Below are 144,179 nucleotides of genomic sequence, written 5' to 3'. Positions count from 1 at the left end.
CATATAACTTCTGGTAGTCCCACAAGACGGATTATTACTCTAATGAAAATCTCTATTATCAGGGCTATGGTTAATTCATATAACCTCTGGTAGTCCCTCAAGACGTATTATTACTCTAATGTAAATCTCTATTATCAGGGCTATGGTTAATTCATATAACCTCTGGTAGTCCCTCAAGACGTATTATTACTCTAATGAAAATCTCTATTATCAGGGCTATGGTTAATTCATATAACCTCTGGTAGTCCCTCAAGACGGATTATTACTCTAATGTAAATCTCTATTATCAGGGCTATGGTTAATTCTTATAACCTCTGGTAGTCCCACAAGACGGAGTATTACTCTAATGTAAATCTCTATTATCAGGGCTATGGTTAATTCTTATAACCTCTGGTAGTCCCTCAAGACGTATTATTACTCTAATGAAAATCTCTATTATCAGGGCTATGGTTAATTCATATAACCTCTGGTAGTCCCACAAGACGGAGTATTACTCTAATGTAAATCTCTATTATCAGGGCTATGGTTAATTCATATAACCTCTGGTAGTCCCACAAGACGGATTATTACTCTAATGAAAATCTCTATTATCAGGGCTATGGTTAATTTATTCAACATCTGGTACTCTGGAAAAGAAAAGCTAATATGAGTTTTAGGATATTTATGTATTTACACTTACATACACACATACACTCCCACACACACACACACATACACACACTCATACATACACACACACACAAACACATAATATATATTACTTTTGAAACCTTTATTAAACGTCCAATTACTTTATAACTAGGGTATGTCCGTACAAACACGATCTTACTCTTACATTATAACTTTTCCTTTATTTCATTTATTTAAAAAGTTTTTTTTATTGCTTGTATTCACAAAAATCAGCAAAATATATTCAATCTATGAAATAAATCAAAAAATAAGTGTAAAGAAGCTGCGCTATTACAAATAATTTACTTTTTTAATCTTTTAAACCTAATTCTATGTATTAAAAGCATAGATTATACTAAAACAAGGATGACAACGTCCAAAAAATCTGAAAAATTCTCTGTAAATTTCTTCTTTAATAATAGTATTTAAAAACGTCCCTAATTTTCTTAACCCTTATAAGATCTTATGCCTTAGAATATATGGAATAACTATTGGATTAATTCAAAATAAGTATCTCATTGAAAAATGAACATGTTTTAAATGGACCTTTGGACTTTCTGATAATAATTATGAGGTTGCAAAGCTGCCCTAATAACGTTATTGACATTGTTGACAGGATCCGCATGAAAAGTAAGTTAAAAATCGGAGACAGAACGACTCTTACTTGCCTACATTAACGATCAGAGCTGTACGTTACGAATGAACAGATCCACAATAACTGCAGAGAAGCTTCACTTTTGTAAAAAATAAATTAGCATAAAAATACAATTTCTATGCATGTATCTTCCCAGACAGAGATACATTCTTGTAAATTAAACATCTTTTATTACAGCTAAATGAAATGCTTAACTTACTTTAGTTTTATTTTATAGTTCATTTATTGAGGCCAAATTACAGTGACTTTTTGATTTTTGACGAGGACGAACACTTTACGTAGCTGTGTCTGTTCGATTGTTCTTTTGTAATTAATTTTTAAAATGGTTGTCTAAAATTCTTAATTTCATCTAAAAATTTACTCGACCAATGATTATTTATACTATAGATAATACTATCACCTGACCATTAAGCATGCTAAGAATAGAAATTCGGATATATTATATTTTCTCTCTTGCTATAAAAGATAGAATCATGAAATTAGCATCCTCTTTACAACTGTTTCTTAAAGTCTGCTTACTTATCGATAACTTGATACGGGCGAGACTGTTGTCCATGACACTCTAACGTCAGGTCCAACAACCCAGAATAACTAAGGGGAGACAAATATCTCCTTTTATATCCAAGCACCCGTTGTATTAGGTTAAGAAATATTCATCAGACAACCAACTCTTTTATTGCACGATGATTGTCTGAGAGTCCTAACTGTGCATGGTAATGAGTTCCCCCTTTTCTAACTACAAATGTCACGCACCTGACAGAGAAGCAGTAAGAACCATTTTTAACGTATATAGTTATGACGTTCTGTTAAACGGAGATGCGAACCTATCACCTTCTCGACGACGAGTGAATGTGAGTGTTATGTAACGGATTTTCTAAAAGTTTGCTTATTGGTCATAATTAGTCATATTAGAGAAACTATGTACAATGCAATTTAAAATATTAATATTTTAATATCTTCGATTTTTATTTTTGTTTAACATGAATACTACTTGTTATATTTTCATTATTTTTAAAAATATTTTTAGCATTATTAAAAGCCCTTCAAAGTATTATTTTTTATTAAAATGAAAAAAAATATCTTACAATATCAGAAAAGTAAAAAAATTAGTAAAACTTTTTGTGGTCGAAAACTTTTTTGAAGAGAAACAATTAAATAATTAAATATAATAATAAAAAAGCTTTTTCCCACTTTTCTTTGAAGATTTTCTTTTCTAGTTTTTTGTTTGAAGAATAGTTTAATGTTACGTCTTGCATATTTAGCAACAGTTTGAACTTAGCAAAACATTTAACAGTACAAATATGAACCTGGGTTTAAGTATAGTAATAGTTGCTGACTTTCGTTTTGGATTTAAATAGGTTTTATGCTATTTTCTGGTAAGAATCGTTACCACCAAATCAATAAATATTATAACGCATTAAAAAGTACATCCCTCTAAGCCCTAAAAATATATTAAAACATGGATGAAAACATCCAAAAAAGCGAAGCACTGAAACGGTAGGACAAACGGACATTACTTATATAGTGTCAGAACTGAATAATTAGAATATAAACGTATAAGAATCGGAGCAAAATTGTAAGTAAATTTGTTGAAAAACTGCTTGATACAGGATGATGTTTATGGACATACTTACATTTTTATTACTTGATTATAGAGTTACTTTGCTTATAACATTATACTTTGTTGTCCAAGGAATCAACATACCAAAAATCAGATCAATCGGATGAAAATCGATAGGACAATTCTAACATGCCTAAATTAACGGAAAAAAGCTATCCGTGTGTGACGGACGGACGTACGAACAGATGGACCGACTCTAGTTATAGAAAAGCTTCGCTTTTAAAAACATAAAACAAACCGTTATAATTAACATATACAATGAATACATGATTGAACTAATGATTCTTCTTTCAAATGATAATTTTTAAAATTGTATTAAAATTACAGCTACGCTTCCTAATCAGATAATGTCCTTGTTTTTCAAAGCATAAATTCTTAAATTACTAACATTACAATGACAAACATTATTCAGCTTTTAACAAGGACAAATTTGTCTTTTACTTTAAATTATAATATCATAACGTTTTATATGACTTAATTTTTATGTGATGTACTTAATCTAAATATATATCAACAGTTTGCTAAAGCATTTATAAAAGACCATATTGTTGACCAAAAACTAAAAAAAAATTAAAAATTTATACATTAAAATTGGTGCTGAACCTTCACAAAAATAGAAATTATGAGGTACAGATTTCAGTTATAGAGTAACAGCGAAACTAAATATATTAGGCTGTGTTTATTTATCATTGTTTGCAGGGCTTTTTGTTGCCCTGTTGAAAAATGACTTAAAATATCCTTTTTATTTAGTTTGGAAAGAAATTGACAACCTCCAAAAACATATTTTGACAGCAAAAATTGTAATGCTTGTAAAAGAAAGCAATTCAATATAATGGATGAGAGTAATCGTTGCGAGGGGAGGCATAAAATCTTTTCTATCCGCTAGGCAGCCTCTTAGATATTTAGATAAAGACAGGTTTAAAGCTAGTTTATATGTACTCTGGGAGTATATAAATGGTCCATTTGAACAAAACTGAGCCATGCCAAATGACTGTAAGATATCAAATTTCTTGAGCATAAATGATACATTGTGTGTTAGACATGATATTTTAATATGTTCATTTAAAATTGCAAAAAAATGGAAAATCATGGATCGAAAAAAACGTAAAAGTTAGTCATAGAGTAAATGATCAGCAGAAAAAACATAAACAAACGAAAATCACAAAACTTATGTATATATTGTCTTTTGTAGAATAATCGACAGACTGACGGACTAATTAAGAATTATACATGATGATTCTTGGAAAGGGGATCTTTACAAAAAAAAATCAGCAGAAAGAAAAAAACAATTCCGCTGAAACATTTCGGACTGACGAACAGACAAAGGAAATAAAAGAGTAATTTCGCTTATCAAAATCAAATGTATATTAAAGAGACATTTTTGTAAAACATTATATAGGACGTTTCGAAGTTTAAATACCGAAAAATGATAGAAAAAGGTTTCTATATTCTAAAGTTGTTTTGAACAAACATCGGATTTAATGCTCCAAAAGTTTGTATTCATGAAAAAGAAATTAAAACTAAAGTTATTGTTTACAACAGAAGCACTTTTTGAAAGATTTTATGCGCAGAAGTATGAAGTGAAGATCTGTTTATTAACGCTAAAGATATCATTAGGTATAATACAATTTTAAAATCACAACTAAAATGTTTCAATTTTAGTTAAATGATTGATTCACCTACATTTAAATATGAATTTTTTTCAACAAAAAAAAACCAATTACATTAAACCCCTTAATGTAATATTTATTACTTTTATTTATACTACTTTGATTCATGTATGTTATACATATTAATATAAAAAAGTGTGTCTTTTTTTATCAAAAACAAAATTGCATTAATATTATGACAAGGACATATCTTTAAAAGCGCAGCTATTCAACATTAAAAGCACATTCATCCGTATATTTGATTTTTAAAATGTTGAAAAGGACAAATTTATATAAGATGTTCCGTGATCATTATTCAAATATATTTTTTTGCCAATCATGTCATAAATCAGACGTTTAGACGAATGTTTTAATTGTTATTTTTTGGTAGCATGACTGACACACAAACACACCATATAGAATATAAAGGAAAGCAGAAACTCAAACATTCCTCATATCGTTACGGTCACAAATTAGTAGAATGAACATAAAATTGTTATTCGGCACTTTTGCAATTAGTTTTATTTTATCAACAATTTATATGGTAAATTAACAATAAAATCAAATTGTAAATTAGAAAAAAACATGTTTTTAAATGAGTACAAATTGGATAGAAGTGCATTTTTTAAAACAATTTGCAATGTTTATTTTTAATTATATTTTATCTCTTTATGCTGTTCATCTTTCATAATTTTTTTAAAAAGCGAAGCTTTTCTATAATTATGGTCGGTCCGTCCGTCCGAGATAGATAGCTTTTATTCGTTAATTTAGGCATGTTAGAATTGTCCTATCGATTATTTCAAACTTTGCATGATAATTCCTGTTGTAGTTAGGTACGATTTAGAAAGCGTAGCAACTCTATAATCATAACTAGAATGTCCGTATGTCCATTTTAAACATGTTGATTTTTCTACTTTTTTAACAACAAATTTTTATGTGATCTAATTATCCGTTTGATCTGATTTTTGGTATATTGATTCCTGGGACAACAAAGATCAATATTATTAGCGAAGGAACTCTATAATCAAGCCCTTAAAACGTAAGTATGTCCATAAACATTATCCTGTATCAAGCAGTTTTTCAACAAATTTACTTACAATTTTGCTTCGACTTTTATACTTTTATATTCTGATGATTCAGTTTAGACACTATACAAGTGTTAATGTCAGTTTGTCCTACCGTTTCAGTGCTTCGCTTTTATGGATGTTGCCATCCTTGTTTAGTTTTATTATTATTTATTAAAATTTTGAAAAAAAGGTGTAAAATATGAAAAATAGGTAAAATAAAGCTATTGACAAAATTTCTTGCTTACGAGTTTTCCACCAACGTAAAATGTATTTAATTCAATCATATCTGAATATTTTATGCACAATGAAAATATGTGGGAGTTAATATTGTAAGTGATAACTTCGAGTGTAAATTTTCTACCCCGAAATAAATAAAAAAGCATCAAAGTAAAATCAAAAAGCAGATATTTAGTACAGATACACAAACAGACAGAAAGGCAGACAGGCAAAACACCATGCATTTTTATTTTATAAAATTACTATCGGCTTCGCCCTTAGCCTCTAGGGTCTTTGTCCCAACTACAACTATTTACTTGATGAAAAACATTGTTTTATTTAAGTAAATATTATTAGGATATTACTTTTATAAAAACACCTTTTATTAGGAAAAAAAGTATGCATTTTTTTGAAAAAAGACATCTAGTGTTCGGTTCTTCCACCAATTCAAATTTTTGTTATCAATGCTCTCGTAATTTTTTATCTGTTATCAAATTTCTGTTTCGTTAGCTAATTATTTGACTTTTCCACGACTGTGATTTTTCATTTAATTGTGACTTATGATTCGACTGCAAAGCCCTACTGGCCTATTTTTATAACTTTTATAACGTATGTAAAAATAATGTAGCTAAATGTGTATAAATACAAATATATAGTACATCTAAATAGCATTGTGATATAATTTATCTTGGCTTGTTACATTAGACAGTGAGGCTTTTATATGGACTTTTGTTTATTAGAGTACATAATTTATATAATATATTTTTGAGAAATTACTTTAACCCTCTGGTTAATAGCCTTAAACCTGCCCTGTTCCAATAAAAGCTTCTTAAGAGAATAGAGAATATAAAATCCACATAAGTAGACAGTAATCACCACATATACTCCACTGGTAGACTATTGTATACCAGATACCACAATAATGGTGTGTCCTCATTTCCTCACAAATTTTCAGTTTATTAGAACCGCTAAAATAACAATAAATACAAAATACAATCTAGAAAATCAATACACAACGAGGTTAACATATAATTAGTATATTTCCCTCGTATTTTATTGCGGGAATGATTACACACCCACAATAATTAGTATTAGGGATGGACAAACATTTTGTTTTATATACAAAATTAATTTTAGTTGGTTTAGCTTTGAATTTTGATGTTATAATTATTTGTCCTGCAAGGTTTTCATTAATTTAACCTTACCATAAAGACATCTGTCTAAGGTTTATACGTAGTTTTATACAAATTTATTTTATGTATTACTAGCAGAACGCCCCTAGCATCTAGGGTCTTATTCTAAAAATGATAGAAAAATAGCCTAAACCGTTCCAAGGCTTAAATCTAAAAGTAAATTAGCTTAAAACCATCATCATAGTATATATATTCTAAATAATAGTGCACCTTTTTATCTTTAACGATAAAAAATTCAATATTAACTTATAATAGAGATATTTTTTATTTGTCTTATTAGTAGCTGCTTTTTTAGAGAATTACTTCATGGGTTTTCGTAAACAAATCAAACCGATTTTAGAAGCTTAACCCTTAACGGTCGGGTTTTTTCTATCTCATTTTCTGTGTGTGAAAGATAAAGAGCCTAAACTGCGTGACTTTTTAAGTATGGGTATGCCACATAACTATAAGTTGGAATTTTTTGAATATTTCCATCCTGGTGGGCACATGATGCCAGCAAACCTGGCAGGATCATCCAAGTAAAGAGCAAAAATATTTTTTTTGACTAAAACAAAGCATTTTATCATACCAAAATACTAAAATATCCTCTAGTAGTACATTGTTATATGTATGAAATACATGTGTTCAAGTCACTTTCAGGTTCCAGGTATGATCCTGCAGGTCCTGGTCCTCCAGGTCTCCAGAAATCTTTGAAAGGCTCCTGTGGCCGCAATTTTTGACTTCAAATTTTAAACGTAAATTTTTCTTACGTGTCTACATAACGTATTAAAAAATATGATTTAGGCCTATTAGATATCAAATAAAGCAAATTTAGATTATTTAGAGACAAAGAACTTATATTTCAACAATTAGAATCAGAACCAAAGTTCTCTAAATCTTTTTTTATATCTAAATTGAATTAATGTGGGTTCTAATCTAACTGACCTTGCTATTAAATATACAATTTTTTATATTAATTGATTAATATTACCCATTTATCTCTCTTCTTTTTCTCCAATAATAAAACAGTTTTTTAATCAAAAATTAAAAATCGATATTAATAAATGAAATAAAATTTGAAGGAAAAATAATCATAATCAAGATCATTTGATATTTTTTTTCGCCGTTATCCTCTTAGGAAATTTTTTTCCCTTTATCTTAGGCTTGTTAATGGCTATTTAATTCTAAGAACGCGCCCTTTATTTAAAATAAACATAACATTGATAAAAAAAAATAGTTATTTAATGATATATTAAGTTAAGCTAGATATTATTAGAAAAGAATAAAAATATAAGAAAAGCACACTAAAATAAAGTATATAACAATAACACAGTTAAATATTCTCTCTCTCAAAACATTCTGTCACAACGTCTCCGCTTTTGACGGAATACTAAACCATTGGTTTCCTCCGGTACATTCACACTCACACACACACACACACACTCACACACAAACACACACACACATACACACACCCATACACAAACACCCACACATACTCTGAGAGAATAAGAAAATGCGGGAGGGGAAGAGAAGTTTGGGGATTCTCTTCTTTTTCTGTGTGTCTACCCGCTTTTAAATTGCTATATACAAATATATATCTAGCCCCTTCTCATCATCCCCCAAATGTAAATTTACTTAAACATAGTTTAGTGTAAAAAAGGGGCAATATTTCATTATATGATAAAAAAGACAAAATTGTTGAATATTTGAAAAGCGTGTTTTAAATAAAATAATTTCATAGTTGTTGATATTTATATTGAGACAAATTGGTTATTAATTTAAGTAAAACCCTTAAAACAATCAATTCGTTTAGGACCTGACCTTTATATGACCTATGTATGTAAGTATGACCTAACTGTTGATTATACAGTGTTTTGCTGATTTATTTGCGCATACAGCTAACTTTAAATATTAAATTGATGCCATAGAAGTAGAAATATACCTTTTTTTTAGAATCTTATATGGTCTGGTGTGAATCTGGCTCGAACCCAAAGCCTTCCGTTATTAAGAGCACACTTTACAATTTACGCTAATGCCGAAAGGGGCTATGCTAATAATCTAAATAATAATTAACAATTAAACGAAGAAAAAAAACTCCATAATAACTACACCATATCTACACAAAGTATCACTAAATACTCCTGTTTGTCAGGCGCATGCCATAATAAAAATGTTTATATTATGAATACAACTTTAAGGAATAATAAAGTGTTTCTATTATATGAAAGTGAAAAAGTAGGAAAATTAGGTGGTTTATAAATGGTTTTGAACAAACTTTAACTTTTATTACCAAAACTTTATCCATCTAAAGACAGAAAATTGGTATTTCTACGGCTCTGCTAAAAATATAGAAGCTTAAATAGCAAATGATTATGTTAATAGAGCAATACACGGCAGATTGACATATTATCTTCTGCATTTTAGGGAAGCTTTTTGTAGATCCTGATTAGATTTTAATCATTTGGAAATGAGAGTAGGTCTATCAAACTAAGTGATCGTCTAGACAATCCAGATCATCATCGGCATGTAATAGGGTGTGATATTAGGTTAAGTAACATCCAACAAACAACCAACCCTTTATTTGCGTGAACTTTGTCTGAGGAGTCCTAACTGTGCATGGCAATGAGTTGCACCTGTTTATTGGTCAAGGCTTTATCCCTAGGCAACAGTAAGAACCATTTTTAACGGTTGAGCCACAGTCGCAAGTCTTGTAAATGTAAAGGTAACAAACTAGTTAATAAAGAACTGCACTATTGATTATTTTCTTAAATGTGTAACTTAAAAGGATAAAATGTCCAATTGGGTAATGATTATAACTAACAAGAAATTTCAGCCGCCTATTTTATATAGTAAAAATCAAGTAAACATAAATTAAAACACATCAAATTGGCTATTAAGCATTCCGACTGCTATGAATGTGTTTAAATGATATGCTTTATAATAATGGAAATGTTTACAAGACATTCCAGATGTCTACCTTGGATAGTAGCCGAGGAATTGTCGTTTTTCCATTCCGTTTCTAAAAGATGGAAGGACATTTAAAATTTTTGTATTTAATTAAAATCTGCATGTATTAGCTAATGAAAGATTAGGGAAACAAATGTATGTAGATTAATTTTCTACAATTATCCTCTTCCTACCTCAGAAATGAGTTTATTTAATACCTATATTTGTGACAACTTTTACTACACAGAAACTTACAATTTTACATTTGCAAAATAGCTTGCTTCATTGCATCAAGATTCATGTCAAATCTATATAGGAAATAAACGCCTTTCAGCTTGAGTTTTCCAACTAAAAAGTGTTTATATAAAAATATTTGCTTAACTACTAAAACATGGAGCAAACTTTCCCATACACTTTTTGCAATTGATTCTACATATAATGTTTTAAAAGTTGTTTAGTTTTACCACTTTCCATTTATAAGCTTATGAAACAACTATAGGTGCTGCACCAAAAGCTTCTTGGAAATTAAAACCGTAAATCTGCAAACAGTAAAACTAATATGAAGCTTTCCTGAAAGCAAAAATAATTAGTCCACCTTCATACTTAAATACCTTACAACTTTTAAATCATTGCTCCTTGTATGTCTTTGCAAAGGGAAAATTTTACTGGGACACGTTATAATTTTAATAAAATTATTGAATTTCTCTTATTCTTAACGATGATGATTTTTTGTATTGTACAATAAATAAATCTAAAACAGATCAATCTGGAATAGCTAGGCCATGTATTCTATATTCCATGTGTTTTATTATATTCTTTTTAATATTATTTGTTTATATTTGAATGAAGCTTTTGAAAATGAATATTTGCTTTGTTTGCACGAAGTACCATAAATAGATATAGATAATTCAATTTTTTTGGCAAAATTTGTCATGAATTCAAATCATTTTGTTTTATATAGTCCTAGAAGAGGAACTCTCACATCAGAATTGTCATATAAGCAGTTTAGCTGAATATGGATTTTACACCAGAGGGTTAAGCTGTATTAAAATTATCAAAACCATTAAAATGTGGTCAAATCATAAATAATATTTTCTTTAATATGTAATTTTTCTAATGATTTTTTGTGTACTGGTTTTTTATATTAGGCCAGTACACTATAAAAGCCATTACTGGTAAGATCAAAGTTGCATTTTAAATTAAATAAGCAGATTTGTTCTAATTTCATTCATTTCTGTCTATGTTTATCATTTTTATTGTGCTTCATTTAAATACTAGCGGCTTCGCCCCTAGCCTCTAGGGGCTTTGCCCCAAGAGGTAATTTAAAAAAAAAAAAATTCTGGTGCTGCCAATTTATGTGAAGTAACTGCCTAAAAATTTTTTTTTGGGAGGGGGGAATTTTCAATTTTTAGGGGTTGGGGGTGTAACCCCCCCCCCCAGAAAATAGCTTAAAACCACCACAGGACCAGTATGTATAATCCCTGAAGAGTAGAGACCAGTCGGTTCATTGGTTATCGAGATCTTGAGCTTCAGACGGACAGACATCAAGCTACTTTGTATTTTAGATATGTGCAAAATTAATTCCTTTGACTTTGTTATTTTGACCGTGTTGGTTGTTCTGTAAACGTCTGATAGATCTGCAAATGCTCAGACTGCCAGAATTATTTCAGAATGACATTTCTTCAGGTGGCGTCATATATTGTCAAAGTTAGTTGTTACCAGAATGAGTAAAATTATTCTAATTAACACCCCAAATGATTTGTTACTTAAAAACAAACTTGCTATTACATTGTCTACTTTACTCGATGGCTCAAAAAACATTACCTAATATAAATCTTATATATAATGAATGTATTATTAGTAGCGAAGCTACTCTATAATTCACTTTTTCCGTCCGTCCGTCAGTCCGTAACGCTATGGGGGTAATGGGATTTACTCAGACCCTATAAAAGTGGACTATAAACTATTAGAAAAGTTTCACATTAAGGTGAAATTTTGAGGGTCAACTTTTTTTCTTTTAAAATTCGCAGTGCATTGTTATGAGCATCTTTTATGTTATTTACTTTGATTGTCATCATTAAACAAAATAAAACAGGGTTTCGTGTTTATTTTCTCCAATAAATCAATTTATAAATACACTTTAAATCTACTTGTACATATTACCATCCATGATTTTATTTTTTGTGCTTCGCTACTTATGGATGTTGTCATCCTTGTTTTAGTTTATTTTCCTAACATGGTGAAAAATAACATAAATAAATATTAAATACATATAACTGAAAGAATAAGCAAAACAGATTTAATTTAGCAAAATTTATTAAATTTAAAATATGAAATAACAAGTTATTTTTAGAAAGAAAGAAAGTCAAACAGGCATCATCAGTACAGCATTACAATTTCTTTCCAGTTTCAAAGCCAAAGAAGTATTGACACATTGGATTATAATTGGCCTGTCTACCACCAGCAATGAGACCACCAGTGCAGTAGGAGTACAAAACAGCATAAATGTTACCATTGTATTGTTGATACAGTCCACAAACATAAGATGCTTGTCTTCCACCAGCAATGCAATTTTCAGCCAAGTAGGCATTAGCATCGCCAATAAGACCATAGACATCCCCATTAAAGCTTGAGTAATAATCACAGAACTCGTTGCCATTATCTTGTCTACCAGCAGCTTCACAATAGTTGGAACCATAGTGTTCAGCAAGAGCCAACAATCCAAAGACATCATTGTTAAAGTTGTAATTAATATATTGGCAAACTTCATCATCATTAACAGCATCAGCAGTGTCACCACAGTAATTATAAATGATGTCTAACAAGTCATAGATCACATTACCACTTCTCTGAAAAAGCAAAAGAAAAATTTGTATTCCTTTTTTAAATATAGAAATACTGCACTACTAATGCAAATATTTTTAAACAATTATTTATCATTAAATGTTGTGATATTTTACCTCAACTGCTTCATCAGCTTTTCTGCCTACAGCTGTACTCATAGAATCAAGATAACTATTGAACTCATCACAAGCACTAGCATCATCAGCATTTCTACCTGCAGCTCCACAGAAGCTCATCATAAAATCAACAGCTCCTCCATTAGAGGCAGAGTATGCAGCACAGAGAGAGTGTCCATTGTTTTGTCTTCCCATAGCAGAATCTGAATTACAATATTCATCCAAAGCTGCTTGTACCTCATCTTCAAATCCACCATTTCTGCCAGCAGCTGGTTGTTGGTAGTAATAGTTGAACATATCACAAGCTTCCTTATCATTAGCTTGTCTGCCAGCAGCACCATTACAAAAGCCATCCATAAAACTAATAACATCAGCATTGTTAGATTCGTATTGAGAACAGAGACCACCATTATCTTGTCTACCTGCAGCAAAACCACAATACATATCAAGCTGAGCAGCTACCATGTCTGCAAATCCACCATTTCTGCCAGCAGCTGGTTGTTGATAATAATAGTTGAACATATCGCAAGCTTCCATATCATTAGCTTGTCTACCAGCAGCTCCATTACAAAAGCCATCCATAAAACTAATAACATCAGCATTCCCATATAAACAACCCCTTAAATAGTGGATGTAAATATTCATTTATTTCCCTGGTATCTCATTTATATCCCTGGTATGATTTTAGAAGATTTTTAATTTTTTTTGGAAGATTTTTGAATTTTTATTAATTACTAAAAGAAAGAAAATAATCTCCTTTTTTCATATTTGTAATATTTTTTTGAAAAGAACACTTATTTTCAATATATATAATTTATAATATAATATAATTTTTTGTTTAAATGAGAATGATATTCCTGTCCAGTTTTTTGTTTAGGAATGAATATTTCTTACCCTCGTGAATAAATGATGACCTATCGGTCCATCATTTATTCCCTCGGGTAAGAAATATTCATTCCTAAACAAAAAACTGGACAGGAATACCCCATTGTTAGATTCGTATTGAGAACAGAGACCACCATTATTTTGTCTACCTGCAGCAAAACCACAATACATATCAAGCTGGGCAGCTACCATATCTGCAAATCCACCATTTCTCTAAAAAGTTGCAAATTTCATAAAATTAAGAAGAATCTTTTCTAAAACTTACAAATATCTGGGAAAAAGTAAAGTAAGATATTTTTAGTTGATATAGTTAAATATTTTTAGCTTTAATAAATAGATAAACTTACACTGGAGTTGGACACAAGAGCAGCATTGCCATATTGAGCTAAGATAAATACACCAATAGCAAGCTTCAACATTTCTAAAATTTAAGAATTATAACACATTTTTCATACACTAATTAATAATAAAGGAAGAAAGATATACAGAATTCCTGAGTTTCTTTTGTTGAGAAACAATTTGAACAAGGATAATAATATCCATATTTAGTGAAGCACATAAAATTATAAAATGGACACATGTACAAAATGAGTTGAAGAGCAGATATTCAGATATAAAAATTTTAGCTGTATTTCTCTAATAGCAAACAAAAAATAACATTTTTCCTATATCATTGCAGACTGATGGACTAACGAATGGACACACAAAGTGAATTATGTAGAAACTTCGGCAATTTTAAGGAAAAAATGGGAAAGACACCTTGTAAAATAATAATCTTTTAATTAAGTTTAAAAATATTAGGTTAAAATATTTATTAGGAGAAATATAAAAAATATATTTGTTCTTAAATAGTATAAATTTTGATGCAGTAAGCAACAAAAGAAAACTTTATAAAAGGCTTTCAATTACATCTTAACACTTGAATTTATGCTTTAGTTAAAAAAAACAATTTGTTATATTTGTCTATGTAAGCTTTTTTCTCCTATCCTGTATTAGAATGGCTGCATTTATAAATTCATAATACAAAAAACTTAAAATATTTAGGATTTGTGTATTTATTTGTAATAAACAAGGGCCCATAAGTAATTTTTTGATTATCAGGTTGTATTTATAACTCTTTGATTCCTTGTATTAGAAATAAATGTGTAACTAACAAATATTAGATAAATATAAGAACAAGTTGAATACCTGTAAAATGCTGGAGTAGAGAGATTCTCCAAGATACTGATTAATTCAGAAAATTTATCCCTATTTAAAGGCAGAAAACACCTTTACATTAATAACAATTCATTTTATCTTGTTTGATTTTCTTTAATGATGTGGTTGATACATCATTCTAGCATGTGTTTTTGTAAGGAGCTTGGCAGTAAATACCTTCTGTACATTTTAGTCGCAATTAAATTATTTGTATGGTGATTAGAAATCATATTGCAAATAAATGGAGATATTAGTTTTCTCGCATCATATTAAAAACAGCTTTCCGCGGATATAAAATGTACAATTATAAAATTAAAACCAGTTTTTTTTCGCCCTGAGATGCCGAAGGATTTTTGTATTTGTTGAAAACTGGATAAAATATGATTGTGATGGTAGATATAATTTTTTCATATGGATAAGGACCGTCCAGTAAGTGCAGTCAATAATTTTTTTTGGGTGGAAAATTAGTGCAGCTACTTTAAAAAAGGTAGTTAAATAATAATTAGTTTATGAAAAAAAAAATTTATGGTAAAAGATCCATATGAATCACAAAAGAAGTTAAAAAATTTGCTAGAGTAAAATTTTCGTTTCGAAGACGACATTATTATATTTATAATATACGCAGCATTTATAACAACTTTAAAATCATCATTATGTGACAACCAGTGAAACGATTTTAGATTGGTCAACGGATTTGAATTTATTATGACCAGGACTATTTATTTGCCACCTTGGACGACTAAATCGGTCAAGGAATAGCCGGCTATGGTATTTTTAAACTTTACTTCTATTTTATGCAATCATTATCATGTCTACAACTTTAAAATCATCGTTAAGCAACAACCAGTGCAGTGGACCGATTTTAGATTGGTCAACAGATTTGAATTTATTACGACCAGGACTATTTTCTTGCCACCTTGGACGACTAAATCGGCCAAGGAATAGCCGGCTATGGTATTTTTAAACTTTACTTCTATTTTATGCAATTTTATTATCATGTCTACAACTTTAAAATCATCGTTACGCGACAACCAGTTGACTGATTTTAGATTGGTCAATGGATTTGAATTTATTACGACCAGGACTATTTTTTTGCCACCTTGTACGACTAAATCAGCCAAGGAATAGCCGGCTACGGTATTTTTAAACTTTACTTCTATTTTATGCAATTATTATCATGTCTACAACTTTAAAATCATCGTTACGTGACAACCAGTGGACTGATTTTAGATTGGTCAACGGATTTGAATTTATTACGACCAGGACTATTTTTTTGCCACCTTTGACGACTAAATCGGCCGAGGAATAGCCGAATACGATTTTTTTAAACTTAACATGAAAAAAATGTGGGCCAATTATTTTAATCGGCCGAAATCGGCCGATTTCCGGCCGGCCGATAACGAAAACAGCTTGCTAATACTGTTCCAATTTGGTTACACTTTTAAGGGAAGGTTTATAAATGTCTTAGGGTTGGTTTTAGGCTTTGTTCCTGACCTCCATCAGACTCCCCAATAGGATAAGAATCAAACAACTAATATTCTAATATTATAGCTTCTAAAATCCTTATTTCTGAACCGATTTTAAAAAAATAAAGGTCTAGCAGCACAGTTATGGGACCTGGAAAACGATTAAAGCAATCGTTATATGCGTGGATTGAATCATAACAAAGATATTAAAAACCGCATGAAGATTTCGGGTTCGCAGAGTTATAAAATTTCAAAAAAATTTCATATCAAGGATATAAACTTTTCAGATAATTGGCAATTAAAATCCTTATTTGTATCATAAAAGGTAATAGCTGCACAATTTTTCCAAATGTTATAGTCATTTTAGAGAATATTGACTGCACTTACCATCCAGGCCTATCTGATGAAAAGTAAGACAGCCATATAATCTAATCCACCAGATATTAATTGGTTTCGAATGAATATGAGAAAAAATGTTATTGTAAGTATTATAGGTATGACTTGATTGATATAATGTTGAAATATCACAGGTGAAAATTAAGATATGAAGACTAATATGTAATAATAGAATAAAAAAATCTGGATCATGTAAAGTTGCGGGTTATGTCGTAGCTTTTCTCCTATTTCCTAACACTGCAGGGCAATTATTAACATTTACCTAAACTTACCTAACCTAGCATAAGCTACTTTGAAAATACTTCAGATTATTTCCATGATCCATCAAACTAATACAAGTGCAATAAAGCATAAATAAATGAGTAATAGTATTTGCGACTCGCGAGTAGTAAACAAATGAATATATTCTGGTGATTTATTTAATGATTTATGTCGGCTTTATGACAAACTTTATCAATAAAAGTGTATTTAGTAAAACAATTTCAACCCAGGGTGTATTATGACATTGCAAGTTTTCTTTGTTTGTTTTATTTCCTTTTTTTAAGCAAGAAGAATAACATTTTTTACTGTCTACACATTAAAATGTATAAAAAATATTTTCAAACAAGGGTCATGCAATTGATATTGAAGGGTTAATTTTAGCGTGACCCAAATTTGTAAAGTATTTAAAGTCTACTAGAGAACAGCCTCCTTTTTGTGGAAGGGAAGTGTTAAACGATGAAAAATTTACTTGTTACTATATAAATTGTATTTCAGCTACTATATAATTATATATGTCTCTTCGTCTATCATTAAGAAACTAACTAGGGTAAATGTAAATTTCTCTCAGTTGGTAAAGTGGTGAAGTTCTGGTAAAGATTTCCTGTACAAATGGTATTCTTCATGTATTTTACTTGGTCTTTCTCAACTATACTACAAACAACATAAATCATTAATAAGATATATATTTTTTGTAATTCTCAAAGTATCAATCATCTTACAAACTTTTTTTCTAGTTTGATCCTTCTCTTTTTATCTTTTTATGAACACTGAACATGAGAAAATTTCTCACATTGTCTGTTTGTCAATCTACTATTTGCTGCCTATGAATATTGTTGTCCTTGTTCTTCACTTTGACCCTCTTCTATTTTTACAATTGAAGGTTCGATTTTTAAATCAAACTTATTCTTTTGATGGTTAAGTACAGGGTGCGCCACATAAAACCGGTCTTTTTCTAATTTGTGAACAAATGAACATTTAAATCGTCAATTTTAAAGCTTTTATTAAATTTTAAAAACTGGGAAGCAAACTAGGTATATGACTATCAGATCATTCAATAAAATCACCACCTGGATCAATCACCGCCTCCACCCGCCCCCTCAACTGCCGGCAGGCCAATGTCAAAATGTACAAGCTGGCAAAGTTCTCCTTGATTGTGGCAATAAGGGAGGTCTTTGTGGTATGGGCATGTCTATTGGTGCATGCTTCAAAGTAGCTCCAGGCCCAAAAGTACATTGAATTAAGATCGGGCTGCAAATTCACCCAACATTCAAGCTGCCCTTCAACACAGCAGCTCTCATTTGGGCAACAGTTGAGCTAGAATGATGTTCTATACCTTTTTGGAAATGGCATAAAGATTCAGCTAGGGTTGTCAGCGCAATACATAGCTTGTCTAAAACTAGTTGTTAAGGTCCATATGGGTCTCTAACGTTGATAATTGAGAAATTTTCGTGATATTACACGTTTTTTGAGGTTTTTGACATCTCTAAATCTGCCACGTTTCACTTTTCTACAGCCAAGCCATTTCAGATGGAGCACTCTATGCCCAGTTCACAAATAACTTGTAGAGGTCGACCTAAAATTTCCAGAGGTCAACCTATGTCTTTGGTGAACTAGGCTCTAGTCTTTTCTAGTGTCTTACTTATGTATTTGATAGTATCCCCAGCAAGTTGCTTAACTCTATCTCATCTACAACTGGGCTGAGGTCCGATTTAGTGGATCCTAGTTGAGAATCTATATTAATCCACCAGTGCATTTCGAATCTGCCTTGTTGAACTTAAGCGCAACCAGCTTGGAGTACAAGCCCAACTTCGTCCTAAGATATTTTTTGCTTAAAGGTCCTTACCTACAAAATAGTAAAAATTATATATCTACATTTTTTTTTTAATGTTTTTGCATTGAAGAATATTTTTTAGATAAAATTATTTTGGAAAATATGAGTTACCAATTCAAAAATGATAAATAATTAAGAACTGACCAAAAACCCCAAAAATGATTTTAGGGCATAATTTCTGGGGGATTTATTTATTTATTATGCAAATTACTACTACTATTAAACCTTGCTAAATAATACTTAGGTAACTTTTTCAAACATTTTTTTCTCCATGAAATTTTAAGAATCCCTTACAATTTTTTTAGAAGCTAAAAATTTTGATTATTTATAATTGCAGAATTTAAGAAAATTTGTAAAAACACCATAATCTTTGGTTGATCTATGGCTATAATAGTTATTTCTTTCATCGTATTATAAACGGCTTTCCGCGGATAAAGAATGTACAATTATAAGATTAAAACCAGTTTTTTAGCCCCGAGATGCCAAAGGCACGGGCTAAAAAATCTGGTTTCCATCTTATGATTGTACATTTCTATATTCGTAGAAAACTGGATAGAATACGATGCTAGACATAGTTTTTTTGTATGGATGAGAACCGGTTCCTATCCACCGGATTCAAATGAATACGAGAATAGTTATTTCTCGCATCGTATTATAAATGGCACACTACGTTTACGGCACCCCTGGGCTAAAAAAACTAGTTTTAATCTCATAATTGTACTTTCTATATCCGTAGAAAGCTGGATAGAATACGATGCTAGACATAGTTTTTTCGTATGAATGAGAACCGGTTCCTATCCACCTGATTCGAATGAATACAAGAAAAATTATTACCCTCTCAATTTTCAATTATTGATTAAGCCCTAATTTAAAACTTCAAAATTTTTTTAGTTTTAATTGTTTTAATATGTTTAATTTCTAAAATGAAAGTGATAGCAATAATCTTTCAACATGTATTTTCATTTTTTAAAAGTATCATCCCTGTCGGTTTTTAGAGCCTTCTAAACAGAGGCTACATTAGTGTAGTTTTATTGACTTGTGGGTACAAATGGGTTAAAACATTAATTTAAGTTAGTATTTATATACAGGTTAGGTTAGATTAACATATGAATATACAAATAAGCCCCCATGCATGTGGTTATTTGGTTTAAAATAGGTTAGATTAGGTTAAGTGTCCAATCCTGCGTTTTTCCACTCCGACGTTTGGGACTCCTGCGTTTGTCTTAGGACTGTTTATTGGATTTTATGAATGTATTATTTTAGTTGTTTATTTTCCTAACATGTTGGACTATACTTTGGAACACAAACAAATATAAATGGCTGAAAGAATAAGCAAAACAGATTTAATTTAGCAAAATTTATTATAGTTAAAATATAAAATAACAAATTATTTTTAGAAAGAAGAAAAGTTAAACATGGATCATAGGTATAGCATTAGAATTTCCTGCCAGTAGCAGTACTCATAGACTCCAGATAATCATTGAACATATCACAAGCACTTGCATCATCAGCATTTCTACCTGCAGCTCCACAGAAGCTCATCATAAAATCAACAGCTCCTCCATTGGAGTCAGAATATGCAGCACAGAGAGAGTTTCCATTGTTTTGTCTTCCCATAGCAGAATCTGAATTACAATATTCATCCAAAGCTGCTTGTACCTCATCTTCAAATCCACCATTTCTGCCTTCAGCTGTACTCATAGATTCAAGGTAATCATTGAACATATCACAAGCACTAGCATCATCAGCATTTCTACCTGCAGCTCCACAGAAGCTCATCATAAAATCAACAGCTCCTCCATTAGAGGCAGAGTATGCAGCACAGAGAGAGTTTCCATTGTTTTGTCTTCCCATAATAGAATCGGAATCACAATATTCATCCAAAGCTGCTTGTACCTCATCTTCAAATCCACCATTTCTGCCAGCAGCTGGTTGTTGGTAGTAATAATTGAACATATCACAAGCTTCCCTATCATTAGCTTGTCTGCCAGCAGCACCATTACAAAAGCCATCCATAAAACTAATAACATCAGCATTGTTAGATTCGTATTGAGAACAGAGACCACCATTATCTTGTCTACCTGCAGCAAAACCACAATACATATCAAGCTGAGCAGCTACCATGTCTGCAAATCCACCATTTCTGCCAGCAGCTGGTTGTTGATAATAATAGTTGAACATATCGCAAGCTTCCATATCATTAGCTTGTCTACCAGCAGCTCCATTACAAAAGCCATCCATAAAACTAATAATATCAGCATTGTTAGATTCGTATTGAGAACAGAGACCACCATTATCTTGTCTACCTGCAGCAAAACCACAATACATATCAAGCTGGGCAGCTACCATGTCTGCAAATCCACCATTTCTGCCAGCAGCTGGTTGTTGATAAAAATAGTTGAACATATCACAAGCTTCCATATCGTTAGCTTGTCTACCAGCAGCTCCATTACAAAAGCCATCCATAAAACTAATAACATCAGCATTGTTAGATTCGTATTGAGAACAGAGACCACCATTATCTTGTCTACCTGCAGCAAAACCACAATACATATCAAGCTGAGCAGCTACCATGTCTGCAAATCCACCATTTCTGCCAGCAGCTGGTTGTTGATAATAATAGTTGAACATATCGCAAGCTTCCATATCATTAGCTTGTCTACCAGCAGCTCCATTACAAAAGCCATCCATAAAACTAATAACATCAGCATTGTTAGATTCGTATTGAGAACAGAGACCACCATTATCTTGTCTACCTGCAGCAAAACCACAATATGTATCAAGCTTGGCAGCTACCATGTCTGCGAATCCACCATTTCTCTAAAAAGTTGTAAAGAAGTTGTATCAACTTTTTTTTTTATAGCTAGCCGGTCCTTTTAGTAAGTAGTAGATGTAAAATTTTTCATAGAATTCAGATATGCAATCGTTTTTTTTGTAGACCTCTTATTTTTTAAGTAATTTAAGTTTAAAAAAAAAAAAAATTAAGTCGATTTTAAGGTACTAAAATGCAAAAAAAAAAGAAAGAAAATGGCCATTATGAACAAAAATAGTAAGATCTTTAATTTGACACCTTACTTTTTCAATTCTGTCAGGTAATTATTGAAAAAATCGATTTTTTTAAACCCACGAGAATAAAAACTTTGAACTCAATTTTATCATTTCACAAGTAAAAAAATATGGGTTCATATATACCTTTAGAATCAGAAAAATATTACGAATCCATTGTAAGCAAAATTGAAAAAAAAAGTTTACAATATAGTATATAAACTACAATAAAAGGAATTATATGAAAATATCATATTATATTGTACAGGCAACGTCTTAACTTTTGAATTGAGTATAAAAATGGGAAGGGGGTATAGAGTGTGTAAATAGGGGGTAAAAAAGGGAAGACGATAGTGTTGCCAGAACAAAAAATACAATTGGCCAATTTTTTAATTTTTAATTTTTTACTTTTTTTCAATTTTGCTTACAATGGATTCGTAATATTTTTCTGATTCTAAAGGTATATATGAACCCATGTTTTTTATGTCTGTTTGAGAAAATATTTAGGTCTAAAGTTTTTATTAAACCGAGGTTAAAAAAATAGATTTTTTCAATAATTACTCAACAGAATTTTAAAAGTAAGGTGTCAAATTAAAGATCTTACTATTTTTGTTCTTACTGGCCATTTGCTTTTTTTATTTTGTTGCGTTTTAGTACCTTAAAACCGACTTAATTATTTTTTTAAAAAACTTAAATTACTTAAAAAATAAGAGGTCTACAAAAAAACCGATTGCATATCTGAATTCTATGAAAAATTTTACATCTACTACTTACTAAAAGAACCGGCTAGCTATATAAAAAAAAGTTGATACACCTTCTTTCAACATAAATTTAAGATGAATCCTTTCTGATTCTTACAAATGTCTAGGAAAAATTTAATCCAAGATTTGTTTAGTTGATATAGTTAAAAACTTTTAGCTTTATTAAATAGAAAAACTTACAGTGGTAACAATACCAGCATTGCCATATTGAGCTAAGAAAAACACACCAACAGCAAACTTCAACATTCTAAAGATGAAATAACAATTTTTTTATACACTAATTAATAATAACATAAGAAAGATATACAGAATTCCTGAATGCCTTTTTGTTTAGAAATAGTTTGTACAAGGCTAATAATATCCATATAGTGAAGCACATAAAATCATGAAATGGACAAATAGGCAAAGTGAATTATAAAGAAGATATCCAGTTGTCAGATAGAAAAAAAGAGTGAATATGCAAAAACTCAACACAAACAAATCACAAAGTTTTGACAAAATTATGCTTAATTTTGTTGCAAAACTTTTTAAATACAGAATTCGGTTTAAGGACATACTGATATTTTTAGGACTTGATTACAGAGATGCTTCGCTTAAAATATTGTTCCTTATTGTAATAGGAATCAGTATTCCAAAAAGCAGATCAATTGGATGATTACACCACATACAAATTTGTTAAAAAAGTAAAAAAATCAACTTGTTTAAAATAGAAGTACAGACCTTCGGGTAATAATTATAGAGTTGCTATGCTTTCTACCAATTCTTATTATTTGATTCTTTATTTGTCTTAACTATATACATAAAAAGTTAACATATGAATTATAAGAGTTATTATAACAATATTAAATAAGGACTAATTCAAGATATTCTATTTTAAAAAGTGTAAGTTCATTGTAAAGCAGAAGTAAGCAATACAAAGAAAGAAATTTTGCCGTTTAACATAAAAAGTGTACATTTAAATTAGGTCGATTCAACATAATATCTTCTCAAAATATGTCCAATTTATACAAAAAAAAATAAAACTTCAGTAAGTTCCAGAAAGAAAAATAATCGTCATCGAGAAGTAAAATATAATATTCATGATAAAAATATTAGGTCAATAGGTACTAATCCTTAATATAAAAATGTGTATAATGGATACACAGCTGAACTTAAAATTGTTAAGGAGGGATAAAAAAGCTATCCGTTATGGACAAATGGATGGACTGACCGACCATAATTATAAAAAAGCTTCGCTTTTAATAACTGTATTAGAAATAAATGTGTAACTAACATTATTAGATAAATATAGAAACAAGTTGAATACCTGTAAAATGTTGTAGTAGAGAGGATCTTCAAGATACTGATTAATTCAGAAAATTAATCCATATTTAAAGGCAGAAAACACCTTTACATTAATAACAATTCATTGTGTCTTGTTTGATTTTCTTTAATGATGTGGTTTATACATCATTCTAGCAAGTGTTTTTGTAAAGAGCTTGGCTGTTAGTAAACTTCTTCTGTACATTTTAGTTGCAGTTAAATTATTTGTATGGTGAATTGAAAAAAATTAAATTGCAAATAAATGGAGATATTAGTTTTCTCGCATCATATTATAAACAGCTTTCTGCGGATAAAAATGTACAATTATAAGATTAAAACCGTTTTTTTTTTCAGCCCTGAGATGAAAAAGGCTGTTTATATTTGTTGAAAACTGGATATAATATGATCATGATGCTAGTTCTAATCCACCCGATATTAATCGGTTACGAATGAATACGAGATAGAATCTTATTCTAACTATTATATGTATGACTTAATTGATTTAATGTTGAAATTGAAGCTGTAAAGACTAATATGTTAGAATAGAATAAAGTTGCGGGTTTCGTCGTAGCTTTTCTCCTATTTCCTAACACTGAGGGGCAATCTTTAACATTTACCTAACCTTACATAATCTAGCATAAGCTACATTGAAAATACTACGGAACCCGTCACTTCGGTTTATTTCCAAATATCCAATAAACTAATACAAACAAAATAAAGCATAAATAAATGAGTAATAGTATTTGTGTGTATTAAACAACTAAATATATTTTGATGATTTATGTCGGTTTTATGACAAACTTTAGCAATAAAAGTGTATTTAGTAGAACAATTTCAACCCAGGGTGTATTATGACATTGCATTTTATTTGCTTGTTTTTTAAACCCTTACAGATCGGGCCCCAATTCCCACCTTAATAGATCGGGGGGGGGGGGGGGAGGTAATATTGACCCCCCCTCTATCTCGGCTCCTGTTACAGTTAGAGACATAAAAAAATTTTTCTGGTGGTTCATGTGTATTTTTAGAGAAAATTACTTTTTCTACTCATAGCGATCAGACCGCTCCTTAGCCAGTTTTAGCGGCCAGCCGCTAAATATTAAAACAGCTGTAGAGCTGCCAATTTTGCAGTTATGATGACCAAATTTATGACGAACTCTTATTTTTCATAACAAAAAAATTACTTTTTCTAATCATCGCCGAAAAACGGCAAATAACGGAAACCGCCATTTTCGGCGGTTACGTCGGTAAAACGGCGGTTGGCGGTGCCAATTAATATTTTATCTCTTTATTATTGCTCAAGGATTTACCAAAAAAATTTATAGGTCTCTAGCTGTAATAGAAGCCAGGATATTCATGATATATGTCTGTAGTAAAAGCCGGACAAAAATCGGTCATAAAGTCGGTCAGGGAGCGGTCATACGGTCATAACACCACTTTTCTCAGGAGGTCATTGATATCTAAGTATTCACCGAAAAAATTTTAGATTTCTACCTTATTCACAAAAGTCATAATGTAGAAATTAAGATTTATTTAGAATTTTTTTTCTAAATTTGGTGCCACCTAACTGACTTTGACCGGACGCCACGACCGACACAGACCAGATATCCTTATAAGATCAACTCTTGCCGACGTATAATTACTAAACTTAAAAAGTCATGAAGTCACAAATCTCTATCTTACCTACAAAAAAAATGACATTGAAATGACTAAAGGGGGGGTCAATATGACCCCCCCCCCCTCCGATCTGTAAGGGTTAAGGCAAGAAGAATAACATTTTTTACTGTCTACACATTAAAATGTATAAAAAAGACTTTCAAACTTTCCAAATTTGTAATGTACTTAAAAGTTTACCTTAGAACCTCCACAGTTTTTTATTCCATTTTAAACGAAGAAAAATTATCTTGTTTAAACAAAATTACCTATAAGACTTATTACCAGAAGAAAAAGAACTAAGTTCATGTGTAGCTACACTGCTAAAAATAACCAAAATATTGGTGGAAAGAAGCTGAAATAAGAATAGGTAAATAGTATTTGCAAAATATAAATAGTTTTATCTAAATGCAGTAAATCCAGGGATACATGGATAGACAATTGAATAGATTAATCTTCCCCTTAATGGTTATGAATTAGACTATGACTTTGGTAGCATATAATTATTAGAAGGATGAAAGGAGTGAAAATTATTTTGTACACACCCTTCCTGAGTAATCTATACTTGGTGTTCAAACAACCAATATGAAAATTTATCCAAATTTTGAAATTATAGAAGAAGAATATTGTCAGGGATAAGAAAATTGATGATAAGCAAAATCACCTTTTCTTTAGAATTGATAAATTTGTTCTGACCTGGAACGTCCAAGATTTAAATTTCACCAGGGGGGGGGGTTAATAACATAATCCCCCCCCCCCAGCCCCCCCTCCCAGCCCCCCTTGACGGCTCAGGTTGTTCATTGGGATCCGCAAGTTTGAACAAATTAATTAAAGATTTTATTAAAGTTTGTGAGTCAAAGAGTGAAGGAGCATGTTTATGCCATATTGTTTTGGTACGGTATAATTTTTTTCTCTTCTCTTCTCTTTTCAAGAAGGTTATAATTGTTGAATCTAATTTAGCCTATGAGTTAACAATTGTATACACATACCACATATGAGGTTTACTTGTGAGCATTACTTACAACTTTAATGTAATTTCTAGCAGATGAAGATTTTTCTTTATATTTTATTTTTATAAACAATGATGTGCTTGGATTGTTCCTTCATTATGTTCCTATTAGCCCTATAAACTAATTGGGAATCTAGACTTTCTATATATTTTTAGCTTTGGTGATAAAAAATATTTTGTTACATTGAATTGACAACAGATATGCTATAACCACGGATAAACCAAGTGATATTTCACCTTAAACTGACACAAGCAAAGAGTTATACAATATACATACATAAAGATAAGTTTTAGGCAAGGACAACACTATTTTATTGATGTTAAAACCTTTTCTCGTATTCATTCGAATCCGGTGGATAGGAACCGGTTCTCGTCCATCTTTCTACGAATATAAAAATGTACAATCAAAAGATTTAAACTAGTTTTAATCTTTTAATTGTACATTCTATATCCGCGGAAAGCCGTTTATAATACGATGCGAGAAATAACTATTCTCGTATTCATTCGAATCCGGTGGATAGGAACCGGTTCTTATCCATACGAAAAAACTATGTCTAGCATCGAATTATATCCAGCTTTCTACGAATATAAAAATGTACAATCATGAGATTAAAACCAGTTTTTTTAGCCCCGAGGTGTACATTCTATATCCGCGGAAAGCTGTTTATAATACGATGTGAGAAATAACTATTATTCCCCAATTATTACCATTAAGAAAGTCGAATATAAAATTTTTGCATGATGATTCCAAAAACAGTTATGTGCAATTTAGAATGCGCAGCAACTCTATAATTGTTACAAAAAAGATAGTATGTCCATTTTTAGCATTCTGATTTTTAACTTTTTTGACGAAAAAAATGTATGATATTATTATTCTATTTATCGTATTATGAGTGATAAGAATGATGATATAATAAAAAAATAACAAGGTGCAATGTCATAAACAAAGCATCTCTATAATCAAGTCCTATAATTTTAAGTTTGTCCTTAAATATAACCCTGTATTTAAGCAATTTCGTAACAAATTTCATGTTATATTTTGTTTAGATTTTAATTCTACTTACCAATAAATAATTGTTTTTCCTTCCATTTCGAATTTATGAATGTTGTCATCCTTGTTTATAATATATATTGTATGCGATTTATTGAAAAAGACGTTCCCAAAATACCTTAATTAATATTGAATTATTTTTCATGGTTAAAAAGTTCAATATGTTATGGCAAAAATTAGTTTTTAAGCCACATTACATTATGTAAAAGCGAATGCCAAGAAATAGTAAAAATGCCTATTAATGAGACATTCTTGAAATTTATTGTACATACATAGTACATCTAATCTAAAATACTACAACTTTTTATTTTATATTCATAACAATCTTTATTATTTTCTGTGATATATGCAATTATGTATAATCTTAACAACAAATATGCAATAATAAGTCATTACTCATTTATTTCCAGGGAAGAAAAGAACAATTACTAAATCGATTATTATTTTGCATATTAATAAGCTTTTAAATACAAAAATATATTCATAATACATATATAGAAGAATTGTGAATTTATCATGCATTGTTCTATCCCAAAATCCCTGTAGATTAACATAATATTTACAGAGAGAGGGGACAATAGGCTGTTTATTTAACTAGTCCCAAAAGTTTTGTAATAACTGTTTCTTATTCGTTAGCTTTAGGAACTTATTGGACTATTATTGAATTTTGATTGGTTAATTCATTAAGTTGAGTGTCCAAACGTTTCAACCACTAATCGTACTCTACAGAAGGATTAATTTTGTTTATCATCATTGTTGGTGTATATCAATTTATTGGCTAAAGTCTTATTCCTTTATATCCCTGAGTCCATTATTTATTTGCAATATATTATGAGTTGTTGATAGATGGAGATTTGACTGATTATATTCGCCTGTTAGCTATGCTTTTTATCTTATGCATGAAAATATTATTCACTTATTTCACTTAAAAATAGTTTTCTTTTGAATACGAGGATAAATAAATTTTTTATTGTTTTTTTTTTCTTGTAAAAGGGAATTGGACCCCGAGGAAAAGGAAAAGAAAAAAATTCTGTTTGGTAGTGCATTTTTTCTAGAGTAGATTTCTCTTGGAAATGAGTCGGTAACCCTCCCTCAAAAAAGTAATGAACCTGTCATACACCTACTTCAGAGTAAAAAAGAAGAACCATATCGGATCAGCAGATATTCATTATGATAAACAATCGGGGCCATAGAGCCAAAAGCCAAATCCTCCACATTTCATTCCTTATGGGTTAATATTATCTTATTCATGGATTATAACAGTTAAAATTGATCCTGTATTATTTTGCCTGCGTGATATAATATCCTTTCACACCTTAAAATGCCAGATATAAATTTAAGATTATTGTTTATCTGTTGAAGGTAAGGCAAATCTTATGCCCCACTTGGTTGATTTTAAGAGGTGTTTTGTGTCGACTAGTCTAGAAAAAGGTAAGCAAAAAAACCGCTTTGAACTCTATTTTTACCACGTAGCTCAAAAACTATACGTAGCACATGGACTGTTCTTATATTTCCTAAAAATAGAGTTCATAACAGTTCTAACTGAATGCGAATTATTTTTGCTACTATTAACACAAGCCGCGCCATTTGAATTTTAAAATGTCCGCATTTTTTTTACTCACCCTTTTTTGATAGTATTTGATTTTTCATTAGTTGTGTTTTATTATCAAATATAACATCAATACATAGCATTTGCTGAAACTCTATCATTTACAAGGATATAACACAATGGATGATAAATTAATGTGCATCCCCAATGATGATACAAAAATACCCCTTGTGTAGGTTACAAATAATTGACAAAACATTTGGACAAGAGCTAACTACTATAGTTTATTTTTATAAATACATATTAGGGTGGATCCATTTCCCCCTTTTATTAGATTTTACTGTTATCATAACTTGCGGAAGTCATATACAGGGTGCGCCACATAAAACCGGACTTTTTTTAAACGGCCATAGTGTCAAAACTACTTGACCAATCAGGACGTTTGACCCCACTATAAAAAGCCTAGATAATGACCTTTTAGCACAAAAAAATCTTTGGACGAAGTTGGGCTCGTACTCCAAGCTGGCTGCGCTTATGTTCAACAAGGCAGATTCGAAATGCGCTGGTGGTATAATATTGATTCTCGACTAGGGGACCACTAAATCGGACCTCAGCCCATTTGTAGATGAGGTAGAGTTAAGCAACTTGCTAAGGATACTGTTAGATACATAGGAAGACACTAAAAAAGACTAGAGCTCTTTATCTAAAATGGCTTGGCTGTAGTACTCCGGCAAAGTGAAACGTGGCAGATTTAGAGATGTCAAAAACGTCAAAAATTGTGTAAAATCGTGAAAATTTCTCGATTCTTGATGTTAGAGACCCATATGGAACTTAAAAACTCATTTTAGACTATAGATTGCGTTGACAACCCTAGCTGAATCTTCATGCCAATTCCAAAAAGGTATAGAACGTCGATGTAGATCAACTGTAGCCCAAATGAGAGCCGCCGTGTTGAAGGGCAGTTTGAAAGTTGGGTGAATTTGAATCCTGCGGTTCCTCACTTTCCTAAGGAAATAGGGCCTTCCAGCAGCCCGATCTTAATTCAAGTGACTTTTGGGCCTGAAGCTACTTTGAAGTATGCACCAATAGACGTGCCCATACCTTAAAGACCTCCCTTATTGCCACTATCAAGGAGAACTTCGCCAGCTTGGACAGGTACATTTTTACCTGGGCCTGCCGGTGGTTGAAGAGGCGAGTGGAGGCGGTGATTGATCCTGGCGGCGATTTTATTGAATGATCTAATAGTCATATACCTAGTTTGCTTCTCAGTTTTTAAAATTTAATAAAATCTTTAAAATTGACGATTTTATGTTCATTTGTTCACAAATTAGAAAAAGTCCGGTTTTATGTGGCGCACCCTGTATATGTATGACTAGCCTACAGCTCACGTTGTTTGCTGGTCTGTAATGCTCTTGAGAATATTAAATATCCGTACTGGATTAAGGGTTAAGACAGAAGACTTATTTTATGTTTGCTGACCAATGCATGTATACTCTAAGAATAATATTGTCTGTCGGTCTATCGGTAATGCTCTTAAATAATTTTCCCAGCTTTTGTCGAAGATATTTTTTGTGTAAAGATTCACTATGCATCATTACTTTATATGTCTGTCTGTTGTGCACCCTTTTTGCTTTATTTTGCTTTGCTTTTTGTTTTTTTTTAAATTCAAGAGCTTCTAAAGTTATGGATGTTGTCATCCTTATTTACCTGTTAAATGTTAGTAACGAAGTCAATTAATTTAAATTTTAAAAGTTTTATTTCTTACTTAGTCCGTTATTCTGTCTATAGTGCTCTGAAAAATAGAATTACTGTAGGGGAAATGTTTATTTTCCTTTCTGCTATTTAATATAGAAGATTTATTTTTTTTGAGACCAATGCACTTTTGTCCACCTATCCGTTGATCAATCAGTACTGCACATAAACACAATTTTATTTTCTGATATTAAAGACTACTTATTGCTTATTTATAATTCAAAATGTCCGCCCGTTCGTCTGTTGGCTAGGATTAGAGGAAAAAGTAATTTTCTCATTTGCTATTAATGGCTGAAAATTGTGTTATTATTCCCTATATAGCTTGCCAGTATGGACCTTATCTATTGGTCAGTTCGTTCATCCAGTAAGAGGGAAGGAAATGGGGTAAAAAGGATTGTATAATGTTAATGATCAAATAAAATAACCTTTATTTAAGCTATTAAATGACATATTTACTTAAATTTTTGCTGAAATCTAAATATTTTCTCTTTTAAGTGCAGTTACTCTATATTTCTTAATGTTCTTTAGTAGAATTGATTAATGTTTCTCTTTTACGGATTTTGTCATCCTTGTTAATGTTATTAATTATCAGAGATAATTACTCTTTTTAAATACTATCGCTCTTTGCCTTACAAATTTTATTCTCTTAATCTTCAATTATATGTTCATTTTATTATCTTTTCAAATTCAGCTTGTAATAAAATTAGAATGCCTATGATTCATTATGTACTCCCCCCCCCCCCCCCACCCACCTCTCTTTCTCTCATTCCCCCGTTCTCTCTCGGTCTCCCCCCTTTCTCTTTCTATCTCTCTCGCTCCTTCTCTTTTTCTCTCTCTTACACATAATGATTTGACTTTAACATTTTACATTAGAATATCTGTTTAATATATATTTAATCAGTAATTATTAGTTTTATATTTACACCCAATGTAACAATACACGATTTATCGTTTTGCTCCATTTTTTTTATCACATTTTAAAGATTGAAATCCTAATATTCTTCATTTCAATTTATCGTCCTCAAAGGGTTGAAATGTTTAGTTTTATATCTGACCACATTACGGAAGTGTAGCATGAATCATTTCATTTTAAAACTAAGTTTTCTTAGATTTACTATATTATAAATTTAAGTTTTCTGTTTTATGAATAGAAATTAAATACTTCAATGTTATTTAAATAGCAACATGAATTTAAAAACTGAATTTATGATGCTAAAAGTAGAATAATGTGTCTTACGATCTGGTCAATGAGAATTTAATAGGGATTATTGGAGCACTATGAGTTTTATACACTATACGTTTGGAAGATTCGAGCTCATATATAGACGTTTATTTCCTATATAGATCTGTCATGGATCTTGATGCAATAAAGCAGGCCGTTTTGTACATGTTAAAAATTGGAAGATTTCATTAAATAAAAGTTATCGCAAATATACTTAGTAAATAAGCCCCATTCAAGTTTTAAAAGTGACTTGGCTCTTATGGCTGCCGGCGCGCGGGGGGTATAAAAAGTGCCCATCCCCTTATAAAACCAAATATTTAAATTCCTTCAAACACAGGCATGTTGCATATCAAAATGACCGCATTGAAATACTGATTACGAATCTGAATTTCTGAAAACCGTTTTGCAAAATATTGCTCCTAGTTCAAATTAGATCACATTAAGTACCTAAAAACAGCTGATTTAGTCAAAAATATTCATTTTGGTAGGTTGTTTTAAAATCATTTCAGACTGAATCAATATTTTTTAAAACGGTTTTTAGATCTGTAATCATCAATTCAATGCTGTCATTTTGATATGCAACATATGTGTGTTTGAAGAAATTTCAATTTTTTGTTTTATAAGGGGGCGGGCACATTTTACAACCCCCGCGCGCCCGTTGTTTTTGGATTAAAAAACCACTTTCAAGTTTCACAGGGTTTTATATTGGCCCAGTAACCCTTGCCAATGTCTACTAATGTGAAATTCCAAAATCGACCCACCCTAATACATATATATACTCTATGCTTGGAGTCTCAAGAGAACTAGTAAAGAGCTAACTACTATAGTTTATTTTTATAAATACATATCTCTGCTCTATGCTTGGAGTCTCAAGAGAACTAGCCCAGCGGACAATTTAGCGATTTCGCCAGGCGAAATCGCGAACTTTAGCAAGGGATTAAATGCGAATTAGCAGTTTTTAGCAAAATTTTTGTATTTTTTGCGAAAAATTTCGAATTCGCGAAAATTTTGCGAAATGTATTGGCTAAATATTGCGAATTAGCAAGCTAAAAGTTGCTAAAAATTGCAAATTAGCAAGCTAAAAGTTGCTAATAATTGCGACTGTGTTAATTAGATTTTTGAGAGAACGAAAATATGCAAATTCGCTAATTTTTAGCAAAAAAAAATAGAGAAAATTCGCGAATTAGCATTTTTCGCAAAATATTTGCGATTCTTCATCATCACCTTTAATAAATTCGCCTTTTATAAATCGCAAAAAATTCGCAGATAAAACTAGCGAATTTGCGGCTTTTTTTTCAAGAAATCCTTGCAAATTCGCGGATATTCTCTATTTTTTTCCCCTCAAAATTCTTGCAAATTCGCGGCTTTTCTCTATTTGTTTCCTAAAATTTCTTGCTAATTCGCGACTTTTATTTATTTATTTTCGCGGCTTTATCTTTTTTTCTAAAAATCCTTGCGAATTCGCACATTTTCTTTATTTTTCCGCTCAAAATTCTTGCTAATTTGCGACTTTTATCTATTTATTTTCGCGGCTATTCTCTTTTTTCCTCAAAATCATTCCGAATTCGCGGCTTTTCTCTATTTTTTTCCCTCCTAATTCTTGCTAATTCGCGACTTTTGTCTATTTCTCTCAAGCTCTAGCCTACGTAAATGTTAGCGGATTCACAATTATGTACTTCAGATACCCTTCACTTTAACTTCTAATTCAGAAGTTAAGTGATGAGAATCTCATATATTTTATTTTAGGGGGCATTATCTAATATCCTTTCCATTCTATGCTGACAGCATTCAAATTTTGTATACTGTTGTCTGTTGTTTAGATTTTGTTATTATTTCTTACAAAAAATTTCAAAATACCGGAAAAAAATGAAATAGGAAACCATTATAAATTTGATATACTTATGTATTTCATTTTTAAACAACCATACATATATTAAAAATACCAAAAAAAATATACTTTTCTAAAATGTTAAATCTAATTTCTAAAAATTTAAACTATATAAAGTATAAATTTATTAAAATTAAATTTAATGGAAAAAATATAAAGATAGCTCGCCACAATTTTTTTCTGCATATGGTAAAATAAAATCATAAAATCAATAACACTGGAGTTAATCTTACAAGTTTTCATTTTACTATCCGCGGACAACCATCTAACGTTGAAATAATCTATTCCTTTTAGGATTTGATGAAAATAAAGATTTCAACCTAAAGGGACAGAAAGCTTTGCTATATATGTATACTAGCGGCTACGCCCCTAGAAGCATCTAGGGGCACCTTACTTAAGGTAGGAGGAGGAAAAGTCGACCTCATCCCATTTAAAATTTGAGTTTCAAAAAGATAAAAAAGATATTTTTGGGGGGAGGGGGGTGAAGACACCCTCTCCCAAAATAGTTTAAAACCTTCCTAGGGCCTATAAGAAGCTTTACTGTAAAGGAGAACAAAATCGGTTCAGCAGTTAGCGAGATCCTTCAGTACAGACAAAAAACGCTTACTACTTTATATAAAAGAATATATAAAGCCTCTAGGGGCTTTGCACCAAGATGTTTGATCAACCTAATTTTTCATTTGGGGGGGGGGTGTCCCACCCCCCAAGAAAATAGCTTAAAACCATCTCAGGACCAGTTGGTATATTCTCTGAAGAGTAGAGCCCAATCGGTTCAGTGGTTACTGAGATCTTAAGCTTCAGACGGACAGACAGACATCGTTCTACTTTGTATTATAGATTTAAGTAGTTAGAATTGTCATATTGTTATTCAAATTTACAGTTTTTTAAAAGTGAAACTTTTCTTTAATTAGGGTCGGTCCGTCCATCCAGAACGGATAAATTTTTCGTCAATTTAGGCAGGTTAGTATTTTTCCATCGATTTAAAACTTTGCAAGGTGATTCCTGTAGTAGAAAGGTACAACTTAGAAAGCGTAGCAACTGTATTAAATAAGATTTATTTTCAAATGGGTTTAGTTATGAAAAATATATTACATATCATTTACAGATATTATATTCGTTACTGGAATGTCCGTACGTCCATTTTAAATATTATTGAGTTAAGGAATATACTAGCTCTTTATAATAATTAGAATACTTTAAAGACCTTCTTATCCTTTACTTTCAAAATGTATGTGAAGATTTTAATGTTAGAACTAACTTATAGCTTGACTGAGAACCTTACTAAAATTGATTACGTTGCCTTTAGATTTTGTAGTATTTAAATTAAAATATTTCAAAATATTGAGAAAAAAAACAACTATATGAGAAACAAATTTAATTAGAATTTACTTCTTGCATTTTTAAACAAAAATATATATTTTAAAAACGCCAAAAAATAAAGTTTTTCTAAAAGGTAAGAGACACCTAGCGGCAAAATTTTTAACTATATAAGTTACTTTTATTGAATTTTCATTGAATGGTTCACTAACTTGAATATCATTTATTTGTTAGTTTGTTCTTCCAGTAGGAGGGGAGGGGTGGGGTAAAGTGGGTGGATAAGAGCGTTTGTTCTTTTAGCCAGCTAATAGTTTCACTTTATTAAAGTACATGATAATCTTGTGTAAAATCCATGTAATAATAGATAGATAGATAGATATTTATTAATTCCACTAATTATAACAATTATTATATAAGTTCATTACATTGAATAAACAATATCAATAATAAGATAATTAATATAACTAGGAAGATCATGGCACTACATTTGTATAATAGATACTATTGTAGATTTACCCATGACTTAATTATAATTTTCATGTTACTGATTGTGAGAAGACGGCGGAGGACAAGGCAGGCTGAAGGCTGATAGTATGTTTATAAGTAATTATTTTATGGACATGTACAAGGGTTACTGTGTAGGTTTTAATAGCAGATATTGCAGTTATGATCGCTACAGTTTATGAAAAGTTTGTATTTATCTATAAAGTGTTTTAGTATTGCTTTTTTAAATTTTTTTCTGTTTTTTATTTGTTTTAATTCTATATTTAGTTCATTCCAGTCTTTGGGAATGGTAAATTTTGTTATAGATGATTTGTTTGCTCCGTTTATTTTCAAGTTCCAAATATTCCTGCGTAGTCTCTCATGTGGAACTTCTTTTTTTATTAAGTTTAGAATTGCAGTTGGTGCGTATTCATAGAAAACGGAGTGTCCTATTAATAGGTTATTGTATGTGATTAGATCTTTGAATTTAAGAATTTTGTATTTCTTAAAGAGTGGTTCAGTGTGGATTCTTCGTGATGAACCATGTATGTTTAAAATGATACGTTTTTGTATAGTAGTGATTGTATTTAAAGCTTTTGTGTTGTTTGGTGCCCAAATGCTAATTCCATATTCAATGAAAGGCTTTCCTAGTGCATTGTAGCAAAGTATTTTTTGCTTTGTTGGAATCTCTTTTTTTATGTTTCTTAAGATATGATTGCATGTATTTAATTTACTTATTGTTTTATTGATGTGGCTATCAAAATTTGCTTTTTCATCTAATAGAAATCCTAGGAATTTGAAAGAGGATTCTTGAGTATTAATGTGATTGCTTTTAACAGTTTGTATGATGGTATCGTTTATTTTTATGTTAATTTCTTGTTTTGTGTTGAAATTTATAATTCTGGTTTTAGTGGGGTTTAGGGTTAGTTTATTGTGGTTGAACCATTCAGTGATTTCTGCCATTATAGTGTTTCCTAGGGTTTCTATTTCTGTTTTGTTTTTGCCACTTACTGCAATCATGGTGTCATCTGCAAAGAGGTTTATGAAGCATTTGATCATGTCTGGTAAATCATTTATATAAATGATGAAAAGTAATGGTCCTAGTATTGATCCTTGTGGCACCCCAATTTTTGAAGCTAGAAAGTTGGAGAATTTTTCTCCGATTTTGCATGTATGTGTTCTGCCATTTAAATAATTTTTGAACCAGTTGAGTTCTGTATTTTGTATTCCTATTTTTTTTAGTTTGGTTAGTAGTATGTTTATGTCAACGGTGTCAAATGCTTTGGTAAGATCTATGAATATGGAAGATGTTGACATCTTATTATCTTTGTCCTTTTCGATTTTTTCCATAGTTGCAATCATTGCATGTATGCATGAGTGTAATGATCTGAATCCAAATTGCTTGCATGAAAGTATATAGTTTTTTTCTAAGTACATTCTTAGTTGGTGAGCAACAACTTTTTCAAGCACTTTGGAAATGGCATTTATAAGAGCGATTGGTCTGTAGTTGTTAGGATCGGTTTTGCTGCCTTTTTTGTAGATTGCAACGATGATTGCTGCTTTTAATCTGTTGTGAACAATACCTGAATGTAGTGAGCTGTTTATTATATTAGCTATTACTCTGGGTATTTTTTGTAAGATGGTTTTGATTATGACACTTGGGATTCCATCTGGTCCTGCAGATAGTTTAGGTTTTAGTGTCTTATTTATTTTTGTTATATCATCAGCTGTTATGTTTTTGAATTTGAACCTAGTGTTTTGTTCATGTATGTTATTTATGTATTCTTGTTGTTTTGTATTGTCTGTATGAATTTTATTTGATAGCTCTGTACCAATTCCGTTAAAGAATTTGTTTAGCTCTGTAGCAATGTCGATATCTTCAGTTAGTTCTTTATTGTTAATTATTATTTTGTCAGGTTTAGTATTTTTTTTGTTATTAGTGTGTCTGTTTGTGGCTTTGTTGATTGATCTCCACATAGCTTTGGAGTCGTGTTTAGTTTTTTTGAATTCAATTTCATAGTATTTAATTTTAGCTTTCCTAATTTTGGATTGTAGCTCTTTTTTAAACTCTACGTGTTGTGTGTTATGTAAAGGTAGTTTACTTTTAAGTTTTTTAAGGTATAATTTCCTTTCAATTTTGAATAGTTTCTTAATCTCGTCATCTATCCATGGCGAAGCATTGGTGTCTTTTTTTTTATCTTTTTTTAAGGTGTATTTTTTGTTTGGGAATGATTCATTAAATATATTGTCTATTTTATTGAAAAATTTATTCCATTTGTCAATTGTGTTGTTTGTATTGAGAATGTGCGACCAGTCTTCATTGATTAGTTTATTTGAGAAGTGGTTTATGTTGTCAGTGTTAAATTTTCTGCGGTGATAAGTGTTGGTAGTATTTTTGTAGGTGATATCTGTTTTTTGAATGGATTTAATGATTAAGAAGTGGTCAGTAATTGAGTTGCATATGATATAGTTTTTACTGTTATTATAATTATTTGATAGTATATTATCAATGATAGAAGCAGTGTTATTAGTGACTCTAGTGGGTCTGTTGATTAGGGGTATTATGTTTTGATTTTCAAAGGTCTGGTAGAATTTTCTAATACTTTCCATAGTGTTATATTTAAGGATGTCCATGTTTAGATCTCCAAGTATATCATAGTTAGTGTTTGGGAAATGTGTGTCCTTATATTCCAAGAGCAGTTTAATATCTTTAATGCAGTTTTCGATGTCATGTGTACATTGTGAAGGGGGTCTGTAGAGAGTTGAAAGGATATTGGTTTTGTTTTTTGTTTTATATTCGATGGTTAGGAATTCAATATGACCCTTTATAACTGTCATTTCTTTTATAACTTTAAAGTTTATGTAATCTTTGCAGTATATGCTAACCCCCCCCCCCCTCTTTTGTTTTTTCTAAGTAATGTTGCTGGTTCGTGGTATCCAGGAATGATAAGGTTATTAATGTTACCCCATACTTCTGTGAAGCATATTATATCTATGTTAGAGTTTAATTCATTTAGTAGATATAGAAAATTATTTGAATTTTTGTCAATGCTCCTAATGTTTTGATGAGCTATGCTGAAGTGTTTTAGGTTTTTGATGTGAGAGCAATCAACATAACTGGATTCAGTATTATTGATATTTATAGTTATTTGTTGGAAATTAGTTGGTAATCCTTGTACATTATTACTAATGTCATTCATGTTTAAATTTTATATTTTTTTTAGTTTTTGTAGCCTTCCTTTCTGCCTTTATCCCCCCCGTCTTGAGGATAATTATGAAAATGGTCTCCATAGGAGAATATATTTATGAATAAACTAGGAAACGGTAAGCAATTTAATAATTTATCACATTTTATTAAACATATATATTACAGTAGGTAAGTATTTGAAAGTGTTGAAATTTATTATCTGTTGCTGATAAGATTTTGAGTATATAATTACTCATGTATACTTTCAAGAAGTAGTTTTTTTTTTTTTACTAATATACTGGTTATGTGTTGATAATTAATGCCATTAATAAAATTTTCAGTTGTAATTACTATTAAAGTAGTAGTTAAGATAAAAAATACATTAAAACTGCCTGAGGGCTGACCATATTATCTGTGTCTTATGCCCTGAAGTGCGCGAGATAATTGCTATAAACTGTCAATCAATAATTAGAATAAAGTCTTATATTGTGTTAATTTATAGAGGGTATAAATAAAGTGAACTAGATGCGAAGCATTTCTATAAGAATCTTGTCTGTACGTTCAAAGAATTTTGAAATTTAGATGTCGCATCTCCATGATATTGTGTATCACACTATGCTTCTGGATACATCCATGTATCTTATTGTGTATCATATTATGCTTCTGGATACATCCATGTATGTTATTGTGTATCACACTATGCTCCTTGATACATCAAGGAAATTCGAGAGTGATATTTTATGTTGGTTCTTTAAATTTTGTGCTTGTTATTCTTGCCACTCTTAGAATTTTATTCATATTGCTGCTTAATAACTATTGGCTTACTATATTCTTTTTTATCATTTGCATGCATCTTAATCTTAATTTACTCGTGAAACTAATAGCTTATTGCTTGTTTTTTTTTTGACACTCTTAAGTCTACATGAAAAGAAAAGATTGAATCGGGTTGCTGCTTAATAATTTAGGATTGAACTATTTTCTTTTTTTTACATTTTACGAGTGTTATGCTATTTACTCATAGTAAGGATAGCAAGAGCAATATTAGTTTTTTGGCAAGTTAGCTTATGATTTTTTTTTTTTTTTTATCAATGGATACTGTTGTATTGTCACAGTCTGTTTGAACATTAAGTAAGAACTATAATCGAGATTAATGTAATTTAGTACTAGATATATTTGGTTATGTTACTTAAAGATTTGTGCTTGTTATTTTTGTCACTCTTAAAGATCTACTTAAGAATAGAAATTTTATTGAGATACTGTTGTGTTTATGCTTGTATTAAGCTTGTTATTTTTGTTACTCTTATAGTTCATAGTTCGTTTATTTTAAGTAAAATATGATCAAGATTAATGTAATAATTTATTAATAACATATTTAGTTTGGTTGACAATCAATGCATTAATTAACATTTCCATACTGTGTATGTGAATTTTTTTCTTGACTGAGATACAATCATAACAATCATAAAAAAAAGTAACGCTAGATAAATACAGATTAGAAAAAATATTACTATATTTAGCAATTACAAAATTGTAGTATATTTATTTATGTACAGTGCATAAAAAAAAACAATTTATAAATCATAGCTAGTATTTTTACTTGCATTTTAATATTGTTATAATCCATTATATAATACTAGCGGTTACGCCCCTAGCTTCTAGTGGCTCTGTATTCAAAGGGGAGAGTTAAAAAGCCTAAAACCTTCCCAAGACTTAAAATAGAATAGCCTAAAACCAATCCACGACTTAAAATAAAATAGCCTAAAACTATCACAAGACAAATATTAAGCTTACCTGAAATAGAAAGCCCAATCGGTCCAGTAGTTATTGAGATCTTAAGCTTCCGGACATAGAACCGGTTCTAATCAAGGGGATAATAGTCAGTTTTTAAGCCAAACTGGAAAAATTTTAATGAACAATTGAATAAATACAACTACTCTATGATTAAGTGTATGTTTATACAGGGATAGGAAAATGGCCGATAAATTGATATACAAAATTACCCCTTCTGTAGATTAAAAAATTGTGGTGTAAAAGTTTGAACACTCAACTTAATAAACCAACTAATCAAAAGTCACTAAAGTCCCCAAAGTTTTTAAGTCAACAAATAAGAAAACGTTATTGTAAAACTTTGGGGACCAGTGTAATATACCCATTGTCCCCTTTCTCTCTCTCTGATATTTATTGTTTTTTATCAGTAGCGAAGCTACTCTATAATTTGAAATGTCCGTCTGTCTTAGTTTTGGGGAAACGTGATTTTCTCGGCTCTTATAAAAGATTGATTTTTTTGACAATTAATTACCCCTTATGAACAATTAGATTATTTGTTGGAAAAGTTTGAAGAGAAAGAGGGGACAATGGGCTGTTTAATATACTAGTCCCAAAAGTTTTATAATATTTATAATAATATTTTTTTCTTTGGAGAATTTTGATTGGTTGGTTAATTAAGTTAAGTGTTCAAACGTTTTAGCCACTAATTTTAATAATATAAGGGGTAATTTTGTGTATCATCATTCAATGTCTTATCACTTTAGATCCCTAAGTTTGCATTAAATTTTCAATTGCTCTTTAAAAATATATAAATATACATACACAACTATCTCTCTCTATACACAACTTATGTTACATACGTAAAATCATTCTTATATGATGAATTTCCCAAGTTTTAATATTTTTTGGATAGTCCTCCAGGTTCCGGAGCTCCAGGCCTCCAGGTGGTCTCTGTACAGGTGAAAGTTAAAAATCAACTTTTTTTTGATGAGTGAGAGGTCAACTTATAAAACAAAATATGCATCTTTTTGAATATTATTCACATATTGGAAGAAAAAACATAAAGATTTTGTTTCATAAGCTAACATCGTATTATAAACAGCTTTTCGCGGATATTATAATGTACAATTATAAGATAAAATTAATTAGCCCTGAGAGGCCGAGGATCATAAATTGATATACATACATTCCCAATGTTGATAAACAAGATAAGATGATAAACTAAAATTGCTTAAAAGCGGACCTATGGAAGCTTCCCTAAAATGAATTACTTAATCAGTTTAATGATTACCGAGATCTAAACGAACAAACACAAAGTTATCAGCGAAGCACCACTGTTTTTTTAATTTTCAAATGTTAAGCATCCTGTATTTGATTTAGTTTGGGATAAATATTTATATAAATTTTAAAAAAGTATCCAACTTTTAAAAGCCAACCAAAATGAGCAAACGTTTCATACGCTGTAGCGTATCAGACAATACACAAGAGAATGGTTTATAAAGATAGTAACTATTCATACGTTCTAGGGTACGAATCTGTACTGTAAAGAATAATTGAAACAGACACCATTGGTGCATACCTCTCATGGAAGTGTTTCTGCTTGGTCGTTTTAGACAAAGATGAATAGTTACTATTTATGCTCACATTTATAGTTTTAATTTTTGTAATTATGACTGACCATAGTTTTTATTTTTAAGGATTATGTTTAGTCCTAAACATCTTTAAAGTCATTTTTTTTTACTAAATTTACATTTAAATTAATGTTTTATTGCTCTGCTTGGTATGTTTGTTGATAAAACAAAATGTATATGTACATATAATAACCATATATTATAAACTGATCTTTCATTCAAAGTAAAACAGTTTCATACTGTACAGCGTATCAAAAATTATGATAGAGGATATCAAAAATTGCAAAGGAGAGTATTAAAAACTTACTTCTACTATATTGAATTTTATTCCCAAGAGCGTATTGGATAATACTCTACAGACAAATACATTATTTAGTACTACATGTTACTCCACAGTATTATATCTAATACCCAATACAGTATTGAAAACTTCCTTGTATCGTAATGAGGTTTTTTTCCTATAATGTACGGATTGATACTATACATTAATGTGAAGAATATATAGTATTATCTGATGCTAAAAAAAAATTTTTTTTTAACAGTGTAGTGTAAAAAACAGCCCAATGTCCCCTCCCACCCATTGTCTTTTCCATTGCACATTTAAAATGGAGTTAAACAAATTTTTACTTTATATAGTTCAAATATTTGCCGTTATGTGTCTCTTTATTTTTAGAAAAACTTTATTTTTTAGGCGTTTTTTATATATGTATATGTATGCTAATTAGCAAGATTGAAAATTTTTAATAATTTGCGAAAATATGCAAAATCGCACTAAATCTCATATGCTAAACTTGCTAATTAGCAAGATTGAAAATTTTAAAAAATTGGCAAAAATATGCAAAATTGCACTAAATCTCATTTGCCAAACTTGCTAATTAGCAAGATTGAAAATTTAAATTTTTTTTAAAATTGGCGAAAATATGCAAAATCGCACTAAATCTCATATGCTAAACTTTTTAATTAGCAAAATTGTAAATTTTAAAAAAATATGCAAAATCGCACTAAATCTCATATGCTAAACTTGCTAATAAGCAAGATTGAAATTTTTTTTAAATTGGCGAAAATATGCAAAATTGCACTAAATCTCATTTGCTAAACTTGCTAATTGGCAAGATTAAAAATTTAAAAAAAAAATTAAAAATTGGCGAAAATATGCAAAATCGCACTAAATCTCATATGTTAAACTTTTAATTAGCAAAATTGTAAATTTAAAAAAAATATGCAAAATCGCACTAAATCTCATATGCTAAACTTGCTAATTAGCAAGATTGAAAATTTAAAAAAATTAGCAAAAATATGCAAAATCGCACTAAATCTCATATGCTAAACTTGCTAATTAGGAAGATTGAAAATTTTAAAAATTTGGCGAAAATATGCAAAATCGCACTAGCTCTCATTTACACTAGTAAAATATAGGTTTTTTAGCCAAAAAGATGAATACTCTGAAAATTCGACCAGATATAATTTATTTATGCCTATATTGAGAGCCCCACGTCTTTATTTAAATTCTAAGTGCATGGCCTAATTTTTTTTTCATATTTCATAATAAAACCCTCTATTTTCCAAAGATCTAACATCATTTCAACAAGTTTTATTCATTTATTTTATATGAAGTTCTTTTAAATCCACAATAATATTTGTTTTTTTGTATAGAAATAAATTAATTAACTAAGGTGACATTCAAAATTTGAAATAAATTTCAAAGTATATAAAGATTTCAAAAAAAATATTATAGCAATTCAGTTTCTCATACTGGAATAGGTCACTAGAACGAACGAACATTAACACTTATAGAATAATCATAATATATGTAAATATTCTAAATGTCAAAACAAAATTGGAGTAAATTTGTTGAAAAACTGAGTACGGACATTCTTGGAACGGTTATACAGTTGCTACGTTTTCTAAATCATAAATACACTACTACAGGAACACCATGCAAAGTTTAAAATCATTTAGACAATTCTAAGATGCCCAAGTTAACGGAAAAAAACTATCCAGACGGACGAACAGACCGACACTATTTTCAGAAAAGTTTTGCTTTTAATGACAAATAACTTTGAATTTATAATTAATAATTAAAAATATGTTAATAAATATATTTTACCAGTATTACAAAGACCTGTTTGTTCCTTCATTTGCACTTGATTTACAAGAACGAACAATGTTTCATTTTTCTCCATATCTTGGCAATTCTTGCCTTTTCTTTCACAAGCAACACAAATTATTTTGGATCTCTTCAATGATCTATTGCAAACTATGGCATCTTTGTTATTCGAGAAAAAACCACACTAAGAATGAATTTTATTACTAAAAAGCTTCCCGGATTTTTCATTTTTTAACTTGCGGATTTTTTTCAATGAATTTTATAGTTAAAAAACATAATTTTACAGCTTTTTTTCAAGAAAAAATACACTCAAGTTCAAATGCATTTTATTCTTTAGGCCATGCACTTATGATTTAAATAAAAACGTGGCGCTTTCTATATAGGTATAAATAAATGATATCTGGTCAAATTTCTAGAGTATTCATCTTTTTGGCTAAAAAATCTATATTTTACTAGTGTTTACTAAACTTGCTAATTAGCAAGATTGAAAATTTTAAAAAATTGGCAAAAATATGCAAAATCGCACTAAATCTCATATGCTAAACTTGCTAATTAGCAAGATTGAAAATTTTCAAAAATTGGCGAAAATATGCAAAATTGCACTAAATCTCATATGCTAAACTTGCTAATTAGCAAGATTGAAAATTTTAATAAATTTGCAACAATATGCAAAATCACACTAAATCTCATATTCTAAACTTGCTAATTAGGAAGATTGAAAATTTTTAAAAATTTGGCAAAAATATGCAAAATCGCACTAAATCTCATTTACTAAACTTGCTAATTAGCAAGATTGAAAATTTTAAAAAAATTTTCGAAAATATGCAAAATCGCACTTATAAAGCTAAGATAAAAGTTGCAAAATCGCACTATATCTCAAAATTTTCTAAAACTTGCTAATTAGCAAGATTGGGAATAAATCTAATTAGTGCTAAATTGCAATCATTAGCAATTATTAGCAAGATAGGTAATTTGCAAGTTTTCATTTTAAGTGAATTAGCAAGTTTTAGCACATTTTAAGATTTATTTCGAATTTGCAACTTTTATCTCAGCTTTTTTTTGCGATTTTGTATATTTTAGCAACCCAAAAAAATTCGCCAAAAAAAAGTGTTTTTGCACATTTTCGCTAATTTTTTTTTGCATGTTTATTCGCGATTTCGCAAGGTTTCGCAAAATATGCGATTTTGCAAACTTTCGCTAATTTTCGCAACAAATAATCGCAAATATTTCGCGAATTCGCCATTTTTTCGCAATTTATTTGCGAAAGTTGGCGAAAATTTCGCAAATTTGTCGGCTGGGAGTATAGAGCTAACTACTATAGTTTATTTTTATAAATACATATCCTTGCTCTATGCTTGGAGTCTCAAGAGAACTAGTATAGAGCTAACTACTATAGTTTATTTTTATAATTACATATCCTTGCTCTATGCTTGGAGTCTCAAGAGAACTAGTATAGAACTAACTACTATAGTTTATTTTTATAATTACATATCCTTGCTCTATGCTTGGAGTCTCAAGAGAACTAGTATAGAGCTAACTACTATAGTTTATTTTTATAAATACATATCCCTGCTGTATGCTTGGAGTCTCAAGAGAACTAGTATAGAGATAACTACTATAGTTTATTTTTATAAATACTTATCCCTGCTCTATACTTGGAGTCTCAAGAGAACTGGTATGCACCTACTACTACTAAGTCAGTTTATTAGTGAGTATTATCTTACTAATTTTCATTAACAATGTACATGTATTTATATCCTGTTAGACGCAGAGGCATTATGTTGACATTCATTCACAATTGTTAATGTCGGACTAACATATGATTATGCAGGGATCTAAAGGGATAAGACAATGGCTGGTAAATTTATGTATATCCACAATAATGATACACAAAATTATCCCTTCTGTAGATTAAAATTATTGGTCGAAATGTTACAACTCTCTACTTAATTAACCAACCAATCAGAATTACTAAAATCCCATAAGTTGTTAAGCCAACGAATAAGAAAACATTATTATAAAACTTTGGGACTAGTGTATTAAACAGCCCATTGTCCCCTCTCTCTCTGATTATTATGAGGTTGTTAGGGAAAATTTGATTGATATTTACGTCGATAATATGTAATCTTTATTATATATAGTTAACTAAATTCTAATAATGCATTTGTATAAAAGTGAGTATTCATTACAAACATATTATAAAATAAATCTATGTAGTCTTATTTTGATATAATATTAACAAAAAAGTTTACCGGGTTAATATACACATTTATACAATTGTACATATGAACATAAAAAATAAAAGTGTATGAAGAAGAAACGTGAATATTATGACATGGAGAAAAAAAATGTTACCAGTATAGATTGCTAACATGGAACTCATTTATTGGTTAGTTCATTTATCTACTAGCAGGAAGGAGGATGGGATAATGGGGGTGAAAGGAGGAATCATTACTTTAGCCCACTGCGTGTTTCACTTTATTGGAGAACATGACAAAGTGGTGAAAGATCCATGTTATAATAAATACATTATTATAGATAACTAATATACTGATCTCTACTGATACGAAAGAATAAAATTTAAAGTATATAAATAACTAGTTTTTTTTAAACAATTCCTTTTTACCGACTGTTCTTGTTATAAGCGAAGCATCCTTACATTAAAGTCTTAAAATGTAAGCATGCCCATATTAAGCATTCTATTTTTAACCCTTTACAGTCGGGCCCCTTGCCGCACCTTAATCGGTCGGGGGGGGGGCGTTCAACGCCCCCCCTAATTATCTCAGTTCCTATTAGAGCTAGAGGGCTAAATTTTTTTGTGCAAGTCCCCTGTTTGATAATGAATTTCCGACCTTTTATAAGTCTAAGTCAATTTTCGCTTCCTTCACCCTTTTATTTAACAACCTTTGTTTTTAGGTCTTTTTTTACTTAAAAATTTCAAACGGCTGTAATTTTCTTATTTTTGAAGCTAGAAGAAAAATTTTTTCCCAGAAAATGTTTATCTTTATGTAAATTTTACATTAGAAATATCAAAATATAAATTTCAGCGGCCGCAGCTGTACTTGGCAGCTGCCAGCCGCCGCAGTCGGCGGTCGGCGGGAAAACGGCGGCGGATCTTCATGAAATTTTAATACGTTATGTAGACATGTAAGAAAAGCTTAAGTTTAAAATTTGAAGTCTCTAAGTCAAAAATTGCGGCCACAGGAGCCATTTAAAGATTTCTGGAGACCTGGAGGATCAGGACCTGGAGGATCATACCTGGAACCTGAAAGTGACTTGAACACCTGTATTTTATATAAGGATGTACTACTAGAGGAATTTTTTAGTATTTTGGTATGGTAAAATGCTTTGTTTTAGTCAAAAAAATATTTTTGCTCTTTACCTGGATGACCCTGCCAGGTTTGCTGGCATCCTGTGCCCGCCAGGATGGAGATATTCAAAAAATTCCAACTCTCAGTTATGTGTCATACCCATACTTAAAAAGTCAAGCAGTTTGGGCTCTTTATCTTTCACACACAGAAAATGAGATAGAAAAAACCGGAGGGGGGGGCGTTCAACGCCCCCCCCCCGACCGTTAAGGGTTAAATAGTTTTGGGAAAGATGTACAAAGAATATTTGTTTAGACTTGTATAAATACTGTTAACTTTTAAAGGTATGGATATTGTATCCTGGATGTTAAGCAAATAAAAGGGTCTATTAATTTATGACTAAAAAGAAAAACAAATAGAAACAAAATATTACAATATATGCTTTTCATAGTCTCAGGGATGGAGGGAACTTTGGACTTTAAAGTGATCAGGCACCAAAAGTTTTTTTATCTCAAAAAAATATGGTTACTTTTTAGATATGTTGGTACCAATTTAGTAGTGTCCAAACCTTTACACCAATAATTTAAATCTACAAAAGTTGTGATGGTTATCAATTTATTTTCCATTGTCTTATTCCTTAATATCCCTGAGCATTTCCATAATCTTATTGTAACAAGGATTAGTCAGTATTATCATGTAGATAAAGTTGTCCCACGAAACAGTTAATCTTAAGTACATTTATAAAGACAGCTTTAGATTAAGCACACACAAAAATCATATTATTAAAACATATTTACATACTTTTCCAATATAGCTACAGAATCCGATTAATTTCCACATGAAAAAAAACTGGTTATGAGCTATACTCATTTAACCTATGATTTTTCATTTTACTCTTAGTGGAAAACTGTCTATAAACATGAAAGTAGTTATTCAATCCGTGAACATAACTATACAAGTTTCCCACTTACTACTTCAAAATATAAAATTGGTTGTTTTATTTGCTCTACCTCACCTATAATTATCAGAATAGATGAACTAATAATATTCATTGTGTAGTAATAAATTCAGATGTACCAGAGTGTTTGTCATTTGATTAAACACAAAAGTCGAGAAGATTTTTAAGAGACTTTTAAAACAAACTTTGGTGCTTGAATCAAACTTATTTTCTGATCAACGAAACCTCGTATTTATATGTGGTATCCGCCGAGGATAAATGGCAGACACCGGAGTTCAATTAGACTACGGCAGTGTGACAGACGTGGACACCTTACTATAGAGAAGCTACGCTTCTCTAGCATTCACTAGATAATAATCAACATCTATTTCAGTTGTCACTTTATTGAAGGTTTAAAGGATACTAAAGCTATATACAACAAACAATAACTACATGGATAGGAATAAATAATCATAACATAAAAGCATTATAATACATATACAATAGTCAGTTTGGGCAATAATGATCCCCCATCCCTGGAAAGGGTGGGGAGAATTAAGAATACAGTTAACCATAATAAACATGACAGATTCAATCATTAATTTTAAGCATAGGGAGGGGGTCGTCAGACCCCTTCCCCAGGACTCGGGGGAGGGCCATTGACCCTCCACCGAACCCTAGTTCAGGGGTGCCATAGGCATGGCTCACGGTTGCCGAATACCACAACTCTCCCCTCGGAAGGCTGGGAGAGGGTTTCCCTACCAGACTTCCGACAGTGGTTGAGGCCTTCGGTCCGCTCCTTAGGGCTAAGATATATACAAACGATAATGATTCAATGGAATCCTAGTGGTGAGTGTTTTCTCAGGGTTGATGGGCTCCCAACGTGGGATAGAAGGCAGAGGCTGGCTTTGGTTGGACACGTTGTTCAGCGCCGGCAGGTGTCAGGTTGGCAGGTGGCACAGTTGTTGCTGGGACGGTCAGCAGGGGGGCCTGCTGGTTGTTGTTGGCAGCGGCTGGGGCGCTGGCTGCCAGGTTGATCGTCTGGGCAGCGGCCTGTCCTCCTGAGGGGCCGCGGGGTCTGCCAGAGGGCGGTCCTGGCCTACCTGGGCGGTCATGCCCGCTATCAGCTGATTGCATAGACACCATCTCCTCGGCTGCTTCCCGGCCGATGGGGATGGCATCCCAGTCTACTGAAAAGTCCCGGGACTTGGCATGGGTGAGCCTGGCTCTAGCCAGAGCTTTCCTATACAAAGTTGGATGGTACAGGAACACTTGTGACATCGCATTCATGGCCGCTCGGACGCCTCCTTGTGCTGCTGCCAGAGAAATGATGGTTAGGTCCCCCAGCAGTTTGAGGATCAACAACAGCAAACACAGTATGGCTGCGCCATCTCCCCACTCGTGGATAGCTTGTCTAAATCCAGCCCAGACATCCAGGGCGGCCTCTCCTTCCTCCGCCAGTCGGTCAATGTTGTAGGACACTATCCCATGGTCTCCTGTGGCCGAACAGCTGCCTTGCTGAACGCAGGAGCCATAGGATAGGCCGGTCAGCATGGCGCTCTTGTATGCTGGGAACGCCAGCAGTTGTTGCCAGTCGTTCAACTCAGCCTGCGAATACAAGCCCCCTGAACTGAAGTCATCCAAGGGCTCTGTCAGCAATTGCTTCGGCGTATCCAGCGGGGGTGGCCTCTTCTTAGGAGCGGGGGTTAACTCTATCCAGCCTTCCTCCGCGTGCACAGTCAGGGGGTATGTGGAGGAGCAGGGAATCTTGGTGGCGTGGCCACTATATACTCGTGTCACGGCGTCTACAAATCCTGTGGGTTCTACTGGCACTTTGTCCCAACACTCCTTGTGTTCGCGGACAACGTATTTATTGCGTTGGCAGGTCAGCTGCAGCAGGATGTCTCCCCTCAGTACCGAGAACGTGCTCCCCTGGACACGCACCGGGTGGGCCGGGTCTAGTTGCTGGAGCTTCCAGCAGTTGGCCGCTACTTCTTCTGCTGCTGTGCTTTTCATGCGCGTTTCCAGGGTAAACCCAATATAGCCTGCATGTATTTGGGCTTGTAGGGGGACGTCAACATCCCTGGCCGACACTCTGGGCAGCGCAGCCGCGGCTGGGTCAGCTGCCACGAACAACGCTGGATGGTTGGTGGCATGGGCCTCGAAGTCGCAGTTCACTATCGAGGTGGGGTTGGTCATGTTGATGAAAAACTGGGCCTGATGGTCAACCAGGTATGCATCCATCACTAGGCTGGGCTGGAGGCTGCGGATCAGCCTCAAGGGGCAATCTCTCCCCAGGTGGTCCCACACGTAGGTTGCTTCCCCAGTGATGCAAGACAGCTCTGGATGGGGACACTCTAGGGTCAGGTGGTCAGATTGGGACTCCACCCGTCCATCCTCTACCACGTAGGTCTCTTCCTTGACCAGTAGCCGTCGCTCCTGGAGCACTAATTCGTTGCGGTACAGCTGGCCCTCGAAGTGGACGTCCTTCCCTTCACAACCCACCCCCTCGGGGCTGTTGACGAGGGCGCCCACCATGTCGAGGGTGAAGAACAGGGGGTGGTTCAGCTGGAACGTCAGTGGCTGGGTCTTGCCTGGCAGCGTGTAGACTCGGTTCCTGGCCAGGTCTCGGCACGTTTCTGGGTCTATCTTGGTTGGCCTCATGAGGGTGGGGACCGAGGTCACCTTGAGGTGACCCCATACCCCACACCTGAATGTCCACTGGGACACGGTGAGCTGGCAACTGTACCCGGTTGTTTCCCTCACCTGGACTTGCTGCAGGACGTGCACTTCATGGCCCAGGGGCACCTCCTGGTGTAGGGGCTCCGTGTTACACATCTTTTCTTTATTGTAGGATGTGACGTGGGTGGGGTTGGCACAGTCCCATCCCACCAGGACGTAGCTGGTTGTAGGCCACACGGCTGCCAGCAGGAGGCCCCACAGGACCATCCACCAATGGGAGAAGCTTCCAGGCAACCATCTACCTCGCACACGCGGCTGGGGATCTTCAGCTCTGGTCACGGCTGCTTCTTGTGGCTGGACACGGCTGGGCTGCTCCTGGCTAGATACAAGTTTCCATTGAGCGTTATCTTTGTGCGGCCGGGGCACCCCGATACCTTCCCCAATGACAGACTGGCAAGCGACTGGCACTTGCCTGGGTGTCGGCTCCCCTAGCCCCAAGTGCTCCCTTCCCTTGTCCAAGGCATGCCCAGTGGCATGGGGCTGAAGTGCATGTGGCACAGGCTCGCCCTTACTCACTTCCCTCCCCTGCCCTAGGAACTCAGGTGCATGTGGCACAGGCAAGTCCTTATTTTCCCAAATTTCAATCTCCCCAGCCTCTGGTGCAGGGGGCACAGGCAAGGCTGGGGTTTTACAACGGTTTGGATACAACACATTTAACAAATTCAACTTATCCTGGTGTTGAGCAGCTGGGTTCCTTCGGCTGGCAGGGGGCTCTGGACGGCATGTAGCTGGGCTCTCCCTGCAGGCTGGTGGCGCTGGCTGACTGGGGGTGACGGGTGTCACCCCTTCCTCTGGGACTGCTGGCTCGTTCTAGGACTCAGGTCTCTCGGTGGCGGCGACGGTTGTCGCCCCAGACATCAGGTTGGAGGCTGGCTCGTTCCAGGATCCAGGTATCTCGGTGGCGGCGACAGTTGTCGCCCCAGGCACCAGGTGGGAGGCGCTGGATAGCACCCCCCCGTCATCCCAGGTGGCGACGCCGGGTGGCGTCCCATACATCGATGCTGAGGCGCTGGCTAGCGCCTCCTGCCTCTCTCGTTCAGCGGCCGCCAGGGCCTCCCCGTACACCGTCTCAGGGACGCTGGGTAGCGCCCCTCCACTCTTGCTGGGTAGGCTCAGTCGGGCAGGTTCCATCATGTTGAGGCTAAAAGGCTGGGGCCTCAGAATCTCTGGCTCGGCGATGTTGTTGGGTTGTATCAGCTCTGGCCCCAGGTGGTTGAGACTGAAGCCTAGGCCAACCCGGTTGGGTTCAGCCGCGCCGCCCAGTACGTTGATCCTAGCTGGGACAGTCCCAAACTGCGGCATCCCATCGGCTCGGTCCGCAGCTTTGGGGGCGGCTGCTTGCTGCGGTGGTGCTGGGGGCGCGCTCCCTTCCATGTGGGCCACTCTGCTGGGCTTCCCTGGAGGGGCACCCTTATCGGCGGTGCGCCTGCGGCTGGCTACCTGGGCCCAGTCAGCTCTACAATCGGCTGCCGTGTGACCGTCATAGTGGCAACGCTCACACTTGGCAGAACGGTCACGGCGTGGCTGGGTGCGTCTCTCCTCTAGGCTAACTTCCACAGGCGTCGGGCAGTCTCGAGCTCGGTGGCCTCTCCCCTGGCAGCGGAAGCAGCGGCCTGGAACCTTGTCATCTGGAGCGACCTTTCCCATCTGGTGGAGACCCGGAGCCAAGGCGCCAATCTCCATTGGCTCCGAATCATCATACTGGGGCAACTAGATGCTGGCAGATCCAGTCAGCCCGTCGGTAGAGTCCACTAGGCACACACCTTCCTTCAGTTGCTTGGTAATCATGGTGACGGTAAACATGGCCTTACGAGTGTACTCAGGTACACTCGTAATTTCATGTCCCATCATGATGCGTTTTACATTGGCGTTACGAATTCCACGATTTAATTCGTCCACCAACAACTCAAGATCCTCATGGCTGTAGGCGTCCCGATACAGGGCACATTTAGTGGATATGTACGCCTGTATCGGTTCTGTCGAGTGTTGCTTGTAATCCCTAAACGCTTGTTTAAGCGTTTGGGATTCAAAAGCAGGACGAAATAGCATTTCACACTCGGCCTTGACCTGCTCGTAGGTCAAGGCTTGGCCTGCCTCGCCAAACAGATGGGACGCCATTTCCGCCGCTTGCCCTACCAGTGACAGTAGAAGGGCGTTGCGGCGGTTGAGGGAATCATGAGGTGGCACGCGGTAAGCCGCCCATGACATCTCGAGTCTGCGGATATGTGACGACCAGGATTGCTTGGGCGGTCCTCTATACTCCGGCAGATTGCTCAGCATCAGTTTGCGGTACTCGGCTGGGGCCGGCTGAGGATCATCCTGGAGCCATCCTGGGGCTTGTTCACCTCCTGGAGCTTGCGGCTGTTCCATCGGGTCAACGGTTCAACGGCGGGACACAAAGTTATACAGTACTAAAAATGAATGTTTTGTCACTTCAGGCTTCCTAGCCTAACAGCCAACACTGTTTGTATCACTAGGTTGGTAGTTTAGTTACAAAGGTATAACTTAGCTGTACTTTATCACTAGTTGGGTTCTGAGGTTGTAGAATAGGCTGGTAGGGGTAGATAGATGTTGAGGGTCTGAACTGCTGTCAGGAACTGATTGGGTTTTCCTTTATCACACTAGAGCTAGAAGGAGGGAAGCTTGTAATTCTTTATTTGCTAAAAATACCCCTGTTAGATGCTATGGAGTAGCTCCGCTCCGGTGTGTGTGTGTGTGCGTGAAATCTCCTGTCCTTGCAACGCGCGTACGCACCGTCAAATCCGCGCACACGGGGAAAACGCGCACTTATCCCTCAACTCGCTCTCTCATTGGTCCGCTTTGTCCGTTGAATTTATGATATTTCCGCACTCTGTTGCGCTACCCGTGAATGACGCTCTGTGTTCCCGGTCGCTAGCCCCACACTACGGACGGACTTAGTCTAGTGTGGGTAGGAAGGGGGAAGCGCGTGAGGGGACGGGGGTAACTCCGTCCGTTCCCCCTGTGAGGGAGGGGGGGGGGGGTAACTGTGTGCTGGTGTAATAGTGCCTTTTCTTCTTAATCCTAGGCTTATCTATTATATCACCCTGATTGTATTTGCCTTCAATGGAGAGGGGCTCCTCCCTTTCCTCTGGAATAAGGGGTGTATTGTTGTTGTGCTGTAGGCTTGAGGTGATTAGATTGTGTATCAGGGTCTTTATTATATTACATCTAGCTTCTATTTTTGTCCTTATCACAATTACATAACAGATTTGTTTACTAACCCTGTTCTATTTTTAGCTGTTATCACAATACACAATAAATCCAAGCCTGTTCTATTTTTAGTTTTATCACAACACAACAATTTGTTTGCCAAGCTTTGCTCATAAATCTATTGTTTAGCCATCACACCAGGGTGGTAATCCCTGCAATGTGACATAATATCTGCTTTTCTAGATGGGTGGCTGCGTTGTAGCCTCTCAGGATACTTGGAGTTGACGTAGTTTTTCTCTGTTCTGGTGCACTACACTCGTATGTTGGCTCGCAGCTTGCAGCTATGTGGCGTGTTTCAGCCTATCGGCGGCAGGGAATGTCCCGTCCTGCTAGCGCCGCTGATCCAAATCCGGCTGATGGCGGCAGGGAATGTCCCGTCCTGCTAGCGCCACTGGTTCGGATCCTGCTATTTCTTGCAGTAAAGTTGGCCTATTTTCAGCCGTTTACACTTATTTGGCTTGTTTCAGCCGGTCCGCAGGCCTGTTTCAGCCCTTTGAGCGCTCAATTCTCCGTTAGATGTCGGCGCTGCTCGCGGTTCTTCGTCAAGTTTCGCTGTCTCGCTTCCACAACTGCCGGATGCAGAGTTAGACTTTGCTGTCCAGGGTGGGTAATTCAGATTGCTTGCGTCAGTTTTGCCAGTTTCACTGCTGGGAGTACCTTAGCCTCAGATGCGCGTCTGCTCTACACTTGTGGTTCGCCGTAATCTCACAGCTGACACCAAAAGTTGTGGTATCCACCGAGGATAAATGGCAGACACCGGAGTTCAATTAGACTACGGCAGTGTGACAGACGTGGACACCTTACTATAGAGAAGCTACGCTTCTCTAGCATTCACTAGATAATAATCAACATCTATTTCAGTTGTCACTTTATTGAAGGTTTAAAGGATACTAAAGCTATATACAACAAACAATAACTACATGGATAGGAATAAATAATCATAACATAAAAGCATTATAATACATATACAATAGTCAGTTTGGGCAATAATGATCCCCCATCCCTGGAAAGGGTGGGGAGAATTAAGAATACAGTTAACCATAATAAACATGACAGATTCAATCATTAATTTTAAGCATAGGGAGGGGGTCGTCAGACCCCTTCCCCAGGACTCGGGGGAGGGCCATTGACCCTCCACCGAACCCTAGTTCAGGGGTGCCATAGGCATGGCTCACGGTTGCCGAATACCACATATACACCAATGACATCTTTCAGGCCACTACTTAACATAACCTAAAATATGCTTCAAAATACGTTATCTTTACTTGTGGTCAAGAAGCAAAATTTTGAAAAAAATTTTCATCGTTACTGTTTTCATCGTTACTATTTTTGCTACGTATTTTGCAACTACATTTATTACTCTAGTTACATCTAATATTTCTAATAGTTATATGCATATTTGTCATTGTAAAATATAGAAGGAAATGATCAGTAGCATTCATTAAAAAATTAACATCATAATAGACTGCTTTCAACAAAGAAACAAAAATCATCCAAGTTTTACTTTGTTTGGATTTATTTACAGAATTTAGTCTTTTTGCACATTTGCTTGGTCAATTCTTGAGGAGGTGATAGGTTTAAAGCTAGGCAAACCTGCACAGATGCCAAAATGCCATATTCTTGGGAAACAAATGAGGGAATAATTAGTTTGATATAGGGCTTTTGGTAAAAGGTTACATTAACAAATACAAACAAATAATGTATTTAATATTCATTATTTAAAAGTCTCAACAAAAATTTCTTTATAAATCAATTCCCAACCTTTAAAAATACATGATACTTAATATGAACATACCTTATTATAGAGATTAACTACCTACAAAGCTTTTAAATTTCCATTTAGACTTAAGCACAACATTCAATACTATTATTTTTTTTTCTGTTTTGGTGAAATTGGAACCTAGTGATAGTGTCTAACTTTTTATCTTTGTGACGTAACAAAAATTCATCTCTTTTTTAGGGGTTTCCTTTCCCACCTCCTCTCTCATCCTTCGATTTTTGTTACGTCACAAAGATAAAAAGTTAGACACTATTACTAGGTTCGTGAAATTGCTAAGGATTGAATATGTTATGAAATAGGATAGAAATAAAAAGTAGAATTGTATCTAACATCTTCCATAACATTGATTTAAAATTCATGAGAAGTTTTGTACAGTAAATATTGTAAATAAAAATATTGTATGCATATTCTTTATTTATTAAAGCAAAGATTTTCTACCTTAAACGATGGACCGTAACAAAAAGATATATGTTAGGAAACGCTTTACAAGAATGTCTAATAGTCCATTATAAACAGGTTAAAATTTAAATTTTTTATATCTTTTTTTTCTTAGACACAATAAGGCATAGTATAATAATTGTATCGGTATTTAAGTACTTTCATATTAAGTACTCTTTTTATGGATATTGTCATACTTGCTTCGCTAAAATCCATATTTTTAAAAGCGATGATTTTTTATAATTTGTTTCAGACCCTCTGTCCGTCCATAACGGTAATTTTTCTCTCGTTAATTTAGACATGTTAAAATTGTGCTATCAATTTCAAACTTTGCATGATGATCCCTATAACATCTAGATACAATTTTGAAAGCGTAACAACTCTATCATCGTAACGTCCGTACGTTCTTTTGAAGCATGCTGGTTTTTGCTTTTTTAGCAATAGTTTTTGTATGATATAATTATTAAAGTAGACATATTAGAATTATCCTATCGTTTTTAAACTTTGCTTGATCCCTATAACATTTTGATAGTGTATAATTTTTACCAGAAATTCTGGCTCAGTGTTTATATAAGTTTTTTATAATATTTTTTTGTTGTATCATATCAAATAGCAGCTGAGAAAATACATATCACCAACAGAAATTTGAACTGAGCATTAAAGAAAATAATCAATAGAGTATTGCGGACAGAAGTCAAGATTTGCAACATAAAATTACTTAAAGTTGTATATGTAGCTTTTTCATAAGAACTAAACAAAATTAATATTTAATATTTTTTGAGAAATCTCTTAGCAAAATGTAAAAAATTAAGTTTGTCTTTCTGAAGATTAAATTATTCAAATGATACAGATAATTCAAAACTTTTTTGTTGAGGTTGGATATATTTTTTACTTGTAGAAAATCTATTCCCCGAAAATAAACTAGTGGCTTCGCCCTTAGCATAGGGACATCCTAATCACAGGAAAGACAAAACACTTTACTACTTTTTTTAATATATACAAGTAATTTTTAATGTTGCATGTTAAATATTTTTAGGTCTAGATTTAAAAGAGTTTGTCTATTTATCTTTACAGATGGCTTTGCCACCAGCCTCTTAAAACAAAGCTTACAGTTTATTATTGGTTGAGTTTAAACGATTAAAATTAAATTGGGGTGAGGTAAGTTTTTCTAGGGTCAATTTTTTTCGGGAGACTAATAAATTACCCTACAAGAATGTCTGTTCTTATTGGAATTTCATGGTAGTTTTTTAAAAAGTTTATGAGCCTTATTACTTATGTGTGGTGTCATCCTTGTGTTGATGTAATTTATGCATATTAGCATGAAGGTGTAAATATAATTATTTCTCATGCCAATGCCTCCAAATAAAAAGAAATTTCTATGAAAAGAGCAATGAACAGCCAACATTTTTAATTATGAGTTGAAATCTGGGATAAACAAGTAACTATAATCTAATGTATATCTATTGTAATGATTAACAAAATAACCCCTTACATGGTTGGAGAAGTTGAGATACTGTTAATTTGTACAACTATATTTAGTTGGCAAAAGACAGAAAGTTGTTTTCTAATTATAGTCTATTACCCTTCTCTCTAACATCTTTCCTAATTTTTTTTCAAATTTGTGTTTCCTAGGAACTAGCAGAATATTTTTTATTTTTCTTTTTTTTTTTTGGGGGGGGGGTTCTCCTTTAGGTACATTCTACCCTTCTTTTAGCCTAACCTAACCTAAAAGCACAAAAACACCTTTTTTTCGTAAACTTCGTATGAGCCTTTAAGTAAGTAAAAAAACAATAGGAGTTGTTTATAGACACTAAGTAAACTACCTAATTATTTATCTATAGTTTTTTTTTTTATAGGCATATCAAGTTAAAAATGTTAGGTAGTCCCTAGGCCTCTTAATCTTATATAAATAAGAATACTCCCGAGTACTTAGTAATAGTCATATATATATGTGCTTATAGTTATCATACATTTTAACGAATTTTTTTTATCTTGGCGCTTTTTTCAAAGCGCACAGAGGAAAAGATAATTATTAAAAATCGAGTAAATCACAATAATAGAAAAAAGTACTTAGGATATTAGCAAAGCATTTAAAGTCTCTGTATTCAAAGTGGTACGAGAGATGATTGCAAAAAATAACCTAAAACCATCAAAAGGCTCATATCTAAAAATAGAATAACTTCAAACCATCCCGAGCCCTAATTCTGACTTAAATTATATACAAAAATCACCAATTCTTTATAAAAGGATTGTTATTTATCATTCTATTTGGCCTTTTGCTTTAACTCATATATTTTTTCAAATTTAACGTATGGATACCCATTAGTTCTGGTTCCCTCTTCACCCTTTAATGCATTATTATTATAATATTATATATCAATAATAATAATGATAATACCATCAATTATATTATTCATTAGATATATCATAACAAAATAGATATGCCCTTTTACTTATAATTTACAGTTTTTACACATAGATATGGTGCTTTCCCTGTAAGGTTCAAGCGAACGCTCTAAACCCAGTATAACCTAACCTAACCTGACCTAAAAAACACAAAAACGCTAAAACTACTCCCTTCTTATTTCCAATATTTTTATATTTTCTAAATTAGAAAAGAAAGACGGATTTCTGTGCTCGAATAGGAACTTTGATGGAAACCGCCGAAAACACTAACCGTCCATAGTTACCTAGTGTATAAAAAACGCCACTTTTGATGAAATTGAGATAATAAAGTCAATGTATGATTTTGTTTAAAGGCTTTATTTTTGAGGCTGTAACGAAAATCTTTGAAAAACATGATTTTTCTACACAATGCAGAAACTCCCCAATTGAAGTTGCATTTTACAATATTTGGCCCTATTTTTCTCCCTTTTTTTATGGTAGCAAAATTGTATTGAACCTGATATGCTTTATTTGCAACTAGAGACTACGCTACTTGAGGCCTCGACTCTCCCTCCCCATAAATTTCAATCCTAGTTTTCAAAAATATAATAAATATAGAACCCAGTAATAGTGTCGGACTGATTATGACGTAACAAAAAAAATTAGCCAATGAGAGGACATTATTGACCAATGGTAAAATTCATAGTGGCCTCTCATTGGCTAATTTTTTTTGTTACGTCATAATCAGTCCGACACTAATACTGGGTTCATAAATATATATTTTTGGAGTCACTTATTAAAGTGTCATATTTCTTCGGAGATTGGTGGAACCCTCCCTAAAAATATTCATTAACCTTCCCAGGATCCATGAGAAGCTACACCCTGTAACTTTTATATGAGGATGTTCTATGAGGCATAATAAGATTTTTCGGCTATAGTCCCTTTCATGGCAACGCCTCTTTCGTCGTAGTTTCACAGTAGCTTATGGTAGGCTATTTTAGGTTAGATTAGGTAAAGATAGTTTAGGTGATTGCCACGCAGGGTTAGAGCCCCCCGATGGACTAGAAATAGGGGAAACACTACTGTGAAAATACGACGAAACACCCCTTAGGTGGCGTTGCCACGGAAATGGCTATACCCGATTTTTCATGTTAATTTTTTTTTCTCTCTATAATAAAGAAAGACGAAAATGTACATCTCTTCTGTACATAAAATGTGTAAAACAAATAATGGTAATAATGTAAATACAAATTTGATGTAATTATCATCTGCACTTGTTCAATACGAAAATATTAGTAATACTGTACTTTTATACTTATATTCATTATTGATAAGATTTTAATTTTCACAAATAGTTAATATTTTACACTAAGAAAATGTTTTGCGGGTTTAATAAATGAAAATCAAAAAAACTTATTATTAAATGCCATATCAAATTCTAATGTGTTTTGGAAATGTCAAAACTGATTTTACAAAAGTTACTTTAGAACATAATCATCCTTGTTTACATTTGTAAAAAATACTCTATACGTAAAAGTTGGAAATGTGAATTTTTGCCCCTCAAAAAGTGGGGATCGAGAAGCAACAAATTAGAAAGTATCTCTGTCTTTTTCTAACAAAGGATCTGTACCGATAAGGTTCTCTTTAAAAAAAACCTTATGTGTTCCGAGAAGGTTGTATTTATTTTGGGTGGTTTGGGGAAGCCAAATTTTCTTACAAAAAAAAGATAGCCCTAGGGGAGAAGCCGTTTGTATATATGTATAAATAGAATATATTTACTGTGTTAAGGAAATGAAATCACATATCGCTTGATTGCATATTAGTGCCTGATTGCTCACAAATATACAGATTAGGGAACCCACTGAATTTTGTCTTCATTTAGCATAGAAACTAGACCACACACAATAAAAGTATACCAAAAAATCCTTTTCCCCCCAAGATATTTGTACTCCAAAGGGGCAACTTTGAGGGCTTCATGGACGTTTTTGTTTAGGTAGTATTCAAACTTTAAGGAAATCAAAAACTTCACACAAATCATTATGTGGTTTGATCATATAATCCAGCATGGCAAAGTCAGTGGATCACCCTACTACTGAAATACACCACAATATAATCAAACCCAGAAACATATGGATAGATAGTTCAACGAGGATAATATTGTGTATTGGTAACAAAAATGAATGGTAAACTATAACGCAAAAAAAGCGCCTCGAACATTCATTTAATGCATTGATAAAACAATTTTCATTGGTGAATATTTTTAAAATATGATGATATTGGTTATTGGAGTGTTTGAGTAGCTGTTAGTATAAAGTTGGACTTACTGCAGATTTGTTAATATAAGTTAAATAAACTCCCATGTATGTAGATGAAATATCAGAAAGTTCTTCAATTAGTAATGTCAAACCATTTGAAGAGTGGATACATTTTTTTGTGAGTTTACCTACCCTATGCTCCTGTACCTACCTAATCAATATCTAAAATGAATTTTGTATCTGATGATTATGGCTTTTACGCCCAATATACTTAACTCACATTTGCATAAATAAATGTCATAAATGAACAGTGTTACTACTTTCAACACTAGAGGATTCGCCATTGTTTGACTCTAAAAGTGCTTGACGGTAGGGGGGAAAGGAGTTTACTCTATACTTTAATTATTGGTTTTAAAAAAAAAGAAATTTTGTTCGAAGGGGTCTTTTTTTCTAGAGATTATTTTTCATTAGGGGTATAAGGTTCTCCACTCCCCCCCTTCCCCCGCCCCTGATGCTTCACTGTAAACGATATCCATATCAGTTCAGCAACTAGCGAAATCCTAAGCTACAGACTGCCATATAGACAGTCGAACCCTGATACTTTTATGTAAGGATAAATATACATTATATCAAAGCTGTTTCTTTTTTAAAATGATTGAGATTGTAAAAAAAACCCAAGGATTAAATGCCGCAACTGCAGCTGATAAATTTTATTGTTGCAGCTTCCTAAAAGCCACATCGGCTGAGTGTCGCCGAGCTTGATTGCGGCTGCTAAGACTCACTGGCTGATAAAAAAATGTGTTGATAATTGATGAGATCTTGAGTTCTTATCTAGGTTGCGTGATTTTTGTATGTTAAAACTGAAAATCAGTAAAATAGAAAAAAAAACAGTTCGACCATGTCATATTTCATTTTTCATACAGAAAAGATAAGGTCAATGAGGTTTAAATAATTCTAAAACGCTTTCTTTATAAACTACTAATGGAAAATTTCCCTACAGAAGAATTGGAGTAGATATTAATTCATTATATGTATATTGCCCTTTCCATGTATCTCTTGGTGAACATGAATTTTATTATTGTACATTCAAGGGTTTTATATCTGATGCCATTTGTTTGATAACGTTTATTTCTTTTCAGTTTTCTTTTTCATAGTTTCATTAAATGCTTAAATCGATTCTTTTCTATAATTAAGGTCGTTCGCAAGTCTGTCTGTCACGGAAAGCTCATATAGTTAATTTAGGCATATTATAATTGTTCTATCAATTTTAAACTAGACATGATGATTTCTATACTAGTTAGAAAGCGTAACAACTCTATCGTTAATCCTTACCATATTTTATAATCAAGTCCAAAAATGTAAGTATGTCCTTAAATAGTATCTAAGCAATTTTGCAACAAATTTACTTACAATTTTGTTTGGATTCGAATTCTGCATGTTGCGTTATGACACTTTACAAGTGTTAATGTTCGTTAGTTATACCATCTGCAAGGAGTCGTTTTTGTTTCCCTTTATAAGTTACTTCCTGGGGGATATTTTGAATTTTGAAATATAGTGTTACTAGGATTGTATGTTATAAAGATAGATATCTTTCAAACCTAATTGTCCTTGTTTATTTTTTATCTTCTGGGCTAATTATTTTTTTAAAAGATGTCCTATATATGTATGTGTACTTATATAACAGTATTTTTTTTGTAGTTAAACTTCTATGCCTTTCAGTAATGTATGTACGTAATACCTTACCCTATTGTCTTTCTTAAAGATTATAGAAAATCCGTTATACAGTTAATATAGATTGTTAGTCGTAATTCAATGAATAGGGTTAAATCAAAATTAATCGTTTTGCTGGTTTGTATGGGAACAATGTTTTAGTGAGATAATTGTATGAAAAGTTTGTGCGGGTAGCGAAACATGCAAACTAAATTTAGTGCGGTTAACTCAGGGATATAGAAATAGGACAATTATGCAATTTGAGTGAAATTCGCAATGAAATAGAAAATAATTCAATGAAACAAAGTTTAAAGTTTTTTGTTGTCTGTATCTCAAAATTTCAATAAGTACTGAGTTAGTTCTCTTTTTTATGGAAGTTTCGAGTATTACTCGTTATGGTTTTATGCTGTTCTATTTTCAGATTTAAGGCTTGGGATGGTTATAGGATTTTTTTTATATTCCTTTGACTTTAGAGCCCCTTTATGATAGGGACGTATCCTCTGGCATTTTAAAGTATTGGAAAAATCCTTGAAAAAGCCCAAGGCTAGTCTATGTGTTAGGGTTCTCAGCCTTACATATATAAAATTGAAACTCTTAATTTCTAAGCTAGCCAAATACATTACATAGGATTCGGCTTAATAGGGTTACAGTTCTAAAAGCGAAGTAAACCAGGGAGAATGCATTCACCAATAAGCTCGCAAATTTCTTGTCATCAAACAAAGATTGTGCAGTCACGGGTATGGGTCAATGAATAACAAAACACCACTTTTGAGAGTTAACTAATTCTCTCAAGAATATATTTAATGACAACTTTTTTTATTTTCGTTTGAAATAGAAAATTTGAAAAAGAGATTAAGAAATGAAAATGTCTAAGCAACTTTTAGTTTAAGAGTTTAAAATTGAAGAAAATATGGGAAAATGAAGCATTAATTTCATAATATGTGACTAGAAAAAAGATAGATGTTGATAACTATATTAAGTAAACAGATATATAATTGATAGCACGCTAGAATGATAATAATATATTGTATTAGATAGCTAGGATATTTAGGTGATAGCAAGATAGCTATATAGATAGATAGTTAGAAAGTAGGCGGAGACATACAAAAGTTTGTTCAAGAAACCCTATCTTGCTCTTGCTTAAGAACTACTTTTCAAAACTAGGGCTGTGAAGATTATTCGAAGTGGAAAATTAATGGTTAGATATTAAATTTCAAGTATAACAATTTCCTCTAAGACATTTGTATAGATGAGCACTGACAACCGAACAGTATTAAAATTATTTATAAGCTGAAGCAAATAATCTTTTTGACAAATGATTAAATGTGCAAATTTTATTGCATAGACGTGCAAGGGTGGAGATAGAGGGGTGTTTACCTCCTTCAATTAAAAAAAAATAAACACCTCAAATCGTTAAACCCCTGATTTTACCCCCCTCAAAATAAAAAAGCTTGTTCGTTCCTTTCTTATTGTAGAGTAAATGATTTATCATGAAAGGAAAGGTGTCAAAAATATGGAAGAATTTTATTTGTTGGCTTTCATTAACTAAACTGTTGTATATGATTGGGTACAATAGAACAATTCTAACATGGCTTAATTTACTTTAAGATCCCTCTATTATTTCCAGACATACAGTCTAAAATTTGTGTATATAGTATTGACAATACAGATAAATTTTATATTGAACAAACACAAGTGAAAATATAAAAAAGAAATTATTGTATGGAATATATCATTATAATTAGGTACACAAGAATAAAAAAAACATCAAACAAATATATTTTTATCTTCCTTGGGATAAAATCTAAAATAACAATAAGCAATTACATATGGGGGAGGGAACCCCAGCCTCTATCAACACCAACAGAAGTTTGGTACAAGGTAACCTCAGGAAGCCACACAGGGCTAAATTTAAAGGAAACCATGTTGCTAAAAATTGGTTCAAAGCCTTTGTTTTTTTTTCAAATCAGGTAAGGTTTTGACATTTCACACCAAAAAACTAAGCATAACCTCTCCCTCCCCCCAAAACAAAAAAATAAAGGAGGCATAAGTACTCTCTCCCCCCTACCATCTCCCAATTTAAACTCCAGTTCAACAATAAAAATTTTCTATTTGGAGGAATTTATTTACCCGTCCCTCAAACAGTTAAAACTCCTACTATTGAGAATTTTGATCTCGCCTAAAATGAAAAGCTTGGACTTTATTACGTGGAGGGGTAGGTCCAAAAATGTTTGGGGAAAAATAATTATTTTATTTTGCACAAATCGCGTCTAATAAAAGTGAAACAAATTTATAAATCCCATGTTGAAAGCCATGTAAAATTCGATGGTCCTAAATGTCTTTTATAGAGTTTGATAATTCGGCACAAGCCTTGCTATGTATCCTAAAGAATGATGTAAATAAGTTTTAATAAGGAGATATAGAAAAGTTTACCTAGACCCAAACAAAAAGCGTTCTGCTTCAAATAGGATTCCAGGTCACAGGAACAGCTATATGGAATTCAAACTAGGACATTAAAGTTCAATAGTATAAAAGCTTTTTATGATCAAATATGGGTCAAATGCAAGATATCTTTTAGAGATAAGTTTTAGAAACTTTTAGTGGGCTTACTATTTTATTTATGTATCTTTGGATATAAAAATAAAATTAAAACTTTAAAACCATTTACAAGTAAATGGTGAATATGGGACACTATATACAATAATATTGTCAGGTCTATTCTTTAACCAAGGATAACTAAGGCTAGGCATGTCTCCCTTTCAGTATCCAAACATCCAGGCGGGGTATTTGGTGAGGTACCACTCATCATACTACCAAGTTCCAACCCCTTTAATTGGACAACCTTGTCTGAAAGTCCTAAATATGCATGGTAATGGGTTCCAAAACATGACTTTCATATGAGAGAAAAGTAACTTACTACTTTAAAAAATTGTCAAAAATGATTAGGAAATGTTTTAACGTTTGACATTTAAATTAAAATTAAAAATAAATTGAATAAAAACACAACATGAATATAATTTTATTCATAATAAAAGGTGTAATACAAAAAAGTTAAAATATACAATATTTATCTACATATCCAAGTTTAGCGTTCACAATAGTTTTAAAATTTAGTAAAAATATTCAAAAAGTAAGAATTCTTTAAAGAATTACAAAAAAAAGATACATTAAACATAAAATAAATTGTCTTTTTTAAAATGGCATTCAATGGGTACAAAGGTTTTTAATTTAAAAACCTGGCATAATTGTGTCATAATTTTAAATAGAATTGTGCAAAAAATGTTCTAAAATTTGATATAAAAATCCACCAGATTATTTAGCTTGGAAGACGACTAATATAAAGGTATACAAAATTTGTATGGCGTGGTATATATTTACAGGATTCTCAATGATCTAAAATTAATAGATTTTTAACAAAAAATAGCATATAGACAAATAGATATACAGACAGGTAGACAGATAGATAGATAAGTTAGTAGACAGATTTTAGATAAAGAAGGAAAACTAGATAGAAAGATAGGCTTGTAAAAAGATATAAATAATAATATTTCACTATGCTTAACCCCTCTAAGTAGGACCCAAACCTCGCGGAAATATCAAGAACCCTATATGTCCTAAAAATAATAAACAAAATTGGTATATTTTCTTCACAATGTAATTTGAGGGATATTACCGCTACATACCTGTATTAATCACATTCTCCTTCCCTAATATTGACATCATCCAAAGCCAAGTACATCCTCGCTGTTCTCTCCGAGGGACCTGCGGACTTCAACATCACCAGGAAATAGTTGTCAATATTCCTGGAAAATACAAAAAAATCAATCTATAAATAAAGATGTATAACAAGACAACTACCTGGATACCTATGTTGGGGCCCTTTTCGTTTGCTAGCAAATTGCTTTCTGCTATTTTGTAAGGCTAGGCTGGGTTATTATTCCCGAAGCTATTGGTTGATTTTCAAGGACCCTATTGAAAATCGGCACAGGTTGATATTTCCTGGCACCTGACGGGATAAGACAAGGGACTACTAATTGGTATTCACCACCAATTATGATAAACAAAATAGCCCCCTATGTATATTAAAATTTTTGGTGAAAGAATTTGGACAATAGGCTTGTATGACCCAATCAATATTTAATACAAATCCACAAAGCTTTTCAAGCCAACAAATACAAAATCTTATTAATTATACTGAATGAAAAAAAACTGATTTAATTACATTACCTGTAGGTAATCTGTGCCCTGATCCAAGTTTTTGTATCTGGAGAATCTCTCAGAATATTAACCTTGCCAGGCTTTCCCTTATTAAAATATTAACTGATTTATTTAGAGTTGTTATGATATATAAAACTAGCGGATTCGCCCTTAGCCTCTAGGGGCTTTGCCCCATGAGGTAGTTTTTAAAAAAAATAAAAAATAAAAAAAAATTCGGGTGCCCTGAACCATACTCCCCCCCTAATTTTTTTTGAGTGGGGGGAGTTTCATTTTTTTTGTGGGGGGGGGGTTTGGGGGTGTCCCAACCCTTAAGAAAATAGCCTAAAAGCACCACAGGACCAGTAGGTATATACCCTGAAGAGTAGAATCCTATCTGTTGAGTGGTTACCGAGATCTTAAGCTTCAGACGGACATACATCAAGCTACTTTGTATTATAGATAGACTATGTATTTAAATTACATAATTATGTTTCAGTATAAAACAACCTATATGATATGTTTTACTTATTAGCGAAGCTTTGTAGACATATTAGGATGTGTTTAAGGCTATTTTATGGGTTCTAAAACTTCTTATGCCTCCATCATGGAGAGAATACGTTAATAGTTTGTAAATGAAAAAATATTACATGTGAGAAAGAAAATCTTATCATACAAATAAAAACATTTTAATACATGCAAACGTAATTTATTATATCGAAGTTGGATCAATTAGAAATCTAACATCATCCTAGAGTTAAGCCTGTATATTCTAGCCTCTTCTACCCCTGTAGGAAGGAGCACACTGTGATAAACCTATAGAGACCTAACCTACTCCAACCTAACCTGCTAAAATGTTATTATTTCTACCGTTATACAAACATCAATAGAATATGGTTACCTTAAATGGCCAAGCCAACACTCTCAAAGGCATGGATTCACCTCCAATAAAGTATTTATATTTTAATTGTATATATTATTAATTGTATCCTTATTATTGGTCCTGGCCAAAAAAAAATATTTAAAATTATCTGCAATACTAATGACTAAGCACGGGTTCTTATCCAACGAAAACTAATTAAGTTTAATCATTAAAATTACAGTGCAACATATTATGTTAAAAAGGTCTTTATGTCTAGGTATTAGATTTTTTTACCTGTTGAGACTTTCTTGTACTTGAAGTCAAGACAGGCAACACCAGACTTGGGAGGATTAATCAGGTTCTCAAAAAACAATTCTAAAAAGTATAGATGAAATTATTGGAACCATACCTTTTAACATAAAATCAATATTTACCTGTTTGGTCTCTTTGTTCAAGAATAGTGGCATGATAAGAATTGGGAACGCCATCAAAAGTGTTCTTTTGCTTGCTCCATTTTGTACCTCCACTCCTGTACACAAAGGTATATTATTGTAAGAACTGAAGAGTAGCTACACTTCATGTCAAAGAGATTATCCTTAACTACAGAGCTTGACTGAACTTTAAATAAGTATGAATTTCTACTTTTAAAAGAATCAACTTACTATCATGCAAAACAGCTTTTAACCTTATTGATATTAATGTTTAAAAACCCAAAAGACAGTCAAAGTTTTGATTTGAAAATTTTAGAATATTTTTAAAAAGTTACCTAAGTTTACATTCTTCCAATTCAGTCTCAAAGTCACAGTTGAACAGATTTTCTGAGGTACTCACACTAAAATAAGTTTTAAACCATAATGCAATCAATTATATAAAGTATTAACTTTTTTTTCTGTAGCTGAAAATTTCGATTTTTACAGAACCTATTGAGTTGTTCATTTTATGGAAGCTTCATTCAATTCCCGGATGGTTATAGGCTAATGATTTTATAGATTTACGTGTTGGAAATCGGGATGGTTTTGGGCTGTTCTTCTGCTTTCGCTAAACCTTGGAATACATAGCATCTAAATTTAATTGGCGCAGCCGCGAGTAATCTTTTTATGTGCTTAAAGTATATGAAAATATTGGTATACTTTTGGAAAGAAGTTTGAACTGGTCTTCTAGTAGTAGCAGCTGTTGTAGTAGATGTGAATGTTCTCTGGGTTGTTGTCGTTGTAGTAGTAGTTGTGGTAGTTGTTGGTCTAAAATAAAATAAGTTAGCATTTCTTTCAGCAGTTTAGGATATATTCCAATCTTAGCAATCATTTTTTATGTCATTTTGTCTAAAATTTTAGAAACTGTGATAATGGATATTTTCACATTAAAAAATAAAAATTATGTTTGTCACAAACAATATTAAAAAGTATACTAAAAACTAATGTTACATATTAGAAGGTGAAGTTCTGAAATGATAATTGGCCGTATTTGTTTACAAATACAAATAATATATTTCAAAAATTAAGGTAAACATGCAAAATATGTTATTGTTAATTAAAACTTAACTTCCTTAATTTTATTAGTATAAACAATTCAATCTACGTAATATGTATATGTAATTTGTTGATTTGTTAAATGTTTGATTTTATAATTTTGTATCCAATTGCTAAATTTAAAAGCAGTCTCTAAAGTAGGAATTTCACAGATAATATAAAAGCTGATTGTTCAATCTGTAAATCGAAAATTGAGTGAATTGTTAACAGCTGCAACAATACCACTAATCCTTAATTTTCCATAATTTTCATGCAATACTTATTTTCTTCCAATTTACTGTAGCCCCTAGCCCATAGGGGCTTTGCCCCAAGAGGTAATTAAAAAAACATTACCTAAAAAATTGAAATACTTACATCTTCTATTACCTACCCAGCCGAAAAAATTGCGAATGGGTCCTAAATTTTCGCGAATAAATGGCGAATTCACAAAATTCACAAAAAAAATCTCTAAAAATTATGGGGGGGGGGACGGAGAGGATAATTTTTTTTTTTTGAGAGTTGGGGATGTCCCACCCAATGAAAATAGCTTAAAACCATCACAGGACAAGTAGGTATCCAATTGGTTCAGTGGTTACCGAGATCTTAAAAGACGGACGGACAGACATCAAGCTACTTTGTATTATAGTCAAGATTAAATGTGATTATAAATATGCAGACATACTTTTTTTTTTATCTATAATACAAAGTAGCTTGATGTCTGTCCGTCTGAATTCTTACTACCCCCCCCCCCAAAAAAAAAAAATTGAGCCATTTTGTAATTGTTAAAAATTGACGTTTCTCTGTAACAAAAAGTTGTTGCTCATATAGGTATTGAATAAATATTATGTAGTAAAAGCTGTCGCACTTACAGGTATTAAATAAATATTACGCAGATTATAACACACAAAACAAAAAAAGATGGGTTGGGGTTGAACTTCCCATCAGATCATGGGGCAAAGCCCCTGGCAGCTAGGGGCGAAGCCGCTAGTATTTAAAATAGTTATATGTATAGCCTTAAAGATCCTTTTAAAAAAATATGTTGTTAAATAATATTAGACAGGGATAAGGGATGGGAAACGTAGGAAAATATTATTTCAGGCCTATTTCAAGCCTAGGCCTATTTCTAGCCTAATAAACCAGTTTTGGGATAGCGCAGTGGTTCGTATAAAATGCTAATGAAAAAGCTGTGTGTGTGTGTGTAGATAAAGTATAGAATCAAATTCAGGTAGCTAGTTTAAAGTAAAAAACATAACTTTTTATAAACCTATATATTAATGGCTTTTGTTAAAATGAAGTTTTTTCTCTCCCAAAATTTTTTATCTTTTACTTTGGTAATTTGAACTGTCAGAAAGCTATCGTTGGGTTTCCCTCAGACAGATTTTAGTTTGTATTATTTGCATTTTTATTAATGAGTAAAAATTTTATTTGAAAATTTCATTGCTAATTAAAATTCAAAATAAATAAATAAATATGCACTTGGGTAACATTCTATCAAGTTCTTTGGATACTATACTGGATATAATGTAATGATATATCTGTACTGTGTTGTATTGTACAAAAATTAGGGTGAAGGTGTTGTATCAACTCCGTACTAAATTTTTAAAATTCAAAATACAACATCTAATTTATAAACTACCAAATGAAAATTCGTAGCTACCTTCTTTCCAAAAAAATAATCCCGTTATTTTTGTTTTTTCTATGTGGCCCTTTTTTAATGTTTAACTCTAAGCAGATTTAATAATTAAACTAATGTGATCTAACACCATTTATATTTATTTTTTCGTAGCAGACGAAATCATTATTTTTTCTAGAATTGTCTGCTTGTAAAATTTCCGCCATCTGTGATTTGGGCTTGTTTTGTATCAACCAATCACCAATTGGCTCCGCCAATTGGTGATTGGTTGATACAAAACAAGCCCAAATCACAGAACACTATTGGTTTAGAGCGGTAGCCAATATGAGCCGTCCGCCAGTAAGGTCATTAAATTAGGCAAATGGTAAAAGTTGCATGATCCCTTTCAAAACCAGGCCGAGACCTAATTTATGGCCAGGTTTCCTATCCCTTATCCCTGAATATTAGAAAATTTCATCAATGCATGCTTTTTGTTATTCTACTGTGTATACTGTATATAGTCATGCTGTCTACCTTGGTCTAAATGTGACAAGGGTAGGACGGAGGGTGGTTATAGCCGGCTCAGGGATGCTAAGTCTGAAAACAATTCGGTGCAATATTGGATTAGGTTGTATGCAAGCCCAACATCTGAGAGGTAACTGGAAGAAAACCTACAACTTACATTGTGTTTTATGGAAATTTCAGAATTGGTTTATAAAATAAATTGAGTCTTCTAAAACTACTAAGATTAGACCCTTTACAAGGGCTAGAAAAAAGTGTTAGGAGAAGAGAGGGGTGATATGTAAAATCTATCTAATTTTAGGAATAGTACTCAATCGTATAAACTTACTCATAGGTTGTATCTAATCCCCAATTATGACAAACCAAATAATTCTAATACCTTGGCCTGAAAGGAATAGGACGCTGTGTGACTGGCTGAGGTTCAGAGATACTGTTGTCCACGTCTCCAGAAATGAACACAGGAGCTGAATTTGTATCCTCTGCAAAAAAAAAAATTTTTTTATTAGCTAAATTCAATTCTATATAGTATTTCCAATAATATTAACTGTAGTCTAGTCGCTCTGTATTCAAAGAGGTAGGGAAATTAGTAAAAAAGCCTAAGTTATGACAAGATCTAAATCTAAAAATTAAATATCCTAAAATAATCCATAGACCTATGTGAATCTTCCAAACAATGGAGAATTTAAACGGTTCAGTATTTATCTAAGTCTTAAGTTAAAGACAAAATGTGGAATATAGAATGTCAATTTTGTTTTATATTATTTAGTATCAAAATGTAGTAAAAATTAAACATCAAATTTTTATAGTTAATAGCAGTAGGGTTTATTAAGCAGTTGCTTAAAACTAAAAATAATATTATTTTTATTGAATTCTATTGCCAAAAAAATTAGATAAGTACTTACCACAAAGACCAGGAAACTGCCTGGAACAGGAGGTACCTCTTGGACAGGAGGAACATCCAGGTCCTAAAATATCAAATGACAATAAATATTTGTCATTTTTTTCTCTCTTTATTTTTCTTAATTTCGACGCTTTTCATGCATAAATTTGAAGTCAGATTCTAATTATAATCTGAGGAACTCAATTTATTTCATATGAAAACTATCTCCAAAAGGAAATAAACGCCGAGAAAGAGGAGGAGGAGGAAATAATTCAGTCAGTGAAAGACATGGATACTTATACTCATACAACTTACCTTGTTTATACATTTGTCCCTTGATGAAGTTACCATTAGGACCATAGTTACAAGTATACAGAGTAGAAAACCATTTTCCTTCCTTATAGGTTGTAGCTCCACATCCAATCTAAATAGATAGAAATGATTTATATTTAGATGGAACGACAGATAGAAGGTTAGGTAACATTAGGTCCTTAGTTACAAGTATACAGGGTAGAAAACCAAGGTTAAGTAGCTTAACTTCCAATCTGGATAGATAGAAAGAAATATTGATAGATAGACAGATACATAGATAGAATGATAGGTAACAATAGGACCATAGTTACAAGTATACAGGTTAGAGATACATTTTCCTTCCTTATAGGTTGTAGCTCCACATCTAATCTGGACAGATAGAAAGATAGATAGATAGAACGACAGATAGATAGATAGAAGGTTAGGTATTATTATTACCATAGTTACAAGTATACAGGGTTGAGAACTATTTTCCCTCCTTATAGGTTGTAGCTCCACATCCAATCAGGTTTGATAGATAGATATCTTACAGACATTAAAAAATTTCAAAATTCGATGAAAATAAAACAGACAAACTTTTTCGAGGCAATTGCTTTGTTGGTTCTTGGGACCGCACAAATGACAAGAAAGCATTAAAAAATGGTAAAAAGAAAGATAATGAGCATAAAAATAAATAGATAAACAAAATACCTTGTATGTTTCAGCCCAAACAAGTTGAGAGTAGTGACCAATGGCAGATGAGAATTGGAAGGGCTCAACCTAAATTTAAACAAAAAGTTTTCTTTTTCTGTATTTTACAGGTTTAGGCTAAACACTCTAGTGATTCTAGAAGATTATCTACTCCCCCCCCCCCCCCCCAATAAACTTTTATAAATAGATCACGCAATGGATATTTTAATGTCTCTAGGGATAAGATGTGGTGCAGACCAGGAATAAGGTATAGCCAACTAGCGAAATAAATCTAAAATAATATTTGAAGGGCAGATATAACAGATATAAAGGTCGTCAATTCAAATAAGTGTTGCCCACAACGACAGCTGAAAATCACCTATAGGTTAAGTTTTTTTCGAATTAATTTTGTTGTTGGTATAATCTGGGTGTAGACTCGAACTTGACACCTTCTCGTTTGCAAGCTTGCACGCTACCATTTACTGGAATGCTGCGGATAGATAGATAGATACCTGTTTGTTGCTAAAAAGTTCCACCTCATCGTACCAATCAACAATTGCCTATAATCAAATAAATTTATGTTTTTACAATACACAGAAAAATATCAGAAGAGAATTAAAAATATTTTTTGAATACCCATCATTAATAAAATTTAATTGGAATTTCATTTATACAGCTTTAGTGCCTGCCAGGATGGATGAATTAAACACAAAGTATTTTCAAAAGTTGCAAATATGTTTCATAGGAAAAGTCATAAAAATTTACACCATAGTTATTTATGACATCGCATTATTGACAGTTTTATGCGGATATTAAAATGAAGAATGAAACAAACCATTTTTGTTAGCCTAGAAAGGCCGATCGCCAGGGCTAACCAAACTGGTGTTAATTTTATTACTTTTATTTAAGTATTCGTGGAGAATTGTCTGTAATACGATAATAGAATAATCTCTAATAATAATTCTTTAAACTAATACTATACATGATTTTTAGGTATGGCTTAGAACCAGTTCTAATCCAGCGGGATATTAATCGGTTCCGAAGCCATACTGGAAAAGTCTTACTTTATTGTAAAAACACCGAAAGATAAAACAATAGTTGAATAAATACTTATTAATTGAACATTATTGAAAAAATAGGGAGTGGGATATTAACAAGGAGGGGATGGACAATGGGCCTTATTTTAATCTACACCTCTTATATTCCCCCAATAATTATAAGCTTTAAACATTTCATTATAAGTATTGGAGAGGTATTATTTTTTCAACCGTTGTCCTATCCCTATTCCCTGAGTTTTAAAGAGGCATTAAATAAGATGACGTTGGGAAATTTAACAAGGAAGAAAAATTGAATAGGTATTGCAGCTTTATAGTTTTGATTTAAAATTTAAATACAAATTACAAAGTTTCTTTAAAAAATGTGATATCTTTATAGTTATGGGATGTAAAATTTGGCTCAGTTCTGATTTAGTAATTATTTTCACTAACATAGTGGAGCTTAATTTTATTTAAGTTATAAGTATTTCAAAAACTTTCCATATTTTTACGTCAATTTCTTCTTTAATCTATGACATTAAACTGTAATACAACTTCAAACATTACTTGACTACATAAACTATTGTTGCTTGTAAAATTTGCTAAAATTTTTCTTCTTTATTTGGTTTAATAATATTCACGAAACCTTGCTAATAAACCGTTTGTAAGAAAATAAACAACAATTTAAAACTCAATATGCATTTCATACGTTTACATTAAGCTTATATATAAACAAGGATGACTTTATCCCCCAAAAAAAGAGAAGCCCAAAAAACTACTAAGCAACAAGACGAAGAAACAACAACTTTATTAAATGACAACATAAAAAAATGGTCTCAGAGCTTTTTTAAGAATGCTCTCTACTTAAACGTTTTGTACAGACAAACAACTAAAAAGTAAGTTTGTTATTTAAAGAAAGACACTCACCTTTTCCCAGTTAGGATCAGCAGGACGTAAGCTTTGCTTGTAGATGTACAGATTCTGACCAACTCCAAACCTATATAAATTTTATGTTAGTAGGATTCTAGTCAATTCAATAGTATGTTTACCCATTTAAACTTTTACATCCATAAAAATATCAAAGCGTTTAAATATTCTAAATAATTTAAGTTGGTAACAATAACAACCTAATAGAAAGACTGGCTTACAAAGTAAGTCATGGAGTAGGTGATCTAGACAGAAAAAAAAGTTACAAGAAAGATTGAAGACTAATTCTAAATTACTGACGGACTAAATGTTTATACAGTAAATTCGCATTGGTCAAATATAAGCAGTGTTGAAAATAAAAATTCGTAATGGAACAGGTAAGATGGATACAAATTCGGTCTTACAGTTATTAAGTAGCTAAAAAAGGGGTGTTATCCTCTTAGGATTGTTTTTCAATTTAGAAATTTTGGTACACCCCCGTGAAGACTATGAGCATGGCCGCGGCGCCCGGCCCCAAGCCTACCTAGCCAAGGGCGCTTGGCCCCCTTACCATATAACCTACCCTAACCTAATTGTAAAAAGAAATAATATCTTGTTGGGGAGGGGGGGGGGGAGTGGAGGAACCGAAATTTTCAAAATTGAAACAAAAATTCCTAAGAGGATATAGTAAAAGAAAAGTTGTACCTGGAAATCTTCCTGCACTTGGAGCAGTCATGTTCAAACTGACATTGGTCCGCATGGCGTTGGGCTACGGTGGCCAATTCATCATCCCATTCCTAAATGTATTACAATATTTAAAATAAAGAGACAAAAATTAATCATATAATATATAACATTAATAGTATTTTTGCCAGATAACTTTTTAATGTTCTAATAGTTTATATAGGGCCTCAAATGCCAAAACTTCCAAAAATACCAAAACCAGAAGTAAATTATCACAGTGTAATATTGCATTATATAAAAAATTATTATTCATGTAGTAGAGACTATTAAGATTTTGTGTAAAGATTAAATAAACAAATAAGTGTTATGAGAAGTTTAATATTATATATCAGAAATGTTAGAAGAAAATATATCTCCCAATAAGTCTTTGGGTGATTTTAGGATAATTTTCTGCCCCATCACTCACTAGTTTCAAGCTCAAGTTTACTAACTAAGTAGCATGAATTATGTTTGTTTGTATTCATTCTTTCAAGAGAAATAGACTAACAAAATCAACTAGTGGCTTAGTCAAAATCATGAATGTGTTGAGTACCCCCCCCCCCCCTCCTGCACGCCCATATATATAATTCAAATGCAATAGATATCGCCTGTTTGAAGATTTATATTTGATTGAGAATGCAAAATTTGTTTAAAGCTTCCTCTTTTGATAATAATCAAAACATGTACAAAATGTATCCGTATAATAAAGTAACAGGATGTGTTTCTGTCTGTCGGTCTGTCTGTTGTGTGTCTGTACCGAGGGATCTTGCTAACAGGGTAGCTTTTCATAGGTCCCGGAAAGGTTTATAAATATTTTGGGGGAGGGTATCACCACCATCCCAAGAGAAATCACAAAAAAAATTAAAACAATTTAAATATTTGAGAGACTGGAACTCATCATAAAAAGGTATCGTAGAGACTTGAACAAAAGAAAAACATTTAAAGCGCCACTAGAGGCCTCTAGCCGCTAGTTAAAATATATTTCAACAAAATAATTAATTTAATAAGATATATTTCTGTCAGTATGTCCGTATCGCTATCGTAGAAATGTGATTTTCCTGCAGGTATATTTTTGGTAAAGATTCCCTGAGCATCCGCTATTTAATTTACTTGGTCCGTCGGTCTGTAGGTTATGTTTCAAAAGTATAAACACGTATTTTTAAGATTTCATGATTTTCTTTAATTTATCACATATCCTCTCTCCTTTTTTGCTTCGCAACTAATGGATGTTGTAATCCATGTTGATTTGCAAGTTAGGTACTAATATAATGACTGCCCAAAAGAAACAAATGCGTAAAACAAAACAAAAATGTGCAATATACATAGAAGATAAAAAGAATGACTACATTCAAAACAGGAAAGTGTCATGTGTGACGTCATAAAAATACGTTTAAAAAGGAGGGATGAGAGAATAAGTGGGAAAGGAAACCCCAAAAAAGAAATGAATAATAGACGTATTTTTATGACGTCACATATGATACTTTCCAGGGCTTTGCGTTTTTATCTTTTTTTTAAATTGCATAAAAAAACAGGAAGCTTAAAATTCTACTTGTACGATCAGACACGTTAAAATGTAAAAAAGCTTCGCTTTTGCTAATTGTTAGATAGATAGATAAATGAGAAGTGATTTGAGCAAATATCATTTCAATTTGATTTGCTTATGGTCCCAGCAGGAAGCAAAAATAATTGTTGCACCTTCAAGACAACAAAAGTATCGTCTATGATGTAAAGTAAAGAGATGTCTTTTCGTTTGTTCATATAACCATTCATTTATAGATAAACAAAAATCTACCCTCCAAACCCCCCACCCTACGTTTTAAATGAATTGAAAATTGAGTGGAGCCCTAAACCTGCGGAGCCTGTGCCTGCAATGCCTAACCATTCAGGGCTAGCCTTAACCCATATAGAATCACTAACATAACAAAAACTGTTCCCATCCTCCACATTTATTATCAATTTATACCATAATAAAAGGGGGTTCTGTGCTCAACTAGGCACTGTAAAGGAAACCACCAATAGTGAATTAGTTTCAGATTATTAAGACTGGATATCATCACAACTTTATTGTTTTAAGTGTTTTTTTTCTGCCGTTTTGTTAAAACCTAAAATAATTTGCTAAATGAAAATTTTGATGATATTATGTACTGCGCATCTGTCTGTAAATTATTAAGTGCTTTTTTTTTCAGGGAAATGGTATAAATGAATACAAAATTATCTCTATTAATAGCTGCATTTTAGGATTAAAAAAAAAGTCTTTACCTTTAAAATAAATACAAATTGAAGCAACATAAATTGAAAGTAAGGGGAAAGGGTAGTTTTTGTTTGTTTGTTTATTACTTTAGGATATGTTACTGGGATAATGGATAACCCTGCAAGGTTAGGACACCGCAGTAATAAGCCCCAGATGGGTAAAAAATAGGCAGGAGAGATCGGAGCTATATTTTTTGTGTAGCTTAAAAACTTTTAAAATCAAATTAAAGTGGCTGAGATATGTCAAAATATATAGTTTTAGCAGACTATCTTATAGCAGCTGTGCTACTAATCTAAGCTAGTATAATTGCTAATGAATATAGTTACAAGATTTGAAGAAAACTTATTTTTAATAAATCCATATCCATAACCCGTGTAACTTTTTAAAATAGCCAATCATCATATTGTAAAAACAAATCACCTTAGAAAGCTTATTATTGCAAAATTATGTGGCGGTTTTTTAAGCATTAGAAACTAGAAAGCCTTTTTAGATAAGTTGATATATCAGTTGAAAAACAGAATTAAGCTTATTAAAATGGAGGGGGTATAAAGGAGACGAGCAACTAATTTTAATATTTTATTAATTTTCAAAAAATTTCAAATTATCATTAATTTTAAGAAATGTTTGAGTACACGTGTCTTATTTTCATGGGAGTGCCATCATATTATAATTTTACTAATTATTAGATATAGTATAAATTAATTTCTATATCATTTTACATTTATTGATATATAATTATAAAAAAATTAAGTGTAATTTTACGTTTTAACTAAATCATATTGAAACTTTATGAAATGTCTTTAAGGACAAGATAATCTAGATTTTGTTATCTCTAGAGAAGTTCCCAAGGCACTGAGATCCCAGTTATTGCCAATATCAACCCTTTGATTGCAATACCTTTACCTGGAAGTCTTACTTATGCATGTAGAATTATTATGCGCTCGTTTTAGACCAAAACAATTTACCTACTCCGAAAAAGCAGCAGTAAGTTTAACTTTTAACATCTTCACTTACGATTCGGTTTGGACCGAAATATCATAAATTTACTAATCATACATATTTTCCTGACATTAAGATTAAAGTTATCTCAATTTTAAACTGTTCAAATTATATCACTCAACTTTTAAAAATGAGAAATTGCATTTAATTTTTTTGCGCATTTTTATAAATTGTTTCCCGTACCATTTTTTCACTATTATGAAAATCACAATTTTTTTTACATTGGTGTTATTTAAATACAGCAATAAAATATGATAGCTTAAATATCCCAATTTTTAAAATCAGTAATATTTAAGTGATGGATAGTTCTATGTTAAATATGGTAGTTTCACTTAAATTGCCTAGCAAGCATAGAAACCCCAGCCTTATCTTAGTATAAATTAAATACTATTAAGTACTATAGATCAGTTTAGGACTACAGTGCAAAGATGGTAGCCCCGCAGGGTTAGGGCATCGAAAGGATAAGGTATGAAGACCCCCATATTCTTAAACTAATTTAAAATCAAAGGGTGGTGGGGATCTGTGAACGCTGGGTTCTTTGAGGAAGAGCACTTTTTTGTATGTTGATTTAAAGCTTTTTTGTGTAATTTTGTATACATTTTTTAATGGATTCTCAAAGCTTTTTAATTCTGACAATTAAACCCATTTCTCAATCTTATCTTCTTGTTAAGATCTTCAACAGGCATGTGTACTGTTCTTAGAAGCTTAGCTACTTTACAAGTAATCATGTACATACTTTATTACTACAGACTTTAACTTTATTTTGGTTAAATTTAAATTGAAGATTTTCAGTTCAGACACCTACTTTAAGTTTTCTGCTAATTAAAAATAATCAATATTTAGACAAAATTTGTTGTTTCTCAGAATGCTGGTTTAATAATTAATGCTGTGTAAATGCACACAAATAGATAATATGCCTAAATTTTATTATCGAAGGTAAAGTAGATTTTCTTTTAATATTTGTTTAGTGAATTTAAATTTATTTTAGACATAAGTACTTATTTAAATTTAATATTCATTAAAAACCAAAAGAAATAATTTATTGGTCAATCCAAATCTAACACAAGTCTTTTGAATAAACAAACAAAATTTAATATGTACAAAATAATTTTCCTGTCAAATTGTAATATTGATTTTTTTACAATTAAGTCGAAAAAACCAACAAGCTTTCAAGATTTTACCTATTTGTCATAGTGACCCTCACCCAAGGTTAAAATCACTAAAACAATTCTATCTGTGTATTTTGGGTCCACAGAGGTCTTTACACATTAAGGTAGGAAAACATTTTTTAGAAAGGAGTAAGTAGGATTGCTATAATGGATGTAGAATATTCGTGGAAAAATTGTCGCCAGTTTATGTTGTTATTTCCCCTGTCATTTATTGGTCAGTTCGTTTATCCAGTGGTAAGGGTGAAGGGGGGGGGGGGTGAGCTCGTTATTTTAGCTCGCTACACGTTTATTATAGTATATGATAATCTGGTGTTAGATCCAAGTAATAATAAATCCATAATTGCTATACTAGCAATTAAAGGTAAATTACCAGTATAAGAAAGGGAAATGGTGATCTGTAATTATGATTTGCTAAGACTCAAATTAAACATTGCAAAGTGACAACTATTTCTTATAAACAAGAAAAATATTTTTTAAGGCGGGAAACTACTTTACTTTACAAGGTAACATACATGACTATCTCACAAAATATTCCATAACTAAGGACTTTACCAAGTATTTTATCTATTTGGCAATTATACTAGGTTAGACAAGGAGGGACCTAGCTATGTTATGATGGGATAAGACATTAAGACAAAGGTTTTACAATCAAAGGGTTAGCATTAATTAAATCTTAGTGTAAAAAGTGATGATATTAATTGAAATATTGAAGAAGAGTTAACTAAAAAGTAGATATTCAAAGAAAATATTTCAAGGGGACCGATAGAACAAGACTTTTTGTTAGAGTTGCTCCGCTTTAGCAATTATTGCAAAGCATAATTGTCATTTAAGTTGACAGATTCTAACTAACTACTTCACAGGAAGAAACAGGAAATCTGAAGAAAAAAAATCAACAGCGTTTACAGCTTTCTTATCTATAATACAAAGTAGCTTGATGTCTGTCCGTCTGTCCGTCTGTCCGTCTGTCTGTCCGTCTGTCTGTCTGTCCCTTAAGATCTCGGTAACCACTGAACCGATCGGATTCTACTCTTCAGGGAATATACCTACTGGTCCTGTGGTGGTTTTAGGCTATTTTCTTGGGGGGTGGGACACCCCCAACCCCCCAAAAAATAAAAAAAATCCAACCCCCAAAATTTTTCTTTTTACATTTTTTGTAAAATCTCAGTAACTGCTGATCAAATTGGGCTCTACTCTTCTAGGAATATACCTACTGGTCCTCTGGTGGTTTTAAGCTATTTTCTTAGGGGGTGGGACACCCCCCCCCCCCCAAATATAAAAAAATCCCCACTTCCAAATTTTTGTTTTTTTTAATTCTTTTAAAACAAAAACCAGTAATTGGGGTGCAACATGGGGCGAAGCCCCCATGAATCCCACCCCCCCAAAAAAATCAAAATATTTTTTTTTTAATTTTAATTTTTTCTGTATGCGAACAACCTAGGTCTAATTTTTACGAATTGAAATTTTTGTGTATACGGCAAACAACCTGGGTTTAATTTGTACAAATTAAAATTTTTGTGCATAAAGCGCACAACCTGGGTTTAATTTTACCACAGAGTAATTAAACAAAGAATAATTTTTTGAATATTTCTATTAAAGAGGATTGACTTCCCAAAACTATATAGGGCGAAGCCCCTAGAGGCTAGGGGCGAAGCCGCTAGTTTGCAATAAAGTATCCTATAACATAATATTTTATCAGAAGCAAAGGATCTCTGAAATTTTTTATTCGACTTTTGATGGAAGATTTATAAATGTCATGGGATGTTTTTTTTCTGTTTATTAAAATTTGTCCCTTTTAAAAGTAATTATCATTCTTTGTTTTTTTTATAATTGCTTTAGTTAATGAGATATTAAGGGATATTGATTATGAATTTATTTTACTTTATATTATACTAGCGGCTACGCCCCCTAGAGGCCTCTAGTGGCACTTTAAATGTTTTTGTTTTTTAAAGTCTCTACGATAATTCTTTACGTACGATACCTCTTTATGTTAAATTAAAGTCTCTCATATAAAAAATTCGATTTTTTTGTCATTTCTCTTGGGAGGGTGGTGGTACCCTCCCCCAAAATAGTTATAAACCTTCCCCGGACCCATGAGAATCTACCCTGTTAAGGAGAACACGATCGGTACAGACACACAGACAAACAAACGTCCTGTTACTTTAGTATAAGGATTTTACATAGAAATACCATTTATGAATTGTAGTAGATTTAAAGTATATAAAATTTGAAAGAAATTAAATAAATAACTTAACAAATATCTTTTGCTTAGTAGTTGATAGCATAAAATAATTCCTAGAAATGCTTAAAATCTAAAAAGTTATGATTAATTTGAAAATTATTACTTTGTATTTTAGTTAAAGGTAAATAAAAGAGTAATAAAATTTAAAAGCTAAAGGGCCATCTAACAAAATATATAGTTGGCGAATATTACGGTATTATAGTTTCTAATATGTCTTCGAAACTGATTAATATCTAATACTCAGTCATTGTGTATATCATCATATTTCAGACAATTTTCTACGAATGATAAAATAAAAATCATAAAATTATTACCAGGCCTTCGGTCACGGTTATCTTAAATTTAATTTTAAATTTAAATTCTACGGAAACCTGTCGTCTATACTACGATGGGATAAATAACTATTTCTGTTTATTTTATAGCCTGTTGCGTATCTTTGGTCATAATTGAGCGCGTTTAGATAAATCACTCGAGAAAAAAAGACGCTTAGCCTATTTAATATTCGGAATATATTAGAATATCTCAATTTTGAAATTGAAATATCGTGTTTACTTTGTTGCTAACGCCGCTGAAGGGTAGAAAAAAAAGATGGGGCATTTTAGGTTGTTAATTCAAGGTTTTACATCTTTTTAAAAATTTACACACGATCAAAATCATAATATTATACATAAGAAAAGTTTAATCATTATATATTTTTTTCTTATAAAGAATCATTTTGTTGGTTAAATAAAAAAAATATACTAAAACTAAGACCCTAAATTTGATATTATGTTTATCAATTATCTAACTTTAAAGGTTAATTATATCAATAAATTTTACTTTTACGGTTTTTGAAGATATTTATATCAATTAATACTTTTGAAAATAATTATGTGTATTTTCAAAAGTTTAACCTTACATTGATAACCTTTAAGAAAACAATTTCCATGATCAATACTTTATTGTTGTTGGTTGATTTACCATCGCGCTGCATGGTTATGCAGGCAGAGACGAGGGATAATGCATCTTGAGATAAACTATTTATCCAATAAAATAATTACGTTTCAGTTGTTTTAACGTTTCTTGTAAAATAATATTATGTCCAGTCAAAAATTCAAACGACTTTTAAAATAATAGTTAGTCGACTTTAAAAGACGTTTGGGACTCTTACGTTTGTCGTGGAACCATAATTTGTCTTGGGCGAGTTTATGTAAAGGGGAATGCCTTAGCCCATAAACAGACGGAACGGATCACTCTGTCCTGCACTGCTTAGTTAGGACTTGTAAATAAAAATTTTCAATTAAAGAACTGAGGATCTATTTATTGATGTACACCAAAATAGGTCCATGATAACAAAATATCTTATTCACATCATATTTTTATATTTAAAAGATTGTATGAAATGTAAACATAACAAAAGATGTATTATATAAAATTTTATAATTTTGTATCCCCACCCATTCTAAAATCATCTACATTTCTTATTTAAGAATATGAAAATATTTTAAAAGGTTAGGCTGGCTACTTTTTTATCCACTCATTTTGTTTGATTTATAATATATTAGTATTAAAAAAATCTAATAGGCCTGCACTAAATTTTTTTTGCAAATTTTTTCCATTTTAAAAGATTACAGTAAAAAATCATAAAAATATATTGATTCTTATCTTAATACGATTTTTCTTAATAACAATTATGTCTAATTATTGTTTAAGCTAAAATAGACTGGCAAGATATACATTTCCTCAAAAATAAAAAAAGATTAAAAGAAAGAATAATTGGTAAAATACTGCCAACCTATTTTGATGGTTAAACGAACTAAAATTTCCCCAAAGGCTAACTGGCGCGTTTTTAACCTTTGACTTTTACCATTTTAAACATCTCACAAGTTTAAGGCTCGGCAGCCGTATCTAGAATAATATTTAGTCACTATATTCAGCAATACCCAGTCATGGAGGGAGGGCTGTGGTCGAGCCCTGGACAAGTCGGGAAAATCAAATAATGCGTTGAATAATTAAGTTTTTAACAGTTGTCTTATGGGATAAGACAGTGTACCATAAATTGTTGTACACACCCAGTAAAGATAAACAAATTGTGTAGATAATAATTTGTGTTTAAAAAGTTTGGAAACTACTATTTTTGCCAATGAATTAAGATTTTAAACTATTTTTAAACTTTGGGGAATAGTATAATTTACATACCAGCGTTATCCTCTCCCTTATTGGTTTTTAGTAGCGAAGCTACTCTATAATTTGAAATGTCCGTCTGTATGTCTGTATGTATGTATCTATGTATGTATGTCTGAAACGTTTTGGGGGAAACGTGATTTTCTCAGCTCCAACAAAAGATAGAAGGCTGAAATTTTTTGTCAACATTCCCATCAATAAGGAGCATAATTAAGTATAAAACATCGTTAGCGGTCGGACTGTTTTTAAGCAGCTTTTCAGCCACTTTTAAATTTAAAAACTGATTTTCTTGTCTCCTGTAAAGGAGAGAAGGCTGAAACTTCTTGTCAACACCATTAATATGGATCATAATTATGTATAAAACATCAATAGCGGTTGGACTGCTTTTAAGCAGCTTTTTTGCCGCTTTTATTTTTCATAACTGATTTGGTCGGCACCTGTAAAAGAGAGAAGGCTGAAACTTCTTGTCAACAATCTTATTGGTATGAAGCATTATTAAGTATAAAACATCAATAGCAGTCAGACTGCTTTTAAGCATCTTTTTAGCCGGCTCCTGTAAAATATATAAGGCTGAAACTTCTTGTCAACATTCCTATTAATATGGAGCATAATTAAGTATTTATCATCAATAGTGGCCAGACTGCTTCTAAACAGCTCTTTAACCGGTTTTACTTTTTGCAACATATTTTCTCGGTTCCTATCTTTGGTAGTCTGATTGCTTTTAAGCTGCTTTTCTTTTTAAAATTTTCAGAAACCTTAATTTTTCAAAGTTTCATGATTTTAAGTTTTTGCATATTTATTTGCATTTTTATCTCTTTCTTTTCTTTGTTATGATAACAGTTAATCAGCTCTATAAATTACTTTGTCTGTTTGTCTATTTTATTATAGATTTTGTGCTTCGCTACTTATGGATGTTGTCATCCTTGTTTTAATTAACAAGTGATTTACAAATAACTAAGAACTCTTACGCTTTAAAGCATTTTATGTATGGTTATAACCGTCTAAAGAAAAACAACTTTTTTTGTAATAAATTATCAATATTGAGATGAAATAAGGGATTTTCAAAACATTTTTTTAAAAATCCAGAATACAATTATTTATACAAATCTAGTTTTTGCTTATTTTTAAATGACATTATTATTAGTGTTATGAAAAGTTACGCTTATTCTAGACAAAACTATGCCTCCTGCAAATTTAAATAAATCCATTTTATTTAGTGTTTTGTTTTATTTTAAGAGACTAATAGACATGTTGACACCCTATTTATTTTTATTAATAATCATCCCTTTCCTATTTTTCTCTACAAGACGTGAAATGTGCTTCTATTGTTTTAAAATATGCGCATTTGTCTACATAAAAATGTCTCACCTTATAACATCAATTTTTAAACAAGGTAGTATAGAAAATAAAAATACTTGAGAAATAAATATATTCAACACATAAATTCAAGAATACAAAAAATTGCCTAAAAGCATACATAGTTTGGAATACAAAGTCCCGTGGACAATAAAACAAATTTTAATTAATTAGATCAATCTTTATTCCCACTAATATTATAACCAAGACAGAATTTTACAAACAAGATTTTATATAGTAAAAAGTCTGAATTATGAGAGGTGAAAATTAAAAGGCAAGAAATATGAATTCTTTGAAATATTTTAAGGAAAAGTATTGATAAGAAATGAATATATTATGTATAATTAATAAAAATCAATGATATGAACTTAAAATTTGTGATTAGTATGCGGGTCTATAACAACTACAAAGTGTAGACGTTGGTTACTCTATAAAAACGTAAAAATTTGTTTTAAAATGTTTAGGCCCCTTTAATCAAATTTATTAAAGAATTGAAAATATAAATGGTTTAATATACTGTAACTAGTTTCCATATTATGTAGTAAATCGGTTCAGCAGTTATTCAAATCTTAAGCTTCAAACAGAAAACCTTATCATTACTAATTTTTATAAAAGGATGGTTGCAAAAAGTTACGACAAACAGAATTTATGCTTCTTGGATTTTGACAGTAATATAGAATTGCGATATTGATTGGCAGAAATGATTGAACATCCATAAAAAAAAACACATTATTATAATCAGCATCCAGAGAGAGAGGGAACACTGGGCTGTTTATTACACTAGTCTAAAAGTTTTATAATAACTTTTTTTATTTGTTGGCTTAACAACTTTGGAGACTTTAATAAATTTTGTTCAAACGTTACCCACTAATTCTAATCTATAGAAGGGGTAATTTTGTGTATTATCATTGGGGATGTGCATCAATTTATCAGCCATTGTCTTATCCCTTTTGATCCCTGTTGAGCATCATGGAGTAATAGTTTTCAACAGAGGAAAAGGAAATTGGTAAATCTAGATCAACATTCAGTCAATGTTTCTACATAAAAGTTATTCTTTAACGTTTGCGCACGCGTTTAGAAGTAATTGATTTTTTGAGTATGGCTTCGAAACCTATTCATATACACTGGATTATTACCGGTTTTTTAGCCAAAATGAAAAGTGATTAATAACATCGCAATACAAACAAATTTTCCAGAAATATAGAATTAAAAACCATAAATTAAAATTAAATACCAGTTTTAAAATTTTTCATTTTACTACCCGCGGAAAGCTGTCTATAATAAGATAGAAAAAGATATTTAAAATTAAGATGAATATCTGTTTACAATACTGAGGGAAAGATTTTAAATGTCCTTATTCGCAAAATCATAAAAATAAAATCTATGCTTCCAAATGTAGCATTCTTAAAGCTACTTTAATTTTCTGAAAATCATTTGAATTTTCTTTTATTCCAAATACTTTGGTTGTCTAGTTAAAATTCAGTACAACAAACAATGTTTCAGTAAAACTTTGATTTCATGGGTGTATTTATTCTATTTAAAATATTATGATTTATTTAAAAATTATCATCATTACTTAATATTTGTAAATCATAAAAGTTACTTTAGTTATTCAACATTAAACCAGGTGTAATATAATTAGTCAACCCGCGACCGTGGCTCAACATGTAGCGCATCCGCTCGTCGTCGGGAAGGTAATAGGTTCGAATCTCGGTCCGACACCGCGTCATAACTAAAAACGTTAAAAATGGTTTCCACTGCTACTATGTCAGATGCGCGACGTAAATAGTTAGAGTGGGGGGAATGCCTTGGCCCAAAACAGGCGCAACTCGTTACCATGCACAGTTGGGACTTCTCAGACAAAGGTCGTGCATCTCAGAGAGTTGGTTGTCTGATGGGTGAATGGACGCTTTACACTGCAATCATAAGCGGAGTATGTTTCAAGGTGCGTGGAGAAGAGGTCTAGTACCCGAAGCGACACCTAGCCCCCTAGAGTCTTATCTCTTATCTTAATATAATTAGTCATCAGTAAGAAGCTTCAAATACCTCCCAGAATGGTTTAAAACCATTTTAGTTCTAGATTGATACCTTGCAGTTTTTGGTTATTTTGTGTACTCCCTTCAGCTATTAATTACAAAGTCTCTAGATGCTAGGGGCAAAACAACTAGAACAAATAATAAAGCATAATTTTATTGGTTGGTACAAATGAGAACCTTTTATGCGGTTGAATTTGGGTTATCATAAAAATAGCAATCTTGTTCAAAAATGGTATTTTTTTTGTATGTTTTAACAAAAAGACCACAAAATTTTAGCACAATGAGCAATGAAGCTTTAAAAAACTTAGTTAGATATACAACGAGTAGAATTTATAAGCTCGTTACATTTCATTCAGGAGATTAAAAGTTTGATTTTTGCAATGGATCTAGAAGGAACATTACTTAAATGGGCAAGATTGGGGGCCTTTTACATCTAAATGGCCTTAGCCGTATTTAGATCAATTGAAAAAGAACTCATTTTACTTAACTTGATCCATACCTTTTATAGTATGCATTGTACAAAAATTTTTTATGGTATTTTTAAAGTTAATCTTTTCTTTGGTCTACATTAATGGATTTATCAATAAACTCAATAAAAAGCCATTTAAAGAAGGAGAAACGTTAGAAATAACAGAAAAGGTAACATTTATTTTTTTATGTATATGTTTCTAACATTTGTTAATCTATCAATTTTCCAATCAAAATTTTTTTAGTTTGTTACTGCTACGCTATATGGACATATAGAACTGAAATTTTGTTTATTATTCCTTGGCTAACCAAATAAATTTTTCTACTATAACATCTATAATCTAAAAATACATAAAAAAAACAACACCAATAATATAATAATAAATATTTCTCTTTGATAATCTAAAATGTATGGTTAGCTTTTTTTCTAGTTAAACGAATCTAAAAATGAATTTGATTTTTAACATATATAAACATTTATTACTTTATATATTTTTGTGCCCTGCAACTCTATATTTATAAATCTATCTACTACCCAGAGCTCTTATATTAGCTGCTGAAGGTTGGGGCTCTGGAACTCTATATTTATCTATCTATCTACTCACCTTAGCTCTCATATTAGCTGCTAGAGGTTGGGGCCCTGGAACTCTATATTTATCTATCTATCTACTCACCTTAGCTCTCATATTAGCTGCTAGAGGTTGGGGCCCTGGAACTCTATATTTATCTATCTATCTAATCACCTTAGCTCTCATATTAGCTGCTAGAGGTTGGGGCCCTGGAACTCTATATTTATCTATCTATCTACTCACCATAGCTCTCATATTAGCTGCTAGAGGTTGGGGCCCTGGAACTCTATATTTATCTATCTATCTACTCACCATAGCTCTCATATTAGCTGCTAGAGGTTGGGGCCCTGGAACTCTATATTTATCTATCTATCTACTCACCATAGCTCTCATATTAGCTGCTAGAGGTTGGGGCTCTGGAACTCTATATTTATCTATCTATCTACTCACCATAGCTCTCATATTAGCTGCTGTAGGTTGAGGCCCTGGAACTCTATATCTATGTATCTATCTACTCACCAGAGCTGTCATATTACCTGCTAGAGGTTGGGACCCTGGAACTTTATATTTATCTATATATCTACTCACCATTGCTCTCATATTAGCTGCTGGAGGTTGGGGCCCTGGAACTCCACGTTTTTCTTCACCTCTAGCAAGCTTGGCCCTCAACCTAAATAATATGTTTACTAATGTTGTACACTGGATGCTCTTTGAAAAGAAGTTTTATTTGCAAATAAAATCAGAAGATTGCAGTTGAAGATAAAATCACTTTTACCTCAGAGCGTTACGGGCGAACTGAAAGACAGACAGACATAGTGAATAATGGGATAGCTTCACTATTTAGTCAAACAAAAAGGGTGAACATATTTTTTAAAAACTAATTTACCGAAATTTTTGAAAACTCATGTAAGAAAATATTAATGAATCATGGGGTAAAAATAAATTTTTCTTCTTTAAGAATTTTGCGTTTGAATTCATCCTGGGTTTTTACTATTTTTATTTGTCTTTTAACTGAATCATTGCTTTCAAAATCCCAAAACCATATTAGATTAGGTGAGTGAAGAAAGTCGCTCAAAAAAATTCTGACGTCATAAAAAAATGAGATATGAGAAGAAAAGAAGTGGGAAAGAAAACCCCTAAAAAGAGATGGATAATTCTTCATTTTTATGACGTCACATGCTGATTTTTTGAGCGACTTTCTTCACTCACTAAGATTAGTAATGAAGATATTTTTGTAAATCTTCAGGGATCTTTAGGGATAAAATGTTTAGACGATAAATTGATGTAAAACCAAAACCTAAAACCGCTTTAGCTGGACGTCCAAGTTGGGGGGTATAAAAGAGTTTTGCCCCCAACAAAAAAGTAATTTTTGAAAAATTTGAATTCTCAGAATTCAAGAAAAGTCCACAAAGTTTTACACCCAACGAATAGGATCTCATATTTATAGAATTTTGGTTACCAGTTTGATTTACAGTTCAAGTTTCACTCCTTACTGTCAAATTAAGGCAAGTGTTATAAATTATGAATGACTAATGAAAGGAGAGAATTATATAAAAACCTCACTTTCAAAAAGTTGCATGATGATAGCACAAAAATGCAAAGATATGTAAAAAAATGTAAATGGTTGTTATACGTGGTTACGCCAATCAAAACAAAAGATGTCTGCCTATACCAAGAATCTAAGGGTTTAAGAATAAGGCACCCATCAAAAATGTTCCATTTAAGTTATTGTTCTAGAAAGAAATTTTAGGTTGTAAGCTACTCTATATATGAGATGTTTTTTACGTAGCCTCTGCGGGACCTACACCCTGTGGGGCTTATATACCCAGTATAACCTAACCTATAACCTCATCACATATTTAGAATCTATTTCAAAATAAGATTCTTTGCTCAATTAGACACTTCTTTGGTACATTTTAAAATTTATTAAAATAAAGGATCCCTTATTACCAGAAAACTCTGATCTACGATTTTTGATTGCGTACGTTTTAAAAGCGAAGATATGTTTGATATTTGATATAAAACAGTAATAATATAACTTTGCTGCAAAAAAATTTATCACAGATTTTTACTTGGTAAGGAGGGGGGGGGGACATTAGACAGAGATTTATTATGAAATCTAAAGCTTAAAAACTTTGTGGGTTTATATCAAATTGTAATTGGTTTGTACAAACTTGTTTTTCATGATTTACCACTGTTCAATTATATTGGCCTACCTTTGGTAATTATTCTGTGTATTGGACTATCATTGGTCATTTGTATTGTATTACGTCATTTTTTATAGGCACTATAAAGAGCTTCATTTAAAATATATTTCGCATGTTGTTTCTTCTTATGGACAATATTATCCTTGTTTTCACATGATTTGAATGGAGTTGAACATAGTTGATAAAATATCAAAAGATGCAACGTTTTATATTTTTGACAGATATTTGGGTTTACTTCATGTTTCAGTTATAAGGGCGTACAATGGGGGGCATACAAGGGATGATATGCGCAGCTAACACACGATTGAGCTGTTTAGTGTGCCTCATAAAAAATTACGTCATACAATACAAATGACCAATAAAAAGCCAGTATACATTTGTTGTTGACCAATGGTAAAATATATACTTGCCTAGCATACATTGGTCATTTGTATTGTATGACGACATTTTTTATGAAGCACTGTAAACTCACTAACAAATAGCAAAAATAAAATTTAAATATTTTACGTCTTAAAAAGATTAAGTGAATTTTCATAGTGAACTGACGCACCCATGATAGACCAAAGTTATAGAGTAGCTTCGCTGCCTAAAAATACACTAACCTATTATGAACTTCCAAAATTTCTACCATTTCAGCTTTTGTGACACCACGTTGAAACAATTCTTCACCACACTTCCCTCCCAAACCCTTAAACAAACATAAAATGTTAGATACATAGATAGATAGTTGGATAGATAGATAGATAGATAGATAGATAGATAGATAGATAGATAGATAGATAGATAGATAGATAGATAGATAGATAGATAGATAGATAGATAGATAGATAGATAGATAGATAGATAGATAGATAGATAGATAGATAGATAGATAGATAGATAGATAGATAGATAGATAGATAGATAGATAGATAGATAGATAGATAGATAGATAGATAGATAGATAGATAGATAGATAGATAGATAGATAGATAGATAGATAGATAGATAGATAGATAGATAGATAGATAGATAGATAGATAGATAGATAGATAGATAGATAGATAGATAGATAGATAGATAGATAGATAGATAGATAGATAGATAGATAGGAGGAAAGATAGATAGAAGGAGAGAAGAAAAGAAATTGTTTATTTAAGATGTCAGTCAATAAAGAAAATTATTTTATGATGTGTTATTTTGTTTTAGCACCTTTTTCTTAGGGTTCTAATTCAATACGACTAAAATCTACATTTCAAAAGATAAATCAGTTCTAAAATCTAGTTAGAATAAAAATGTTTAAATTTGAACGTTGTAAATATGTGTTTCATGTAGCACTATTCATTATAATGTTGGTAAAAATATTTTAAAAATAAATCATATCAGTAATGTCAACGTAAGATAATGAAAATAGCTAAAAGATTATGAAAAACAATTAAATTCAAATTTCTTAAAGTTCAGATTATGCTTTTTTAAGAAGAAAAAAAATATGTTTTATAGGAAAACTTATTTCTAGACAACGTTAAGGGAGGAAGTAACTTTTCATTTTTGTTTATTTTTTAAAAAAGCTTTCACTCTGAAAGCAATAATACTGTATTACTATTAAATCTTTCTGACGCATTGAATAGTTGGTAATATACAGTGTGTTTTTTTTATGAGAAATTTTTGAAAGCAATTTTACCCCACAAATATTCAACCTTTTGCAAAAATGGCTGCTAAACACTTCAAAGTTGAGATATAGAGCTAAAATTGTATACAGATACTATTAGGGACATGTACTAGAACATATCAAAGTTTGAAGGTTATATCTCAACCAGGGAGGGAGTACTGGCCCCCAAAAGTCGACTACAGAAAATCCAATTTTTTCTTGCAAAGGGTAGAAGATTTAGGCATAAGAAAAATGCGCTAAAACCATTTTTAGATGTTGACACCTAAGTTTTGAATTTTAGATTTACTGTACTTTTTAAATAAAAACTGAAATATTTTTTTGGTGTTCTATTAATTGCATTAAAAAAACGAAGAAAATAAGCCATCAATCATTAAATTCTGATAACTATAAGTTGGGTAAAATTGCTCTCAAAAAAGTTCTCATAAAAAAAACACACTGTATAAGGAATCACAAGATAATCTTTTCTTTTACTAGGATATGTTCGTCTATTCGTTAGTTAGCGCTGATCGTTATCAGTTTCAAACTTTAAATGAAATTAGGTACAATTTGGAAAACATAGCAAACCTGCCAATGTATACATTTGAGTTATTGAAATGCTGATTCCTAGGACTAAAATTTGTCATCATGTAATTAGCGAAGCAACTTTATAATCAAGTCTAAAAGCATAAGTACATAGATATCAACAATTCTGTATTTAAGCTTTTAACGACATGTTTACATAATTTTCTTACTCAGATTTAAAAATAATGCTCTTTTTTCATACTTAAAGTGCAGTTTTATCTTTTTTTTTGTAGTATACCTAGTTGTTTTCAAGAATTTTCCAGTTAAAAATTATTTTTAGAACATAACAAAAAAGTGTCAACGACCAAACAAATAAATAACAAATACAATGATTTCCATAAATAGCGCAGCAACAACAATATAGTAATTCTAAATGCATCTAGGGGCACTTGAGGAGAGGTTAGTTGAATTCCAATTTTTTTTTTAAATTTAAAAAAGAAAAAGTAAGAAAAATTCAGTACAGACAGACAAACAGATATACATCCTATTACTTTATTATATGGATAGTACAATAAATTTAATTACACTCAAAAAAACTTGCATATTCAGTAAATGTTATGTTCACCAGAATATTTTTTATGATCTAAATACAGTATAATATAAATAATATTTATTGTAATTAATTACAAATCTTGTTAAATCAATTTTAGATTTAACATCAGGTGTTTAATTCAATGATTTATAAAAAATTAAAGGGCGTATTTTAGCGTTAAACCAATATTTACATTTCAATAAAATTTAATATAAAAAATGCTTAAATAAATACTTGACAGAATTTCTAAAAATCATCCATTTTAATAAAAATTGATAAAAAAGATTATTATTCTTATGCTAAATTTTGATTAACAAAGCCATTTAAACAAGTTGCGTGCACAGCGATTCACTAGGAGGCTGTGAAACCTTAAGAGGGTAAAAAAGGGAAGGTACACTAAACATAAAATCAATTTAGGACGAAAAAGAACAGTATAATATGATACTAAAAATAAACAAAACTATTTCATTTTATAAAACTATTTTAACTGACGTTTTTATCAGAGACGGATAAGTGCTGACTATGCCCTATTTAAAGAGTAAATGCGATTTTAAAATAATCAAAATTATTTTAAAATTCTTATTTAGTCACGCATATAAAACTTAAATGACTTTCAAATAAGTAAAAGGATTTTAATTGTATGTAGATCACAATTGATTTTAATAGATATTTTTTGTCTTGGACCAGAGATGTTTGAACTCATCCTCATTTCTATAAAAAACTTTGTACTTTAAAATTTATTTCTTAATTTGATTTTTTAATATGAAATGTATGCATAATTATATAGTAGCTGTGGAACTCATAAAGACGACAAGCAAGTAATTAAAATTAACCAGAATGGTAACCCACAAATACAGGGTTAGGGATAGTTTTCAATAATCTGTATATATTATGTAGTAGAACAAATTCGATTTAATGTCCAGGGCTCGGCAGCTGCGCGTCAGCCGCGAATCAGCCTTAAATTTAAACCCGTTTAGATACTTGTTTTAAAAAAGGTATTGTTTTGGTCCAGGCTTAAACTTCTTGCTGATTTTTAAAATTGTAAAAGGTTAATTTCCTTGAGGTCCACATAGTACTGATGCGCGGCTGTAGAGCCCTGACAAATATAACAATGTTGACATACAACATTTTTAATTGACTTATAAACTGAACTGTTAAATACTATTTCAATTATGTGCATTTTCAACTTTATAGTAAAGCACGTTAAAGGGATGAATGAGAAATATCCTTTTCTAAAAGTGGCAGGAATCATGTCTGTGTGTTTTTGAAGGTACGTGGAAGTTTTTATACATTTACTAGATATTAAAACAGCGCAAAAAGCAAGAAAATACTAAAAATTTTCGATTTAAAGCACAGAATGAATGTCCCTGCATACTTGTGATAAATTGTAGTAAACATTTGGAATAAATTGCATCTCTATAAAAGTTATGTAATTCTTATAATGTCTTTTTTTTATTCTCTTCTTTTACTTACTTTATTCACTGTCATTTTTGCTTTTTTTTTATTTCACTCATTTTGCACTTTTACATTTTCTCCTTTGATAACGTTAATATTCACGTTCTAGTTTAATTCACAATCGTTATGTTTTACGTAAGAAAAATAATTTATCTAATATTTGTATTTTGTAAGAACTTTTAAACATATAACATTCTAAAAATATTTATCCTAAGGAAATTACGTTTTATAATCTTTTAGGTAAAAGTACCCATTCTGGAAATGTTTACCCTGTGGGGGCTCTTGTACATATTATCTATATTACAAAGTAGGTTATATATAAAGAAATTAAATAGTAAGCTATGACAAAATTATAAATATATTAACAAGGATGACAACATCCATAAAAGCGAAGTTATGAAACGTTAGGACAGACGAACATTAACACTTGTAGATTGTCAGATCTGAAAAGAATAATGTATACATATAAGTTTAAACAAAGTTTTAAGTAAATTTGTTGCAAAACTACTTGAATACACTTGGAAAATTTTTGTCAAATAAGTACGAATGAATGGACGTTCGGATCATATGAAGAAAATGAAGTCATTCCTAAAAAGGACAGAAATTCCCTTCCTTGGGTATAGGAAGGCTATTTACTTTCCTTTTTCTTAGAAATTCTCAGTAAGGAAGGTGATTTCTGTCCACTATCTTACAAATTCTCACTAAAGGAAGGTGACCTCTGTCCACCATCTTACAAATTCTTCCTAATTCTTAGAAATTCTTCCTTTTCCTCACTATTACAACTATGCTTAATAAATCTACCTTATTTACCCAAATTCTCACTTATTCTCAGAAATTCTACCTTAATTACACAAATTCTCCCTTATTCTAAGAAGACCTACCTTATTCTAGCAAATTCTTCCTTATTCTAAGAAATACTTCCTAATTCTATGAAAATCTACCTTATTATAAGACATTCTTCCTTATTCTAAGAAAATCTACCTTATTCTAAGACATTCTTCCTTATTCTAAGAAAATCTACCTTATTCTAAGACATTCTTCCTTATTCTAAGAAATTCTTCCTTATTCTAATAAGATCTACCTTATTCTAAGAAATACTTCCTAATTCTATGAAAATCTACCTTATTATAAGACATTCTTCCTTATTCTGAAAAAATCTACCTTATTCTAATAAGATCTACCTTATTATAAGACATTCTTCCTTATTCTAAGAAAATCTACCTTATTCTAAGACATTCTTCCTAATTCTAAGAAAATCTACCTTATTCTAAGACATTCTTCCTTATTCTAAGAAATTCTTCCTTATTCTAATAAGATCTACCTTATTCTAAGAAATACTTCCTAATTCTATGAAAATCTACCTTATTATAAGACATTCTTTCTTATTCTGAGAAAATTTACCTTATTCTAATAAGATCTACCTTATTATAAGACATTCTTCCTTATTCTAAGAAAATCTACCTTATTCTAAGACATTCTTCCTTATTCTAAGAAATTCTTCCTTATTCTAAGAAATTCTTCCTTATTCTAATAAGATCTACCTTATTCTAAGAAATACTTCCTAATTCTATGAAAATCTACCTTATTCTAAGACATTCTTCCTTATTCTAAGAAAATCTACCTTATTCTAAGACATTCTTCCTTATTCTAAGAAAATCTACCTTATTCTAAGTAATTCTTCCTTTTCCTTACTAATTCTCTCTTATTTTCAGATAACCTAGCTTATTCTATGAAGTTCTTCCTTAATTCCCCTAATTCTTCCTTTTTCTCAGATAATTTTCCTAATTTATATTGGGATATCATAACTGAAATAGAGGTATAGAGAATATATAAATTCTGCCTTTTCACCTTCCTTATTCTCTCAAAATCTTGGTTTTTCTCACATATATTTCCTTATGTTTATTGGGATATCAGAACAAGATGTGTAGGATAAGTTTGGGTTGTATCTTTTGACCTGAAATATTTGTTTGTACTTTAGAGGAGGAACCCCAGTCTGTAAAACAAATATGAAATTATCTTAAGAAATAATAGTACATTCAGTATTTTTTTGGTTGTATCTTTTGACATTTAGTGTTTATGTTTTAATTCATAAAATTATTGATAATATTAACATAATTTTACTGAGAAATAAACCTTATAATAACAGGATAGCAGAAAATAAGAACAGGAGTCTTTATAATCCTTCACTAGCCAACACATACAAATATTAGACCAAGACCAAAAAAGTAATAATTTCAAAACAAATTTAAATATATTGTTTTTTTTTACTGATATTTTCTTCAATAACTATATGTAATTATCAATCCTTTTATAAAAGTAACAGGATGTTTGTCTGGGCTCCCAAGAGAAATTGCTTAAAGAAAAAGTTCCTACCCTACCCATCAGAAAAAAATTAATTTCCTTGTCAAAAATAAAATACCAGGCTTAGAGTCAGACATTTTTATTTGATTAATTACCCTAAGTGTCCATGGAAGCCTCTAGTGGCGTAGCTGCTAGTCTCAACCAATGTAATGTTTTTTTTCACATTCCTATTTATGTGGTACAAACTCTATAGAAGGTTGGCAACTTATTTTTTTCGACGGAAGTGATTGAACTCAAAACAGCTGATAATTATGAAATCAATTCAAGGGCGTACATTGAAGTTTTACTATTTAACCAAAAGGGGGGGAAAAGTTTAATAAATAGACAATAGAAAAAAAATAAATAGAAAGTTGTAATTGATTAATTAAACTTGGAAATTAAAATCATTTTACCGGCCATTATCTTATCCCTTAGATCTTGAAGACTGGTTTTCACACATTATCCACCCCATAAACTGCATACGGAAGCAAAGGTTTTCTATAATTAGGGTCGTTCCGTCCATGTGTTAGCTTTTTTCGTTTATTTAGACATTCAAAACATGCGGATTTTTTACAACTTTTTGTATGAAACTAGCGGCTGCGTCCCTAGCCTTTGGTGGCTTTGTATTTCAATGGGTAGAAAAGAGCAGAATAGACTAAAACCATCCCTAGACTTAAATTAAAATAAAAAAGTTGCCTAAAACCATCCTGTACCTATGTAAAGGTTCTCTACAATGGAGAACCTAATCGGTTCAGCGGTTAGCGATATCCTTCTTTACTTTTTATAATTGGAATAGCGGCTGCGCCCCTGGCATCTAGTAGACTCTTTCTGTTGAGGGGTAAGGAGGTGGAAGAAAAATAGCCTAAAACCATCCCAAGGCTTAAATATAAAATAGCCTAAAACCATCCCGGGACCTATGGGAAGGTTCTCTACAATGGAGAACCTAATCGGTTCAGCGGTTAGCAAGATCCTTTGTTACAGACCAAAAAAGGCTTACTACTTTATATAATACTAGCGGCTACGCCCCTAGAAGCCTCTAGGGGCACTGCACTGGTAGGAGAAGGAAAAGTCGACCTCATCCTATTTTAAATTTGAGTTTCCAAAGAGTTATAAAAATAATTTTTTGGGGGGAGAGGGAGGTTAGGACACCCTCTCGAAAAATAGTTTAAAACCTTCCCAGGACCTATAAGAAGCTTCACTGTAAAGGAGAACAATATCGGTTCAGCGGTTAGCGAGATCCTTTGGGACAGACAACAAACGCTTACTACTTTATATAATAGGACTAGCGGCTACGCCCCTAGAGGCCTCTAGGGACACGTAATTTTTTTTCTCTTATCAATCTATTTTAAAATCAGCTATTTACCAAAAATATTTTTTCGCTGATAGATTGTGTTAGTTATGTTTTTTTCCCGGGACATATGAGAAGCTACCCTGTTAAGGAGAACCCGATCGGCTCAGCGGTTAACAAGATCCTTCGGTACAAACTTACAAACACAGAGACATCCTGTTACTTTATTATAAGGATTTATTTATATATGTAACATGGGTTATTTTTTAACATTTTATTAATGGAAGACAATTGTTTCACTATTAAACAGATCATCGGTTCCAATTAAAATGTATAAAAAGAGTTACATCTTTATATAATAGGATAATTATCCTATTCATCATACTTTGGGAATAATGATTCCTAGGACAACAAGGTACAATATCATATGCAAGGCATCTCTCTAATCAAATCCTAATAAAAAAGTACATATATATAAACAGTATCCTGTATTTAACAGTTTAAACATTTTTACAGTAACACATTTATAGTCGGATTATTTAGTTCTGACACTCTAAAGTTTTAATGTTCTTCTTTCCCGCCGTTTTAGAGCTTCAGTTTTATGGATGTTGTCATCCTTTTTAAAACTAAAATAAGGGTTGTGGGTTGACCTCCCCTCACCTTAGGTGCCCTTAAAGGCCTTGAGGAGCGCAACTACTAGTCAATATTCAAAATTAACATTGTGTGTTTGTGTATATCTGTCAATACCTGTGATTATATATGTATATCGAAAGCTCTCGCTAACTGCTAGACCAATTTCTGGTTCTCCTTTGCATAAATTGGGGAAGGTACCCCCACTCTCCCAAGAGAAATTACTTAGATAAAGAGGGTACAATGGGCTGTTTAATAATAGTCCCCAAAGTTTTATTATAATGATTCTTATTCGTTGGTTTATTACCTTGTGGAATATAGTGAATTTTGATTCTTTGATTTTTTGTGTTCAAACGTTTCAACCACAAATTTTTAAGGAGTAATTTTGTGTATCATCATTGGGTTGTACATCAATTTAATGGCCATTGTATTATCCCTTTACATCACTGGAAAAATCTGAGAAGAAACAAATTTAAAATCAAATTAACCAGCATAAAAACTAAAGGCATTAATAGTTAAAGTATGTAGAATGCCTTGGCTCCAAACAGTCACAACTCATTACCAATTCCATTTAGGACTTCTCCGACAAAGGTTTTGCAATCAAAATGGTGGTTGTGTGATGGGTGTTAGTGTTACTTAACCTAATACCTCGGGTGTTTGGGCAGTTATTTTGGTTTGTTGGACCTGGCGTTTGAGTTAAATGATAATACCCAGGGATATAATGGGATAAGATAATGGCTAATAAAATTATGTAAATCTCAATGTTAAAACACAAAATTACCCCTTCTGTAGATTACAATTACAAACATTTGGACACTAAACTTAATACACCAACCAATTAAAATTTATTAAAAGTCCTCACAGTTGTTAAGCCAACTAATAAGAAAATGTTATTGTAAATATTTTTGGACTTGTGTAATTAACAGCCCAATGTCCCCTTTCTCTCTCTCTCTCTGCAAACACCAATATTCTCTGTTTATGTAATACTTTTTGAACCATGGTAGCGCGTACATCCCCAATGATGATGCACAAAATTATCCCTTCTATAGATTAAAATTAGTGGTTGAAACGTCTGAACACTTAATTAACCAACCAATGAAAATTCACTCAAGTGCGTAAAGTTGTATAAACTTACAAATAATAAAACATTATAATAAAACTTTGGGGACTAGTGTAATAAACAGACCATTGTCCCCTCTCTCCCTGAAATAATAAAAGTATAAACAAAATTAAACATGGATGACAGCATCCATAAAAGCGAAGCTCTAAAACGGTAGGACTTACGGACACTAACACATGTATAGTGTCAGAACTGAATAATCAGAATATAAAAAAAGGAGTCAAGGCAAAATTGTGAGTAAATTTGTTGGAAAAACTTCTTGATAGAGGATAATGTTTATGGACATATTTAATTTTTTTGGACTTGATTATAGAGTAGCTTTGCTTATAATATTGTACTTTGTTGTCCCAGGAATCACTATACCAACAAATTATAACAATCGGATTATTAGATCACATAAAAATTTGTTGTTAAAAAAGTAAAGAACCAACATGTTTAAAATGGACGTACGGACATTCTGGTAATGATTATAGAGTTGCTACGCTTTCTTAATCATACCTAAATACTAAAGGAATCACCATGAAATCGACAGGATAATTCTAACATGCCTAAATTAATGAAAAAAGCTATCTCTCTCAGACGTACGGACTGACGGACGGACGGACCAACTCTAACTATAGAAAAGCTTCGCTTTTTAAAAAGAATGACAATATCTATAAAAATGAAGCTCTGAAATCAGAAGGACCTCATTGTTATAGGAATCATCATGCCAAGTTTTAAATTGATAAAACAATTTTAACTGTTTAAATTAACGAAAAAAGCTAACTGTTACATACAGACGGACCAACCCTAATTATAGAAAACCTTTGCTTCTACCACTTTGAAGTCTCAGGGATCTAAAGGGATAAGATTATGTGTTCAATTTTTCAACTATAAGTTAAGTCAGTATTTAAATTATGTATCGTACAGACTTTAAGGTTAAAGAAAACATTCACATTTTTAAAAGAAAATATACAATTTAACATTAGCGATTGGGTGGGGTGGGGGAGGGTAGATATATAGATAAATACTATGCTAATTTTTGTACAGTTTACATGATTTGTAATTTACATAATTCTAATCTTACGTAACTCCAGTCTTGTATATTTTAATGTTTTTATGCAATCTTAGTTCATTATCAATAAATAATTGCTATTCTGCATAATTTTACACATTGCTATCGTGTTATATAAAGATAAATGATGATCACTGTTCAAAAAGTTTAATTCAAATATTTCTGGAGAGAACACAAAAACTTTCTTTATACCCCAAATAGTACAAATTCATAGTACGCCCTTGCATCCATTACATAATTATCAGCTGATTTATAGACAGACTGAAAATTAAGTTGCCAACCATTTGAGGGGGGGGAGGGTGTACTTTTCATTATATACAAATATCTGACTCTCTGCCTGGGTTTTTATTTTATTATTGTAAAGAAATTTTTTTTTTTTTTTGGGGGGGGGATGATTTTCCATTTTGGTATAATATTTGTATCAGTTGGCAAGTAGAACAGATTATTGATACAGCTAGTGTGTTTTACAGACTGGGGTTCCTCCTCTAAAGTACAAACAAATATTTCAGGTCAAAAGATACAACCCAAACTTATCCTACACATCTTGTTCTGATATCCCAATAAACATAAGGAAATATATGTGAGAAAAACCAAGATTTTGAGAGAATAAGGAAGGTGAAAATGCAGAATTTATATATTCTCTATACCCCTATTTCAGTTATGATATCCCAATATAAATTAAAAAAATTATCTTAGAAAAAGGAAGAATTAGGGGAATTAAGGAAGAACTTCATAGAATAAGCTAGGTTATCTGAAAATAAGAGAGAATTAGTAAGGAAAAGGAAGAATTACTTATAATAAGGTAGATTTTCTTAGAATAAGGAAGAATGTCTTAGAATAAGGTAGATTTTCTTAGAATAAGGAAGAATGTCTTAGAATAAGGTAGATTTTCTTAGAAATAGGGAAGTATTTCTTAGAATAAGGAAGAATTTTTTGGAATAAGGTAGATTTTCTTAGAATAAGGAAGAATGTCTTATAATAAGGTAGATTTTCATAGAATTAGGAAGTATTTCTTAGAATAAGGTAGATCTTATTAGAATAACTAAGAATTTCTTAGAATAAGGAAGAATGTCTTAGAATAAGGTAGATTTTCTTAGAATAAGGAAGAATGTCTTATAATATGGTAGATTTTTATAGAATTAGGAAGTATTTCTTAGAATAAGGTAGATCTTATTAGAATAACTAAGAATTTCTTAGAATAAGGAAGAATATCTTAGAATAAGGTAGATTTTCTTAGAATAAGGAAGAATGTCTTATAATTAGGTAGATTTTCATAGAATTAGGAAGAATTTCTTAGAATAAGGAAGAATGTCTTAGAATAAGGTAGATTTTCTTAGAATAAGGAAGAATGTCTTAGAATAAGGTAGATTTTCTTAGAATAAGGAAGAATTTCTTAGAATAAGGTAGGTTATCTGAGAATAAGGGAGAATTTGTAAGGACAAGGAAGAATTTCTTAGAATAAGGTAGATTATCTGAGAATAAGGAAGAACATGGAGGTATTGGGTTAATTTTCTTAGAATTAGGAAGAATAAGTGAGATTTAGGAAGGTGATTTTTATCCTCTTTTTCAGATATGTAAGAAAAAGGAGAGTGATTTTTGTCCATATTTGAGATATCTGAGAAAAAGGAAGATGATTTCTGTCCTTTTTGGAAGGGAATTTCTGTCCTTTTTAGGAATGACTTCATTTCCTTCATATGATCCGGACGTTCTAGTAAAGATTTTAGATTTGCTACGCTTTCTAAATTGTATCTATTTTAGATATCATCATGCAAAGTTTAAAATCGATAGGACAATTTTAACTTGTCTAAATTAATGAAAAGAAGTAACTGTTATGGACGTTCGGAAGGACAGACCGACCCTAATCGACAATTTTTATAAACCCTGGAACCGATACTGGTAAAAAACAGTTGAAAAGCAGTGAATAGGGAAAAAAAAGGCATTTTATACTGTCAAAAAAACCTTATCAATCACACTACGGCGTTAAATAGTAATAAAAACGTCTGGAAAACAGTAAGGGTTCCACATAATTTAAACTTACACAATTTTAACTTCTGGGTTTTGAAAGTCTGTTTGATTTACAATTTACTTTTAAAGAACAAATCAGCTGCAAAGAGGACAAAATATTAATTAAAGCCTATTTTGATAGGGATCTAAAGGGATAAGACAATGGCCTAAAAATTGTTGTGCATTCCCAATGTTGACACAAAACTACTTCTTTTGCAAATACAATTGGCGGTTGAAAAATTTGGACACATAACTACATAAACTAACCTGTCAAAATTCGATAAAAGTCCCCAAGGTTTATAAGCCAACGATTAAGAAAACGTTATTATGAGACTTTGGGGACTTTTGCAATGAACAGCCCAATCCCCCCTCCCCCCTCCCGCCCCTCTCCCCCTGCTATTTTGATGCTTTCATCCAAAGTAGGCATGAAGCACGTATATGTATAAGGTAAAACTTTTTAAACAATACAAATCTCTGAATTAGAATAATCCACCAAACTTAATATCTATATTTTCACAGTATGGGACTGTATATAAAAATGAATAATTTCTCAGGGAAGGAGATTATAGCAAATAAACAAATCTGTCTTATGATCTTTATGTTGAAAATAATATCTTTGGTAGCTTTAAGGTGGTTGTGGAGTAATTGGGTCCAAGGTCCAACTGCCCCTATAGGCCTCTAGAGTCCCTTGAAGGTTGGGGGGAGGCGCCTAGCGGCAATTTATTTTTGTTTTTCATTGTAGTGGCAATTTCTCTTGGAATGTTACCAATTCCAAAATAGTTATAAACATTCTCAGATCTATGATACGGTACATTGTAAAAATGTAGAACCATATCGGTTCAGCGGTTAGCGAGATTCTTCGGTACACACAAACACGCATAGAGATCCTGTTACTTTTATATATGGATTAATTAAGTATTTAAATTGCCATGCTTAATAAAAGCTTCACTACTATTGGAGATAATCGGCTTTGCTTTGTAATAATTTTATTGCAAGCTATCGATCAAAGGGGTTGTTGGTAATTTTATGTTTTGCCATTGACCTTTTGACACTTTGAACATACTAACATACTGTGTTAGTAGATTTTTAAAAGTGAATAAAGGTTTTGACTTAAAATATATTATCCACCTGTTTTTAAAACGGGCTATTTTTAGGCTTATTTCATTTATGTTAGATTAAGCAGAAATATAAATATTGTAAGTGGTAATTTGGTAAAGATATACCAAGCTGTGATTTTGCCGTTTAAAAAAATATAATGCCAATTTCACCTTTGATTGCACAACCCTTTTCTGGAAGTTTTCGACATGGTAATTTGTTATGCCTGTAAACGATACAAGGCATTCTTCCTACTCAAACACCATTGGCAGCGGTAGGTATCATATTTAACGTCTCTAGTATTACACATTGTTGTCCAGACTTTAACCCTACATGTCCCCAATACGACAAGCGGGTACGCAATCATTTACGGCAAGAATTTTACTTTTTAAAAATGTTTTATCCAATAATATTTATTAATTTTATGTACATAAAGATAAGCATAAATCTCGGGTTCTGCAGACGCGTTCATTAAGAGTATTTTTAACAACCAGTATGTGTGACCGCAGCCACTTGTCATATTTTGCTCGTATAATAAAATTTCGCAGCAAAGTTAAACTGTCTATAGGAATGGATGTAGAATATACGTTAATATTATGACAGGGAAAGAGTTGTCGTCAATTAGGTTGGAAAACAGTAAAAGTGTCTGACTATGACGTCAGAAAAAATTAACAACTACCAATGAGAGGCCGCTATATGTATATTTTACCATTGTGAATACTGGCTTCTCATTGGTTAATTGTTAATTTTTCTGACGTCATAGTCAGACACTTTTACTGTGGCCATTAGGTTGCTGTTATTTATTGGTCAGTTCTTTTGTTCAGCATGAGGGGAGGGGATTGAGTAAAGGGAGTGGAAGGAGGGTATCGTTATTTTAGCCTGCAACATGTTTCACTTTGTTAGAAAAGATGAAAATCTGGTGTAAGATCCAAGTAATAATATATCCATTTCTTTAAGGAATCTACATGCACAACCGATAAAATTTGGAATAAAAACATTATACGCAGCCGATACACCCTGTTTAAATATTTTCCATTTATTCCATAACTAAGCCGCATCGTAAGTGGAGAAAGTCACTCAAAAAACATGCATGTAACATAATAAATATGAGGGATTATCTCTTTTTTAGGGGTTTTCTATCCCACTTCTTCATTCTTATAACATCATATGTCTGATTTTTGAGTGACTTTGTCCACTTACAGCCGCATCTTTTACAACAAAAAATGACAGCTGCAGCAGAAGTGCCCTAATATATGCAGCTGCCAGCCCTTTGTAAATCGTGATATTTTGCTGGTTGAAATTGGCAAAATAATTGGATATTTTGATTTACCATGCTCATAATACAAATTCAAACACATCATAGCATTCAGCTAAACTGTTCAGAGCGTATCTTCTCCTCATAATACAAATTCAAACACATCATAGCATTCAGCTAAACTGTTCAGAGCGTATCTTCTCTATAATTAAGTATACCATGCACTATATATGGTCACTTTTCCAATGATAACACACCGAAGAACGGAATAAAATATTTCAAGCCCAAAAAGCAAAGCTTAATTAATTTTATTCCTAAACGGCAAATGTAGAGACATCGTTATTAACTTCTATTACTTACTTTATTGCTGTATTTTTAAAAGCAAAGCATTTCTATAATTATGGTATGTCCGTAGTACGTCCGTCTGTACGTTGTAGTTAGTTCCTATCGTTAATTAAAGCTTGCTAGAATGGTCCTGTCAACTTCAAACTTTGCATGATAATTCTTGTATCAGTCGGGTACGATTTAGAAAGCGTAGCAACTCTATAATCGTTACCAGAAAGCCCCTACATAAGTTTGGAACATGCTGATTTAATCTTTTTTTTGTCAACAATTTTCTGACACTCCACAAGCGTTTATGTTCGTTTGTCGATCAGTGTTATTTTAGAGCTTCACTTTTATGAATATTGTCATCCTTGTTTATTTGTGTATACATTAAAATAATAGTTATCTTTAAGCATTATTTTAATAAACTTGACAAATTTTCATGTATTAGTATATTTTATTTAAAGTTGTTTTTTGTTGGGATGTTGTCCTAATTTTAGACATAATTGTCTTGATTGAATATATATTATTTACCTTTTATTATGGCCCTTTTTTATAAAAAAAACAAGAATGACAACATCCATAAAAGCAAAGAACTGAATAATCAGAATAAAGATGTATAAGAGTCAAAGCAAAATTGTATGTAAATTTGCTGAAAAACTGCTTTATACAGGATAATGTTTATGACATACTTATATTTTTAGGACTTGATTATAGAGTTGCTTCGCTTATAACATTATACTTTGTTGTTCCAGGAATCAAAATCAGATCAATTGGATGATTAGATCACATAAAAATTTGTTGTTAAAAAAGTAAAAAATCAACATGTTTAAAATGGACGTACAGACATTCTTGTAATGATTATAGAGTTGCTACGCTTTCTAAATCGTAACTAAATACTAAAGGAATCACCATACAAAGTTTGAAATCGATAGGACAATTCTAACATACCTAAATTAACGGAAAAAGCTATCCGTCTGTGACGGACGTACGGACCGACTGACGGACCGACCCATATTATAGAAAAGCTTCGCTTTTAAAAATTCTTTGCATCACTGTACAAAATACAGAAAAGTTTCTAAAACAACAAGAGTAAAATGTGCAAAAGAAGCGCAGAAGAATAGAGGTTCTTCAATATTTACTAACAACTACAGCATGACCCTCGAAAAAGTATTTTTAAGCATCTGCAGCCCATATTTCTCAATGAATTATCAAAAAATGTATATGTCCTTGTTCTCTGTAGATTTCCACATAAGTAGATATAAAAATATTTTTTTTACATCAATTAACAGCTGAGATTTTTAGAGCCAAAGTTTTGAAAAAGTGGCTGAGGAAAAAGTAACTTTTCAAGAAAAAATGTTTTTTAAAGTGAAATGACGTGTTTTCCTCATAATTTCAATACTTTTTATAAAACTTATAAAAAGATGTTTCCAAGAAATTTATTTCATGCTGAAAGCACTTTTTTCACTTGCTCTAAAAGGCATTTTTAGATTAGTGTAAATTGCAAAAACATCCTTACAGAAAGAAATCCTATAAAAAATAGTAGCAAATTGAAAGTTTACATAAACAGAAATCAAACACTTTTTATTTTATCAAAATAAGTTAAAAAACGAAAAAGTTACAGCTACAAACTTTTATTAAACATTTAACAATTTAAATGAATTTTATGTGTCTTAGATTAATTTGATGAGTGGGCGTGAATTTATTGGTAAAGGTTGCGGTAATGAGCATAAATTGGGGAGGGGTTTATTTAAGGTCATATTAATAAGTGGGAGATATTATAAGATTTGAGGGAAAATGGTTATAAGAAAAATGTATTCAGTAAAATTTAAAAAGTAGTTTTTTATATGTAAAAGTAACTTTTTTTAATGCAATAAAAAATGTATCAATTGTAAACTTGCTCTTCTTTCTTATTTGTTTTTTAACTGGTTGATAAAAAGTAATATACTAATAAAAACTAAGAAATATTTAGCAATATCCAGTTTCTCAAGCACTTTTTCCAAACTTTGGCTTTAAAAATCTCGGCTGTTAATTGATGTAAAAAAAATATTTTGATATCCTTTGATGTAGAAAATTATAGAGAACAAGTACATATGAATCTTTTAATATTTTATTGAGAAATATAGGCTGCAGATGCTTAAAAATACTTTTTCGAGGGTCATGCTGTATATCCACAATTAACGCAGCAATAACTTTGTCTAACAAAATTAACGATAAACCAAATTTATGTTAGAAATGATCATAAATGTATAACAATTTTTGGAGGCTTTCAAAAGTGGCATAAAAGCTGTAGCAAATTTTAGCGGGCAATGCCAAGAATGGACATAATATGACATTTTAGTAAAGTGGCCCGTTTAGCAACATAAAGATACAATACATAACGAGTGGCCTTGCTCGTTTTAAAAATGCTCGCAATATTTACGCATAAATTCGGGTTAAAAATCTGGCAGAAATTTGTGGCGTAATTTTAACATTTTTCATTGAAACAAATTTCGTAGAAGATATATATTCGCTAATATTATAAAGTTTATATAAAAAGACAACAATTATTTTGAAAGCGGATAAAATAAAATAGGTGGTTACCCTCAAGTGCCTACTTGAGCACAGAACCCCCCCCCCTCTTCCTTCTGTCCATTTCAAAAAATATTAAAAATATGTGGGGAGAAGTTTTTGTTTGCTATTTTACATTAAATTGGGTACTAGACAGCCCCGCAGGTATTAGCCCTGAAGGGTAAGGGACCTCACCTGGGCTAAAAAGAAACTGTTATATTGAATTTACAACCAAATATACTTGATATGCACTTTAATGTAAAGCACCTAATGAAAAAATACCTCCCCTGTACCTAAGCAGAATCTAAAAAATTGTTTACCCTTTTTACATAAGGATACCAATGCAAATAAAAAAATAAGTATATCAATTGTTGTTTTGTAAGCACACTTATGTTCGTAACACCTCAAAGATTTTGCCATTTTTATACCATTATTCAACATCACATTTTTTTGTAAGTGAAAAATATTGCAAATCTGTAATAAGAAACAAAAACGTTTTGAAGCAAGTTTTTAAGTAGTTTATTTATCTTAATCCTTATATAAAAGTAAAAGGATCTGTGTAACCGCAGCGTTACTTCTTATGGGTCCTTAGAAGGTTTATGACTATTTTGGAGGAGGGTTCTATCAACCTCCCAAGATAAATTGCCCCTAGAAAAAATAACCCTCCAAAATATTTATTTGATCTTTCTTTTAAAAACTAAAATTGAAATTTGGGGAGTGGGAAGTGGCGGCCGAATTCCCCTTCACCCACACCACCAGAGCCGTTAATAATAAGTAATTCAATAAAATATTTTTTTTCTCGCTCTTAAATCGAAAAGATCTTGCGTAGCTCCTCTAAATATAAATACCATAATAGTTATTTCTCGCATCGTATTATAAACGGCTTTCCGCGGATATAGAATGTACAATTATAAGATTAAAACCAGTTTTTTAGCCACTAGGTGCCGTAGGACTAGGCACGGGCTAAAAAAACTGGTTTTAATCTTATGATTGTACATTTTTATATTCGTAGAAAGCTGGATATAATACGATGCTAGACATAGTTTTTTCGTATGGATGAGAACCGGTTCCTATCCACCGGATTCGAATGAATACGAGAAACAAAATCAACATTATTTTATCTGTTTAAATTCTAAGATTATGGATTCAAAAATGTTCTAAAGTTATAAATGTTGAAATAATAATCTAATTTTTTAAATTTGCATTTTTCTGAAATTAATTTTGAAATGTCCAATGAAGCGAATAATAGACGGTTGCGATTAAAATCATTAACCCTAATCTCTAATGTCCCCAATTCCACTTTTCTTCTTTATCTTTTATTTTATCTGCGTAAAACACAGGAAAGAAAAGAAGAAAAGAAAAGTTGAATAAAATATTCATATAAAATTTAAATTTTGTAGTATCTATATCCTACTTGCAGGTTATAAGTGGCCAGCAAATCATACTGATTTCTTCAAATAGGATTTTGTTTCTTATATTAGACGTACATGTTTGTGTTTTATCGGTGGCGTGCAAATGTTTTTCTATAGGGTTGCGCGTTAAATCCAAAAGGGAGTGGGGAGATTGATCATACGGGAGTGTAAAACAGACAACAAGTGGGGTCTATTTTTAGTATTACGGAGGGTGTCCACTAGACTATAAAAGTTTTAAAGATTTTTAATCAATATAATAGATTTGAAATCTGCATAAAATTTTAAGGATTTTTTATAAAATTAGTTTTTTATATAATTCTTTATTTAAAGGCGCAAATACAAATTAAGTTAAATAATTTTGAGATCTGTGATTGGTGGATTGAAAACTATCTGCGCTCTGATTGGAGAAGCTTAAGTGACGTACATCATTCAACCAATTAGAGCGTAGGTAGTTTCCAATCCAGCTATCCTATTGGTCAAAATTTATTAACTTAAATCGTATTTGCGCCTTTAAATAAAGAATTATATAAAAAACGAATTTTATAAAAAATCCTTAAAATTTTATGCAGATTTCAAATCTATTATATTGATTAAAAATCTTTAAAACTTTTATAGTCTAGTGTCCACCCACTAATCAAAAGTCCAAAAAGTGTTTTACATTGACTCACCCCTTCTTGACTTTACTAAAGGGGTGTAGTCCCTTTTCAAGAGTAGATGGGTGTAAGGAATGGACACCAACTCCTTAATTTTTCCAGTAGGTTTATCTGCACGCCTTTGGTTTAGCTAAATTGTATTATTTAAACACTAAAATACGTTCCAGCACGTCAAATTCGCACTATTTAGATTTTAAATAAATATTTTTATAAACATATTTTTTAAAACTTACGATCGATCAAACAATCAAAAATCATATAATAAGATTTAATGATATTAAATTGAATAGAATATTAAGATCAATAATGCCTAAATTTTAGTTAAACTTTCTGGAGTTATCCAAACCAGACCGAATTATGGCAGCTGTCCTACATTTCTCCATATTATAAGAGCATATTAATGCATCAAAGACACTGTGTTTAAAACCAAAAATATTTTTTTAGGCCTATCTATAATACAAAGTAAAACCATGTCTGTCCGTTCGTGTGTCTGGCTAATAATATCAGTAACCTCTGAATTAATTGAACTCTACTCTTCATGGTATAAAGCTAATTGTCCTGTTTACTTGATTGATTGATTAGCCTCGTCAGAGCTTCGTCAAGTCAGTTTGTTGAATTATCTGTTCATGTTATGCCCTCATCAAGTTGTAGAAAATCTGCCGCCATTTTAGGTTGGGTCCATAGGGATAAAACATCTAGGTTAGTAGGGTTATTCGGGCATTCAAACAGATGTAAAGTTGTGTGTGGTGATTGGTTGCATAAAGTGCAACTTTCGTCAGGTTTTTCTCCTATTCTGTGTAGATAGGAGTTAAGGATTCTGCTGTATCCACATCGTCGAGGAAGAGCCTGTACGAGGTGCATCTACCTGGAGCACAACAACACCAGAGCCCCAGCAAAGTCTTCTACCCTACTCCTCCCAGAGGATTTATCAAGTCCTGTTTACTTGTGGAGGTTGGTACACTCCCAACCCCCAAAAAAGAAAAAAAGTCTCTCCCATTTAAAAAAAATTTCTTTAGGAGCCTTCAGCTTATAAAAATATAATTATCCTTATACTAAAGTAACAGGATGACTGTGTGTCTGTGTATCTGTGTGTCTGTACCGAAGGATCTCGCTAACCGCTGAACCGATCGGGTTCTCCTTAACAGGGTAATTTCTCATAGGTCCCAGGAAGGTTTATAACTATTTTTTGGGGGTGTGGGACACCCCCAACCCTCCCAAAAAAATCCCCCCCCCCCCAGATTTTTTTTTTACTTTTTCTTTAAAAATTTAGAATAAGAAATTTGGTTATTAAATTTGACTCTCTCCTCCTAAAGTGCCTCTAGAGGCCTATATTCTATATTCTATATAGTAGGAGAGACTCCCAAACACCTCTTGGAGCAAAGCCCTAGAGGCTAGGGCGAAGCCAATGGTATAAATCATAAGGAATTAAGAAATCAGAACTGATGTTTAAATTTATGTGTTGTCACCAATGATAAATCATTTCTTTTTAGAGTACTACTCTTTAATTTTACCAAGTCGCAGGTCTGCTGTTAACAATTAAAGAGATCGAATTGCTTCAGAAATTAATTACCCTTTGAATAATATTTTTATTTGTTATTTTAAAGTCGTCCAATGATTTTAAGATGAAGATAAAATCTGTCATTATATTGAAAGAAAGTGTAAAAACGTTACATTGTTCTAAATGTTGTTATCCTTGTTTATTTTTGCTATTACTTGTTGATACGTACAGTGTAACATGCATTATACAGATATCAAATACCAAAATAAATTAATTTTGCGATTTAAAATTTACTAAAATAAGTCATTTTTTTTGCTTTTTTTTGCTTTTTATACAATATAATTATACATATTATCACTATTCATTTTTTATCTTCGTGTGTTTTTACATTGGAGGACATAATCGTCTGATTTAAAATAGCAAAAATTTGATGCATTTAATGGACATAGCCATTAATCTATTAAACCATAAAAGAGCACATTTTTAACATCATTTAATCCTTAGTAGAAAAAATGAAATATTTTTCGTTAGTTGCGATGCTATTTTGTATATGTAGTTATTGTGAGATAGATAGATAGAAAAATAGATAGATTGTAAAGGCAGTAATTATTTAATTGTTTACGGACATAGATAGATAGATATATAGATCTTACCTTATATTGACACATGGTATGCTTGGGTGTAAATGAACAATAGTCTTGAGATAGAACTATTGGAACCATGGATACGTAGATAAACACTGCAAACTAAAATAAAAGATGTGTTAGAGAGTTAGATAAATAGATTAACATTTTGTGTATATATGTACAAGTAATTTATAGATAATGGCGGCTACAGCCTAAAACAATTCGACAGGTTAATTCTAAAATTAAAATTGCCAAAAAAACCTGCATGGACTTATAAGAAGCTTCGATTAGATGAGAACCATATCGGTTCGGTGGTTCGCGAGATCCTTCGCCAGAGACAAAAAATGCTTATTTCCTTATATAATAGGATAGGATAGATATAAAAAGACATATAACAATTTAATTAATAAATACATGGATAAATAGAAATATAAGAGATGAGACAATATAGCTCTGTTTTGATTGTAGTTATTTTAGATAGATTAATAGGCATATAGATAAATATATAGATATATAAGCAGACAGATAGACAGATAGATAAATAGATGAAGATGTTTGTATGAAGGACAAGACAATATAGTTATGGTTTGCATGTAGAAATAGATAGATAGATTAATAGGCATGAAGATAGGTAGATAGATAGATAGATATATGAAGATGCTTGTAAAAAGGACAAAACAATATAGTTATGGTTTGTATGTAGAAATGGATAGATAGATTAGTAGGCATGAAGATAGGTAGATAGATAGATAGATATATGAAGATGCTTGTAAAAAGGACAAAACAATATAGTTATGGTTTGTATGTAGAAATAGATAGATAGATTAATAGGCATGAAGATAGGTAGATAGATAGATAGATATATGAAGATGCTTGTAAAAAGGACAAAACAATATAGTTATGGTTTGTATGTAGAAATAGATAGATAGATTAATAGGCATATAGATAGGTAGATAGATAGATAGATATATGAAGATGCTTGTAAAAAGGACAAGACAATATAGTTATGGTTTGTATGTAGAAATAGATAGATAGATTAGTAGGCATGAAGATAGGCAGATAGATAGATAGTTATATGAAGATGTTTGTAAAAAGGACAAGACAATTTAGTTATGGTTTGAATGTAGAAATAGATAGATAAATTATAGTAAAAAGGACAAGACAATATAGTTATGGTTTGAATGTCAACTTCATGAATTGTGCAAGGAATCAGGGACAAGATATATATATATAAAAAAAATAAAAGAGATTTGATTCTTGACTTTTTTTAAAAAAATTTCATTAAAATTTAATAAATGAAACATTATTAAAGATACCAGAGACAATATATAAGTTTTTAGTTGAACTATTTCACTTTTCATTTTCCTCACAATTTTTAAAAATCCAATATCATATCTTTATATCCCTGGGTAAATATAGTAACTATTAGCCCCCCACAGACAACCAGCCATGCATACAGCTTAGAATATTTAGTATAGAATATTACATAGGTAAATATAGTAACTATTAGCCCCCCACAGACAACCAGCCATGCATATAGCATAAAATAATTATAATAGAATATTACATAGGTAAATATAGTAACTATTAGCCCCCCACAGACAACCAGACATGCATACAGCTTAGAATATTTAGTATAGAATATTACATAGGTAAATATAGTAACTATTAGCCCCCCACAGACAACCAGCCATGCATATAGCATAAAATAATTATAATAGAATATTACATAGGTAAATATAGTAACTATTAGCCCCCCACAGACAACCAACTATGCATACAGCTTAAAATAATTATAATAGAATATGACATAGATAAACATAGTAACTATAAGCCCCCCACAGACAACCAGCCATGCATATAGCATACAATAATTAGTATAGAATATTAGTTAGGTTGATATAGTACATATTAGCACCCTACAGACAATAAGCCAAGCAAACAGCTTAGAATAATTTGTATAGAATATTATGTAATTAAATATAATAACTAATATTCCCTATAGACATCCAGCTATGCATACAGCTTAGAATAATAATCATAGAACATTAAATAGGTAAATATAGTAAAAATTAGCACCCTAAAGACAACCAGTCATGCATACAGCTTAGAAAAATTAGTATAGAATACTGTATATGTAAATAAAGTAATTATTAGCCTCCAAAGACAACCAGCCATGCATACAGCTTAGAATATTTAGTATAGAATATTAGTTAGGTAAATATATGTATCTATTAGCCCCTCACAGACAACCAGCCATGTATACAGCTGAGAACAAATAATTAGTATATAATATTACATACGTAAATAGAGTAACTATTATCCCCCCCCCCCAAAAAAAAAAAAATAACATAATATCATGAATATTCTATTATACTTTCGTCCAAGGTTTTGAGAAGACGCGACATAAACTTCCTTAATTTTGGCTACATAGATTCACGACATGCGCTTTTTATCACAAACAGTTTGCTAAAGACAATTAAGGTTATTACTTTAAATATGTCTATAGTGGCTTCGTCCCAAGAGAATGGTAGGGGTTTACCCCCAATTTGATTTTAATTTTTTTAAAGCACAAAATTATAGAAGGTGAGTTAAATATTACGCTGAATATGATTTAAAATATAAATTTATGATATAATATTATACAGAAATATTGTGTATTGATATGAATTTAAGATTTGTATTGATTGTGTCAAAATATTCTTAATATCTTTCACGGTCATCTAAAACATATATAAAAAATATATTTTTTTAGTAACGAAGCTACTCTATAATTAAAGTCTGCCAATACGTCAATCTGTCTGTCTGACTGAGTCTTCTTATAAGATAAGCTTTTGAATTTTTCTGTAAATCACCTACGAATATTGCAGCTGAGCATATTATTGGGTATATCTTAACTGATTATTTTGTAATGAGATAATACTGTACCATAAATTTTCAATAAAGTTTATAAAAATATGGGGTACTTTCACCCGAGGGCAAGCACTGAAACCTTTTTCCCCTTTTAATAAATTGAATATAAGGGTAGTTCTTTTTTTTTGCTCAAACCTTTGGGCAGGGGTGGGAGCCCAATACTGCTGGGCAGTTTTCCTAAATGCCCTAACCCTTCGTGGTTACCCTGCACCATATTTAACCGAAAGTAAAAAAAAAACAAATCCCCCCATCCACCCTCCTTTTTACAAATCATTAAAAAATGAGAGGGTGGTTGCTCGACTAGGCACTTTGAGGGAAACCACCAAAAATCTTGTATCTTTCAAAACGCACCTATGTTCATAATTATAGAGTAGCTTTAATATTTATAAATGATCACAGTACAAAAACCATTAAAAAGGTTTATATGGAGATAGGGACATATAATCAGAAATTTAAATCAATTTCAATCATGTATTGCTTTTATAATAGTGAAAGAATGTTTCACTATGCGTCTGTTTGCAGTAGCTTAAGATCTCGCTAAGCGTCAACTGACATGGTTTTCTTTTAAGTGAATTTCAGGGAGGCTTTCTATAGTCCTTAGAATTTTTTAAAGGCTATTGTCTAATAGTAAAGATAAAAAATATGAAAGCAAAACGGTTAATATGATCACTGGATCCACGATTTTAATCAAATTAAATCTTTCAATACTTGTCTCTGGCCACTATCAGGTGTGGCCTTTTAAAAATTAATAATATACTTATCTAAATATTGGATCAAGAAATTTAAAAAAAAATTGGTGCTTTCCCACAAAATACCTATCGCGCACTGACCCACACCCCCTTATTTGTGTATGGATTTTCCTATGTCCCACTTTGGCGGGGACGCTAATCCTGCGGGGCTGCTCAGTTCTCAATATAACATAACCTTAAACCTAACTAAAAAAAATAATCCCCAGCACCCTAACCATTATCCTTATTTTCTATCTATTTTAAAATAAGAAGGTGGGTTCTGTGTTCGACAGGGCACTTTGAGCGAAACTGCCGATAGATGATCTTGATTTTTATATAATTTGTTTAAAATGCTTACCCAGAAATGCCCTAATACCTGGTATTAAAAAAGTTTCTTAATTAAATATGTGTTTATGCGTTTAATGGTTTAAATAAATTTATGTCATATATGCTAGTATTATTTTCATTATAAGAATATTATTTGACGTCTTTATTATAGAATTTATTTCTATTTTTGCCTTTATTACCTATCCATTTATTACCCCGCTGTACGTACACACAAATTTTGTGGATTCCCCAAATTTCTTTATTATTACAAAAATCACTTTATCACGATATTATACTCTTTTAATTGTGATCGCTTTTTCAGGCCAATTTTGGTTATTGATTACATCCGTTTGTTGTACAGTTTACTTTTTGACATTTTTGGTCTAATTTTTTTTATTATATACTCTGTAGTTTACTAGCTGCTGCTGCACCCTAATTATCTAGGGGAGTTATGTCTGGTAAGTTAGTCTAAAAGCATTCTAAAATTTGAAGAAAAAAAACAAAATCACCCCGAGACCTAAGCGATACTTCATTAAAATGGAAAACTCTATCGGTTCAGCAAAAAACGGACCTTAACAGACAAACAAAACCCTTACTACTTTATAATTGGGATTTGTCTTGACATATCTTGAACACTTTATAAATATTTTTAATATAAATTATTTAATACTTATATTTACGATTACTTTTATTTAATGAAATCTTCCAATTTTTAACATTTACAAAACGGCCTGCTGTATTGCATCAAGATCCATGACAGATCTATATAGGAAATAAATGTCTATAAACGAGCTCAAGTTTTCCAAAGGTCAGATGTTAAAAACTCATACTGGTTTAAAAATCAATAATAAACTCTCAATGACCAGAATGATAAGACCCATTATTTTACTCTATGAAGAATAAATTAAATTTTTTATTTCATGTTGCTATTCAAATTATATTGAAGTATTAAATTTCTATTCATAAAACAGAAAATTTTAGTTTATAATATAGTAAATCAAGGAAAACTAAGTTTTAATGTAATATGATACTAGCGACGCGCCCGAATGTGTTCAGATATTAAACTAAAATTTAACATTTAGCTAAATAGTTTAACCCTTTCAGGACGATAATATTAATTTAAACAAAAAACATTGGGATCCTAAAATATTTTAAAGAAAGAGAGACAAAATTATAAATACGGTTTTAAATAAAAATAATGAAATTAAAATAAAGACGGAAGAAAAGGGAAGGGAAAATGATGAATAAACAAAACTATAAAAGTCGTAGTAATCTTTATGAGTAACTTGATTTGTATTACGGTTCGGAGAGAGAGAGAGAGATTGAGGGATAGGTCAATGGAAGAAATAAGATTAATAGTTGGGGAAAGGTCAATGGAAGAAATAAGATTAATAGTTGGGGATAGGTCAATGGAAGAAATAAGATTAATAGTCGGGGATAGGTCAATGGAAGAAAAATGATTAATAGTCGGGGATAGGTCAATGGAAGAATAGTTATTTCTTTCATCGTATTATAAACCGCTTTTCACGGATATAGAATGTACAATTATTAGATTAAAACCTGTTTTTTAGCCCCGAGGTGCCGAAGGCACGGGCTAAAATAATGGTTTTAATCTTATGACTGTACATTTCTTTATTCGTAGAAAGCGGTTTATAATTCGATGCTAGACATAGTTTTTTCGTATTGATGAGAACCGGTTCCTGTCCACCGGATTCGAATGAATACGAGAAAAAAGATTAATAGTTGGGAATAGGTCAATGGAAGAAAACAGATTAATAGTTGGGGATAGGTCAATGGAAGAAATAAGATTAATAGTCGGGGATAGGCCAATGGAAGAAATAAGATTAATAGTTGGGGATAGGTCAATGGAAGAAAAATGATTAATAGTCGGGGATAGGTCAATGGAAGAAAAAAAATTAAAAGTAGGGGATAGGTCAATGGAAGAAAAGAAAGTTAATAGTCAGGGATAGGTTAATAGAAGAAAAAAAGTTAAAAGTCGGGGATAGGTCAATGGAAGAAAAGAAAGTTAAAAGTCGGGGATAGGTCAATGGAAGAAAAGAAAGTTATTAGTCAGGGATAGGTCAATAGAAGAAAAATGATTAATAGTCGGGGATATGTCAATGGAAGAAAAGAAAATTAATAGTCGGGGATAGGTCAATGGAAGAAAAAACTTTAATAGTTGGGGATAGGTCAATGGAAGAAAAAACTTTAATAGTTGGGGATAGGTCAATGGAAGAAAAAAAGGTTAATATTCAGGGATAGCTCAATGGAAGAAAAAAAGGTTAATAGTCGGGGATAGGTCAATGGAATAAAAAAAGGTTAATAGTCGGGGATAGGTCAATGGAAGAATAGGGTTAATATTCAGAAGTGAGATATAACGTAGAATATAATTTTTTAGGTGGTGCCTGCACCACCGATTCACTAGTGCTTTAATAATTTAGGAAAAAGTTTATTGGCAAACAAAATATCTATGTTGAAGCAGTTTCTAGGTCATATATAACATATGTACATAATCCATCTACGTTTATTAATGTGTAAAGTTAAACATGATAATTATTTGCTTTAATTTATCAAGATTTGTCTGATTTTTTTATATAACAAACACTAGACAAATTAATAGTAGACAAACTTCCGAGACTTAAAAATTACATATCCTGTTAACAAACTTTAACAGACGTTCAGACATATATTATACATCCTATTATATGTGAGAAGTAATTTTTTGGTCTGTAGCTTAAGATTTTATAACTACTAAACCGATTAAGCTCTCTATTTTAGAAAAGCTTTGCAAAGATCCTGGGATGGTTTTGGACTACTTTATAATTTACATATGAGTCTTTGAATGGTTTTATTATATTTTTCTTTTCTTTTAATCGCTTCCCCTACAAATAAGGAGCCCCTAGATGCTTCAGACGCGGCTACTAGTTTTGATAATAAAGTAGTTGCACTGCTTAAGAAAAACCATCAGAGATGAACAAAGTACCTGCTAGATTTTTGAATATGTTTGCAAGCTCTACAATCTTTAACTCTAATATGGTGTCTAAATTTTGTACTATAATGGCAGATTGTAATTGCTAAATTTTGCAAGGAATTTCAACCATGTCACAAATTTAAGCACAATGTGGTGTGCAAATTAAACAGCACAGAAATGTGACCAAAATAATAGAGTTTTTTTTATGTGTTTGTGACTTGAGGTCTTAATTTTCAGTGAAGATTCTTATAGTTTAGATACCAGTTTTATAGGCTCTTCCCACTAAAATTTGAATAAACATATTTTTATATTCTAAAACAAAATTAAAGTAAGTTTGTCCAAAAATAGTCAATCATAATGCAATTAAATTGTAATCATTTTGTACTTTTAGTATAGACTACAATTTTATTCCGAAATGACACTGTTATGATTGATTTTATACATATGTACATATTTTAAGCTAGATATTATGTTTAAACTAACTTAAAAATTGTAAATAAATGAAAACAAATGTGTTTTTTTTTGCGAGAAATTAAGAACATAAGTTGAAATATGAAAATGCAGCACTCCCCGTTCTTGTAATCCGAGGATTTCACGGATCAAAACACGGATCATAGGGAAAACGGGATAGGAGAAAATTTCCCCTAACATTTCTGAACACAGTAATAGTGTCTGACTGATTATGACGTAACAAAAAAAAATTAGCCAATGAGAGGCCGTTATTGACCAATGGTAAAATTTATAGTGGCCTCTCATTGGCTAATTTTTTTTGTTACGTCATAATCAGTCAGACACTATTACTGTGTTCAACATTTCTTATCAAAGTGCTCAATTTTAAAAAAATTCTAAAGCTTCAAATGACCTAGAAATAAATAAAGTAGAATTGTACAGCAATAAACCTATAAGATAAAGTAATGAGGTTTTTTTGTCTGAAGATAAAGATCTCTGAAAATGATGATCCGAATTGGCTGTACTTTTCAAGAAAGCCATATAAATGACCTGGGTTAGTTTTAGGCTATTCTCCTGGCTTCCCCTGCCCTTCCCTAAAAACTAGGCACGAAGCAGCTAGGTAATCATAAAGTAACAAGGATGACAACATCCATAAAAGCGAAGCACTGAAACGGTAGGACAAACGGACATTAACACTTGTATAGTGTCTAAACTGAATTATCAGAATATAAAAGTATAAGAGTCGAAGCAAAATTGTAAATAAATTTGTTGAAAAACTTCTTGATACAGGATAATGTTTATTGAGTTTATGGACATACTTACATTTTAGGATTTGATTATAGAGTTGCTTCGCTTAAAATATTGTTCTTTGTTGATCAGGAATTAATATACCAAAAATCAGATCAAACGGATAATTAGATCACATAAAAATTTGCTGTTAAAAAATTAGAAAAATCAACATGTTTAAAATGGACGTACGGACATTCTGGTAATGATTATAGAGTTGCTACGCTTTCTAAATCGTACCTAACTACTACAGGAATCATCATGCAAAATTTGAAATCGATAGGACAATTCTAACATGCCTAAATTAACGAATAAAAGCTATCTATCTCGGACGGACGGACGTACGGACCGACCCTAATTATAGAAAAGCTTCGCTTTTAACAATTGTGTATCAACTATTATTTGGATGTTTTTTGAAGAGGGATATTTTCACAAAAAAAGCAGCATTGTCTATAGTATAAAGTAGATGTTATCTGTCCGTCCAAAGCATAAGATATTGGTACATGCTGAACCGATTGGGCTCTCATCTTCAGAGAATATAACCACTGATCCTGTTTACCACTTGGGACGAAGCCCCCAGAGGCTAGGGGCGAAGTCACTAGCTATGATATAATATACATATAAAGTATGTATGTATGTGCTTAATTTTTGGCAAGCATTGTTATAATTTACAAAATATGTCTAAGAGATTAAAATTTATTTTTAAGCAATGTAATATTTGAGATTTATATAATATAATAGTAATAAACGGAAAACAGTAAAAGTGTCGAACTATGACGTCAGAAAAAATTAACAACTAACCAATGAGAAGCCAGTATTCACAATGGTAAAATATATAGCGGCCTTTCATTGGTTAATTGTTAAGTTTTTCTGGCGTCATAGTTCGACACTTTTACTGTTTTCAATAAACGTAAATAATGTATGAAAAAAATATATTTCTGTTGCACAGTCCCTACCAACCCTGACGGATCAAAATGGATTTTAAAGTCTGTGCAAAACGGCTGAATAATCATATTTTTTCAAGAGCGTAGCTAATCTTAAAGTTTAGTACATTAGTAAACAAAGAACAAAATAAAACGGCAAAATTCAAATACGAAAATACGAATTTAAATTCATTTTACACTTACAAAAACTTAGAGCTGTTAGTACATAAATATTCCTGCTGATATCAACAATAATTAATTTGATGGCAGAGATCTAAAGGGATAAGACAATGGCCGATAAATTGTACATCCCAAATGTAGTCATTAAAACGTTTGAACACTCAACTTAATTAACAAACCATTCAAAAATGTCCCCAAAGTTGTTAAGCAAACTAATAAGAAAAGGTTATTATAAAACTTTGGGGACTAGTGAAATAAATAGCCTATTGTCCCCCCTCTCTCTGTGTTGAGGGCTATATATTAAACTGTACGGACAGACAAACTTTGCTTTTTAAATTATAGACAAAATCACAAAAAAATTGCATCCAGCCATTTTTGTACATACTTTAGAACAAGAACAGTTCTAATAGTTTAAATCGCAGCTATAATTAATCATAATTTAAATAAATATATTACATACAAGCTTACCCTTCGCTTCGAAAGTGTTTGGTTGAGGTAAGGTTTTCGTCTCTTTGAGAAGGTAAAGTGTCAAGACCATTATTTCTAGGAATGGCTATTAATGAAATAGCTTAAAACCTAGCAGGGATCAATATTTTGCATCACTGAAGAAAAGTAGACCAATTGGTCTACTGGTTTCCAAAATATTACTCCAAAAGGTATATACAAACAGAAATACATACATTCAACTACTCTAGTATACAATATATGATTATTCATATTATGAATGAAAAAAAAGATTAAATGAGTTTAAGAGAAGCTCTACAATTACATATATGTATGTCAAGATCAAAATGTGTTTTATAATTTGTCGGCGATTCTTGGAGATGGATTTTTGCGAATTTTTTGCATAATAATTTTGTAAATTTATATCTTACATATGTAAGTAGATGTATTAGGATGGTATGGGTGTATGAATTTTAACAAGTAGAATTATGTCCAACAACAGTGTAGCTTTTTTGAAAATTCAATTTTGATATTGTTTTTGTTTGAATAATTTGATTAATTTAAATCAATTTTCCATTTTTTTTTTAAATTATCAAGAGACAAATAAGATTCAGAACAGATTTTTAAAAAAACTGCTTAATATGTAGTTAAAGGTCAATAAGTGTTTTATTGTATGTCCATCAAGATCTCATAAATAGCTAACATCCACAAAATGTATTGTATCGAGATGGTTTTAGGCTATTTAAGCATCCAAAAGTGATATGAACCTTGTGAAAAAAGCAACCTCTACCTAGAGGCTAGAGGCGCATCATCTTGTATCTTTGAAAAAAAAATTTAAAAAATTAACTACTCTGTAACATCGAAAACAATTCAAAGTCCTAACTGTGTATTGTAAAACTAAAAGAATTATTAGGTTTAAAAATTTATATGCTATGCAAAAAATATAAGCATTCGAGGACACGGTTCTTTAAGATTGATTTTAAAACTGTATTTTTACCAGTGAAACTACTCTATAACCCACTTTGCTGTAGACTGTTACTATTTTAAGAAAGAGTTCTGAAATTTAGTAAATAGATCCTATAACTCATTTTGTCAGACTTCTTATTTATTTCACTATGGAAGCAAATAATTTATAATGGAAAAGAAGATCGATTGCTATACACAACAAGCTTCTGAAATTTCTTGTTAAGATTCTCCTAAAGAATAATCTTCTATTTTGTGTGCTATAAGGAGGGAATAAGATTAAGAAATAGAATATATTTTGTTTCCTCAGATTATTTTTGTAAGTTTTCTGAACCAAGAAGTATCTCTTCATCCAAGTAGTCCGTCTTTAATTGATCTAGATATTTATTAAACTACTTTTGAGTAAAAAAATACAAGCATTATATGATTATCTATCCCAGTCTATATGAGTACTGACCTTTAAACTAACATTTACATCTACAATATGTTCCTATAATAAGACATAAAAATAAAAGAAAAAAACATTTTTTTAGAGGAAGCAAAAGAGTAAATTCATATACAGTAATAGTTCTGAAATATTAATTCTATTTTAAGTTAAGCAAAATATATTAATAAGCTTTTGAATGAATATTTTACCATTATGTGTAACCTTTAATGATAATTTTGGCTGTTTTATATTCCCACTTGCTTTACAATTTGCACTTACATGCAAATTTTTAACATGAGTATGTTCATACAATAATGTAAAGAAAACGTCTGAGAACGGTTGATAACAACATTGAACAGGTCCCAAGTCACCAACACTTCAAATATTACAGACAACCAACCATTAACTCGATCTTTTTCTCTAAGTTCTATCTGTGCATGGTATTAGGTTGCGACTGATTTTACAATCAAAGTCGCGCATCTGACATATTAACACATTGTTTTACTTTTAACCTCTAAAGTAATGGCTCGGTTTCGGCCGTGTTTAACTTAATTCATGAAATAAGAACATTTCTGCTGAATATTATACTAGTTTTTTCGCCCCTAGCCTCTAGGTAAGGGCAAAGTTAAAAAAAATTGCCTAAAACCAACCCAAGATTTTAATAAATCTTCCATGATGAGTACAACAAATTTGGTTGAGCAAATTCCGATATATTTAGATTTATATTTAGTGAAAATATTGTAAGTAAACTAAATTATCCTCAGCTGCCATATCACTGAAGACCTTGAAAAGTGAACCATCTTTTATGGGCTTCAAAAAATATAATGCTTAAACTATTCAAATCAGGCTCAGGGATGAAAAAGTATTCGGATAAAAAAATACAGACAATTATTTTTGTAAGTAGTGCAGCAAAAACAATATATTATAATCTATATAATAAAGTAACGATATCTGTGTCTGTCTGAAAGTGTTTACCATAGGAGCTTGCTAACCACTGAACCGATATGGTTCTCCTTTACAGGGTAGCTTCTAAGAGGTTTATAACTCTTGTGGGTGAAAGTACCACCACACTCCCAAGAGAAATCGACCATAGAAGGGGGAAAAAAACACCTCTCTCCTCCAAAAAAATGGTTAACTTTTATTTTTTAAAGCTACAATTGAAAATGGGGGATGGGGGGGGGAAATAAACCAGTAAAATAAAACAATGACAATTATAAACATGATAAGCGTGGCACAAAAAAGGTAATGAATTTATAATATTTTAAAATAGATTTTTTATTGTCATCATACATCCTATATCCATGATATAAACATGATCTATCTAGCGCTATATGTAATGTGCATAGATATCATATCAATCTTTATTCGTCCCAACAAACCGCGAAAATAGAATAAATGGTTATGCGTTCGATTGTTGTCGGAAAGGTGTCGAATTCGATCTTTGACGACATAAGTCATACTAGAAACGTTAAAAATATAATAAAAAGATTAATTAGAACAACAAGACAAAAGTCATGCAATAAATTCACAACAAAGATTAGCCATAAATCAAGCTCATACCAACAACGAAATTAATTGGGGGAAAAATCACAAAATTTCTACGCAATTTCAGCTGTTGTTGGGGGTCAACTCATAGTAAAAATGACTATCTGTACATCTGCCCCCCCCCCCCCAAATACTATTTTAGATTTATTTTACCTTTTTCCTAGCTAAAACTACAAAACAAGTTAAAATTAAACAAAAACTTTTATGCTAATAATTTCTTACGATATATTTGTTGTTTTGCTAAAGCGTGTGTAATCTTTTGACGTGACCTCTTGATGTTTATTTTTCAGTTTTATACCTTTATATTCTTTATGCATAATACTTTTTATTTTAGATGGACTATTTCAACGACCCCTTTATTGAATATTTTCAGACGTCTATCTTAGTTGTGAACAATGTACATACATCTTTTTTATTTATTTCTTTATCTATCTATCTTTTTTACAGTTTAGAAATTCTTTTTATTTAAATTTTTTTTTATTAAATATAGAAATAAAAAAAAACATTTTTGGGTAATCTTTTATTTTTATAGAAAGGAAGGGTTGGGGTATCACACCCTCCAAAAAATAGCTCAAAACCACCGCAGGACCAGACAAACAGACATTCTATTTTGTATTATAGAAACGGAGGTTACGTAATAGTATCTATCTATTCGTCTGATAATCTATTTTTCAGTCTATCTTTGAGTAATCTTTTAATTATCTGTTCAGCTATTTATCTATCCATTATTTTTTATATATATATATTTTTACATCATGTATTTTCATTTCGGAATATCTTCTAGACCTGTCTAATATCCTTCTTCCGGTCAGTCCATCTATAGATTTATTATGTCTATCTATTATTTGTATATCTTTCTTTCTATTTTCATCCCTCTTTTTACTTAAATATCTATCTTTAGCTATCTAGCTAAATACTCCCCATAAACGAACCTTCAATAATCATCTTTCTCTGCGTTTATCTTGTCTATCTATCTACCTAATTAATTAATTAATTATCTTGCTATCAAGTTATTTAGCTATTCTTTATATATGTTACTATTCATTTATTTATCTGTGTAAATTTTTTTCTCTTGAGCTAATTAACCTTCCATCTGTAGATCTTTCGATTTATATATAAATCCACCTACCTAACTATTTAACCATATATCTATCTATCTACATATACATATATATCTTTAGCAAACTGACCTAAAGGTTAGTTTAGAACTGCTCGCCAAAATAAGATTATTTTATGGCAAATGTAAACCCATACATGTTCATATGATACTGTGAATGAAATCGCTAACAGCCGCGCTGGATCGATATGGTTATCCTTTACAATGAAGTCATTGCTAGGCTATATCATAGCAATCAATCAAATCTTATTGAACATATAACTTATCAAATTTCATTTCAAATTCTTTTCAATTTTAGTATTATTATTTTAGTTAAAATGTATAAAACTGTGATCATTTGATTTGTATTATATCTTGAAGTATTTCAGGGAGGGAGGTGACCATGATAGATTAATTACAAGCCTCTCTCCCAACTCTTAATCAGCCTAACCAACAACTATCTCATATGTTGATATTGGAAAGACTGTATGACTGTATCTCACATGGTTCTATCAATGTTTCCTTGAGAATTTATGTTACAACAAATTTATCTTACATGCATTCATATTGCTTTATGCGAGGCTTCTCAATAAGACGGTTATGCTATTGTCTGTTAGTCTATGATATATTTTTAGTAGCTCGGGCCAGTCATACGCATTGTTTATTATTTGGTGTAATTCAAAAATCTGACAACATTATGGTCCTTTTTAGAATCAGAACAATTTCAAAAGTAGGACCATCTCTACACGTGAATGACATAAACTTAACATAAATCCAGGTTTTTAATTTCAATATTGATTTGGAAACTAATACAATTTCAAGAAAAATGTAACATGAATCTCATATTTGTAGATAATAGCTGCCAAAAAATGGGAGGCGGATGTATTTTTTGGGGGCGACTAATTACAAAATTAGGTACAAACCTTTCCAAGACCTAGGAGAAAATTGATTATAGAGTAGAACCATATAGGTTCAGCGGTTAGCGAAACCTTCGTTACACACAGCCCTTTACGAAAATTTAATATCAAACTTAAGATTTTATCTGCATGACTATTTGGAAAACCATTTTAGCAAATTCTTTGTTTTAAAAAATTTAACATCATATTTACCCATTAAACAGTTATGGAAAAATGTTTAAGAGGATGAGTTACTTTGTGATAAGCATCTATTTCGGTAGCGCAGCTACTCTATAAGTTTAACTGTTAAAAGTAAAACTGAAAATAGCTTGACTGGTTCCGTTTTAATCTTAGAAGAAAACTTGCTATACGTCCAGAACAGAAGTACTTAAATTTTTGTTTTAAAAAACCTTTTCCAATTTCCTAAGTAGCCTGTAGTAGAGGCCAAAAATTAAATTATCACCTCTTTATAATACTGTTCTTTTATGGTATTAACGTTTGTTTATTTTAGTTGTACTTTTTTCTACAAATAATTGACCATGCAATCTAAATTTGTAAAAATTACATCACTATCTACCAATTTGAAGATAAGTGTCGTCTAATCTATCGGTATCTTTTTTCAGCGGTTCTCATATTTTGCAAAATCATTTAAAGTGCCAGATGGATTTTTACTTGCTTTTTATTACTCATATGGCTTTGGCTCTTGCCTCTGCTGAATATTTTCATAAAGTGAGCGAGAGTGAATATTTTTCATGTGCAATTTCTTTTGGTTTCTACTACTGTTTATCCTGACCAGGAACAATTAAATATAAGCTTTCCAGATAATTGTAACTATGAATTCCTACTAGAGAGCCATACAATACATATTGCATTACAAGAAAAATGAATACTAATTATAAAGATGATTAATCTTCAAACTTACAATCAACACTTAAAATTGGTAATAATATTATTTAGATTTTAAAAAATATTCTTCAGAATAAAATTTTCTTGTTAAAAGGTTTTATGGGACTTAAGACTTCAAATTTTGTAAGAGTTTCATTCACTTGTTTATGTCCAATTCACTTAAATATGATCCAATAAAGGTTCCATACTAGACCCAAATATACAAAGGCAAACACACAAAAATATAAAATTTCAACAAAAAATATAATCTTAAGTGCTGTCCCTTGAAATGTTGAAAAATGCGGTTGCTGTCACTTTTACCCTTTGTTCTTTAATTGTTTTTAAAGATGTTTTAGACATTTTTACAAAACATCTAATAAATTTCTTTTATAGATTTTATTACGTATAATTATAAAATAAAGTAGTAAGCATTTTTTGTCTGTCCCAAAGGATCTCGCTAACCGCTAAGCCGATATTGTTCTCCTTTACAGTGAAGCTTCTGATAGGTCCTGGGAAGGTTTTAAACTATTTTTGGGGAGGGTGTTTTTACCCCCCACCACAAAAAATGTTTTTACTCTTTTGAAACTCAATTTTATCTATAATACAAAGTAGCTTGATGTCTGTCCGTCTGTCCGTCTGTCCGTCTGACCGTCTGTCCGTCCGTCACTTAAGATCTCGGTAACCACTGAACCGATCGGATTCTACTCTTCAGGGAATATACCTACTGGTCCTGTGGTGGTTTTAGGCTATTTTCTTGGGGGTTGGGACTCCCCAAACCCCCCCAAAAATAAAAAAACCACCCCCCAAATATTTTTTTTTTACATTTTTTGTAAAATCTCAGTAACTGTTGATCAAATTGGGCTCAACCCTTCTGGGAATATACCTACTGGTCCTCTGGTGGTTTTAAGCTATTTTCTTGGGGGGTGGGACACCCCAACCCCCCAAAAATAAAAAAATCTCCACTTCCAAAATTTTTAATTTTTTAAAATTTTTGTAAACAAAAACCAATAATTGGGGTGGGGGAACCCCACTGCAACATGGGGCGAAGCCCCCATGAATCCCCACCCCCAAAAAAATTTAAATATTTTTTTTTAATTTTAATTTTTGTGTATGCGAACAACCTAGGTTTAATTTTTACGAATTGAAATTTTTGTGTATACGGCAAACAACCTGGGTTTAATTTGTACAAATAAAATTTTTTGTGCATAAAACGCACAACCTGGGTTTAATTTTACCACAGAGTAATTAAACAAAGAATAATTTTTTGAATATTTCTATTTAGGAGGGTTGACTTCCCATTACTTCATAGGGCGAAGCCCCTAGAGGCTAGGGGCGAAGCCACTAGTAATTATAAAAAGTAATAGATATTACTTTACAAAGTGTCTTAAAAATTAGCCATGTGACGTCATAAAAATGATAGAGATGAGAGGAGAAGTGGGAAAGAAAACCCCTAAAAAGGAGATGGATAATCCCTCATTTTTATGACGTCACATGGTTGATTTTGAGACACTTTGTAAAGTTACGATAAAGAAGGATTATTATGCTTTAATGTAAGTGCATTATGTTTAACTCTGTTTGACTGACAAAACTAGAAATATATGTAAACTTAGCTGCTAAAACTTATTTATTTTTTATATGAAATTTTGGCGCTATTGTAAGAATGTCGAGCCCAAAAACATTGAAAACTTAAACATTAGCAACTAAAAGGTTATAGAGGGCATGCTTAACAGTAGTAAACAAACATAGAATAAACGCCAACTAAAATATACCCAACCTTCTTCTTTTTTTTTAATAGAATATTGAATTATACCTACCTGAACAATTTAAGAATTTAGTCTAGTGTAACTAATAAAAATTAATGAAAGTTTAGTCCAATTTGTTGACTTAAGTTTTCTTTGATTCTTTATCAAGTATATAGCTAGACATTTAATTGTCCTTATATTTTTTTGCTTAATAGTGGAAAATTAGCTACCTTAGTCTTCTTCTAAAGTCATTATAGTCAATAATATTTATTTTGCTTAGTTACCAAATCTTTTCGAAGTAATAGCTTTGTTTTTTTAAGCCATTGAATTTTGAACTAAGTAATTACAACGAAAACAAGAACGGTATCGTTAGAAATTAGCTGGATACAGGTTTTGAAGAAGCGTAGCTATTCGTGTTCTATGGTCTATCACGTACGTCACTACGTCAATCTTACAATTTTTCTGGACAATTTTGTATGACAAATTCTACTCGACGGTTTATTTTAGAGACGTTCAATAATTAGTAGATTATAGATTCTACAAACTCAAAAAAAAATACAAATAACAATTATATTTTGAGATTTACGTTGTTTTGATATGCTCTAAACTATTTTTTATTCTAAAGTATAATTGAAATATACAGATAACATTATTAAGTATCGAAATTACTTTTTAATTGATTATAATGTATATTTATAATATCATATAACAAATAACAAGGATGGTTGAGTACAATATAAACAGAGAGAGAGAGAAAACATACAATGCAGGTTTAGATAAATGGACTCTCTCTTATAGCTAAAATTTAATAGCTATAAAAAATATAATTTTGCTAAGAGACTATGAAAGGAAAATTAACTAAGCTTCTAGTTTTTATTCTAATCTGCATTTGTTGTGTAATTAAAAATAATACACACACGAAAACATTAAATAAACAATAAATAAAGAAAAATAATGAGAATCCATGTATAATATGTTTTTGACAAACTCAGGAAAGCATTACAGACAGAATTAAAGGACGAACAGACAGACAATTTTTCTGAAACAAGGCATGATTCAATGAACCAATACACTGAAATAATTTTTGTAAAAAGTAGATATATCATAAAATACATAATAAAAAGATTTTAAAATAAACTTACTTTCTTCATGATGAACATTTCTACAGAGAAAACTTCCTGATTTTATCAACATAAAGATTAATATTTTGTAAGCAAAAAATCTTCTAAATAACTTATAAAAATCTATGAAAAATGAAATAATAAAAAAGTTAATCATGTGTGGCAGAAAAGAGTCATAATCCATCACTGATTGATTAATTTAATCTTTTTTTCCGTATTATTATTTGTCATTAGAGAAATTTTCAGGCACTTTTGACCATTAAAAAAATAGATAAAAAACTCTATCCTATAAGATATTCAGATTCTTTTTATAAAAATAACTTATATGTTTTTTTTAATAGATAAATTTTTTATGTTTTTCCTAGGACTATTCTCTTGTTTTGAGCTCTTCCCCCTGTGAGGGCTGAAGATGGTCTAAATCATAAACATCCGCACTTTTTTAACAAACCATTAATATTTTCCAATGATTTTCTCCATTATCGGGAAAGTGCAACTTTTACTAAACAAAGGTAAACTCTAAATTTTGAATCCAAAAATTTATTTGATACTAATTTTTATGCTTTAAACTATTTGCATGACAAAAGGAAAATAATATGAATTTTTAGTGTTAAAATAAAGATTTCATTTGTTAATAATAAAAAGTGCGTCATCCCTAGATTTAACTGATTTACTAAAAGCCGTCACCAAATCTCGTAAGCTCGCTCTGACATTCAGTTAACGCGCGTAAATTGTTTCCTTATTCTGATCAGCCGTTCACAGCGTAAAAATGCACGCACGCACGTAGATAGACAGATATAAATAAATAATTCACTTTTTGATAGATAACTTAAAATAAATATAAAAAAGAATGTTGAATTAACGCAAAAATCTAATTGTTTGGTTATTTATGGATTGATGACAATATTGTTTGTTGTCATTTAGATGAATCTCATTTTCATTTCTCAAGAGATAAGTTCTGAAAGAAGAAATTATTATTATTATCCCTCTAATCAATCAGTGAATCACGTTAAACCCCCTCTCCCTTTAATACACACTTCTAAACATTTTACTATGCCCTGCAGGGAAATTCAACCTTCCGGGGCTCTTTTGGATCATGTCTTTACCTAACCTAACCTAAAATAAAAGAAGCTTTATAAATGCGTCTTCTCTTTAAATTACTTAAGGCCCCCCTACAAGATAGATTTTAAATATTTAAGAGTGGGTTCATTTATTAATTGGCGGTTGGTGGGATTTTGCAAAAATATTTGATGAACTGTAAAATTTTTCTGCTTCTCATTGACTTGTGTTTCAGAAACACCCACACAATCAATTTAACAAGGATGACTGGACACAAAATTTGCGTAGCTGAAGCATCATCATTAGTGATAGAAAAGTAGCACTCTTCTTTTATGTAAGTCTATTGGGGGGAAAAGCACAAAGTAATAAGTTATTTTTGTCAAACTTCAAGAAACGTATTCTTTTTTTGTTTGTAGAGAGAGAAAGAGATAATTTTTTTATTTAGGGGAGAAGGTACAATTTTTTTACTGCATTACCATATGATTAAATCTCGGAAAAGTGGAATATTTAGTAAAGGAAACTGAATAGAGTAACTGATATTTATTTTGCAAACCCTCTACATATACGTTTTGATTATAGACAAACAAACGTACATATCAAAATTATAGAGATATTTAAAGAGTAGCTACAATTTTCTAAAAATCAAACAATTTTAGATAGATGAAATTAAAGATGTACATACATACTACAAATATTGGAATAAATTAATTTCAATGCCATTTTTGGAAAATAAGAAAATATCATGAACTATATTGAAACAAACAGATGTATCCAAAATCATTTTAGTAATTGAATAAATAATTAAAACTTAATCTATTAATTCAGATTTTAACATATTAAAACACCAAGAGACAAAAAAATTTAGAAAAAAAGCAATACATTGTTATACAGAGATAATAAGTTTAAATGATAAATACTCAAAAAATTGTATAAATCTCTTGTATGTTATGGTCATTACAAGTAATGAAAAATACAGAATTGTGTATTCGCATACAAATTTTTTTTTCTAAAGAATTTAATTATTACTGATAAATGCAAAGCTTTTTGTATGATTAGGGTCTGTCCGCACATTCGTAACGGTTAGCTCTTTTTGTTTATTTAGGAACGTTCTATCCTTTTCAAAATTTGCATGATGATTCCTATATCAGTTAGGTACAATTTAGGAAGCATATCAGCTCTGTAATTGTTGAAACTTAGTACGTCCATTTAAAACATGCTGATTTTCATTTATTTTTACAACAAAATTGTTAGATACAAATATCCTATTAATCTAATTTTTAATAATGATTCCTGGGACAAACTACAATACTTAATAAGCGAGGCAAATCCTAAAGTCTTAAAAATGAAAGTATGCCCTTTTACTGTATTCTGTACTTACAAATTAATGTTCTACTTAAAAAGTTCTGACACTCTACAAGAGTTATTGTTCTTTTGTCCTTCCTTCTGATTGTGAAGCTTGGCTTCTATGGATAATGTCTTCCTTATTTTCTTATCAATAAGCATAACAATAACAAATCAAACACTAAAAGTAGCATTGCTATCTAAAAATCGTAATTATAAAAGCAAATTTGTATTAGTTTAAGGGCTAAGCATCTGCGATTTGCAGTGCATTTTTAAAACCCACAGCTTAACACGCAGTTACCAGTTTTATTCTATAATTAAGCCTAGTGCCCCCTTTTCACCTATATAATATATATATACATATTTAGGTCAGAGTTTTGTTTAATCAATATTAAAGCTGCAGTCGTTTCCCCTTATACTAAGCTGCAAACATTCGCAATTAAGCCGCAAGCCTTTGTTAGCAATCTGTCATGCACAAATTGTGCGGCTGCCAAGCCCTGTTATTTAAACCAAAATTGCACAATTTTATTCTAAATGACTTTTAAATGCCTTTTTAGCTTTCGTGCAAATAATACATTTTTTGCGCATATTTTTTCCTCCAATTTCCCAGAAGTTTAAATGATATTTTGCTCCTTGCTCAGCTTTTATAATTTAATGGTGCTACAAAAATATAATTTAAATAGCAAAAATAGTCTTGATCTTAACCGGGTCAGCTATGAATTCGTCTTTTCAGTTTATTAAAAGTTAAATCAGCTCTATCCGTGTTTGTTTGTCTGTGTGAAGAAAAGGATCTCGTTAACCTCCAATTGCCTTTCTAGTACTTCTTTAAGTGAACCTTCTTATAGCTTTAGGTTAGGTTTGTGATTATCTTAAGGAGGGTTCCTCAATCCTCCCAAGAAAATTTGACCCTAGAAAAAAATTACTTCTGTCCCCAATTTTTTTTAGATTTTATTTTTAGGGCAACCTAACTTTCATTTTTTTTGTTATTTTGTAGTACGCGTATTTTTGTATAACCTCTCGTTGCTCTCCTATTCAATTACCAAAATAATCAAAAGCTTTCACGTTAAAGATCAAAATTTGTTTTTTTCTTGTCTTAAAATGCTTGTTAGGGCGTATTGAGCTTTTATGAGGGAGGGGGCAGTTGTGATCTATCAAAAGCAAATATTTGTATTGTTATATAACGTTTATACACGTGTTACTTTGGGAGGGAAAGATCAATGACGGGAAAATTTCTATTCTTTCCCCTCTTCAAATTTTACTAGCTAAATAAATTGATATATTATTTCTCGTATTCATTTGAATCCGGTGGATAGGAACCGGTTCTCATGAATACGAAAAAACTATGTCTAGCATCGTATTATATCCAGTTTTCGGCACCACGGGGCTAAAAAGACTAGTTTTAATCTTATAATTGTACATTCTATATCCGCGGAAAGCCGTTTATAATACGATACGAGAAATAACTATTCTTGTATGTTGCACTAGATTTTCATGATAAAGTGATGCTTGCAGCGATACCCCTATCCACTCATTTTACCCCATATCCTTCCCTCCTACTGAATGATAGAACTGACCAATAAATGAGGACCTGTAGCTACTGAATGCAATATTTGTAGCCGTAACCAGCAGCTGAAAATATTTGAATTTGAACACATGATAATTAGAGGAAAGTTTAATTTATTATCCTAATATGTTATATTACAACAAGCGGCTACGCCCCTAGAGGCCTCTAGGGGGGAAGTTGAACCTTGTTACTTTATTATAAGGATTGGTTTTTATTTGTGAACGTTAAAATTTTTTCTGTTATTCATTATGTTTTTGTTATTTTTGTTTCACTATTTTGTCCACTACTTACTACGCTTATCTTGTCTTTGCACTACTTCCAAATCTTTTTGACTTTTGATTTGATTCTAAGTATAGAGTTGTGTGCATTTTTTCAAGTGTAGTACAAAAAGTAATGAATTAAAAGAATGAAATTAAATTTCTCGAAATACTTTTTTATTAATGACATTGCTCTATTGTTTTCTTTGATTTAGTACGCTCCTAGAGGCCTCTAGGGACACTTGAGGAGGAGGGAGTCGAATTTGATAACCTAATTTTTATTTTAGATTTAAAAAGAAAAACTAAAATAATTTTTTAGGGGGAATGTTTTTTTAGGGCCGATTTCTCTTGGGAGGGTGGTGGTACCCTCCCCATAAATAGTTATAAACCTTTCCAGGACCTATGACATCCTGTTACTTTATTATAAGAATTTATATTTACACAAGTTTACTTCTAAATTTGTATAAAAAAAACTAAGCTTTACTACTTATGAATATGATTGTAACTGTTGTAAAATTTCTAAAAATTTCAAAATGTTTTCACTAAAATATTAAACAAATAATGACTACTAATCCAAAACAATGTAAGAAAGAAACTAATCACCGATAAAGAAAATCAGTAAGGAGATAAACAAATGGATGCATAGACAGATATTAATAGATGGATAGACAGATAAACGGATGGATAAAAAGATAATAAATGATCACTTTATACTTGTTCTGGCCGCTTGGTTTTAGAGTGATACAAAAATGTGTATTTTTTACTCTCTATCTCCGACATTCAAAATCCAATGTTATCAGAAGCGAAACTCCTCTAAATTAAATTGTTCTATCTGTTATTCTGTGTGTAACACTGTGGTTGTCCAATTTTTGATACAAACCCTAATTAACATTAAAATAATTGTGTGTTAATGGCATATGACGAGCTAAATACTGTTGCGAAAAAGTTATATCGCCCTTTTACCTGTCTAGCTGCCCATCCATTTAGTTTCCTCTCTGTCTTCAAGACATTAAATGTTAAATATAGTTGTTCAAATGTTTTGACCAGGATATCCTATTTTTTTTCTTTTATTTCCTTTCTATTTTCGTTTTATCCTTACTCTAACTCTCTCTCAATGGTTGGTTGTATATTTTGTTTATAATTTCAAACATATTTGATCCTTTTGTACATAATTGCCCTTGTTCTATATAGATTTAGCTATTTTTTTATTTATCTAATTAGTAGCACCTTTAATTGTCATTTTTCTGCAACTTATGAAAAAATTAAGCAATCTGATTCCTTTAAAATAGACCCATCGAATAAATATTATAATTATTGATTGAATAATTTTATAGAAACTTAACAAAAATAATATGATATAAAAACCCAGGTATTTTAAATTGAATGGATATACCCCTAATTATGATAAACAAATTTCACCTTTAGTAGATGAAAATTATTGGTTAAAAAGTTTAGACACTGCAAATTTGTACCAAACAATTAAGATTTCAGATCCAAAAGTTTTCAATACTTTGAATGACAGAAAGTTTTTGAAAACTTTGGGTACCAGTATAATGTACAGTCCAACGTTCCTTCCATCCCTAATATAACATTAAAAATAAGCAAGTAAGTAGTTCAGTAACGAAATCATATGTTATACAACTTAAATATGAAAAAAGAATTGTAAGCTCAAATACAGATTAATATATAAAATTATAGAGATATTTAGTTAATATAAAGACAGGTAGTAGCTTTTCTTAAGAATGGGTGTTGGTTGGATTAAGTGTTTACTCTCTTACTAGACTCTCTTTTACTTAAAAAGCGAGGACGAGCGGTCAGACTGCTCTTCCTATAAGTTTTCTTATGCAATCGTCGTATGTGTGCTTTAATAAATTTAAAAATCAACAGACAAAGCAGATCAATAACAAAAAAGTAATAGACGATTAAAATTGCTCACTATGTTCAATGAGCATTTTCAAAGTCTCTTTTGCAGGTTGTTTTCATGTCCAATTTTATGAAAATAGGAAAATGAAAAAAAAGTGTTAACGCTTGAGAAAGTTACGCATTTATAAATCCTTACAAAATTCTTGTTATTATTTTTTAAATTGATAATTTTTAGTCGCGCAGTTTTTCTACAACTAGAGTATGTTACGTCTTTGTGTCACTATGTCTAGCCTTCTTGTTTACGAAGTACAACGCTCCAGTTCGATTCAAACTATGCCCGCACGCATGCACATCAAAGAACAGTGCATATAACTTTTTCGGTACAATGACTGTTTTTTTTTATTTTCATCATTTCTGCTTAAATAGTTTAATATTATTTTACCAACTCTATCACAGTACGCTGTTTTTCATTTATTGGTTTAATTTTGCAACGCTTCTTGTGGACATAACTATTTTTTTAAAAACATTGTGTTGTATATTAGAAATTTGAAACTATTTTGTACCAAAGGCAAGCCCAACTACTCAATACACATGTGTATAAAATTTGTTAAAACTTCAATTCTTTAACTTAATGAACGTTGACTATAACACCTAGCCCTAGTAGTTTTTACCCCTTTTCGGTCAGATTAGAAATCCACAGTCACTAGATTTCAGATTTAAATCTGTCTCAATATGACTCTTTGTTACCAAAGTTCAGATATGACAAAATTTGACCAAAGTTCAGATTTCAATCTGAAATTTAGTGACATTATGTCAGGTTATTTTCTCATTTTTGGCAATGCAAACAAATCTGACACAATATCACCAAAAGTCATATATGACATTTAGTGACATAGAGTCAGAGTTGGGGTAATTACCTAATCTGACACATTATTGCCAAAAGTCATATATGACATTTAGTGAAATAGAGTCAGAGTTGAGAAAATTACCTAATCTGACACAATATCACTAAAAGTCATATATGACATTTAGTGACATAGAGTCAGAGTTGGGGAAATTACCTAATCTGACACAATATCAGTAAAAGTCATATATGACATTTAGTGACATAGAGTCAGAGTTGGGGAAATTACCTAATCTGACACAATGTTACTAAAAGTCATATATGACATTTAGTGACATAGAGTCAGAGTTGGGGAAATTACCTAATCTGACACATTATTGCCAAAAGTCATATATGACATTTAGTGAAATAGAGTCAGAGTTGAGAAAATTACCTAATCTGACACAATGTTACTAAAAGTTATATATGACATTTAGTGACATAGAGTCAGAGTTGAGGAAATTACCTAATCTGACACATTATTGCCAAAAGTCATATATGACATTTAGTGACATAGAGTCAGAGTTGAGAAAATTACCTAATCTGACACAATACCACTAAAAGTCATATATGACATTTAGTGACATAGAGTCAGAGTTGGGGAAATTACCTAATCTGACACAATGTTACTAAAAGTCATATATGACATTTAGTGACATAGAGTCAGAGTTGGGAAAATTACCTAATCTGACACATTATTGCCAAAAGTCATATATGACATTTAGTGAAATAGAGTCAGAGTTAGGAAAATTACCTAATCTGACACAATATCACTAAAAGTCATATATGACATTTAGTGACATAGAGTCAGAGTTGGGGAAATTACCTAATCTGACACAATATCACTAAAAGTCATATATGACATTTAGTGGCATAGAGTCAGAGTTGGGGAAATTACCTAATCTGACACAATTTTACTAAAAGTCATATATGACATTTAGTGACATAGAGTCAGAGTTGAGGAAATTACCTAATCTGACACATTATTGCCAAAAGTCATATATGACATTTAGTGAAATAGAGTCAGAGTTGAGAAAATTACCTAATCTGACACAATATCACTAAAAGTCATATATGACATTTAGTGACATAGAGTCAGAGTTGGGGAAATTACCTAATCTGACACAATATCACTAAAAGTCATATTTGACATTTAGTGACATAGAGTCAGAGTTGGGGAAATTACCTAATCTGACACATTATTGCCAAAAGTCATATATGACATTTAGTGAAATAGAGTCAGAGTTGGGAAAATTACCTAATCTGACACAATATCACTAAAAGTCATATATGACATTTAGTGACATAGAGTCAGAGTTGAGAAAATTACCTAATCTGACACAATATCACTAAAAGTCATATATGACATTTAGTGACATAGAGTCAGAGTTGGGGAAATTACCTAATCTGACACATTATTGCCAAAAGTCATATATGACATTTAGTGACATAGAGTCAGAGTTGAGAAAATTACCTAATCTGACACAATACCACTAAAAGTCATATATGACATTTAGTGACATAGAGTCAGAGTTGGGGAAATTACCTAATCTGACACAATGTTACTAAAAGTCATATATGACATTTAGTGACATATAGTCAGAGTTAGGGAATTTACCTAATCTGACACATTATTGCCAAAAGTCAGATATGACATTTAGTGAAATAGAGTCAGAGTTGAGAAAATTACCTAATCTGACACATTGTTGCTAAAAGTCAGATATGACATTTAGTGACATAGAGTCAGAGTTACCAAATGTCATATATGATTTTTAGTGACATAGAGTCAGAGTTGGGGCAATTACCATATCTGACACATTGTTAACAAAAGTCAGATATGACATTTAATGACATAGAGTCAGAGTTGGGGCAATCACCATATCTGACACATTGTTACCAAAAGTCATATATGACATTACATTCATTTAACCGCATTATTTAAAAAAAATTTTTTTTAATGATTTAACTAGCGGTTGATCTCCTAGCATCTAGGTTCTCAGTATTGGGAAGGATAAAGAGGATCAGAAAAATACTTTTACACCATAAAGTCTTTGAAATAAAAATTGAACAGCTTACAGCCATGCCTAAACCTAAATGAAGCTTCTCTAGAATTAAGAACTAAATTAAAAGCTGCAAAAAATTATTACTTGATATAATAGGATTGTCTAATTCACTTTTTAAAGTAATTTTTCCTTGGATGATAGGGTGTAATGTTATAAGCATAGCATTTGTACAATAAAGTCTAAAATTTAGGTATGTAAACATTAACTTTCCTTATATAGATGATTTAAGGATAACGCATGTAGAATATACGTGAATATTATGACAGGGGAAAATTTAGGTTGCTAACATAGAACTTGTTTATTGTTCACTTCATTCATACAGTAGGAGGGTAGAGGAGAAGCTTCACATCGGTTCCGGGATGGTAATCTAGATGGTTTTCTTTCAAAACTAAAGTATAGTAATGGTTTCATGCTATTTGTCTGTAATTGAGCTCTTTTCCTTGAAATACAGAGCCACTAGATGCTATGGGCATGTCCACTAGTTTTTATAGAAAGCTTCATTACAAGAACATTAGCATCTTTGTTTGATTCTTTAGTATCTTTGATTGAAAATCTTTCATATTAAAGTGAATTTTAAAACAAATTGTAAATACAGTGAGTTTTTCATTTATAACCTAATGGATTTTAACAATCATTTATATCAGGGAGTTTAAAAATTCGCAGTTATATTAAACAACAAGGATGCAAACATCCATAAGTAGGGAATCTAAAAAATTATGGTTATATATATGGATAAAATAAAATATAGAGTATGTCATAAAAGAACTTAAATAAAATAAATCACAAAACCTTTTATAAATGTATAGTGGTCTTTTGAAGCAGAAAGCTAATAAGAAAAATGTGAAATCTAAGAATAGATCTAGCATCAAACCAATAGCAAGTCTTTATAAACTTAGTAAAGATATGTAGAATGTTGACTTAATTAATCCATAAAATTACAGCCGTTTATCTTGAACAGGAGTCAAGAAAATCACGCAAACTTAAAAAACTAGGAATCAATTTAGCACCCCAACCAATTAACATATCCTAATAAAACTTGCTGGAAATATGTAGAGTGTAAACTTATTCAGGATTGACGGCTGAAATTATCAGGGTTTGAATATGCTCATATTCTACATTTTTCCATCAAGTTTCATTAAGATTTGTTTATCAATTGCAGTGCTAGATCGATTCCTAGATTTTTAATTTTCATGAATTTAAAGGTTGTGTAGTAGCCGCCAACCGCTGGCAGCTGCTGGGGTCCGAACACGACAGCCGTGGAGAACAGAGGTTGATACTAGTTATATAGAGAAGCTTTGCTTCTCTATATGTCACCAAACAAAATGCAGATTTACAGAGCGTGTTTATTCAACAACGGTCAGAAAATTACTAACAATCAATAACACAAATACATGGATAATGGGATAGTTATATCAAACATATAGATTACAATAGGCATATACATACAAGTCAGGATTAGTTCCCTTCAGCCCTGGCAGGGATGGAGGGAGCCAGCCGTAGACTAATTGTTATGGTTAAATAATCAGAATAATTTGCCACAATTAAAGAAATGAGTTTATTCCTTGGGAAGGGACTTGCATGGCTTCGCCCCTCTATACAGGGATTTGGGGACAGACCTAGCTTAGAGCGAAGCGACTCTACAACCAGGGAAAGTAGGGAGGGGATACCACAGTTGCATGATTTTAAAGGTTTTATGATTTTCTATTTTATAAAGTTTAATGTTTATTGTATGACACTACTCTATATTCAAATTTTCCTGATATCCCTTCATCATTTTTGAGCTTTGCTACTTATGGATGTTGTCATCTTTGTTTTCCTTATTCGCTCAGAAAGATAAAATACTACTAATAAAACAAGGATGGCAACATCCATAAGTAGTAAAGCACAAAAATTATGAGTAGACATCTGGGAAAAATGATGTATAGAGTATGTTATAAAAAAACTTCAAAAATAAAAATCATGAAACCTTTTAAAAATGTATGATGGTTTTTTGAAGCATTCAGTTAATAAGAAAAACGTTAAAATCAAAATTCGTGTTAGCACCCCAACCAATAGTAAGTCTTTATAAAACTTGATCGAAATATGTAGAATGATGACTTTTTTATTTAATCACTAAAATTCCACCCGTTTATCTTTAAAACTTTAAAAACTAGGAATCGATCTAGCACCCCCAACCAAAAAGGGTATCATAATAAAATGAAAATAATATGAAAATAATAATATGAATAATAATATGAAAACTTCAGCTGTCTATCATGTATAGTGATTGAAAAAAAATTATGAAAACCTAAAAATCTAGGAATCTATCTAGCACCCCAACCAATAAAGGCATCTTAATAAAACTTGATGGAAATATGTAAAAATTGAATTCATTTAATCCCTGAAAATTCCATCTTGAACAGGAATTGAGAAAATTGCAAAAACGTAAAAATCTAGGAAACGATCTAGCACCCCAATTAATAGACAGACAGACAAAACAATGTATAGATTAGATGCGCATATGTCATATCTTTGCTAATAATTTCAGCTGTCT

General features: G+C 31.7%; 3 protein-coding genes across 7 annotated transcripts; all 3 read right to left on the bottom strand.

Moving 5' to 3' along the window:
* Window positions 1-12,296: 12,296 nt before the first annotated feature.
* Window positions 12,297-13,578, bottom strand: LOC145326487 (uncharacterized). Its single transcript, XM_080169859.1, has 2 exons — window positions 12,959-13,578; window positions 12,297-12,847 (listed from the first exon to the last, which is right to left on the bottom strand). The coding sequence occupies exons 1-2, from the start codon at window positions 13,538-13,540 to the stop codon at window positions 12,389-12,391; spliced, it is 1,041 nt and encodes a 346-aa protein (XP_080025985.1). The 5' UTR covers window positions 13,541-13,578; the 3' UTR covers window positions 12,297-12,388.
* A 6,758-nt stretch (window positions 13,579-20,336) lies between these two features.
* LOC145326486 (uncharacterized) lies at window positions 20,337-24,237 on the bottom strand. The gene is made up of 3 exons (XM_080169857.1): window positions 24,107-24,237; window positions 22,981-23,047; window positions 20,337-21,814 (listed from the first exon to the last, which is right to left on the bottom strand). Exons 2-3 carry the CDS (start codon window positions 23,044-23,046, stop codon window positions 20,429-20,431), a joined length of 1,452 nt encoding a protein of 483 aa, XP_080025983.1. The 5' UTR covers window position 23,047; window positions 24,107-24,237; the 3' UTR covers window positions 20,337-20,428.
* Window positions 24,238-66,508: 42,271 nt separating this feature from the next.
* On the bottom strand, window positions 66,509-133,331 carry LOC145326484 (CRISP/Allergen/PR-1-like). 5 transcript variants are annotated; one of them, XM_080169852.1, is made up of 22 exons: window positions 133,275-133,330; window positions 132,983-133,036; window positions 132,641-132,678; window positions 114,250-114,342; window positions 92,780-92,865; window positions 90,559-90,640; window positions 76,703-76,794; window positions 76,019-76,088; window positions 74,570-74,617; window positions 74,079-74,147; window positions 73,392-73,500; window positions 73,099-73,161; window positions 72,576-72,675; window positions 72,209-72,271; window positions 69,688-69,795; window positions 69,324-69,389; window positions 68,992-69,086; window positions 68,852-68,932; window positions 68,597-68,637; window positions 67,729-67,805; window positions 67,185-67,304; window positions 66,509-66,894 (listed from the first exon to the last, which is right to left on the bottom strand). In XM_080169852.1, exons 3-21 carry the CDS (start codon window positions 132,656-132,658, stop codon window positions 67,190-67,192), a joined length of 1,476 nt encoding a protein of 491 aa, XP_080025978.1. In that variant the 5' UTR covers window positions 132,659-132,678; window positions 132,983-133,036; window positions 133,275-133,330; the 3' UTR covers window positions 66,509-66,894; window positions 67,185-67,189. The 5 variants fall into 5 exon arrangements, with proteins under 5 accessions (XP_080025978.1, XP_080025979.1, XP_080025981.1 ...); XM_080169853.1 differs by lacking the exon at window positions 72,209-72,271 and having other exon boundaries at window positions 133,275-133,331; XM_080169855.1 differs by lacking the exons at window positions 90,559-90,640; window positions 92,780-92,865; window positions 114,250-114,342; ... (1 more) ...; window positions 132,983-133,036; window positions 133,275-133,330 and adding an exon at window positions 90,421-90,458.
* Between the last annotated feature and the right edge of the window lie 10,848 nt (window positions 133,332-144,179).

This window comes from Acartia tonsa, chromosome 8, assembly GCF_053477335.1.
Source record: "Acartia tonsa isolate MP-2025a chromosome 8, ASM5347733v1, whole genome shotgun sequence".
Lineage (NCBI taxonomy): Eukaryota > Metazoa > Arthropoda > Copepoda > Calanoida > Acartiidae > Acartia > Acartia tonsa.
The sequence above is the reverse complement of the archived record's forward strand: the minus strand, read 5'-3'. Positions and strand labels throughout refer to the sequence as shown.

Excerpts from the sequence above, each read along its gene's own strand:
- LOC145326487 (XM_080169859.1), bottom strand. The coding sequence starts at position 13,540 with ATGGATGGCTTTTGTAATGGAGCTGCTGGTAGACAAGCTAATGATATG. Across the intron at positions 12,848-12,958 it reads AAGCTGATGAAGCAGTTGAG|AGAAGTGGTAATGTGATCTA; the intron begins GTAAAATATCAC and ends TTGCTTTTTCAG.
- LOC145326486 (XM_080169857.1), bottom strand. The coding sequence starts at position 23,046 with ATGTTGAAGTTTGCTGTTGGTGTGTTTTTCTTAGCTCAATATGGCAAT. Across the intron at positions 21,815-22,980 it reads ATGCTGGTATTGTTACCACT|AGAAATGGTGGATTCGCAGA; the intron begins GTAAGTTTTTCT and ends ACAACTTTTTAG.
- LOC145326484 (XM_080169852.1), bottom strand. Across the intron at positions 72,676-73,098 it reads GCAGTTTCCTGGTCTTTGTG|AGGATACAAATTCAGCTCCT; the intron begins GTAAGTACTTAT and ends TTTTTTTTGCAG. Across the intron at positions 69,796-72,208 it reads CTTGTCACATTTAGACCAAG|ACCAACAACTACCACAACTA; the intron begins GTAGACAGCATG and ends ATTTTATTTTAG.